General features: G+C 41.5%; 1 protein-coding gene and 1 long non-coding RNA gene across 2 annotated transcripts; one reads left to right on the forward strand and one right to left on the reverse strand.

Annotated features, from left to right (window-relative positions):
• Nucleotides 1-17,278: 17,278 nt before the first annotated feature.
• cdh31 (cadherin 31) lies at nt 17,279-60,390 on the reverse strand. Its single transcript, XM_052028064.1, has 16 exons — nt 60,195-60,390; nt 59,829-59,928; nt 38,775-38,968; nt 38,368-38,526; nt 34,940-35,095; nt 33,469-33,613; nt 31,861-32,033; nt 30,775-30,903; nt 30,082-30,264; nt 27,759-28,003; nt 25,762-25,904; nt 23,226-23,450; nt 22,123-22,344; nt 21,134-21,264; nt 19,571-19,711; nt 17,279-19,117 (listed from the first exon to the last, which is right to left on the reverse strand). The coding sequence occupies exons 1-16, from the start codon at nt 60,243-60,245 to the stop codon at nt 18,908-18,910; spliced, it is 2,607 nt and encodes an 868-aa protein (XP_051884024.1). The 5' UTR covers nt 60,246-60,390; the 3' UTR covers nt 17,279-18,907.
• Nucleotides 19,065-29,591, forward strand: LOC127577138 (uncharacterized). The gene is made up of 4 exons (XR_007957335.1): nt 19,065-19,152; nt 20,890-21,016; nt 28,716-28,780; nt 29,144-29,591. It is a non-coding gene; the product is annotated as an uncharacterized LOC127577138 (long non-coding RNA).
• Nucleotides 60,391-144,179: the final 83,789 nt, after the last annotated feature.

Raw genomic sequence — 144,179 nt, forward strand, 5'->3', positions numbered from 1 at the left:
GAGCCTGCTCCACCATTCAATGAGATTATGGCTGATCCAATCTTGTTTTCAAAATCACTTTCCCTCGTATTTCAAATGCCTGTCTCTTTAATTTTCCATCTCACTCCCACTCTGACCCCTCTGCACTGTTGCAACCAATCCCAACATAACCTTGAGGAACAGCACTTCAACTTTATCTAGGCACATTGCAACCCTTGGGACTCATATTGAATTCAACAGTTTCAGGTAACCAGCCTTTCCTGCTTGTATCAGAACTGGTCAGTTCTGCTTATCATTAACTCAAGTTTTCTCTCTCTGCCTAATCTGCTGGGTATTTCCAGCACTTTTTTATCTCTTTTGCTTCAGATTTCGAGCAACTGTTATGTCCTGCATCTCACGGTTCCAACATGTTCTTTCGACTAAAAACAATTACATTACCTGCACAACCTTGTCTCCACTTTTACAGACATTCCCTCTCCATTCCTCCCCTCTCTTTAAAACACACGTTTTCTGACTTTTCCCAATGAAGGCTCGTTGACCTGAAAACATTGACTCTGTTCCTCTTTCCGCAGATGCTGCCTGACCTGCTGAGTGTTTCCAACTTTCGTTTCTGATTTCCAGCATCTGCAGTTCTTTGCTACATTCAGAGAATAAGTTACTTGTTCCCAAACACCTGTAAGTGGCACCTTCGACCAGGATGAATAATGAACAAATGGCCACTAATCCATAAACTAAGCAGTCTAATGTGACAGCAGGTAAGAAATTCATTCATGCATTGGAACTCTTTGATCAACTGCTCTTCAGATATGTTTGTATAAAATAGCTCAATGGGGTCTCCTTGCAAGATGTCCACTTGCAGTCATTCTGCTCAATGAATCAGTACTGACTCAGGGCATTTGAAGATATTTCCATGCAAATTGGTTCTTGCCACACCCTTTATAAAAGTGCAAAATGGATGCCTTAAGTGTATAATCATCGTACATTAATTCCACTCAGAATTACACAATGGTCAGCCAGAACCTTACTGAATGGTGAGAACAGGCTTGAAGAATGGAAATGATCAGAGATCATAGTCTCGGTGGGCTAAATGGCACTTATCTATGCCATAAGGAATATGTAAAAGATGTAAGTTAATGGTGCTGTTAAACACAAATCACTCATCAGCTCCAGTAGAGGGCATCCACGCAGTGTATATGTAACATATACAGCAACAACCCTGTTAATTCTCACATTTTATTATCATTCTCCCTAATGTTCCTTACTAATAATCCATGTGAATAATTATTCCAAAGTGAAAATAAATAAAATATACTTTGGAGAGTGTTGTAAGGCTATACAACCAGTTTGTGTGGTTGAATCACATTCAGGTAACCAATATGTCATTAGTTCCTCAGCAACACACAAAATACTCAGTGGATCAGGCAGCATTTATGGAGGGAAATGGACAGTCGACGTTTCAGGTTAAGACCCTTCATCAGGACTGGAAAGAAAGAGGGGAGAAACCAGTATATAACGATAGGGGAAGGGTGTGGAATGAGAGTTGGCGGGTGATTGGTGAATCCAGGTGAGGGGGGAAGACAGGTAGATAGGGGAGGCGGAGAGTGGGAGTGATGTAAGAAGCTGGGAGGTGACAATTGGAAGAGAAAAAGGGCTGAAGAAGATGGAATCTGATAGGAGAAGACACTGGACCATGGAATAAAGGGAAGGAAGTGAGGAGGGGAACTGGAGGGAGGAATGTGTGGGTGATAGGCAGATCGAGAGGGCGGGGGAGGGGAAAGAGATAGGGTGATGGGACCAGTGAGATAAGAGAAAACAAAGGGGGGGGGGCAGAGGGGAGCGGTTACCGGAAGTTAGAGAATTCAATATTCATGCCACCAGGTTGGAGACTACCCAGGCGGAATATGAGCTGCTGTTTCTCTCTTTCTTTCCAGTCCTGATGAAGGGTCTCAACCTGAAACGTCGACTGTCCAGTTCCCTCCATAGATGCTGCCTGACCTGCTGAGTTCCTCCAGCATTTTGTGTGTTGCTCCAGATTTCCAGCATCTGCAGTCTCTCTTGTATCTGTCATTACTTCCTCATGCCAGTTTGGTGTTTGCAACATTTATATCAGCCATATGGTGTGTGACACATGAGGAAGATAAATATATTGAAAGTATCCTTAAGAAAGCTCCTTTCAGAGCAGGTCCATTTGTATAAAGCTATTTCCTGCTGTGTTTTGGTTGAGCAATCACATTGCTTGCAATTCTCCATTTTTGTTTTGAACTTTGAATTATTTTCACAGAAGTGAGCGGTTCAAGATATTTATTACATTTTTCATATTTAAAACAATGTCCCAATGGTACTTCCTACATCACCTGATTACATATTAACAACATTCCAAGAATAAACAAATATTTAGGTTAACTGCCTGTATTATTCCAGTATTACTTGCTTTAAGTAGATGGATAACCATCCTAGTAAAATATCCATTCTTTGAATCCAATGCATCCTGAACAAATTCAACAAGTTTCGCTTGGCTTAATAGGTTCTCTGAGAAGACTTGGAAAGTATTGTCATGATGTTGTAGCAAACTGGGATTAAATGTGAACTCCTATTACTCCATTCTATGAAGCCTCAAGAACCTCTGCCTTTGCCTTTAAGGACCAATGTCCTTCTCATATCAGTGTGCAGCAAATTATCAGAAGCTGCTTTTAACCGAGCCTTTTCCAATCAGGAATTTCCCATTTCCTGTTTTATTGCATAATACCTCTTGTTTATCTTCATAACATTTTTGACGTATTTTTGCCCAATCTCACAATATTTTTGAGGGAGAAGCACTTGGACTTGTGAAATTCCAGTTTCTAAGCACCGGTATCTCCCACAGAGCGATTTTTCAACCTCCCAGTTCCTATATATTACACTCCCCTGCCTGCGGTTTCTCCTTCCCTCCCTTAGGATAGCTCCCACCTTAGCTTCCAAGTGCAAAATGTAAGTTCCAATTTCCAAACAATTATGTGAATAATTCATATAATTGGCATGGTGACACTTGCGGGCTGCCCCCAGAACACTCCACGCAAAAGATGCATTTCACTGTGTGTTTCAATGTACATGTGACTAATAAAGATATCTTATCTGAATTTAGCACACTTTATTGAGTTGCCTTTCAAATCAATGTGCACCAACACACCACAATTTCAAGAAATTTGTTGCCAAAGTCCATGACACATGAAAAATCCAGACATTTTCCTGTATGGACAATATTTAGAAAACATTGATATGTTTCTGGGAAACCCCGATTCTATCAAAAGACAAGGTAAGGTATTCCAAAGTGCTAGTATTACATAAATTATTTCTTATGGTACCCAGCAACATGGATAATACATTAAGAAATAAAGAACAGAAAAATATGTAGGATATGCAGTTTTTGTGATGTGTAACAATCCAAAGCCAAATGGGCAGACCATCTCAGTGCTGATACCACTTTTATCAAACGTGTTGTGTAAAGCACCCCAGCATGGCTAGGTTTAGAACAGCTTTCAAACTGCAAGGAGGCCATCAACACAATCAGACCATCAGCACCTATTAAATAGAAATGAACAAAAAGGTACTAATAAATAGAAATTGCCAGTAACTAATATTTCAAAGATAAATCTACTAATCAGATTTTCTCTTGGAACTATACATTTTACATATTGTTCATCATGACAGAGACCCAACAGAACTGGGAAATTATTTATATCCATTTTATTACAAAAGATTAATATTTTCAAGTGACTTATTTAAATGGGATTTTAATAGATGGTACTTAATTTGAAGCACCACAAGGTATATTCACCTTGTGAGGCATAACACACAGAGGAATAATGCCTGGCTGGTATAAGCATGTTGATTCCAGTGGGAAGAATAGTAACTTCACTTGGAAAATGAGTGTTCTGTATGTGACAATTGGGCTTATAGTGGTTAGCAACCTACTGATACACAGTCAAGACTTCGAAGTAAGGAAGACCAGTTGGCACTTGGAAATTTATGTTTCATTATGAATCAGCACCTCCAGGAGACATTGAAGAGAGATAGCTTGCTATTCAAGCCAAGGTCAATTCAGAGACAGTTCAGCGTAATGGTAATCAAATTTACTGATCCACTATTTTCGTAACTCTGGCAATTCCTGTGCCACTCCCTGCTCTTTCTGGTAATCATTCTGAATGAACTTCCTGTCATAGTGTGGAATACTTGGCCCAAACATGAATGTGCACAAATGACTTCTGGAAAATAGTCAAAACATATGAGATAACCATCTACATGGAGAGAATATTTTGTTAATATTGTTTGAGGGCAGCACAGTGTGCAGCTAGTAGATAAACTGCCTCACAGCATCAGACAGCTGGGTTCAATCTTGATTTCGTGCCCATCTGCATTGAACTTGCATGTTCTCTCTGTGACTGTGTTTCCTCCGGGTTCTCTGGTTTTCTTCCAAATCCCAAAGGTGCAGGGTGGTAGGTTAATCGCCCATAATAAATTGCCCTGAGTGTGCAGCTGATTGGTAAGATCTGGGGGGAGTTAATGAAAATGTGGGGAGAATAAAAAATGGGATTAACGTAGGATTAATGTGAATGGGCAGTTGATTGCTGGTGTAGACTCAGTGGGCTGAAAGATCTGTTTCTCTCTATGACTAAATATCAATGACAAAAATGACACAATATCATATATTTGTAATCTGTAAAGAAGGAGATAATGGCAGCAAAAAGCAATGAATTCTGATGAAAGGTCCACACTGACTCAGTCACTGGTCATCACTGTTTAACTTCCTTGGCAGATTTCCCATTTACCGTGAGTTTACAAACCTTCACCACTCCTTGCCTCTAGGTACACATTATCTTTCCATAGAAAATGAATAACCTCCAGTTCTTACCATCTGATCTTGTGGTCCGTGTGGGAAAATATTAGACTATATTTGTGGAAATAAATTTCCAGAATTTGGTGCAATAACATTATCACTGTTTATCTTTCAACTCATTATCCCTTGTTTACACATTTAGTTGTTACCTTTTATTGTCAGACTAGGATACTGTAAGGAACAAATTCAAAATGTATACCTATGATTTAAATCACAACTTTGATGTTAGAGAGAGAGAATCTTTTCTTTATTTGCCCGCATGACATGTTTGAAGCCAGTCCTGATGAAGGATCTCGGTCGAAACGTTGATTGTTCATTTCCCTCCATAGATGCTGCCTGACCTGCTGAGTTCCTCCAGCATTTTGTATGTGATTGGTATTGTTATTGGTTCATTATTGTCACTTGTACCAAGGTACAGTGAAAAGCTTGTCTTGCATACAGATCGTACAGGTCAATTCATTACACAGTGCAGTTACATTGAGCTAGTACAGAGTGCATTGAGGTAGTACAGGTAAAAACAATAACAGTACAGAGTAAAGTGTCACAGCTACAGAGAAGGTGCATTGCAGGTAGACAATAAGGTGCAAGGTCACAACAAGGTAGATTGTGAGGTCATCATGATGCTTGAATGAATCATAGTTATAATTGACAGGTATAGTTGTAAGAGATGTCGGCCCATGTCATGGTTAAAACAAATATAAGTATCAAGGACAGAGGGTGTTGCTAGCATAAGGAACTCCACATTGCAAGCTTACAATCAGCACTGAAGTAATCATATAATACAAACCCCCAGAATGATGCAGGCATTGTCTTGAGGAGACCAAAGGCATTTCATCGAGTCATAAAGACAATCACAGAGTCCATGCTGACCTTCAACACCATCTACACCAATCCTACATTAATCCGTTTTTTTATTCTCCCCGCATTCTCATCAACTCCCCCCAGATTCTACCACATACCTACACCCTACTGGCAATTTACAGTGTCCTAGTAACCGACCAACTCACGTGTCTTTGGGAGTTGAGAGGAAACTGGAGCACCTGAGGGAAACCCACACAGTTACAGGGAGAACGAGCAAACTTAACAGCACCCAAGGTTAGGATTGAACCCAGGTCTCTGGCACTGGGAGACAGCAGCTCCATAAGCTGTGTCCCTGTGCCAGCCATTAGCTGTGCCACCCATATTTTGACTACCATTCTGTTTGTGTGTGGCTCCTGTTGCATCGGCACTCAGTTGGTAGGGAACCCACTGATATAAGTAGCCATGGACGTAGAGGATAGTCTATGCTCCCCAGGATACACTGTGACTGCAGTAAATGTCCAACAGAACAGACTCATGTTGTGATGTTGTGTAATAATCAAACACCAAACGGGCAGACCATCTCAGTGCTGATACTGCTTTTATCAAATATGTTATGTAAAGCACTCCAGGTTTAGTGCAGCTTTCAAATTGTAAGGAAGCCATCAACACAATGAGGCACTTATTAAATAGAAAGGAACATGAAGGTACAGTTGAATTGCGGTTTAAGAGGAGACATCTATTTAACTGTCTGTTGTAGTAGGAAGCTTGCCTTTGCTTCTCCCTCTTCCACTGTCTGCTTACTCCAGCTGGAACTTTAGGCTCCAACAACCTTGCAACTGTTGGCAGTGATGTTCTGGTTTGGCAGTCTCTGGGTTGGGCTGGAAGTCAACCAAGGCTTTGATGTCTTTCTCTATGCCAAGGGTCAGAGACAAGCATTCATGTGCATTTTGGAAACTCAACGGACTGCAGATGCTGGAATCAGGAGCAAAACCTCCCCACCTCCCTCACCTCCCTCGCCCCCACCTTGCTATCAGATTCTATCATCTTCAGCCCATTCGTATCCACCTGTCACCTCCCAGCTTCTGTTGCTATTTCCACTCTCCCCTCCTCCATCTGCCTATCACCCCTCCTCACCTGGATCCACCTGTCACTTGCTAGCTCTTGTTCCACCCTCACCTTTTTTTACACCAGCGATCTCCCCTTTATCTTTCAGTCCAGATGAAGGGTCTTGACCTGAAACATCGATTGTCTATTTCCCTCCACAGATGCTGCCTGACTCACTGGGTTCCTCCAACATCTTGCTTTTTGCATCACGTGCATTTTGTCTGCATTCCTTGAAACAATAAGGCAGTTTTGACAGCATTCATTAGGTTTTAATTGGATTGTGTACAGTGTGGTGACAGCAGTTAAATACGGGACACCAGGTAAGAATAGCAGATTTCCTTCCCTGAAGGCCATGAGTAAACCAGATAAGTTTTTATGTTAATCAGGTAGTTTCTTGATTACCATGACTGAGACTAGTTTTAATTCCAGATTTGCTTAATTAGTTAAATATAAATTTGCCAGCTGCAATGGTGGGATTCAAACACATATATCTGGATCAATAGTCTCAAACTCTGGTGGCAAGTCCAATAATTTAACCTCTGAGAGGATGGCTGTAAAATTAGATGAGCTCTAGCACAGTTTGCACCCTACCTCCACGTTCAAAATGTGTCCATCTCTGGTTCTCAGAGGTGGATGAGCACGTACATTCATCAGATTTGGGAGGGAACAGCTGAATGCAGAGAGCTCACAAGTTATGGTATTGACTGAGTGCAGAGTGAAAGGCTTCACACAAAAATGTGATGTGTGCAGATCTCTGGAGGCAAGGCAGCAGAAGGAGCCTGTGCTGGAACACAGAGTGCTGGTCAGATCTTGGGCATAGGTAGCATCAGGCTGCATCACAGTTGAGGCCAAAATCTACCTGATGACTGTGGATTATTTTTAAAACTCCCCAGAAATTGACTACTTGATTCAACCGTATCTTCAAGCATCATTCATGAGCTGAAGGTTCAGTTTGCCAGGTGCAGTACTCCAGACCAGCATGTACCAGAGAAAGTGCCTCCAGTTGCTGCAGATTTTGGAAGGTTTGCAGCTGAGTGGATCTACATTCCTACATCATCATCACCACATGGTCCACAATGCAGATAAAAGCCAAACAATGCTGTCAAAACTGCCATGTTGTTTCTAAGAAAGGCAGGCAAGATGCACACAGAAAAACCTTGGCATATAGAAAAACACCAATGCATCAGCTGACTTCAGCCCAGCCCACAGACTGATGAGCTGCCAAACCAGAACATCACAGCCAACAGCTGCAAGGTTGCTGGAGCCTAAAGTTTTGGCTGGAGTAAGCCGACAGCAGAATAGAGAGCAGCAAAGGCAAGCTTTCTACGACAACAGGACAGCTCAGGAGATGTCACCTCTTAAACCACAATTCAACACAGCATCAATGACAAAGGTGGTGGAAAGTCACAGGCAGCAGACTGTTGTTGCTGGTTAGTTCGAATGAGATGGAGACTGAGGGAGGTGCTGCACATCATTACAATGGGCATCACCCAAGGAAGACTGCTGAAAAGCTTTTAGAGACACAAACCATAGATGAGCTAACTGAACACGTGTCAAAACCCCTGCTGGAGAACAAGAACACCACAATCCATAATGAACTGCAGCCAGTGTCAACTAGATCTGGTCACCAACCAAAATATTTTGCACATTTTGTGCTGGTAATATGATGTGTTGTTGGATTGGAAGCTGGATTTGAAATTGAATGCTGAAAGTGTAAAGATTTATGTTACAAAGTTGTTTAAGTTGCATAGGCACTAATGCCTGTAAATTTATTTGGTTTATTGTAATGCCAGGAGTTTAGATCCTGCTATATTGCGTGTTGAAATCAGAAGCCTCAACACATATAAAAGGGTGCAGTCATGCAGTACTGCCTAGTGTCACTTCTTAGTACTACAGCAGCTGGAAGCATCAGTAGTGAGGTCAAAGGCCAGAGGGTGTTGCCAAGATGGAGGATGACCACAGTGTGGGTTTGTGAGTATTACAGAAATTGTCTCATAACCTATAGAATGTGACAAAGATTTTTTTGTATAAAAGAATAAGCAACTGGAAGCAGCATAACACAACAGTAGTCACCAAAATAATTCAGCTCTGTTGACTTTCATGAAGCAAATATAAGATTTGTATCAGTAAGGGTTGAAGCTGATACACTAAACTGTTAACCAAAGACACATTTCACCCTCCACTGAGTTCTAAGCTAATAATACATGATTAGATTAGATTAGCTTTATACAAACTGAAGTACATGAACAAATTGCAATATGCCTGTGAAAATATCTTTTAAAATGCAGATTCTGAAAAGCTGAAATAAATACAAAAAGTGCTGGAAATACTCAGCAGGTCAGGCAGAGTTAATGTTTCAGAATGAAGATGCTTCTTCAGAACCATTTCCTGGTTCTTATGAAGGAATTTTGATGTGCAGTATGCTTTGTTTCCTTTAAAATATTTCCACAACTACACTAAGAAAACCATATGCATTAAAATTAAGACGTCTGGTGCCAAATAAGACCCTGTATTTCTAAGAAGCAAACATGAATTGGATGCAGACTTATTAATCTTTACTTTAAACTACTTAAAGTCAATCAAGCTTCCAGGCTCCAATAAGACAGCTGAGGATTTTGTTTTTGTCATCTTTCTACCTTGCTGATACTGTGAGTCACCATCAGGTCATAAATGGAACAAGGTAGTGGACTTCAAAGCCATTAAGTACTCATTTATTTCCCATTTAAGAGACAGGAGAGACGAGAGCAACAAACCATGTGCTGGGGTAACTCAGTGGGTCATGTAGGAGGGGGAAGTGGATGAAGAGGGGTGAAGGGGGTCTGAGGGTAGTGTGGAAAAGGGGACAAAATGCATGACCTGCTGAGTTCCTCCAGCACATTGTTTGTTGCTCTTGTTTCTTATTTAATGCTGATATTCAAAGAGGATCTCTAAATCAGTTCTAGCAATTGCAAATTATGATCTGTATGTTTACTTAATTTTGGAACAGAATTATGTTAGCTGTATCTCAGTTAATAACATCATGAATTGTATCAGAAAGAAAAGGCATTAAACATTTATTCTCATTACTTCCATGCCAGTTTTGGAAATTAAACAACTGCCCACTAAATAAAGGTACTTATTTTATCATCAGAAATTAATTTTCTTCTCCATTATTCAAATGGTAGGCTATGGAATAGGAAATAACAACAGGCTACAGGGTTCAATGAAACATCAGTGTGATTTATGTATTTACTGTTTGCACTGTTAATCATCGTGATATTTAGCACATGGTGCAGTTGCTCCTTTGTATTTTGCATTAACTGTTTATTGTCTTGTATAAAAATCCCTTTATTGAAGCCAAGTTTCCTGATGGCTCAGCGAAGTGCAGACAGTACCTAGCCAGAAGGTCTTGGGTTTGATTATTTTTTTCTCAGAGCTACATAGTTGATCTCTGCAGGTTATGAGCTGCAGGACTCCAAATGCCTGAGGCCAGCCAGCTAAGGAGAGGAAACTAAAATCAATCAAGTCTACAACTTCTGATCCCGATCCAGGAGCCACTGCCAGAAAGTATGCATGCTGTTAAGGTGCAACTCCTCCTAAATGTAATGACCCCTGGCTTGGCTAGGCTATCTGCTCACTTTCTACACTCACACTTTAGTTGGTGTATCAAAAGGACCATGGAGCCCGAGGAAATGAACACCAGCAAAAATCAATGTCCACAAGTAGACAGGAGAGTCCCATCCTCCAAAGACATCTGGTAATCTTTTCCCTTGGAATTTTCTGATAAAGGAATATTCCCCTGCCCCAAATTGTGTACAGTTGAATCATTGCCATTTATAAACACATTTATATTTTAAATGTGTATTGTCATAATAATTTCCATGACAACGTAAACAATACATTGAACACTTCTCAGCTACAGTATACTTGGTATACACTTTATGTATTTCACCATTACATAATGTCTTGTGGTGTCAGTTGTTCCTGCAGGTAGATCCCATGTCTCCTGCATCAGTAAATTCACTACCAAAAATCTAGTAACTCTACAGTATAACCCCAACCATGTTTTAATTGTTCTCACTTGTGAGCAGAATTATTCAGTTGTGTTGTTAAACCATGTCTCCAGGTGTTTCTCCAATCATTTCAAGAAGGATTGAGAAAAAACATGTACAAACAAACATCATCAAAAAATTAAGGTGCTTAATTTCATATCAGATTGTGTAAAGAAAGTTGGAAAGGGGACCAAAATAAAAAGGGGAAAAAACATTTCTATTATGGGGGGGAAAAAGAGTATGCTCAGGAGCAATGTGGAATCCTTGAAAGCTGATAACTGAAAATGATAAGAAATTGTAAATGAGAATAAGGAAACAATGGACATGCTGAATTATTATCCTGTGCCAGTTGAAGTGGAGGAAGAGGATGGTGTGCTGGACATCTAGAGGAAACATGTTGAATCAAGGACAGGAATTCACTAAAATTAACTCAGCAAAATTATAGGTCTGAAGGAAAAGATGGTACTTGAAGTATTGTGTGCAGTTCTGGTTGTCCAGCTCTAGGAAGGATGTCATTAAGCAGGAAGGAGTGCAGAAAAAATTCACAAGGATGTTACCAGAACTGGAGGGCTTGAGTTATGGACTTTTGTTTCCACTGGAGCGTAGGCAGTTGAGGGGTGACCTTATAGAAGTATATAACATCCTCAGGGGCGTAGGTAGGGTGAATAGTTACAGTCTTTATCCCAGAGTACGGGAGTCTAAAACTAGACGGTATGGATTTATGGTGAGAGGGGAATATTTAAAGGGGACCTGAGGGGGCAACTTTTTCATATGGGCTGGTGGGTATATGGAACAAGCTGTAGAGGTGGGTACAAGTACAATGTTTAAAAGACATTTGGACAAGTACATGGATAGAAAAGGCCTGGAGAATACAGGCTAAGCACAGGCAAATGGGACTAGCTCTGATAGATGTCCTGGTCAGTATGGATGAGATGTTCCATGCTGTGTGACTCTGACTCTATTGCCAGTTGCAGCACATTCATGAGGTGGCTTCTGCAGGTGTGGTACTGCATTAAGTTATTTCAGAAAGTGCTAACTTTTCATTGGAAAATAATTAACTACCATGTTTGCTTGTATAACTTATTAATTATGTCATAACATAATTAGTAGAAGTAGGCTGTCTGGCTCCACCACTCCTGGCTAATCTTCTATACCCTGTGCTGTTTTCCTGCACTATCCCCTTGCCCTATGATTGCCTTAATATTCAAAAATCTATCAGATCATCTCTGACTGAGCCTCCACATTCCTCCAAAATTGATAATTCCAAAAATTTGTCATCTTCTGAATGAAGAAATTTTTCCTCACTTCAGTCCTAAGTGACCTACCCTTAATTCTGAGGGTTCTAAATTCCTCAGCCAAGGGAAATGTATTTGTCTTGCATCAGCTTCTACTCGTACAGCAAATTCACCATTCCAGGCTAGCAAATCTTCACTGCACTCCCTCTATGGCAAGTAGTTTTTTTAGAAAAGGAGACCTAAACTGTACACAATACTCCAGACACCTTTGCTCCTGTATTCATATTTTAATAAAGGCCAACGTACCATTTGCCTTCCTAACTACCTGCTACACCCGCGTGTTGGCTTTCAGTGAGAAGAACACCCAGGTTCTTTTGAACAAATTTCCCAATTTTACCATATGAGAAATACTCTACTGTTTTGTGCACCAATGTATATGACTTCACATCTTCCACGTGATATCCCATCTGCTATGTGCTGGCTCACTCTATACTTGTTTATATCCCCTTGAAGGCTCTTTACGTCCTCCTCTCTCCTCTCAATCCCACGAAGTTTTAAATCATCAACAAACTAGGAAATATGATGCTTGGTCCAGACAGTCTGTTGGGTGATGTAGATTGTTGAAAGCTAGGGCCCAATCACTGAACCCCACTGTACCCCACAAATCACAGCCTGCCATCCTGAGGCTGATCCCTCCTATTCCCACTCTTTGCATCCTGTCTGTTAACTGATTCTCAATTTGTGTCCGATCTCCTGTGTGGGACCTTGTGAAAAGCCATCTGAAAACCCAAGAACAGAGCACCCACTGATTTCCCCTCCCCTCCCCTCCCCTCCCCACCCCACCCCACTGTTGTAGGGTTGTAGGGCCTGATGTAGGGTTTTGACCCAAAACGTCAACAGTTCCTTTCCTCTTGTGCTGCTCGATTGCCTAATTGTTGTTCTTCCAGTAAGCCAGGGCATGAGAAAATGGATCTTTTCTTTAACAGAATGTGGACAGCAAAGCTTTCCATAGGCTGGAGGATACAAAATAATTTGAATAGTTGAGGCAGGGATGTGATGGGGCATTTGACTGAGATGGGTAATACTACAGTTGGATTTAGCTGATCAGGCATGCAGCAGAAAGGGGTGTGGAAACAGGATATAGAGGCTGGCTAGGATCTAGCTTAGTTATGGTGAAAGGGGGTGTAATTGGTTAAAAAGAGTACTTGATACTTTCACAGATACATTATTTTTTGTTGTAAATGTTTAATCATTATTTCAAAAGGTGTAGTAAATATATTGCCAACTACACTTGATCTGGATTCAGTCAGAACTGACTGATGCAGAGAATGGGACTGAGCTGAACACAGGAGAGGTCGTACGATTTAGCTGCAACACCAAAGCACCATCCGGCAAAGTAAGATCCTGAAGAGATGAAATCCCAACTGAGGTCCAAGGAAAGCCTGTCTTTCAGTGGTTGGAGACGCATGCCTGACCCAGAGCTAGCAAAGGCATGATAGAGTGAATGGCCTCCCTGTTCTGTATCATTTCATGAAACTAAATGAAGATAGTTGTGGCTATTGGGAGGTAATCAGTGCAATCTTGAGATAATACAATGGAAGTTCCTTGGGCCTAATTCCATCTGCTGCTGTTTAATCAATAACTTTCCTTCCATCTTAAGGTCAGCAATGAGGTTGTTTGTTGCCTAGTCACCACTGTTGAACTCATTTGGAATTCTTCCAATAAAGAAGCAGCTCATGCCAGTTTGGTGCAATATCCAATAAGCAACGAACTTTGGCTGACATGTCAGAACTATAATGTGTGTGTAATGGAAGCATTCCTCACTTTGAGTTCAAGCTATGGAGAGTGTAAAAGGAGATAGGAAAAGACGGTTGCTGGAACATGTGCAACTGGTTTATTTAACTCTAAGTGTACACACATCATGCATATGCATTACACATTTACAGACATAGCTTTCCTCTTTTTAAAATGTACACATTAGTCACAGTCAGATTTTCTGAGATGCTTTGATCTCATTAGCACAGGAGTCACTTATTGACTCTAGGAAGGTGTTACTTCACCTGATTCAGGAAGCACTTGTCTTTTCTCCCAGGTCCCCCATAAACCAACTTCTGGAATATATCCAAGATCACATAACACTTGTTTTGCTCTTGCAGGAATGAAGTGCTTTGTGTACACTTTTTTATTTCCTAAATCTAAAGATATCTCCTCATATCAAATAATGCAACTGTCTCTCCAACCTCCTAATTCCAAAGGTCAGATTTGTAACGTGGCATTAACACACAGATTCTATACTGTTGTTTGAAATCTTTCTTTCAATGATTGGAGTCATAATTTTGTTTCTGTCTCATCTGCATTCCTTCCACTTCTTCATGATTTAGCCACACCAAGCTGAATTACATTCTGAGTCTTCAATGCATTTGCAACTTGGTAAGTGTATAATCTATTATTGAATGTGGTGGCATGTAGTTTAGCAAAAAAATTAGCTAATTCATGTCTCTGTTAAATTTAAACACCTTGTAATACTTGTTTCTTGCTGCTTTGAAATTTCTCATGGATCTCTGATCATTATTTGACACTGGTTGAGCTGATGAAACAAAAGTGCACAATGCCATTTTCTTTCAAAAAGTGGTCAGATAGAAATAAATGCAACTGGGAACCATTGTTCTTCAGTAAATAGTGACATGAGAAAATGGCACTCAGTTCTTCATTCATATGGTCCATCATTTAGAAGGATCAACATATTTCACTTCAATCCATTAAAGTCACTATCCATGAGTATTAAGATATGTCCCACTCTTCCACTAATCACTGTGTACTCTTTGGAAAATACTTGTTGGTCAATTTCAAATCAGTAAAGGTTGGCTCTGCAATTTTGATATATTAAATAGGTGTATCAGCTCTTCAAGATCTTTATCTAACCCAGGCTAATCAGCAAAATGTGTGACTTTTACCAATGTACTCAATATCAGAATATTGAGTGTGAAACTTTTCTAAAAGTTGTCTGCTCAATAACTTGATTTGACAATCAGTGTTGCCACTGAACATCACTTTTCCTCTGACAACTCATTGTCAGTTACTGTACAGTCTTGCATACTTTTAAAACATTCTCATGTTATTTTGTCATGATAGCTGTCTTGTTCTAATATTCAAAGATTTTTTTTTTTCATATGTACTTATTTGTCCCCAATCCTGGTTGCCTACGTAATGATCTGCATCTTGCTCATTGTAACTTAAGTCCTTAAGTGTCAACTTTGCAATACAAGGTGGTTTATGTAGGATCAATTACTGTTGATCTTTCTTTACTTGAGCATATACTTGTGACAGATCAAGCTTGGTGAAAGCTTAAGCTCATGCATAGTGCTGGCAGGAATCCTGTGAAGTAGGTGACCAGTGGTGTTCTGCAGGATTTGTTCTGGGACCCCTGCTCTTTGTGATTTTTAAAAAAAAAATATAAATGACGTGGATGTGGAAGGATAGGTTAGTACGTTTGCAGATGACACTAAGGTTGCTGTAGGTTACAAAACATTGATAGGATGCAGAGCTGGGCTGAGAAGTGTGAGGTGATACGCTTTGGAAGATCAAATTTGAAGGCAGAATACAAGGTTAATGGCAGGACTCTTAGCAGTGTGGAGGAACAGAGGGATCTTGGGGTCCACATCCATAGATCCCTTAAGGTTGCCATGCAGGTTGATACAGTTGTTAAGAAGGCGGATGGCGTGTCGGCCTTTATTAGTTGGGGCATTAAGTTCAAGAGTCGCGAGGTAATGTTGCAGCTCTGTAGAATTTTTGTTCGACCACACTTGGAGTATTGTGTTCAGTTCTGGTCACCTCATTATAGGAAGGATGTGGAAGCTTTAGAGAGGGTGCAGAGGAGATTTACCAGGATGCTGCCTGGATTGGAGAGTATGTCCTATGATGATAGGTTGAGTGAGCTAGGGCTTCTCTCTTTGGAGAGGAGGAGGATGAGAGGTGACTTGATAGAGGTGTACTAGATGATAAGAGGCACATATCGAGTGGACAGTTAGAGACTTTTCCCCCCAGGGTGAAAATGGCTAACATGAGGGAGCATAATTTTAAGGTGATTGGAAGGAGGTAATTTTGTTTATTAAACACAGTGATGTTTAATAAACACACTTCCAGCAGAGGTGGTGAAGGCAGATACATTAGGGACATTTAAGAGGCTCTTAGATAGCCCTCCATTTTTCGATCATTCATGTGTCTATGTGGGAGGGAAGGGTTAGATGGATCTTAGAGTAGGTTAAAATGTCGGCACAACATCATGGGCGGAAGGGCCTGTACTATGCTGTAATGTTCTAGGCAAGGAACACTGTTCATCATCAATGTCACCTTTGTAATCACCACATAATTGAAGAGTCTTGTCTGCTTTAGGCAAGACTGTTGTCCATTCACTGTGATGTGTCTTTCCTAGAATGCCACTTTGTTCCAATTTATCCAACTTTTCCTTCATCTGCCTCTTTAATGCAAAGGGAACTATCCAAAGATACCTTGTTCTAGTACTGCTCAAATAATATTGGTTGATTAGTGTATTAAGCCACAACCATGGGTAGTTCTAGTTTCTGAACATTACTTGGATATGTTTTAGTGATCATAAAAACCATATCTAGGCCAGCTAATGTTTAAAGTTCTGTGTTGGTGGTATTTAGCTGAACTTGCTTGGATATGAATCCTTGGTCATAATTGAACAAATTCGTGCTATATATCATCAGTCTGACTGTTTTAGCAAACTTTTGTCTTGAAGTTGTTCTGTTTTCCACAAATGCTGCTGGGATAAATGCTATAGGGGCCTAATTCTCTAGTGGGTGGGTGGGAATGAATGATCCCACCCTGCCAAAAGGCCTTCCTGAAGTCCATGTAGACAATGTCTACAAACCTGCCTTTATTTACTACATGGGGAACAAAAACATTAGAAGATTTCACTTCTGCAAGACACTATTTCCCACACAAAGCCATGTTGACCATCCCTAATCCATCCTTAAATAAAGACATAACACTTGGTACTTCTCCCACAGCTAAAGACTATAAATATCTCTGTCAGGGCTCCTGCAAATTCTTTGCTAGCAATGTCCTAGGATACACTTGGTCAGGTCACCTAGATGGTGATGTAAGCACAGAAGGGGAAAAACAACCACTAGAACCAAGATTAATATATTAAAAAGGCAATTCATTCAAGACTAAAACAAAAGCACACTATTAAAAACAACAATCAGACCCTGTAGGATCAGAGGCAAACATTATTTGCTAAAAATGTTTATTTAAAGCACGTACACTCGAACAGTGAAAGCTCAATTAAATTGCAACAGCCAAATATGAAACTAATACAAAAAAAATTCACTTCAGAATTAGACAATTTACAGTCAACTTTAAATGCACAAAAATAGACACTAGCTTTGGTTGTCAAATTTTTGAAATGGAAAGATAGAAAAACTGCTATTACTGACTCAACCCTATCACCAGGAAAGTGCAACCAGCCTCCACTCCATACAATCTAAATTTCTGTATTTCAATTGAAATCAGAAATTTTATGCTCAACTAAGGACAAGCTAGCAAATATAAAATGTTACAGTAGGAAAAAGACTTGCAACTTAAGATAGCACTAAACTACAATATTAAGCTCTTTCATGTCATCATCCAGGAGGCACACTTAGCATGTGGTGTCCACACAAAGCTTAACTGCAAGTACATACATGAGCCTTGATCCAAATTGCCCAGTCATGTGGGTAGAAGAGAAATGGAAGGAGCACAGAATGTCATATGTTTGCATTGCTTTTCTGATGCAGGTCTATTTAATGTTCCTTTAGCAAATGTCTTTGCATGCATTGAAGAGTTTAATGGGATTTTGGCGGGTGGGACAACAAAAAATAGAGGTAGTGAAAGATGATGCCTGTGGTTGACAACACCAGGAATTAATCTGTCGTTTTAGAGGACTTCGTTCGAGAGCCTAATATGTGGATTCCTAAATGCTGTTCCATCTCTGTTCCACTGTATACAATGGCAGAGGTAAAAATCAGTGGAATTGGATCAGTCTGTTAGACAATGTCATTTACAACTACAGATTGGGAACATGCTGCAAATAAACTGCATCCACTGCAATAGTTTACATTCAATATAAAACTATACAGCAGTTACTCTTATGAATACAAGAGTTCTATTAAGCATTGAAAACCTACCTGCCAATCATAAATCCAGGCTTCAGGCATAGCAAAAAATAAAAACATTTTTATTTACTCAGTCAGTAGTACATAAACAGGGAAATAATCTTATTTTTTAAAAATTGGGCTTTCCTTAAAAGCTCCTAAAATTTCCTGAGAATGCATATGTTGTCAATGTAAAGCAGTTTTTGGCTAGTAGCTGTGAGAATTTGATTCCACAATGCCTTTAAAAACATTACACATTAAACTCTGCATATGGATTTGTAAATCATTTAAAACCAATACTACCTTTAGAATACAATATTGCATACTTAAAACCTTAACTTCATTAACATTCTCAATTTTATTCAAAGCTGCAGAGAAAGATTATTTGAGCAGTAGAGTATTGCAACAAGAGCCTAATAGGAAAAAAATATAAAACTGAATAAACTTTGGCTCATTTATACTTTGGGAAAATTGAAAAAGGAGAGTCATGGACTAATGAAAATAAAGCTTTGAGCAATAATTTATTGCAGTTAGCTCAAGAAAGGCTTGTTTTTTCATCCTAACAATTTAGTAACTTCTTGTCAAGTTCCAATGCAGGATCGAATGGAATGTAATTTCAATTCTCCCTGCCACCTCAGTGTGCCATACACTCTATGCTCCACTCATATTTTCAATCATTAGGTGGTTAAAAACAAGTCTCTAAAATGTCTGTTTAATGCCAACTCCTCATTCCTCCCCGTAGCCATACATTTCAGCAAGTTTCCGGAAGCGTGGGCCCCATTCGTTCAAGTGGTCATAGTCCTGGTCTGCATCAGAGTTGTTGGACGAATTCACTGAACTTAAAGATTCTGCCTCTGAACCACCACCTTCATAATCAAACACCAAGAGGGAATCATAGGGAGGAGCAGTTGGATCATTGTCAGCAGTCTTCAGGTTCTGTGGAGATAAAACCAAGTGGAAGTATAAATCAGGTAACCTATGATGCTGATCATAATGGCAACAGCCCTGGTAATAGAACATAGAACAATTACAGCACAATTCAGGCCCTTCGGCCCACAAAGCTGTGCCAAACATGTCCCTACCTTAGAAATTACTAGGCTTACCCATAGCCCTCTATTTTACTCAGCTCCATATACTTAACAGTCTCTTGAAAGACCCTATCGTATCCACTTCCACGACTGTTATTATAAGGTTATTAGTGATTTTATTTTATGATGGGTGCTAATTAATTTGTTAATTCAACAACTTCAATGATCTGAATTTCTGTTTCCTGAATATTTTGGGATACATCAGTAATACTAACCAGACTGTGAATTTCGCTAATTGCAGACTTTTACTGCCACGTATTTCCCCAGACTAAGGCTATTTTAATAATGATTGGTACCCTACCTCATCAATAAAGTTGCCGATCTCGTCTGGGTTTGCAGGACGTGGCCGATATTGTGGTGCCAAGAGTACAGGAACCACGTCATTACGAACAACTTCAGGTCTGGCGTCTAGACCCCGGTGCAGTTGGCTGAGATCATAATCCTGTTAAACAAGAGTTGTATCACAATATTGAGTGGAGATGTTTTGGTACAGTGATTATTTAATACAAGAATTTTTTTTCTAAAATCTGCCAACAAATGCCAGCTGCCCTCTTGAGTCAGTGAGACTCAAGTAATTGATAGTAGACATCTTACCAGAATGAAATATGCTTCCCATTTTGTTATAAGTGGGGAGGGCATACATGCTGATTGCTTAGTGGAAGCTGGTGTGGGACCCAAGTGGCTGGCAAAGCTGGGACTGAGAAGTGGGTGGTATGGCCTTGTGTCCAGAACCTGCAAGAACAGCTTAAAGCAGAGCATTCTTCTGCACCCGAAATAGCAGCAGGAAACATGCCACATGTGTAGACACAGTGCAAGCTTTTTAAATCCTTTGTAGGACTTGGACTCAACTGTAGCTAGGTGGGGAGTCCAAAACAAGATAATGGAATCTAACCATGTGTAGTTATTCATACTGGGAATCCTGGCTGGATTTTGGCTCATTCAAAAGTCCTGAGCAGTCACTAGCTAGTCATGAATCAATACAACTAGCCCCCTCTCCACCCCATCGTCACACTTCTGATACATTAATAACAAGTTTGGATTTAAGATTCTATATCATAAATTTTGCTCATCCTATGTGCTATTGATAACAACTCAGTAGACAATTCTTCTTCACATTTGAAAATGCTTCCCCTTGCACAAATGATCATTTTTAAAATGTGTATCTACATGTGATGTGTATAATGCAAGGAATATTATTTTCAATTCATTTCACTGGAGTCTGAATTTCTGCACCAAAAATTTAAGTGGAAATAGATAACACTACAGATCTTGGTAAATGAATGGTAATTGGAGGAAAGAAAAAAAGTACAGGTAATGGAAACCCAAAACAAAAACTGGAAGATGCTATAAGCACAGCAGGTCAAGCAGCATCAGTGGGGAGAGAAACAGTCAATGTTTCAGTTCAGGGACTCTTCATCAAAACTGGAAAAGGGAAGGAGCACGTTTCTCAACCCGCTGAGGTTTTTAGTAATTTAAAGAATGTTTTTATTAGTTTTGTATCAATTCTTTCATGATTAGTGACTTATGGCCTTTTACTGAATTAACATATAACCTATTCATTTAGATCATATTTATAATGCATTGGCATTTAGTGTATATCCATATTACCATCTCCCATAGCAGAACTCGTGCTTAACACTTCTATTTGGAGGAGGACAGGTCAGCTGGTAATGGCAGAAGTCTGGCTCAAAACAGGCATAATGGCAGCAAGTTTAAACATCACTCAAGAACCTATGCTCAGCACAAGGTAAGAATTGCTCCTGTGTAAGATATGGATTCTAGCAAAAGTAAGCAAACAATATCATGTGCATCCTAGTTAACTGATCCTCAAAAAGCAAGATTTAAGGTTGCCACCAGCACCAACCTGGTCTTCTTCACCACCACCCTCTTCATCATAATGGTAAACATTGTCCCGAATGTCCTCTTCGGGTAATAATGGCTCCTTTTTGACACTTCGCCTCTTTTTTACAAAAAGCAGGAGCAGTAGCACCAAAACTGTTAGAAAATACAATTTAAAAAAAATTATTGCACCTTATGGAACTTAAACTCCTTATTCAAAATCTGCAATTGAAGTGTAACCACTTTATAAAAGCTTGTACTTTTGTAGGTATAAATGTACAATATTATACATGGCACATGAACACAACTAATAGCAAAATGGCCAGCCAGGGAATTTGCAAACTAACCAAGAAACTGACTGTAGTGGAAGGTGCAGTGTTTGATGGCTGTAACCAGATAAATATCATGGAAATTTAAATAACTCGTGGTGATCCCAAGATAAATAGGATGAGGTATAATGGAACTAAAACCCATCTATGGGATCTGGGACTGTTTCCCTTCTAAGGAGATATTAATTAGTATTCAAAATCATGAAGGTATTAACAAAGTAAGGGGCAAGGAAGTGGTAACTAATATGTAATTGTAAAATAACCAGAGGAAATGAGATTTCTTTTTAAAACACAGCAAGTCATTTTGACTTGTTTTCCACTGTTTGAACAAGTCATGAAAGTGGAATCAATAAGTCTTGATTATACATTGGGGGGGGGGGGGGGGGGGATGCAGAACAACAAAATTGGAGACTAACTAGGTAATTCTTAGAAACAGCCACTGTGGGCCAAACTACTTCACTCTGATCCCCACATCGTGTAGCAGTTCCATCAAGTAATTTACTTGCACTTCCTCTATATTCAGCCTCTGAAGTGCTTGGGGGAGAAACGATTATTTTGTTTTAGAACAGAATAGCAGGAATATTCTCTAAACTTCCTTCCCCTTTAGCTTTGTTAAAAATTAGGAATGTAGACTGTCCAATTTTTAAGCATTGATCATTTTAAATTGTATGCAAATGATACTTACTCAACAATGCCAAGATAGCACCCAGAATAGCCAAAATGCCAGGGATACCAAAGGAAGCAGCAGCAATCCTCTCTTTACAAGCACCATTTTCACAGTTGCACACATCCACTCGCAGTCCTGTGACCTGAGACAGTTGTGGTGTCCCGCCGTCTGTTACTCTCAGATGAACTTCATATGTATTGGGTTCAATTTTTCTCTTCAGCTTTAACAGCTTCACGTCAGCTAAACAAAAGGTTACATGTTGTTTTGTAACTTTTACACAAGAAAGCATTGCTTAGCTTGAAACATGTTAGGGTGTCAGTTTGCAAGCAGCAAGCCACTTGCCCCTTGTTCTCATCACCTGAGATTATTAGCCTCAATGCTAACTGCCACTGATCTGGCCCACATCTTCATTCCCTTAGTCCAATTCCACTTGCCATTATGCACCCAGTATACACTAGCAAACTGATCAAAGTCCCACTTGCACTGACGTACCAGCTGCAGCTGTTTTAACCATCCTGGTAAAGGAAACAATTGCACTTGACTGTATTGGCAGGGGATGATGAGAGGGGAGGTTACTTTCAATGCATCAACAGAAATGCACCCCAGGAATGATGACTCCACAGCCATCCAAAACTTCACTGCCATTATCACCATACCTCCTCTCCCCAACCCCAAACACCACTACCATCCCGTCATGTTGCTGACACATAGGTCCATCTCTTCCACGAGACTTTTGTTTCTCCTAGTCCTTCCCAGTTTTCTGCCTTGATGTTGGTTTCCTCGAACCCTTTAGTCCTACACCTTGCAAGACTTCATAACACTGGAGGCATGTTGCTGGATGGGATGACATTTGGAGGTATAATGGGGGTGCATCAGGAGGGTGGTTGGGGGGGGGGGGGGTGAAGAAAAAAAAGAAGGAAGGAATATTCACTTAGGATTACCACAGCTGAATACTTTGGAGTCTTCTACTAATGTGTGCTGTATCCAGGAAGCAGTCATCACATTTCAGGGAGAGAGGTAAAAAAAAACACAAGGGAAGAGTAAAGGTTGAAAGAAAAAAAAGAAATTGATTTTTTTTTATATACAGTTTGTAATTCTGTTTTAAATGTAATTAAGCTTACCCCTCTCTGTTGATTCGATAGTCCAGTTTTTCTCAGCTCCATGAACCAGCATAACTGCATAAGGAGAAGTGTTGGGTGGGATGTCTTTGTCTACAATGGTCACATTCACAGGGACAGGATCTTCATTGCACACGCGGTTAATAAGTGAAGTAGCAATGGGTGGATTATCATTGATATCTTCAAGCTCCAGCTGAATGGTCCCAGTACCAGTGGCAGGTGGACTCCCTGCATACACAAAAAGGAAACTGAATCCAATGGCAAAACTTGGGTAGGTTCATAAGTTAACTGCTTTTTTACATGATGACTTGGAAAAGGTTGATGAATTGACCATTTTAGTTCATTCATCTAGAGGAACCACTATAGCATTTATTTTAAGCCATATTCATTCGTGAAGCAAAATTTCTTCAGTCTTAAACTTTCATTGATTTGAACCTCTATTCCCTTGATCCAGTCTCAATCAAAACCGGAGAAAGAAAGGACTGTAGATGCTGGAATCTAGATGAAAATCAGTGATGCTGGAGGAACTCAGCAGGCCAGGCAGCATCTGTGGAGAAAAGCAGACGGTCAACGTTTCAGGTCAGAAACAACCCAAAACGTTGACCGCCTGCTTTTCTCCACAAATGCTGCTTGTCCTGCTGAGTTCCTCCAGCATCATAGTGTTTTGCATCATAATGAAAACATTCCAGTTTTACTTATTAAACTTGATGCATTTCCACATTTATTAGATTGCTCTGTTCAAAGCCGAAAACCTTTCATATAAAAATCTAGTAGATTTAAGAATGTCATGGATTTTTCCCATCGATAGTTTCTATTGAAAGAGCCAATTACCTTTTGGCCATTACACCATGTTATGTAGTATCTAATATAGGCAAGAAACACTCTGAAGTGGAGTGGTGAATGAAATGGACTAGTGAAGTTCTGCTCTATTTTACTGCTAGTGACATTTACAGTATTAACGTTACTCCTGGTTACAATCCTAATCAGTTTACTTGCATTGTAAAAGTTGGGTACAAGTAAACAACTGTACATTCCAGTAATCTACATTGGGAGAGAGAATTTTTTATTGGGTCGGATTACTTGACTGGACAGCTGCCTGCGACTCCTGATAGATGGCAGCCACGGCCCAAGTCACTTGCTCTCCAATAAGCCCACTCAACTCCCAAATGAGTTTGGCAGGCAGACCCTACAGTGCATTCTATGTTACTCGAAGTTTAGTGATGTAGGGAGATAATGCACTTTGCTCATAGTATTCACTTCCATTGTTTCACAGCTGATTGACATGGAAATACTTGCAAATGTCTCCTCGGTGTCGTTTTTGGGGGTGGGAAGTGGCCTGAGCCTAACCCCAAAAAAGGTCACAGCTGAGAAGTGTCACTGAGGTTCCATGTCTCAGTTTTGCATAAAATGCCAATTAAACACTACTTGTATACTGAATATGAAATCCTGTCATATATAAACAATGAGTGTACAATTTTTCTGAAGCAAATAAGGTGCTTTTCTGATTTGGTTCAACTGACTGATTTAAACTGTACTGATGAACTACATCATGGATCAAAGAAAACAAAGTATTTTCAACATTATGGAACCAGTCACTTTGCAACTCATTTTGAAATTGATTCCTGTTACATTTCTTCATTTATAGCTCCAATTCACCATTACATTTTGAAACTACACGGGTCAGGTTTTTCTTGCATAGCTGGCTTTTCTAGTGGACTTGGGGTAGACAGGGGTAGCATGTACTCTGAGGAGGCTTGCCATACCCCTCCCCATTAGAAGGTGGATTTGATGACCAAGTTTCACCAATTTATAACAGGTTCCATGATAACTAAGCAATAAATCTGGATTCAATTCTGACCTCAGGTGCTGTCAGGGTGGAGTATGTATGTCCTCCCTTTGACCATGCGAGTTTCTGCTAGCTGCTCCAGATTTCTCCCTTATCAGAGGGTTGTGCTGGTATATTAATTTGGCACTGTAGATTACCCCTTAATGTGGACAGCAGAAAAAGTACTGTAGGGGAGTTGATGGGCATGTGAGGGAGAATAAGTGGTAGGGTTATAGAGGTATAGGAAAAGGGAATAGAACTGTTGAGATTCTTCTGCTGTGAGCTGGCATGGACCAAGTGGGCTGAAAGAGCCTCCTATTTCAGTAAGCAAGGAAATGAGAAATACCAGTACAAATTTACTTTGCCCTGCCCACCACAATACTGTTTTAACACATGGAGATTTTAAATAAAACATCTAATCTGAAGGAGTTTTGTTTTGAATTTTCCCAATCACTAATGTGCATCTGCACTGAAGAAACATTTGAGATACACAAAGGAGACTTAGAAATTATACTTTGAGACCCAACTATGTGTAGGGACAGAAAAACCTATCAAAGTGCATTCTTACTTTCATATTAAGAGTCAAATTAACCAAAATTAATTATATCACCCCTTGTCCTATAACCACTGGATAAAAAATATTGAAACCTCAATCACTGATGAAAAAAGCTGAAGTATTACGGCATGTGCTATGTAGATCCATAAGAGTCTCACCATTATCATAAGCAAGGACTGTTGCAACATAAATGTTATCTTTAACAAATTCTGACTCTCTATCCATATGGCTGATGAGTTTAACGATCCCAGTCTCTGGCTCGATTTCAAACCACCTTGCTGGGTCACTTCCCATCCGGTAACTGGAATATATGCAACAACAAAAATAAATTATAGCCACAAATCCCAAAATCAAAGAAAATGGACAAAACCAGTTTCCACATAAAACATAATGTATCTTTAAGTGCTGCCATAACGGAATACCAGATATTCCATCACAGAATTAGTCACTTTAATGACATCCATACCCACGTAATCATGGCATGGAGTTTTTAGGAAAACATAAATGAGCATTACAGTTAATTTTAAAGCACTTAACATATGCAAAACATTTTGGTGATTCAGTCAACCCTTAAACTCACTAGTTTTATGTTTAGCTGAATAGGTACAATGGATAATATAAACTGATCTTATTTCTCATTGCCACTTGTTACTTGCCAGATCATAGCTGAACAGAAACACTGTCACATCCACAAGTAGTAGGTGTGGCTGCATAGCTATGCAAATAATTATTTCAACCTTGCCCTTTGTTTTTTAAAAATAAAAAATCATATCATAGAAGTTAGATAAAAGGCCTATTGCCCAGGATTCAAATTATGTTGAAGATACTGATAAATGACATCAATTGTGATACCAGGTTTGTGCTTTTGAAAGTCTAATGGTTTACTGGAGGGGTGAAAAATCTAGTGAAGGCAAGGAGCTATATGATATTGAAATTATAAAAAAAAGTTACAGTAGTAGGAAATAATAGAACTAGTTATCTCCAAACTAAAAAGTACAGGAGGAAGTGTGCAAAATAATGCATTTATAACCCAATAAGTACCATCAACACCAGCTTCCATAAAAAGAGAAGTGACAATGGAAAGCATGAATCAAAGGCAATGCAGAACATCCCAAATAAACCCAATGTGTAGAAAATATATCAAAAGCAAAACTCTAAAGTTTGCAGTAAGCACAGAAGGATCATTGCTGACTTCAAGAAAAAAAAAGCTACCCAGAAAGACTTCCCCTTTCTTCAGGGAATGTCTTCCTATCTGCTGATGGAACCTCTTCCATTTCCTGCAGATCTGCTCCTCACCGTCCTCTCCCCAGACAGAACAGAGATGGAGTTCCCCTGATCCTTGCCTTTCACCTCACTAGCCTCCACATCCAGCATGTCATCATTTGCCACTTCCATGAGGTCCAAAACAAATTATACTGTAGATTCAAAATTCCAAGTTCAAATGTTCTGGTGTCATTCCACAAGTTTTAGATATCAAGGTAAGTGGACAAATTTTAACTATTGGCCATGTGTCTGCAGACTGACCATACACAGCAGATTTATAACTTCTTGCTTAACCCCAAAGTTAGAAGGTTGAGCATAGAAGAATGAGAAATGACCTTACTGAAACTAAAAGAGTCTGGGAAGTTGTTCAGGATGATGCAGGAAGCTTGATGCAGAGGGCAACTGTGGGGGAGGGTATAGTTTCAGAAATACAATTTAAAATGAAGAGAACAAACTTGATCTCAGGGTATCAGAAATCTTTGGAATTCCCCATCACAAAGAGCTATGGAGACCAAGTCACAGTACATTCAAGGCCGAAGACAGGTTTTGGTCGGTTGTGGGGCGATAGGTTAGAGGGATCAGGCAGGAAGGTGGAGCCGAGCCAGAGATCAGATCAGCCACTATGCTATTGAATAATGGAGCAGCCTCAAGAGCTGCAAGGCCTCCTCCCACTCCAATGTGCTTATCTAGAATCTAACTCAAAGCCCCTGCATTCCCAATCACAACGGCCATTCAACAGATGATGCCTTGAATAACTAAAATCTGGCCCCTTGCAGTTCTCAAATAATAATTATTTTTAATAGGCACAAAATAACTTTGCTGCACACTTGGGGGGGGGGGGGAAGAAAACTTACTGCTAACTTAAAAGTATTCCCACAAATCCATCTCATACCTAATGGTTTGCTCCTGAGCACTGTCCGGGTCCTTTGCTTTGCAAGTAGTTACTGTACTCCCAACTGGTAGATTCTCAGGCTGCTTGTCTTTCTTGATTTCTGGATTAAATATTGGTGCTTCATTAACATCAAGCACGTTGATGGTTACTGTAGCTGAAGAGAGTGGCATCGTAACGGTGAAAGGTATCTGATTCCTTACTTCAATTATCACCACATGCTGTCTGCTCTTCTCAAAATCCAAGGGCTGCATTAAAAAAAGTTCAACGTAATATTAATGAACATTTTGTGTTTTCGTGAAGAAAATACTTAACTAAAATGCACATGACATGTACAAATCACATTGAGAGGTAAAGTTACTTTAGAATAAACAAAAATAAGACAAGGTTTCCCCATTTTCAAGGAAAAACTTGGCAAAGTGTTTTTTTTTCCCTAAAAGCACAAAACCAAATGCATCTTGATAGCTTCAAAATGACAAACGTTGCCCAGTTATAGTGGTGTGCCATTGTCTCCACAGCAAACAAGTTGCAGAGAAGTATCTACTTTTCTGTCTGTTGAGCTATGGCTAGGTTTTTCCTCTAACTCTGCACACCTTTATTCAGTTTGCATCTAAAAGTGAACTAAACATTTGTTTAAAAAATGAAGACTTTTGAATTTTCAGTTGCTGTTAAATTTGAATGCATGCTCTTACAAACTTTAACCTTTTTTTCATCATATCATGATGAGGCACAACACTGATCCATGTACACAACATATTAATGGGAACGTACCAAAATAGGTACCTGGTCCCATGAGAATAATCACGTTCTCCGAGTAGATATCTTGTCATTGTAACAACTGTTGTGGGCCAAAGGGCCTGTTCTTGTGCTGTACTGTTCTATGTTCCAGGTTGTATGCATGGCCAACAGACAAATGAGAATCAAACTCTCACATCTCACCATCTTTTATTTTATTTGCAGGATATGGGTATCATTGGCAAGGTCAATGTTTATTGCCATCCCTAACTGCCCTAGAGAAGATGTTGGTGAGTTGCTGCAGCCTTTCTAGTGAAGGTATTCCCAGTTTTGTTGGGCTGATAGTTTCAGGATTCTTAGATCCAGTGGGGATGTAGGAATGGTGATATACATCTCCAAATCAGGGTGGTGTGATAGTGTGTAACTTGGAGGGGAACCTGCAGATGGTCGGTGTTCCCAGGTGTCTCTTGTCCTCGTCTTTCCTGGTGGTAGAAGTTGTGGGTTTGGGAGGTAATACTGGAGAAGCTCTGATGAGTAAGCACAGTGCATTTTGCAAATAGTGTACTCTGCAGCCAAAATCAGCTAGTGATGGAGGAAGTGCATATTTAGAGCGGCAGATACGGCACCAATCCAATGAAATGTTTCTGTTCCAGATGATGTTTGACTGTTGTTCAAATTGTATCCATCCAGACAAGTGGAGGATCAAACTTTCAACCAGTACCGAGATGATGGAACCACAAGATCCCACTACCGATGTCACCACAGTTTTCATGATTGGTCCAGTTAAATTTCTGGTAATTGCAACCCCTAGGGACTTTGCTGGCAAATTACGGCAATGTCATGAGAGGTCCTGAAAGTTTCTCTTTATATTTCATTGCCTTGCACATTTGTGACAGGAATGTTACTTGCAAGTTTGCAGCCCACATCCAAATGTTGTCTAGTTCTTGCTGCATGCAGAGTGAACTGATCCATTTTTAAAAAATTTGATGTGCTACAAAAAGAACTGAACATTGTTCGGCAGAGAAACATAAGCGAACATTCCCACATGTGCTCTTGTTATGGAAACAGCTCATAATGACTGATCCCAGGACACGGAGGAACTTCTGCAGCAGCCCAAACTTGGTGGGTGGGCAGGGAGGGTGGGATTTCAACCATCAGCCACAACCATCTTCCTTTAATGTGAGTGGAGTATGACTTGGGCCAATAAAGAGGCTTCCCCTCAATGCCCATCAACTTCTTGATACCATTCGCCATCAAATGCCACGTGCAGTTATTCACACTTTTTCAGACCTGGTGTCAAGTGATCTGCTAAAAAAGTAAATTGAGCTTCAATGAGCAGGTTACTGGCAAGTTATCATCATCTGATAACATCCATCCTTTGCTCATTGCTGAGGGCAGACCAACTGAGTAGTTGGCCAGATAGGATTCATCCAGGCTTTTATGGACAGGACATCTTTAGACAATTTTCCACATTATCAGGTAAATGCCAATGTTGAAGACGTTCTGAAACAGCCAGAATCATTTACTAGTAAATATACATTATTTAACGTTATTAAAATGCATACAAACAGCTACCAATAGACTGTCACACCTCAATCACTTTAAGGACTCCATTATTCTCCAAGTCTGTCTTCACATCGAATTGCCCCCTCTCGTTCCCAAAGGTTATACTGAAATTTGCTTTCCAGGCAGGTGTATAACGCAGGTCAGCATCAGTTACAGGGTGTCTTGACACAACATAATCCACTTCATTTTCAGGAACTTCAACAGTAACCTGCAATTAGAAAAATGCAGTAATTTGGCTTTACAGATTTGCAGACTGCCCCACTTAACACCCAAGCTCAAATTCAACTTGGGTTGATGCAATTTCTTTCCCTTCTTCTAGCCACCCAATTCTAAACATCTCTATTCTCATGAAGCTAGTAACAATTTACTGCAGAAGGGTTCCCAAAGTCCTCTGAAATTTTATCTACAATGACCTTTCATCAAACAAAGGCAGAGGGAGCTTTCCTCTAAATCATAATTCAGTACAGCTGACCTGGGACTGCTCAATTCTAATTTAAGTGTGCAAGATGTGAGCTCTTCTTTCCCATCAAAGTCAAAAGAAAATCCTTTATCATGGTCAATGCAAATAAAATTAAAGTGAACACGGTATACCTTTTGATTACACAATGCTTCAAAATTCTATTTCAAAGCAATTAGAAAAGATAATTGCATTTTAAGTTTAAGGATCAGTTATTATATTCAGAAGGAAATGTTTAAACATGCTTAAAGAAATCTCTACCGATGATGTCACAAATTCTGGGGCATTATCATTTCCATCAGTGACAGTGATTATTGCTGTGGCAGTGGTTATCAGTCCATCACCTTCCATATCCGCTGCCTGAACAATAAGTGTGTATTTTTCCACTTCCTGAAATGAGATAAAAAATAATAAAAGAACATGTATGAAGTGTATTTTTCATGCAGTCAGAAACTTACAGCACATTCTGCCTACCATGTTTACGCTGGTCAAAACAAGAGCTATTCAGTTTACATTCAAATGAGAAGTACATTCACCTCAATCCATGGTCTGTAGGACCATCTTCCAAGGCTCATCTGAATATCCTTTAAATGTACTAAAGATTTCTGCTTTTACCACATGTCCGGGTCAACCACTCCAGATCCCCACTTCTTGGAAGTACAAAACTTTTTCCTCAACTGGCCTCTAATACTTCTAACAGTTAACTTCAAACCACAGATAAAGTACCTTTCATTAAAATGGCAACGAGTGCCATCTCATAGGGCACTAACAGGTGAGAAGAGATTGTGTCTTTTGCAACAGATACAGCTCTTCACATGTATAGAAATTTAAACAGATTTCTCTTGGTACGATGCATATAACTCAAATAAGATTTTTTTTGCAATTAAATAAATCATTCTTTAAAATCAATTCTATACCACCAGACATACTTCCCCATTTATGTTCAATCTGCATTTTGTAATACAAATCTTTCTCAATATCTTTAGCTGCAATTTGGCAATGTTTCTGCAGTTTTATATGTGCACATTTTCCACATTAATCTCTTCCATCCCATCATAAATGCATCTCTCATGGATTAGTGACTAAGAAGGCATGGTGCAAATGTAGATAAAATTTACTTTATTGCATCTGCAAGCGGGCAATCATGGAACATTCATCATGAGCACCATCAAGCATACCTTCAATTGGAGTTTGATTACATTTTAAAAGGGATTTAACATTACGCACAAAAAAATTCCTTGTTCACCAAAGCAAGAAAAAGCAACGTAAAAGATGCTACAAATAGGAATTAACATCTCAGCAACAAACTTTTCAGCTATGCGCACTGACTCATCCATGTCCACTCACCTCCCGATCCAGACCTGAATGCAGCACACTGATTAGTCCACTTGTTGAACTTATTGTAAACATATGTGGATGAGGTATAGTTGGTTCTTGACCCACAATGGAGTATTTGATTATAGAATTAGCATTATCTTTCTCATCTGCATCTGTGGCTGTCACATTCATGAATGCAGTCCCTATCAACAAATATACATTAAATTACACTGACAGTTCATAAACATTCCTTCCCCCCAAATCCATGCAAAATATTAGGTTTAATGGGAGGAAATCATATAACTATGCATCTTCTGAGATGCAGCCATATCACTGTTTTTCACAAATCAGCAATACTGCAATGTCAACATCCCTACTATCATAAACACATTTTACCATAGGATAACCAATATGCAATTTTAGTCAGTGTACATGACACAATGCTCTAAAATACAAGCAATTTTTTTTAATAATGCTTAAATATATAATACTAAGATGACACATTCAGCTAGAACTAGATGCAGAAAGTAAACTGCAGGAGGAGATCACACGACCCAGAGCCTGCTCCAACATAAAATATCATGGCTTATCTGCATTTTACTACCCCAACCCATAACCCCCGCTTCACCTATCTGAAAAAAATTACCTCACCCTTGAGTGCAACTCAGTGGCTCTCTGGAGTAAAGAATTCCAAAGATTCACACCCATCAGAAGCAATTCCTCCTGATCACATCATAAGTAGCCGATTTCATATCTTGTAGTTCTGGATTGCCCCATTGGGGGCAAAAGCATCTATCCTGTTGAAGCCCCTCAATGTTTCCTATGCAAATATCACACTGAAGTAACACTCAAAAGCAAACTCTAGGCTGGAGAGTTCAGGACAAACTAAATTCTCCATGTGAGAAGAAAAGAAACAGATAGGCTACTGCATTGCCAGAATTAGCGTTGAAAGCTATTGGACTGTGTCTGTGGCAACTTTGGAAGATTCAGTCACGTGCCATTTCCTTTGAAGCCAACTGCAAATACTAGGATAGGTTAATACCCATTTTAAGTTATCTTAATTCCTTTAGTCAACTTACTGGGCCAAAAGAAGGTTAAATGCATTTATTCCTCGGATTACATTACATTATGCAACGGTGATGTACAGCGCAGTGGGATCTGTATTACTAGATGTGGAAACTCCATTAGCCTGCTTGTCCAACTAAACCATTGCAAAAATGAAATACTGTGGCTGCTAATTTGAAATGGTGCTTCTTAGAAGGCAAACCCTTCATTGATTTTATAGAAAGGACACAAATGCAAAAGGTTCAGAGAAAACAAGTGAAATATATTGGCAGTAAAGCACAATAGAATTGTAACATTTGGTCCATCAAGACACGTTGGATCAACCAGGATATATTAAGAGTAGGAATAACCTATCGAGAGAAAAAAAAAATCAAGATTTCTACAATCTCCCTTTGTTTCCCAGGCATGGACAAATTCCAAAAGGGAGCTGTTCAAAAGTCACCTATTAGGCACTAGACTTGGGATAACAATGTAAAACAATCTTGGAATTCTCATCAGATAAAGATTTACTGTCATTTCATTGTTGGCTCAATCTCAGTTCAGAAATAAGACAAAACAAAATGTTCATCTTACCTGGTGTAGCTCCTTCTACTACCTTGCCATAGAAAGTTGGAAGAGTAAATTGTGGCTTATTATCATTCATATCAATGACCTCAATGAAAACATCCACTGCCTCTTCAACCTCCTGCCCGTCTGCATCTAGTGCATGAGCTAACAGCTATTTCAGGAGATAAGAATATTGGCCGTTAGAGTAGCTACAAAAGTATTGCAATAAGAAACACTCATTCAATATTGGACCAGAAATCCAAGACTTTATAAAAGCTGTGGGTTAGTTAGTTGGTTCATAGCAGATTGAAATACATGTCCATTTCACCTTGACTATTAACAAGTTAATTCTTCTTATCACAAAGACATGGGTCTGGATTTTCTACCCAGCAGCATTACACAGCACTTCCCACTGATTAGTGAAAGATGATCTTTTTAAAAAAAAACTTCATTCTGAAGCACAGATTTAGATTTTTTCTGATCATGATTACCAGCATGTAATTTAAAGGCTTCCTGGCCTCAGGAATTTGGCAGAGTAGCCAAACATATTAAAGTATTCTCACAGGTAGCAAACCAGAAAAGGAAAAAAACCTCAATTTCAGCTAAAATTAAATATTTTGCAGTGGTGCAAAATTAAAATCATTCCATGCTACAATTGAAGTATAAACAGAAATACAACATGAACAACAAATTTTTCTCCCCATCTTAAAACCTATTACATTTTGGCATTTATGTGGAGAAACTTGTTGGGAGTCAGAGTTTACCAACTGCAGTTATGGCTTAGTAAACCAATACAAACTCATTTGTATCTCACTCAACAACAGAATTTTTAGGAAATTCTATAATTCACACACATCTGAACGTTTCATCAATTCAGCTGCTTTCCCTTGATTATACTGGAGAAACCCTGAATTACTGACAGCAACTCGGTATTTACATGTGTACACAGTTTATCTCAAGTTCACTGCCAAGTATTGTTAATTTTTTTTTGCTGTTATTACATCCATAATATTAAATCACTGGTCTGGATTTTAAGGCCACTGAACCCAATGGATGTTTTTAAATCATTCAGTGCTAATGTAATGAATTGCTCCTTTCAGTAAAGTGGGAGAGTGGAGGTTCAAAAAAAAACTGTTGGGATTAACGTGTTAAAGGAAATGGTATACAAGCTATACATTTATTGTATTTTGTTCTACAATTGGTATTAGTGCTTTAGTGCTACTAAAACTTTCACTCAATATTGCAATAATAGAGCTAGTGAGTTAGCACGGGAAAGGGCAAGAGCTTGTGATGACAAATTACAGCTATAATCATCTAATACTGTGGAGTGTACAAACAATTGTTGTTCCTTAGATTTTAAACTCACTTACTTGAGGAATATTATATTGACATTGTGTGAATCAAAAATCAGTCTTGTACAGAGAAATAATTGAGAGCAAAGTTAACTTTTACTATAAACCGCTGTGGCACAGGAAGGATTATAATTAATGAAACTTACTCTGTATCTGGCTATTCGTTCTCTGTCTAAAGGTTGATGCACTAAAATTTCACCAGTGAGTTTATTTATAGTAAAAACATTGAGAGGTGGCTGATCAGCTCCTGGGCCTGTTATAGAGTAAGTTAATGGTATTTCTTTTTGCCGATTGGACTTGATCTGTTAAGAAGAACAAAGAAATTTAAGCATAACTTACACAAGCACATTGCAGCAAGTCAGAATAGCAACACCAATTAACATAATATACAAGTGTGAATTACCCCAAGGTAGCACTGAAGGTTAAGGAACCAAGGTCCCATATTTAATTCAAGGTCTTTTCTAAATAGCTGAACTAGGTGGAGATGGCCAGGGTTAAGGGAGTGGGCAAGGTGTACTCCCAATAAACATTCCAACAGCCCTGGCTGAAGATTGGGAACCAGCAATTTAGGAGATCCAAGTCATGAGGATGCAAAGTGGGGGGATTGAAGAGTTCACAGGTTCTCTGGCTAGTAGTGGAATAAGAAAGGATCCGGACTTGGAGGGCAGAGGTAAAGGCGACAGCTGTGACAGCAAGTGGGAGGAGGATTAAATGGAGTGATCAGGACAACTGCTAATTTTGGCTCCACATTCAGGGAAGTACCTTATGCTCTTTATTGTTGGTTTCCCCAAGCACCAGTTGGCTAATATCAAACTAATTTTGGAACCAAGATTTCAAACAAATTATAACCACTTATTTGTAGATCTGACATGCATTTTGCCCATTTCAGACCCAGGTAAAGGTGTTGTTTCAAAAGGTTGGAGGGAGAGAGAGAATAAAGATATAGAGATAGGTTAGCTGAACAGAAGTGAAATTTAGTCAATAAAAAACACTTTACAAAGAGCCTTTCCTAACCTATACGAAGAAAAACACGGCTAATTTTATAAACATACAAGATGCATTAAGAGAAAACTTGCAAGATACAGAGAAATGAACTTTTCCCCAAATACAGTTTTAAGAAAAAGAAAATGAGTGACTTGCAGTGCAAGATATATGAATATATGTAATTAAGAATTGTTAACTTCAGTAATATAATCATCGGCACCTCAGTCTTCCAACTAATGTTTCCCTAAACTTTTTAAACATAAGTTAAAAACCACTTGAAATCAAAAAGGCTTGATTAACCTTCATTAGTGTGTTTCCCAATTATTTGTTTAAAACCCAGGAAATCTGTCTTAACAATTCCAGTTAGAATATAACAAATACATTTTTTGTAAAGAATGTTTTAGAATTCTCTGGGAATATAATGATTTGGTTCACTGCAATTTGTAAGGAAATGCAGCCTCAATGTAAGTAGTAACAGAGGAATGCTACAAATTTTTTCCACTTACTTGCAGAAAATTTGAGGATAGATTTAAATGATATTGGGGCCTCACTGGTGTAAATGCTAAAGTACTTGGCTTCATCACAATTTATTACTGCAAAATATGAAATTAAAGTAGCATGGATTTTGTGATCAGCAAAGTGATGATTCTCATTGCTGACTGCAAAGAAAGCAGTTTGCAAAGATTTAAATGGTATCTCTGGTACAGATGTCCCTTTAACTAATGTCAACTGCTGTCAGATGTCACTTCTAGGAGTTCTGTGCATCCAATATCCATGTTACTCAAGGGACCAAATCTTGCAGAAAACAAGCCAGGAAATCAAAATAATTAAAAATTTTATACCCCTTTTTAAACATTTTACAGAGGAAATAAGATTGGCTCCTGCACATGGAGGCAAGGTTACAGCAAAGGTCATAAGCTTGATTAAAAAGCGTAAGAATTTTAGTGACAATTCACACTGACTGACAGTTGGCACTTGCAGCTCAGCACATCCCAGACTTGTGTGCATGCTCAATGAAAGGTAAAGCCTGAGATCTGGTTAAGATGCCAGTGCATTGGAGTGTCCGCTCTGCCACTGGACTCACAATGAGCACAGTAGTGATGTTTTGAGGGGGACTCGTGTACCACTCGTGTGAGAGCGGGCAAGTACAGAAATGGCAACCCCAGTGTAGGCAAGTGTTTAAATTATTATATTTTAATGTTTTTCATATTTTACTGCATTTAAAACAAAACAATTCACTGTATTTTATGTTTTCTTTAAAAAAACTCATTTAAAATCTACTAGAATAATCTTAAACTATCATGGAGAAAAAAAAGACAGCAGCCATAAGTCCACACAGACATCACATACGAGCACATGGCTCCCAGGCTTACTCACTGCTCAGAGCTGGCACTGCCTCTCATGACAATAGATGGGTGCAGAGGATCAGGCCTTCCTGTCTGGAAAAAGTATGTCTGGGCAGGCAGGAGATACAAGGGATGTATCTGAGCACTGTGCCAGGTTTGGGCAGAGTACACGGGTTCATAATGGGTTTTAAGCAGTAATTACAGTTCAGCACACCAGTAAAAACCAAATTATATGTTGTTCAACAAGGTGTAACATTTAAGACATTTTTTAAAAACTGACAGCTTATGACCATCAAGCCACTGAATACACTGGGAAAGTCAGCAGAGAGCATCCTGCGGAGAGGCAGTCACTGACATCACTTCTGGATTTCCACAAGCAGCCATATATCTGCTGTCTGTGATTACATACCCGTCTCTGTGTCTGTGTACACATGTGCTCGTGTGTCTATGTGTGCACCAGTGCCCATCTGTATGTGCGTGCCTGTGTGGACTCAAACTTGTTGTTACACTTCCTCCATGATAATAGTGAGCACCAAAAGCCTCATTGCTTTCCTCACCACAAATTCTGGGCCATCATATTAGAATTCTTTTTTGGAATTTAGAATATAGAACAGTACAGCACAGTACGGACCCTTTGGCCCACAATGTCGTGCCGACCTATATAGACACCTACTCCCTGATCAATCTAACCCTTCCCTCCTGCACAGCCCATAACCCTCCATTTTTTTCACATCCATGTGCCTATCCAAGAGTCTTCTAGATGTCCCTATTATATCAGCCTCTACCACCACCCCCGGCAGTGCACCCACTACTTTCTGTGTGAAAAACCTACCTCTGATATCTCCCCTAAAAACTTTCCTCCTCTGACCTTAAACTTATGTCCTCTGGTATTGGCCATTGCCACCCTGGGGAAAAGGTGCTGGCTGTCCACTCTGTCTATACCAGATTTATGGCTAAAAACATTGATAGATACTGTGCAAGAAGACACTTTCCCACTGTTTGATTGGTTTACATTCTTATGTTTGAGGATAAGTTGATTGTTTTCTGTAAATCTTTAATAATTTATTTGCTGCTTCCTTGCTTCTGACATTTATAACATAAGATAAGACAAGATAAAATACCTTTATTAGTCACATCCTCAATTCTGAATTGTTATGTGGAGCCTAAACTGACTCAAAATGGTAACAGTTAGAAGTCAATCCCCAAAACAGAATTCTACTAACATTTGAACTATAAAGACAAACCTGTACAAGGAGCTTGGGAAATGGTCCTCGCTGATTTTCTGGATGTTTGGTGACTGGAATCACCCATTCTCGCTTCTGTCGTCTCAACGCAGAACGAGAAAACCGTGAAGGCCACATGATCACTGGCACATCTGACTTACCCCCTGCAGAATCTTTCACCTGTAACTCAAAAATCAGAAGGTAGTTTACAATGAATTCATCACTTGCTTGAAATAGCGTTTCTACATTAAAAACCAAGAACGTTGCATTTCACTACAACAGTCATTAAAGTTGGAATGCTCCCATTCATCAACCATTTCATCAATTTACCAAACCTCATTAAAATAAGTTCCATAACATTGCAACACTTTGGTGTTTACTTTGGTCACAACTATTTAACCATTCACCCCAAAATTTTAAAAAATTACCTTTTCACCATTTATTAGGACACGAACAGTCGTTTCCCATGTATCTGCTACCTCGCTAAATGCAGTGATAATAAAACTTGTTTGGTTTGTTGTTGGTACATCACTGACAAGAATCCTTCCATCAGATTCCACTTGGAAATGGGGATCATCCGTATGGAATTCCAGGCCATTTTGTTGACCACAGTTAAAGCGAACTGCAAAAATAAAAAGGAAAATAACACTTAAGCAGATTATCAGTCTGAACCTCCTTCCTGCACTGAATGCATCTACAGAAGGAAGACCTTCATGCAAACTGCAGTTGTTAAATTATAAAGAGATATTTTTTTGTTTGGACACAGAAGTCTTAGTACTTTCTAGCCTCATGTCACAAGGGTCAATAAGATTTACATTCAGATCACCCATAATTCAGTGCACTGGTTAAGCTCCCTGCAGCTTTCAACAGAAATAGTTCCATGTAGTTAATTTTGTTGGTTCCTCATAGAAATGACACCTTGCTTGATTAAAAGTCCAACAGCACAGAGCAGCCTATAAACTCCCACCCAATTGGCAAAACTAAAGGGAATGCTACTGCACCACTAAACAAGCAAAGGCAAGTGTCCTGATAAAATCTGGACATGGGGGTGAATAGTATTGGAAACCATACCAACCAGTACCTTTCATATTTTTTAAAGAAACAGGTTCTCTATGTCTTATGGCCTCAAGATAAAACTCATACATGAAATCATGGCAAGTGTCCAACATTTCAAGATAATAGGAAAAGATGTATACGCAAGTCAGGAGGAGCTGTACTTGGGAGCAAAGCACAGGCATGAGCTGCCTGAAATCACCGCGTGCCCAAGGTTTGGGGAGCAGTCAGCAGCAGGAGAGGACCACGTGCTAAATATGGGAGAAGCTGGGCCTGGGCTGCTACACTGCATTAATGCAGCACGTCACTGGATTTATTTTTTGTTGGGATATTAAACATTTGTAACTTAAGTTTCAGGGACCAGTTGGGTACTTCACAGACCACCTCTGAATCTTCCAGGCTGATCTGAATCCATTCTCCTCAGCAACTGGCAGGAAAGGAAGGGGAGGTCAACATCAGCAAGATGACGGAATGGTGCGTGTTGAACAAAATGGCGCGTGTTGAACAAAATGGCATAACCAGGTATGGGATTTGGCTCAGGACTTGTTCTTTTGATAATATAACCACATGATAAGTGGCAGCAGAGTAAGGCAATTTTGCCTCTTGTGCTTGCTCCACCATTCAATAAGATAACGGTTGATCCCATTATCCCTCATTTCCATTAACATCCAAAAAGTATCAATCTTTGTAATTGGTCATTGGTTTATTATTGTGACATGTAGGAGATACAGCAAAAAACTGTTTTGTATACCCTCAATACAGATCATTTCATAACACATCGAGGCAGTACAAAAGGGAAATGCAATAAAAGAATGCAGAATATAGTGTAATAGTTACAGAGAAAGTGCAGTGCAGGCAGACAGCAAGGTGCAAGGGCCATGACGAGGTGGACTGTGAGATCAAGAGTACATCTTTATCGTAGAAGAGGTCCATTCAAGAGTCTTACAACAGGTGGATAGAAGCTGTCCTTGAGCCTGGTGGTGCATGTTTTCAAGCTTTTGTATCTTCTAACCAATGGAAGGAGGAAGAAGAGAGAATGACTGGGGCGGGAGGGGTCTTTGATTATGTTGGTTGCTTTCCTGAGGCAGTGGGAAGTGTAGACGGTTAATAGAGGAATAGCTGGTTTTTGTGATGGACTGAGCTGTGTCCACAACTCTGTAGTTTCTTGCCATCTTGGGCAGAGTAGTTGCCATACCAAGCTGTGATGCCTCCGGATAGGATGCTTTCCATGGTGCATCTATAAAAATTGGTGCGGGTCAGTGGGACATGCCAAATTTCCTTAGCCTTCTGAGGTGTGCTTTCTTGGCCACAGCATCTATGCAGTTGGACCAGGACAAGCTATGGTCAAGATATTTATACTTAGGTACTTGAAGCTCTCAACCATCTCTACCTCAGCACCATTGATACATGCGGGGCATGTACTCTGCTCCACTTCCTGAAATCAATGACCAGCTCTTTTGTTTTGCTGACATTGAGGGAAAGGTTGTTGTCTTGACACCATGCCACCAGGCTCTCTATCTCCTTCCTGTACTCCATCTTATCATTATTTGAGATCCAGCCCACTACTGTGGTGTCATCTGTGAACTTGTAGATGGAGTTGGAGCAGAATCTGGCCACACAGTCATGAATCTATAGGGAGTAAAGAAAGGGGCTGAGGACGCAGCCTTGTGGGGCACCAATGTTAGGGATAATTATGGCAGAGATGTTGCTGCCTATCCTCACTGATTGCAGAATGTACTCAGTGACCAGATCCCTTCAGCCCTCTTGGGATAGGAAATTCCAAAGAGTCACTACACTCTGGGTGAATAGGTTTCTTTTCATTTGGGTGACCTCTTATTCTGAAATTTGGTTCAAGAGACTCTTGCCACAAAAATCATCAACTCCATATCCACCTTGTCACGACCCCTAAACATTTTGTACATTTTAGTGGAGATTACTCTCATTTCTCCATGTTCAAGTGTATAGATCCCACTTGCTTAATCTCATCATTTATTAGGACTCTTGGGGTCGCATACCATAATAAATTTACCATCACAGGCAGCATCTGATGAACATTCACTGCATTCCTTTCTCACAGGTATGTCCTTCCTTCCGTAGAGAGACAAGGTCTGTTAAGTCTGTTACTGATGGTGTTTCAATAGAACCCCATATGTTTGATGTAAGACATACTCAAAATTTTTTTCATTAAAAGGCCAATGTACCATTTGCCCTCCTAATTGCTTACTGTACATGCATGTTACCTTTCAGTGATTTGTGTGCAAGGGGACTTGGGTCCCTCTGCACACCGACACCTATCAATTGTTCAACACTTAAAAAACGTACAGCTTTTCAGTATCTTTTTCTAACAAATTGGAGGACCTCAGATTTTTCCCACATTGTATGCCATCTGCTACATAGACGCCCATAATTTAACCATCTCTATCCAAATCATCTTTAAGCACTGCATATGGCCAATTATCATTGGCAACGATTGGCAAAATGTAACAAGTGGTGTGCTGGGGATCTTCACTTTTCTCCCCCCAATATATATACATGATTCGGGCAAAGGCCTCCAGAGGAATGGTTGCTGAATTTGCAGATGGCACAGAGATAGGTATTTCAGGTAAAGACCCTTCTTCAGGATGATGAAAGCAAGATAGTCTGGTCATAGAGAGGTGGGGGAGGGCCATGGTTGGAACAATGAGAATGTCTATAACAGCATGAAATAATGTCGCAGTGAAACTCTTTTGTCTGTGGGAAGTGTTGGTAATGTTGTGAAGTCTGGATGACATTGTCTAACTGGGATATGCCAGAATGTACAAATGAAAAAAAAGGAAGAGAGGATTGGCAAGTGCAAAGGGTTAGTCCTAATACAAGCTGAAAGATAGAGCAAGCCACCTTAAGTCGGAGAATTCAATATCAAGTCTTGCAGGCTGTCACATGCCCAGATGAAAGATAAGGCATTGTTCCTCAAGTGAACAAGTGCAATGTGATGCATTTTGCAAAGTTAAATAGGAGAAGGGCATATACGGTAAATGGTAGGACACTAAGGAATGTTGATGAACAGAGAGATTTTGGGGTCCAAATCTATAGTTCCTTGGAAATGGCAACACAGGACAATAGGGTAGTTGGTATGTTATATAACAACTTTACAAAACATTGGTTAGGTTGCACTTTAAGTACTGTGTGCAGTTCTGGTCACTGCACTACAGGAAGGATGGGATTGTGCTGCAGAGAGTGCAGAGGAGATTCACCAGGATTGGAGGACTTTAGTTATGGGGAGGGACTGGATTCGTTTTCCCTGCAGCGAAGTATACAAGATCATGAGAGCCACGGTAGGTTGTCAAAATCGTTTTCCCATGGTAGGGGTATCAAAAACAAGGCAGCATCATTTTAAGATGAGATGGGAGATTTAATGGGGACCTTAGGGATAAGGTTTATTTTTTCTAAAACACAGTGGTTAATATCTGCAACTTGCCCCCAGAGGAGGTGGTTGGAAACATACAATTATTATGTTTAAGAGATATTTAGACAGACACTTAAATATGCAGAGCATAGAAGGATACGGTCCTAGTGTGGGCAAATGAGATTAATGTAGATGAACAAAAAGGTCAGCATGGACATGGTGGGGTGAAGGGCCCATGCCTGTGCTGCACAACTCTGTGACTGGTTGTTAGAGGCAGCAAATGTACTGACAATAATGAGTTTTTCATTTTGGGACAGAAGAAACACTTTGAGCAATAAGGAAACAAAAAAACATATGCAAGATCCAGTGAAAGGGTTTGTGGGAAAGCGTAATGCTGGGAAAAGTGGGAGAGAGAAATCCAAGGTACCTCGAGGGAACTGACATGTTTCCTGGTTTTCAATTCCGTCTGTGGTCTTGCACCTCCTTATCTTTGCAATCCTGTCCATTACCTTAAGCCTCCAAGGAATATCAGCTCCTCCGTTTCTGCCCTCCCTATAATCCACAAATTTAATGGCTTCACAAATGGCAGTGTTTTCAGCTGCCAAGACCTCCTGTGTTGTCTGCCGGTCATAGATCCAGAGCACAGAGGCCAATGTCTAATGCTGAAACATTTTTAGTACAGAAGGAATTATCCTGTGCAAGTTTCTTTTCCAGCCCTCTCTGTTCACTATAGTTCCACCACACAGCTAAGCGCCCAGTGCTGTCACATAGTAGGAGATTGGTGTGGAACACCTGCACTCTGTCCACAACAGCCATCTCCAGCTTCTGGGTGCATGTCGTTTTACCTCTCCTTCCCACTCCCACACCGACCTGTCTATCCTGTCTTCTCCATTGCTTCGGAGAGGCTAAAAGTAAATTGGAAGAATAACTTATTACATTCCACTTTGGTAGCTTACAATTCAAATGGTATGAATGCTGAATTTTCCAATTTTGGGTAACCCACACTCCCAGTGCTCTTTTTCCTACACTCGCACACACTCACCTGTCCACCTAGTTTTCTTCTCCCTACGTTCACCTTTCACCATCTCCCATCCCTTCTCCCACCTGGTTCCATCTGCCCATCATCCCCTCCCCATCCGGTTCTACCAATCACCTCCCAGCCCCCGTCCCAAGACCCCACCGCCCTCCCCCCCCCAACTTGGTTTCATCTGGCATCATCCCTGCCACATCCAGTTCCACCCATCAACTATCAGCCTCTGCCCCACTCCCTGCCTTAGACTGCTGTGTACTGGCAAACTTTCCTCTTTTCCCCCCTCATCCTGATTCAGGCTCACAACCCAAACCATTGACATACCCCTTCTGCCTCCACAGATGCTGCACGAGTTCTCCCAGGGTTCAAGATTTTTGTTCCAGATTCCTGAATTTGCAGTCTCTTTTGTCTTCTTGCTTTAAAAACATATTTAAGCCATCTGCATTCCCACCCATCCTCGGTCAGAATATTCTGCATACCATCCATATCATTTTAACAAATCTAAATCAAACCTTAAATTTCCCTCCCTAACAGCTTCACAACCTGCTACTGAGTCCTGTGAAGGAACACTGCAAGGGCCCTATGCAAATTAAGAAACCTGCTGTTACAATATGTTTTAAAATAAACTGAGCATATATAATTAGATTAGTTTCTGGTCACATCCACACCAATTAAAAATAATATGAACAAACTGATGCTTGGCAGAAACCTTCATAGATAAAAAGACCCATCTTAAAATTCCAAGTACATTTGCTCAAAGGCAGGCTACCATATTCATGGAATCCATTTTAATTGCTGCCAGCTTAACTCAGTTTGTGGCTTATTGGTTGGGATCATTACACTATAATGTCCACTTCTGAATTATACTGGAGCCACATTAAAGAGTAGGATGGTTAATAAATATAAAATTTGTTTGCCAAATAGAAATGAGATTCAGTCAATGTAGAAATCATTGTATTTTACTAAATAACTGTGTTAGTTTACAATAGCAGCTATTTCAAGATTGGACTCAAGAATTCAGTTCAAAAAAAACATTCCTAGTGAATGAGTAATAAAAACTTTTGTTAATTGTCACAAGTCTTCAGAGCACACCACTGATGGGCCATTTTGGCAATCAGTGGCTAGAGCAACTCAATTCTGCACATACATTACCTACTGGAAAGAAGATTTCCTATTTCAATTATGGACGTGAACAATAAAAAACCTGCCAACCAGCATCTCTTGTGAACATTCTATCCAAACAAACAAACCAGTTTGAACAATTTACTAAGTGTTCTTTAAATCAACTGTGCAATTTATCTAGCTCTTTCAGTTCTGTTGAATTTCAAATTGAAGTTAACTTCCGACCACTTATAGAATTAATATCAGACTATTTACCCGCCTTGGAACCAGAAGATGCTCATTCCTCATTTTTAGCCTGGTAAATTGAACACATGGCCATCTACATAACCCAGCATGACTCATTCCTGTGCAAACAAACCAGTTGCAATGACATCATTTGCAGCAAATGACTCACCTCCTAGCACCCCAAAGCCTTCTCACCATTTACAAGATATCTTTATTAGTCACATATACATCTAAACACACAGCGAAATGCATCTGATGCATGGCGTGTTCTGGGGGCAGCCCGCAAATGTCATCACGCTTCCGGTGCCAACATAGCATGCCCACAACTTCCTAACCCGTACATCTTTGGAATGTGGGAGGAAACCGGAGTACCCAGAGGAAACCCACGCAGACACGGGGAGAACGTACAAACTCCTTACAGACAGTGGCCAAAATTGAACCCGGGTCACTGGTGCTGTAATAGCATTATGCCAACCGCTACACTACCGTGCCTGCCCACTACACTACTGTGCCTGCCACTGCATTCCCAACAATACTTGTAAAACTCAATACCTACCAGGAAAAGGAGCCCCATCCAGTTCGTTAAACATTCACTCCCTCCATTTCTGGGGCACTGTGGCTACAATGTGTGCCACCTACAAAATGCACTGCTGTTACTTGCCGAGGATCTGTCTTAAACTTGCCACCTCAACCACTGAGGGCAGCAAGTGCATGGGAACACCACACCATATTCTCCCCCTGTTCCCACATTCTCCCAACTTGGAATTGTATCACCATTCCTTTTTCACTGCCAAGTCCTGGAACTCCAAGCCCAACAACATTATAGGAAATCTTTGCCTTGACCCACTTGACCTGTGGCCTTGACCCAACAAGGGTAACAAATGCTGACCTTGCCAGTGAGGCTCACATCCAGTAAAGAAATTATTTATTTTGCTTTCAAGATAACGCAGATAATGCAAATCCAAACTAAAACCAAAATGCTGGAAACACTCAGCAGGTCAGGGAGCATTGGTGGAGAGAGAAACAGAGTGCACGTTTCAGGTTGATGACCGTTCATCAGAACTTTTAAAGTTATCGACAAGAAATGTTAATTGCTTTTCTCTCCACAGAGGTTGCCTGACCTGCTGACCATTTCCAGCATTTTTAGTTTTTATTATTGCTTTGGGTACTGAGATGGGAATGACAGAGACTCTATCAGCAGTCATGGTTATGGAATAATTCAGACAGCAGTCTCCAGTATCCACATATCTACAGAAGTGGAAGCTGCTAATTGATTTGCCCTATCTTCACAAGCTTCACCACACTGATATGCAAACCATCCAGAGTTAGCAGTGAACACACATTAAGTTGCTAACCAGATACCCATTAAGAGAGGGTTACAACTGCTACATTCACGTACAGTGTTATTTTTAATATTGTTGTAAGTAGTGACTATTATCATTCTGGCCCCAGACCCTGATTTTGTTCTTTCTCCCCCACACAAGTGTGTGGGAGCAAGCAGGTGCGGGAAGAGTGGCCACCAACCAGCCTCAGTGAATGGGCGAGTCTGCTCAGTGTTCCCAGCTCTGATTGTTGTGGCTTGGGGGTTTTTGGAGAGAAGGCACATGGAAATGTCCCATTCCCACCTAGCAGAAGATGCCTGCAGCCCCGCAGCAGCTGGCAAATCCATCCCGCCTGCTCCCAAACTCTTGTTCGTATGTATGGGGTGTCTGTAAGTTGAACGTTCGTAACCTGGGAAGGGCCTGTGCTTCCATTTAGGAGTGACCCACTGAAGTTTTTGAAGAGCATTTAATGGAAGTGGCAGATCAGTTTAAAGAAACATGGAGGAAAGAGGAAGACGGAAACAGGATTAGTTTTCCAAAACAACAGGCACAGCTTCAGCTACAAAATCAGAATCATTGCAACATGAGAAATTGTGAATACAACTAATCTTTGCAAACCAAGCTTTAGGTTTTGGTGTACTGAGTTTCTACAGCAAATGGGAGGAGAGATTAGATAAGCAAGGTCAAATTACTTAGTGTTTTTCAGGAAACAGGGTGAGGTAGAATGTGGTGAGATCAATAGCAAAATAAAATTTTTCTCCCGACAAATATTGAACATGAATAGATTAAAAAATTGCCTGTGACCACAAGAAATGGCAGAGTTTTGTGGATGCAGCTCAGCACATCATAGAAACCAGCCTCCCCTCCATGGACTGTCTACACTTCTCACTGGCTCGGTAAAGCAGCCGATATAATTAAAGACCCCTCCTATCCTGGACATTCTCTCTTCTCCTCCCCTCCCATCGGGCAGAAGATACAAAAGCCTGAAAGCACATACCACCAGGCTGAAAAAACAGCGGGGTTGAAACTGTCCAAGATTATTGAACATTCCCCAAGATGGACCCTTGACCTCACAATCTACCTCGTTATGGCCTTGCACCTTACTGTCTACCTGCACTGGATTTTCTCCATAACTATAACACTTTATTCTGCATTCTATTATTTTACCCTGTGCTACCACAATGCACTGTTATAATGAAATGATCTGTATGGACGGTATGCAAGACAAGTTTTTCACTGTACCTTGGTGCATCTTCCAATAATAAATCAATTTGCTTTAACTGTACTTGGAAAAACTGGTGGTGCACCTTTAAGGATGACCTCTGCTGCTCTGCAGACAGAAGCAGCTGCCTGGAGTTTTCAGTCTCTCTTTGATCTAACCCACGGGAGCCAAGCAAACTGGCCACTGATCCTTCATCTGGGAAACTGAACCTTCAAGGCCCTGCAGCTATATTTGGTTTTCTTGTCATGACAGTTTTCAGAGTCCACAAGATAAGAATAATTCACTTAAAGAAGCAGTGCTGAATTTGTTGTACAATATTTTTTAAAGAAATCTTTTTGGTCCTTGTCACCAATTGGGATGGCATAATGCTGGGATTCTGGTACGTTCAACTTGTGCTAACAATTACAGGACGTAGGAGCTTTGTTCAAAGGTCTTATTCTAACCAGAAGACAAAGAATTCACTACATGTGGTGCTTACATAAAAAGATACATCAACACACATGACAGTCACTATATCCTCCAATCATGTGACATTTACATAACTATACAGAATACATAACACGACCAAGATTAAGCACTGACACTACTGGGAAAATACTAAATAAACCAGCCTAGGCTACCATTAGTTATCCCACAATTCAAAATTTTCAGATGTATTAATTGAACGCTCCTTACTGCAATTTCTCTGGCAAATTTCTACAGATGACCAAGTTAAAGATAAATAAAACAATGAGTCAACATCAAGCAAGACTGCAGAACTGTCCTAATACGTTCCTCAATCTTACTTGTTGCAATTCTGTACCTCACTTCCAACAAGTGTCTTGGTCTAGTGGAACACTTATAGGGCAAATAAGAAACTGTTCAACCCAAGCTGCCTTCATTGCAGAACTAAGGTAACCTTGACTTCAGTTGTTGAACTGCAATATGCAGATGATACATTAACATCTGCCAAGCCATCAACCCATTTGCAGAATGGACCTTACATTTAACATCCACAATACAGCAGTCATCCTCCAACCTGCCACTACTGTACCACACAGGTCCCCCAACAGTAACAAGTCCATAACAAGACCCTAGAAAATGCTGACCACTTCCTAGATCTCAGAAGCCACCTCTAAGTGAAGGTGGATGTCGACGATAAAATTCACCACTGCCTGCAGTCCGTTAGCAGAGCCTTAGGCTCCCTGATGAAAAGAGTGGTTGAAGATCTAGACCTCAAACCTTGCACAAATTTCATGGTCCACCGGGCAGCCTGCCTTCTGTATGCCTCTGAGATAGGGACTGCCTACAACAGGGATCTCAAGGCACTGCAATCTTCTGAATCCAGTAGCAGGATTAACAAACTAATGTCAGCATCCCCTCCCAGACCACCATCCCCAGCAGAGATGGTCTCATTACATCGGGAGAGGTGCATCACCTCCCTAACAAGCCACCCACCTCCCACCCCAGCTGTAGCAGAGGGTCCAGGTTCCTCATTGGCCTCACCAACCCCCTCTAACCAATAGGATTTCAGTGGTTATCCTTGATACCAAGGAACTACCCAAGAAGAATATGATGACCTTGGCATATTGTCATTTGTTATGGATCAAGGAAACAAGCCTTCCTGTGGTGGTGGTGGTCAACCACACAGTATTTAGGGCAATGCAAGAAGAGACTCCAATAATAGACCATTTATTTTGTTGTTGGATTCTGATCCAAACCAGCTTTCTGGTTTAGTGTTTTTTGGTTTGGTTGCCTGGGGCTAGGTATCCTGAGTTATTCCAACTCTATGGCATAGTTTCACCAGAAATGAAGCAAAGTTGCTAAGAATCAACTTGGTGAAAGCTACCCAGTATGTATTTTCAATACATTGAGAATAGAAAACTATAACTAACTGCAAAAATATCATTTGTGTCAAGTAAATTGCTTGTACAATCTCCATCATAAAACAAGTACAGTAACTTAATAGTTATGGACTAGCAAATTACAGGTCATGCTCAAGTTGTGCCCACACACAGAACCATGAAAGCTGCCAGATTACTCCAAAACCTCAATTGGTTTGTCAACCAATTGAGACTTTGCAGTAATCTGGCTTGTTATAGAGGGAATGGAGCAAAGATTCAATGGACTGGTTCCTGGGATGGCAGGTTTGAGATACAAATTGAAATTAAGTATGCCAAGACACTATTCTTTATAGTTTAAAACAATCAACAGTGGATGACTCATTGACACATAGAAAATTCTTAGAGTGCTTGACTGGGGAGATACAGGGAGGATAGTTCTCCTGGATGAGGGGTCCAAAATAAGAGCCAACACTCTCAAAGAGGTTTGGTACTAGAGGAATCCTGTTTTGGAGTGGAAGAAATTTATTCACTGAAAGAAGTGAAACTTTGGAATTTTCTACCCTAGAGGACTGTGTAGGTTCATTCGTTGATTGCATTCAAAGCAGGTCTTTGCAATTTCTACAGATGTACAGTAGAGAGCATTCTGTCTGGTTGCATCACCGCCTGGTATGGAGGCTCCAATGTGCAGGATCAAAAGAGGCTGCAGAGGGTTGTAGACTCAGCCAGCTCCATCACAACCCTCTCCACCATTGAGGACATCTTCAAGAGGACCCTCACCACCCGGGACATGCCCTCTTCGTGTTACTACCATCAGGGAGGAGGTACAGGAGCTGGAAGATCCACATTCAACGTTTCAGGAACAGCTTCTTCCCCTTCACAATCAGATTTCTGAACTGTCCACGAACACTACCTTGTTATTCCTCTTTTGTACTATTTATTTTTGTAACTTATAGTAATTTTTATGTCTTGTTGCCGAAAAACAACAAATTTCATGATATATGTCAGTGATAATAAACCTGATTCTGATGTCAATAGATTATTGACTATTAGAGGAACTGAGGCATATGGGGATAGTATAAAAAAACAGGAGGTAAGAGATCGACTATGATCTTTTTCCAACAGCAGAGAAGCTCGTGGAGTTGAATGGCCTACTCCCACTTGTATACGTTTATGTTGCGTCCTTCTACCTCAATCCAGCCTGCCTAGAAGGCTCCAGTCCCACACAACATCTGGAACAAAGAGCACCGCAAAAATAATTTAGAAAAATGATTTGCTCAAAGATTTTAAAGTTCTGATTTCAAAAGCAGCAACATTTGATAACCATCTCAGGTCTCTCATTATCTATTTGCCTCAGCTCCTTCTTAAACTGTTCCAGCACTGCCTTCCGTTCCAGACATTACTTATGCCATTAATGTATCAAGGTCAGAACACCGGCATTTCTATGTGAACTATGAATAGCTACTAATAAGATGCATGACACTGTCTCACTATCAGGTACGGAGGCAATGTTAGGCACTTCAGCATTTGAGTTCACAGAAGAGGACTAATTTCCAGGTTCAGTGCTGCGTTGTACAAAACTCAGAGTAATTACATCTGTCTGATTAAAATACTGATTTGGTGCAAGAACCTACAAGTCTCTAAAGTTGGTTAAGTGAACAAAAAGGACATTGTAGAGATACAGGTTGATATCAAGATTTACTCCTAGACAGGAATGCAGAAATGTAAGCAGTCAGCCACTCGAGAGCAGTACTACTACCTCAATGCACTGTGTAATGAATTGATCTGTACGAACGGAATGCAAGACAAGTTTTTCACTGTACCTTGATACAAGTGACAATAATAAACCAATACCAACTGTTAAAATGGACATTGCCCATTTTAAGTTATGGCCATTGGAGGTAGCCATCGAACGAAGATCCCTGGCACTGAATAAATGAGTCAGTGGAATCTGAAAACACAGGAGGCCCAAGGATTCATTAAGATTTAGAAAGCACTCCTGTTCCCCCAGTATGCTGGGCACCTTAATTTTAAAAAACTTTTGTTTATTAGAGTTGAAATGGGAAGAAATTGAGTGAGTGCTCAACAGTTGCAGCACATAACTTTGATGTACTACTGGTGTTAACTCTTCAAAATCACTTCCTCAAGTTGTCAGAAGTTATACATGAAACAACTGGGTGTTCCTAACAGCTGCTGGATGTCATAGTTAATGATCAGTGAACCTTTGGCTTAAAAAAAATGAAGATCATGCCCCAATGACGTTATTAGAGTCCCTTTGCACCTTGAAGGAGGAGCCCCCACCCTATTTCAACTTTGCCACTACCCCTCACCATGCTCCTGTCTACATCAAAGGTGCTGAGGTCGACAGGGTTGAGAGCTTCAAGTTCCTAGGAGTGAACATCACCAATAGCCTATCCTGGTCCAACCATGTAGGCACCATGGCCAAGAAAGCTCACCAGCACCTCTACTTCCTAACGAGACTAAAGAAATTTGGCATGTCCCCATCAACCCTCACCAATTTTCTTCTTTAAAATCGATGCACCAAAGCATCCTATCTGGATGCATCATGGCTCGGTATGGCAACCGCTCTGCCCGTGACCGCAAGAAACTACAGAGTTGTGGACACAGCTCAGCACATCATGGAAACCAGCCTCCCCTCCACGTTGCCTCAGTAAAGCAGCCAGCATAATCAAAGACTCCACACACCCCAGACATTCTCTCCTCTTTACTCTCCCATTGGGTAGAAGATACAAGAACCTGAAAGCACATACCACAGGCTCAAGGACAGCTTTTACCCTGCTGTTATAAGACTATTGAATTGAAATGAGCTCTTGACCTCACAATCTACCTCGTTATGATCCTGTACCTTATTGTCTACCTGCACTACACTTTCCCTGTAGCTGTTACACTTTATTCTGCATTCTGTTTTCCCTTGTACTACCTCAATGTATCGTGTAGTGAAATGATCTGTATGGATGATATGCAAGACAAGCTTTTCACTGCACCTCGGTACAAGTGACAATAATAAACCAATTCCAAAACTGTCTCCATCAGGTCTTGGGAGATAAAGGGAAAGTAATGCTGCTTTAATACTGAACAGATCGAAAGAGAAGGGGAGTAGAGAATGCATTCCATGGACTATCCAAGGAGAACTTCCCATGGTGGGGCATTCATACCAGGAATATCCCCACCACCAGACATGGGGGGGGGGGGGCAAGGAAAGAGGGAAACACATGCACACCCACAGAAAGATGCAACAGATGTGTATCCAGAGTGCCAGGATGCGATGGCTATTTTTCATCTGTAAAGAGAACTATGTTCTACTCTTAAGATATGGCGAGATATATCAGCTGGAAAGACTATCACTGTGAACGCAAAGGAATCAATAGAACATATTCACCACATGTACACCGTCACAATAATGTTCTTAAATTGAAATTCTCCCCTTTCTTTGCCACCGCCGTGAATGTCATTAAAACTCAGAGGTACAGAAAGGTACAAAGACTGCAATTATTTTGCCTCACCCTTTTTTTACAACTCCCGAAACTGGTTTTTCAGCCTCCGGCTTTCTGTTTATACAGCACTACATTCCAGCCCAGGCACGCCCAGGATCACTTTGGCAGACAAATCAATGAACTCATTCACAATCCTCAAAACCAACCAAAGGTAATTCAACAGGTATAGTTGTCCAGTCAGGAACTCCTACTGACATATGTTATCTAATAGGAGCTGAGCAAGTTTGGTTTGTTCCAGAAACAATTCACTATTTTGGGGGATAGGGAAGAGGCAACTGGGCAGTACTTGAATCCTGCAAAACTTAAACTGCCAATATTTTATCCAGAGGAACATCAGTAGCAAAGCAGCGTAGGCACCAACAATGCTGGAACTCATGCTTTACTTTCCAGAATGCTAGTTTACACCTGCTCACAGGTGAAGGCCTAGAAGCCAACATCAAACGACTCATAACACAGAAGAATGCAATTTTCTGCTTTCTTGTTTAGTTTGACACAAGCAGCTGACATTGCCGCCCCTCCCCCCAATTTTCTCTTCGTGAACTTGTCCCTGTCAAGAGAAATCAAATGTTCTGGGGACTGTAACGTGATAACCTTCATGTCAGAGCAGTTGGTCTCTTTGCTTTCATGCTGACAAATTTCCGGGAATGATGAGTGATTGCATTGGTCTAGAGTCTTGCGGAAACAGGCTTTAAAAAGAAATAAGAGTGGAACTTCCCAAAATGTGAAATCATGTTTGCCTTGTGGGTGGCTGGTGGATAATTGAGAGGGGGAGAATGGAGAAATGGGCACGCGAGACAGAATAGTTTGCAGGGAAAGAATGGGAGTAATCTGAGAGCTGGCATAGACTTGAAGGGTCAAATGGCCTGTTCCATGGTTAATATACAAAAACAGGAACACTGCGCTGTGAAAGTTGCTTTCTCCCCTTCCCACACAGTCAGGTAGATGCATTAGTCTGATGCTTTATACACTTAAAGACATTAACGTTTCTGGAGAAGTGGGGACACTTCAATTAAAAATTTTAAATAAATAAAGAGACATCCAAACTATTAAAAATAAAATCTCTTGTTCAATTTTTGTCTTTTTCATGACTTGTCAACTGTGGATTTCCCTAGTCCTACAAAAGTTTAATAATCTGCTTTCAGAAGTGCTGGCAGGGCTAGTACTAGACACATGTTACTTACAAAAAAAATCCTCAATCTTTTATTGGGTATCAGTACTGCATTATCCCGATGGGAATAACATATGGTAGGAGACTTTGTCCTCAATTTCACTATAATGCAATTGAAGAAATTGAAACTTTGCCCTGATGCAATGATAGACTCGGATGGCGTGTACAGGAACTTAAATCCTTGGTGCTCGTGAGTAAAATGGTTTATTGGAGCTGAGCAACTGATTGCAAAATCAGATGGGTTGAGAGTGGGAATGTTGTGGGACTCTGTATCCAAGGAGGAAGAACTATTTACAGATTTTAATTATAACAACAATGTTTATTAGATTGCATGCATTAAATATGCATAAATAAGTTCCTTGATTTTTGTGAAAAATTATTCAACAACAAATGTTTAAAGAGATTTAACTTTTGGTGTTTACTGGTTTAACGAAAATGGCGACAGCCAAAATGTTTTTGCCTCTTAGACACAGGAGCTGTAGAACAATTCAACTAAAGCAGCAGGTGTACTTCTGTTCTTTTTTTTACTATAAATATGTACAGGAATATAACAATTATATAGGGTGGCACAGTGGTGCTGAAGGCAGTGCAGCTGTCTTACAGCTCCAGAGACTATTTGATTTTGACCTGCAGTACTATCTTTGTGGAGTTTGTATGCTCTTGCTGGGTGTTGCAGTTTCCTTCCACGTGTCAAAGATGTGCAGGCAGTTAGGTTAACAGGATTTTGTCAATTACTCCTAGTGTGGGTGGCTGGTGGATAATTGAGGGGGAGAGAATGAAGAAATAGGCATGCGAGACAGAATAGTTTGCAGGGAAATAATGGGAGTAATCTGAGAGCTGGTATAGACTTGAAGGGTCAACTGGCCTGTTCCACGGGTAATATACAAAAACAGGAACACTGCGCTGTGAAAAATACAGCCATCAATAAAACTCTTCTTGTAATCCAATGTTGGTGCAAGTTCACTGCTAGCAACTTACTAGGCCAGAGGAAAGGAGTAGCCGCAAAGTGATATTTGATTGCAGGACATACTGTCTACGTGCTTAACAATTATGCAACGCATTAGTGGAAGCATTGCACTGCCCTTTACAATGAAAAGTGTGCAATCTCATTTGGAAAAAAAAACACAGCCAATTTCAAAATGTTTCTCTTAGATGGAATAATTCTCAATCACACAACATGGAACCTAGGAGTTAGTGCAATAAAGTCCTTCAGTTACCTGGTTCAGATATTCTTCAATGGAAGTTTCTCTGAAAATGTTAATCTTATCAAGCCAAATAGAGTTGATTATGTCCAAAGAGCATCTTTGGGTTTATTCTGTTTTAGCAGATTCCTGCCTGGGAATCTGCAGGGTACTGTAATCGTCCCAGAGCTATGGGGGTGGAAACCAGCTGGGGCTCCCCATTTCTGTAACACCTATCAGAAAAGAATGACTGGATTTAGTTCAAAGTTAGGAAGAAACTTGATTTCCTACAATGGGTAACCAGCCAATGATCAGGTATGAAGAACTGTCGCTTGGGCAACAAGATACACAGAACACAATCCTGATCAGAAAGAAAGAAAATGGACAGGTGGGTAGAAAGAAGTAATGTAAAAGATTCATCTCAAGGGAGAACTTTCCAGTTTATACATTGTATTTACAGGTTGGATTTACTTCTCATTTGGGTTTAACAAACATTACTGGGTGTCAACAGTATACAACTCTCTCTCTCTTCCAGTGGCACTAACCACATTCCTGGAATAAGAGGGGTTCAGTCCAACTATTTTTTTAATGCAGTTTAGACCTCTAATTCTAATCTAGTGCAAATTCCTCTTTTGCACTATTTAGTTTTGTAACATGTAGTAATTTTTATGTCTATGTCTTGCACTGTACTGCTGCCACAAAACAACAAATTTCACAACATATGTCAGTGATAATAAATCTGATTCTGATACCAGCAGCTTATGCAGGTCAAGTTACCAGCAGCAGTCCATGGGAAAGGACATGTTTGGAACAGGCACAAGGCCAAGGCAACTGCCCCAATACGTGGACTCATGAGGGCATTTTCACTTCTCAGAAGGATTCATCAAAATTTATTCTAAATAAAAGCACTGTTTTTTTAAAAATGTCACAGCCACTTGGAAAGGCAGAGCCACCTTCTCTCCTGTTCTTAAAATGGGTGTAGCTTGCTAATTAGTAAATATAACACTTTATGCAGTTCCCTGGAATGTTTTTTTTAAAATTACCCCAACTAATTCAGCAGTGTCCCAAATGCATGGACATTCAAATATACTGAAAATCTCAATCTAGTAAATGGTACCATTGTAGGAGAGAATACAAATAAGACTTAGAATTTAAGGGCACTCTTTATGAATTGTAGCACAATTTAAACAAATTACAGGTTGCCCTATTCCCCTGATGTAGAGCAGATCCTCTCATTTGGGTTAAAACATGTTATTTTGCTCTCAATAGGAAAAGAAAGGCTGGAGCATTGCGTTGAGGGGGAGGGGGGATGGTGGGGGTTGGGTTGGCAGATCTGTAGAAACTGGAGAATGGAAGGAATATTCCATTCCATGACTATTACTATAAGCAACCAACAATAAACAGTTTTATTTTATTTCCCTTGCTCTTGGGAAAAATGAGCTTACTTTAAAAGGCATTGGCTTCAATAGATATGCATTTACTTTTCATTTTGGGAAGGAAACACACTGCATTGAAACTTGCCTCAGGTGATTAAGTGTAACTCATGGAGTCAGCACAGTTTGGTGCTTGAAATCAAAAGCTTACTGAAATAATTTTTTCTTGACACGAGTTGTTCAAATGGATTGGTTAAGCAATCCAAATAAAACAAAGCACTTTCAGACATTGGTTCAAACTTGAAATTCTAAATGACAATTGAACTGATTTGCTTTGTGTTCCAAATTGTGGGATGCAATGAATAAAAAATTTAAGTAAGAACAACAATTTGACAGTTAGCAACTTGTAAACAATGGGATTTATTCTATTTTCCACAAGTTTAGAGTATTCCTGGTGGGAACAGCCTATAGAATTTAAGCAGATTACTTTAAAGTCATTGGTAGGTAAATTACCTTCATTTAATTAGAACTGGGTCATTTAAGCAATTTGCAAATAACACACAGAAAATCAACAAGCAGATTTGCCAACCAATACTGAAGGCTAAATGCTATTCATATTTGCTAAAATGACTTGTTCACCCGGTGTCACCATCCCTCATTAAACTACCTAATGCTATAGAATGTGTTTCACTTTCACTCCATATAAAAAACCTCGACTGTGTAGACGATTCAAAATGCAAATCACAAGCAGTACACCACATTACATTCATAGCAGAAATTATACGTAAAAATGAACTTTGTTCTTTTCCACCCCTCCCTGACGATGAATAAACAAATTCCAGTCACATCTTTCTCTTGCTCACTGTTCTAAAGCTTTTTCTTCATTCTTCAAACAAAAACAATCTAGTTCTACCAACCTCCCAATATTTTCATGAATTAATCATTGCAACATACATTGAACAAAAACAATTCTTCCAATATTCCAAGTATCTGCATTTGCTCATACAAACTGACAATCCAGTGAATCAACATTACACACAATTCTCCAAAAATCTTTAAGATTCCATTTAGGCCAAATTAATTTTTGTCTTTTATAGTATCTACCTCCAGCAAGTCATTTTCTTAGAGCTTCAATGTGAGGTGCAGTCTTATAAAAAGTTCTGTACAGTACTCAAAGACACTGTCCATTTGTTTAAATGGATGTGAAAGACTTCACAACAAAATCTGAAGAATGGGGGCTCTTCTGATCTCTTAATCAAGAGGATGACAAAAGAAATAGGGTTGAGAATAGAGATGAAAAATAAAACAAAGTCCCAATCCAAAAATTTATGGTTGTAGTTGATATTACGTAATTGTTGCTGAACTGCTAGAAGGTTTACAGAAAGGAACACCATATCAATGTCATCATTAATAGATAAGTATGTGTCATAACAATGACGCATCAGTTTTGTGAAACTTAAGAGTTACTGACCAGGCATCCACCCATTTTCACTTCATAGGATGATTAAAAAGATGCCAGGATGTTAACAAGTTTCAGTATTGAGTGTTACATTTCGATATATTAACATATGAATGAATCACCACACATCCCATCAAAATCCTTCCATTTCTGAAAATCATACTATTGTTACAGTACAGGAGGTGGCCATTTGGCCGAACAGGTCTGTGCCCACCTCTGGAAAGTCAGTATACATCGGTCTAAAACTACAAGGAATGATTTTTTCTTTTCATGCTATTCTTCCACATCCTATTCAAAGTGGAAACATGAAGCTGAAGACAAATAGGTCGTGGAGGTGGAGCTGGGGTGAGGAGAATAGCCGTAGCTTCTGAACATTATTGAATTATCCAATTCATAAGCAGCAATTAAACTTCATCTCACAGAATAAAAAACCTTGGCAATGAAGCACTTTGTTGGTTCCTTTGTAATATCATTCTGAACAAAGCAGAGCTGGGCATTTCAGACGTAAGCATATGGACTGAGTAAATTTCAGGGGTACACTACTACTGGAGGAACTGCTGCAGACTTGAAATGTACCAAAAACTTTTGCATTTGTAATTATGTAAATAAATTGAAAGTACAAAAGCACAAACCAGACCACTGCTGAACTACATGAATTTCATCACTGATGTGACATCTATCATTTTTCACCAATACAAAATTGTTGGCAAACCCTACAATGAAAGCTATATATACAACATACTCTGAGGGTTTCAGACAGTTGACAAACCAAATCACAACTAAGGGCTTTGGGGACTAATTCCTCAAGGGCAGTTCAAGCGATTTCAGTCCAACCCATGGAAAATAAAGCAAAGCATCCATTCTAAAAAGTACCTATCAAACCAGAGGCACAGGCACAGTTTGTGCGGGCAGAAGACTTTTCCCACAGTAGGTGGAGTCTGTTTATGAAATTTGAATAGCATCCATTTTGTAAAAACTTGATCCAAAACCAATCACACGAAAAGCAGTTCAAAACATAGGTAACACAAAGTAAAGTTGTTAGCTGTAGTTATAAACTTTTAGTACATCAAACACAAATTGGCTAAATGGCTGCTATCCATTGAAGAATATAATTTTATCTCGGTGAGGGCACACCTGAACCCAACTTCCTTTTACTGTTCTGGAAACCCAACAGAGAACTGACTGAAAACAGGGCACCCATTCACATTTCTTCAACTTGTCTGGAGCAAATATTTTGAATTTAGGCACAAGAGAGGCAGTTGTAATTCACAGATGCTCTGAACTTCCCGTAAAGCGGAGCTGAGAACTACAGACACACCTGCAGAATCGAAAGTGCTGTTCCCGCCCACCGTGCAGGCAACAGCGGTCATTTTAGACCAACCTTTGACCATACAATTCTTACTGGAAACTGGGGGAAGGAGCGCGTTGAGAAGGCACCAACTCTGAACCCCTCCATATCAGAGCCGCCCTTTTACAGTGCACACCCACTGCCCGGGTAACTCCCATCCTTTCCCTGCACAGTTCCTGTCCCTACTGAATTGCAGCCCAGGTCCTTCCCTGCGTGAACCTCTCCCACACATCCGACGTTATGCTTTCTTCGCTCTCACCTTTGCCAAGCACTTGGCCCGCCGCCAGGGACTCCACCTCGAAAACGTACGTGTTTTTATCGAACCCCTTGCATCGCTGTGAACCCTCGCCGCTCCAAACCTGTCGAACAGTGCGGTTTAACGTTAGATAACGTGAAGCAACACAGAATGAGCCCAGCTCCACCGCCAAGGTCTGTCTAATCTGTCCATCCCACACAAGGATCTCGGATTCACTTTAGATTTTTTTAAAAAAAGTGACGGGAAGCTAGGAGCCGGTGTCGGGGAGAGGGACCCACCCACACCTGGCGATCCCAGCAATGAAACACGGGAGAGCTGGCGGCAGCGCCTCGGGAGACGATTGCGGGGCCAGCGGGGGCACCGGCTCACCTGTACCAGGAGGGCGAAGACTCCCAACCAGGAGAACGTGGAACTACTCATCGGAGCCTCAGTGACTGTCCACGGATGTGTGCTGTGCCCGATCTCTCTCAATCCGCTGTGGTTTATCTGTGGGGTTCTCTCCGCGTTCGCTGCCCTCTGTTGCTCTCGCTGCTGCGGCTCACTCCAGACTTCCTCCTCTGATGAACATACAGCAAGTCTTCAACTTTAGGAGGCGTTTCTCTCTGTCCAGGTGCGCTCCCTGCCCCTGTTCATTGGCTGACGGCCGGATGTTTGTTTCCAATTTTGGGCAGGCGAATACCTGGCGACAGGTGAGAGAACTGACAGTGCCGCCCTCTCCAGTGAACCCCCCACCTCCAGCTGCCCTGCACTGACGCAAACCGTCCGCTTCACTGGAAGAACTCTTTCCAGCCGGCGTGCGTCTCACCACCGAGCGCTAGGAAATCTCACTGTAACATCTGGAATCCATATAATAGATCCCAAGAGGAAACACAGGGTTGTGCAGGGGCGGGGCCCGACCAAAGTCACTCTGAAAATCATTGCTGCTAAATGTGAAGAGATCAAACTTCCACCAAGGTTACACATTCTCATCAGTTTACAGTTTTAATCTGGCGGGGCCCGTACGGACTGCACTGGCGTGAGGCGATTCTTTCTTTGAAGTACCAAGACCAAAGAAATGTCCACCATTGCTTGAAGGAGCCGCGTTCAAATTGCATGTTGTGTCTTCACTAAAGTGAATTTTTTTTTCTGGTAGAAAGCTTATTCTTCCTGTGTGACTCGGAATGATTAATAATTTGGAGATTGCTTCCTGTATTTCACCAGGCTGTGTGTAGAATTTATTCTTTCCCACCCAAATGTATCCTTTGGCTGTTATCGGTAGGCGTGTATTTATGAAAACTCACGCTTTTACCACAATCTGTCGCACTTCATCATTTTAAAAGTGTAATGTGTCACTAAGTTCCTGCTGGCTACTCTGACTTCCAATAGACTGCCCTTCCCCCGAAGGTTAGAAACCCTGGATTTGGAATCTATAGAAAATTCATTGAACAAATGGTTTCAGCTGAGTTCAGGACACACTTATTTAGACCATATCCCAATGGTTTTAATGCGACTGGCCAGGTTAAATATTCTCCTTCGACAATCCTCCAGGTTCAAGGATGACTCTCTTCCACCGCAGTTCCTGGGGTTCCGAGTGTGTGAGAGAGAAGGCTAACGTGGGACCGACCCACAGACTTTGTCACAGAAGGGGCAGGTGGGCGGACGGTTTGGATCACTGGGTGTCCGTTCCGCTCTTCGTGTTTGTCCTCCTGGTGCTCCTGCCAGAGAGACCTGGAGTGCTCGGTGCCTGGCTGGATGTTCCTCCACCAGGTTGAACGGCCTTGCATCAGGGATCCTCGGAGTCAGTGAGGATGATGTGTTTATTTTTAATGCATTCACCTTGTCCTCCTTGGAATATCTTGCCATGATGGAGGTCAGAATAAAGCCGGTATTTTGAGAGTCGGGGTGGGGAGGAGCCCTGCTGAAGCTGCGGCCCACTCCCTGCAGCCGGCTGCGTGTGATCACAGCCTTGTTGGTACATCTCCAATGCTCGAGGTGTCCGGTGTAAATTCTTCATACCTCTGTGGCAGGAGAACAGGGAATAAAACTGTTTGGTTGACGACCAGCTTGTTATTACGTTTGAAGTCTTAATGTCTTTTTCTCAGGCACCCAAAGGCTGTGTTGGCACACTGACAATAACGGCAAAGTCTCATCATCAAGGTCCGTCTTTGTTGAAAGAGGCATAGGAAATGCTCCATATATTCAAGGATCTCATTGTGCACGTTTCTCATCAGAAGGTTGCTTCATAGGGCGGGAGCAGGTTGGTAGAGGTCCTTTGTTTGCAGATATTTAGTGAAAGGTCCATTCCCTCATATGCTGCAGTGCTTAAGTAAATGGTGACTTGGAACTTAGCCCCTGAGCCTGCAAATAATCAAATGTCATCTGTGTACTGCAGCTCAATAACTGAGGTGGGATCAGGAGTCCCTTGGTTCTGGTGGAGAGGTGAGGTAGGTTGAACAGTTTCCCCAATTGTTCTGTAGAGTACATTCAGTCCAGATAGAAGACTATCAGAGGTGAGGTGCAGCATTATAGCGAGGAAGACTGAGGAAACCATTGGGACGAAGCCTTGCTTGATACCAGTCTTTACTGAAACTGGTCTGTTGTGTACCTGTTGATTAAAATCATGCAGCATGCATAAGATGGAAACAATTTTCTGCTTGCAGCCAGATTGGAGAAGACACTGCAAAGTTCCTCTCAGCTGATTGAGCCACAGGCTATTGTGTGATCATAAAATGCTGAGTCTGATCGCTGATGCTGCTCTGAATTTCCCTTAATTCACGGTGAGGACCACGTCCACTGTGCCCGTCAACGGATGGAATCCACATAGCAATTTGGGAACAGCTGTTTGGCCACTGGGAGATGGTGGTTGAAGAGGAGCCTGGTGCTGTAATACTTTTATGTCAAAGAGGATTGGAAAGTTGATAAGCAGGGAATATTTTCAATGGATTCCATGTGTTAGCACAATAGCTTCCATTTGCATTTGACCATATGCAATTTTCACCTTCATGATTCACTTGCACTTCTCCCAATTGAATGTACTGCATCCGGTGTTCACAATGTGGTATCCTCTACATTGAAGGAACCAAATGTACATTGGGTGATGCCTTGTGGAACACTTGTGTTCACTGAGATTCCCATTGCCTGCCACTGTAATTCTCCATCTAACTCCACTCTGATCTATTGATCTGTGTCTTCTTGCACTGTTACAATGAAGCCCAACATAAGCACCTTGTCATCCATCTGGGCACATTGCAGCCTTCTGCACTTAATGTTGAGTTCTACAACTTCAGGTATCTTGATTTCTGTCTGTATCCGTCATCCATCTGTGATATTGACTCTGCTTCTTTGTTGTTTTTTCCTCATTTTTTTCCTTTTGTCTGGAAGCTGAACACTGAGCTGCCGGGTGTGTCTTCTTGATCTGCACTTCACAACCCCTATATCCTTCTGCCTATGTTCTCACTTTCCAACTGCACCCATTCACTCACTGACCAGGTAACCTTGTTTACAGTTTATCCCCATGATCACCCTGGTTTTACCTTATCAGACACCACCTCCCTGCAGTTTAACAAACTTCTTTTTTCTCCTATCCACTTCTGCCAAAGGGTCTTCAACCTGAAACATTAGTTGTTTCTCTTCCCACAGATGTGGACTAACGTGCTGGGTATTTCCAGCATTTTCTGTTTTTATTTTAGATTTCCAGATTCCGCAGTTTTTTTGTTAATTTCTGGATGTTTGCCCCTTTATCTGAACATTTCCCTTACTGGGCAAGTAATTCAGAAACAGAACATTATTTGTTCCACTATATTGTCACAATGCATATTTTCAGCAGTTCAATCAAGTTGATTCAGCAATCAAGTGGTAGCTATTTTACAGTTTGGTCCTGGACAAAGGCACTGAAGCAAACAAAGGAAGCCAATTTATGACAGGTGTTTACAGTGTTAGTGTCCGATTGAAGCAGGCAAGCATTTACAGTCAATTATTAAACTGAGCAAAACCCAGCAATCTGACATTGCATAAGATATCTTTCTGTTTGACACAGTCATGTGACTTGCTTCTTGTTGAAGAATTTGCAGAATCCTCAGTACTTTCCTGAGCAACAAAGGAGACTCCATTGAACATAAGTAGCAGGAGTAGCCCCCTTGAGCCTGCTCTGCCATTTAACAAAATCATGGTTGATTTTCCACCATAAACATCATTTTACTCCCCTATTCCCTTCATATTCAGAAATCTACTGATTACCGTTCTAACTGCAATGATTGACCATCCATGGTGCTCTAGAGTACAGAGTTCCATATATTTAACCCTTTTTTAGAAATGTCTTCTCTCCTCAGTCCCTTATCTTAGGACCGTGACACCTTAGCTGAGCAAACATCCTTCCTGCATCTCCCAGGTCAAGCATTTAAGAATTTTCTATGTTTCAGTGAGGGCAGGTCATACAACACAGAAACAGTCCTTGAGTTCATGATGTCCATGCTGAAAATGAGTACCATTTACACTAATCCCATTTTATTCTCCCTATCAACTCCCCCCAGATTCTACCACTCATCCACACACAAGGTACCATTTACCATGTCAATTCACCGAACAACCCGTGCACCTTTGGAATGTGAGAGGAAACAGGCGCAGCCAGAGGAAACCCACACGGAGAATGTGCAAACTCCACACAGACAGCACCGAAGATCAGGATTGAAGCGGGTGACAGGGAGTTGTAAGACAGCAGCTCTACTACCTCGACTCGAGGATAGCAGTCTATTCTACCCAATATCCCCTCTTAAGATATAAGATAAGATATCTTTATTAGTCACATGTACATCGAAACACACAGTGAAATACATCTTTTGTGTTGAGTGCTCTGGGGGCAGCCCGCTAGATATAACTACCATCCTTAGAACCGGTCTGGTCCCTCTATTGCATGTATATCCAATTTTTAAGAAATGATACTATACCTTACAAATAAACCAGGTCCATTCATACCAAGGCAGTAAAACATCTTTTGTCTCTAAATCCTTCCAGACCACATAATCTTTGCCTTCCTAACTGCCTGCTACATCATTGTTAGCTTTCAGTGACTAGTGTACAAGGCCACCCTGATCCCTTTGAACATCAAAACTTCCAGACCTCTCATTCATTTAAAAAATACTTGGCATTGTTTCTTTCAAACTGAAGTGGATAACTTCACAATTTTTCCACATTGTACTCCCATTCACTTTGCTTGTTTATATGCCCCTTGAAGTCTCCTTGCATCCTCATCACACTCACTGTCCTACTTAGTTTTGTGTCATCAGCAATTCCGAACATATTACACTTGTAATATCAGTCAAAACATTTGTATAGATTGTGAACAGTTGGAGCTCAAACAGCGATCTCTGTGATTCATCATTAGTCATAGCCTGCCAACCAGAGAAGCACCTGTTTATTCCTACTCTTTGTTTTCTATTAACCAGCTCTCAATCCACATAGGTATGTTATCCTCTATTCCATGTGCTCTAACCTTCGGAAAATCCAAAGACACCACATCCACTGGTTTCGCCATCTATTCTGACAAGACACCATCAAACTCCAGTGGGTTATTCAAACATAATTTCCCTTTCATAGATCCACATTTGATCTATTGTATCTTTATTCTTAAGTATCTTGGTATGACATCCTTCATTATAAATTCCAGCATTTTTCCTAATACCAGTATCAGGCTAACGGGTCAGCAGATCCCTTTTATCTCCCTCTGTCCTTCCTCAAAGAGTGGGGTCACATTCCAAACTACGGAGACCATTCTGGAATTTACAGAAGTGTGGAGGATGAAAAGCAGGGTATCAATTATCTCTACAGCCATCATTTTCAAAACTATGATATGTAGACCAGCAAGTCCTTGAGATTTTTCAATTATAGGACTCACTACATCTGTAGCAATTTCTTTTAATTCATACTAAATTCTTTTTTTTTCCTCAATTGCACCAAGTGACTTGCTTCCTGACATAATTAAGACATTGCACACCACTGCAACTCCAGACCTGATCAATGCCCAAGTCTCCAATCTGCCAGCAGACCTTAAGAGGAACTGGGACATTGGCTACAGGTACCTCCGAAAAGGGATTTTTTACAAAAGGTTCCTTATGGCCTCATGGGGAGTTTAGAGTAAGGGGGCAGAATATTTGAACTCAGTCAATCAGGATTAAAATCACAGAACAGTTTTTCACATCAATATTCAAATTTCTTCCCCAGAATGCAGGTTTCTTAATAAATCAAAGGTTTCAAACTGAAGATAAACAGATTGTTTTGTTGGGCAATGGGTATCAATGAGTGTTGATTGAGGGTGAGTAAGTGGAGTTAAGGAACACATCAATCATAATCTAACAAAAGCAGAGCAGGATTGAAGGATTATTCCTGTTTCTTATGAAACTGTCAGTATTTTTACCAATGTAAATGACATTTTTCTTTGATCCTCAAGCATTTATGCACAAGTATTTTTATTTAAATGGAGCTGTATCCCTTGAAACTGATCCTGGCGTTGGAGTCTATTCTGCAGTAAACTGAGACTAATCAGAGCTAATTTTACCAGAGTCTACCTGGCTTCAGTCTATGAACACTGAATGTGGGCTGTGTCTTCTTTTAATGCTTAAAACCTGGATTTGTTGTTGAAGTTACTTGCATTCTTTTGTCAGGTAAGCTTTCATGCTTGGCAAAGGGAAATGATTTGGGTGTGACTAAATTCTTAGTCAGCAGGTACTTTCTCTGAGGTCAATCTGTGTTCACACGGTGACCTCTGGCATGACATCTAATGTTTCTGAACAAGTCTGCTGATCACTTAAACAAAAGCAGTTAGGAGAGAGAGCTTGATGGCTTTACTTTCATCTGGTAACATTCGAGAAGAGACAATATTCAGCTCTGTCCATGTACAAATCACTAAGGAGCACAGGGTAAAACTGCAATGTCATGAAAATTATCAATATGGCTACGACTTATGAACCTCTTGAAAGAGCTTGTAGAAAATCTAGTTCCCCTCACACCTCATTTTGTAAATGTGTTGGGTTCACGTTGTGACCTGTACTAAGTGCTCCCCGTTCTTCCAGGAATGATGAACAGACTGGGGTCAGAGTGTGGAGTGGGATAAGAGAATCAGGCAAATTCCTCATCCCTGATCATTATCCCTTAGCCACGCTGGATCTTTCCATTGTCTGTGAAGCTTTACTCTAGCAAGAAAACTGTTGATAGATAAATAACAATGACTTGCAAGCTACTGTTCAGTAAATATTTCTCAGCAGCAAGCCTATCTGTATGTGGAACCAGTTTTCTGAACCCATCTTTGCAGCTGGGTTTTCCCTAGCTGTGCATTTCTGTCATTTCGAGGTTTATTCCAAAATTTTCCCTTACATGTCAAAACTGTATTGGACAATAGTACCAACAAACATTTGTATGAAATTCCTGAAGCCTATTTAACCAATGAGGGAAGCTTAGTGTTAAACATGGGAGTGAATGACTTTGGAATTTATGGGCAGTAAAATAAGCAAAATTCTGCATCATTCTGAGCTTACTGAAATCCATCAACTAGTTTCTTGGTAATTATTTTGGGGAATTCCTGTGGCATATTTTTACACCACTTTAGTAGCTGAGTTAATATTTCATTAGTAGTTAGGCACTTTGGGACGTCCACTCAACAAATGCAAGTCTTTCTTTTACAGACAAGCAGGAAAGGCCTGGAGTGAGAATTAAATGACGAGGGAAGGTTAGGCATTATGATTCACATTTACATGCTTTTGTTCTCTGTTAGCAAGTTAAACTCAACAAGATAATTGGAACAAAAATGCTTTAATTTGTTGGGCTTGTGTCAAGAATGAATTTGAAGAGTTACCAAGTATGAGTGTAAAGGGCTGAATTGAGTAATTTTAGTCCCATTAGCAATGCAAAGAAAATGGATCCATCATTCTTCAAACCAGTGTCTTCAGCTGTGTCATTTCAACATGTCTGTTAATGTAACTCATTATCAGGCTTATTCATTTCTCTTTGACATTATTCATTTCTCATTTCTCTATGAGTATTCATGTCTGCAGTAAACTGCTCAACATTGCAGGGAGTTGATAACAATACCAATTATTTTGGAAACTCTGTATAAACTCAATTAAATTATGGAGTCATTTTATCTCCAGTGGTGGGTTGTAGCAGGGGCACCAAGGACTTCATTTATAATAGATGAGGCCTTCAAGACAAATAGCACAACAGTAGTTTGTCCATGAGGCAGCATGAGAGTACATGGCAAGCAAAACAGCATAAGTTGAAGAACCAGTTTTCAAGCTGTGGTGTCTTTTTAGCTAAATTCTATATAATTACCAGTACATTCTGACTAATTCACAAAGCTAAATTAAAGCTAATAATGGGGGTAGCATGGCTGTCAGAAGCCATGTACAATCAAGTTACATTTTCAGGAAAAAGTAATGTAAAATATTTGTCTTGCTATTTTTCTAAACCTTCTTATTCTATTTTTGTGGAAAGGATACACACTTCTGTTTCTTCCTGCGTCCTATTGGCGCTCACAGGTCACAGACATGTTGCTGAAGAAGTGAGGGGTATTTCTTGGAATCAGACATTTTCAGGCAAGAAACAGTGATCTGAGGAAGGCTCTTCTCCATTTTGCACCATGCTTCAGCAACACCTTGCAGATCAGAAGCTTGTTGCTCTGGGAAATGAAGCTGTGGGTTTCAGTGTATCAGCCCTTAAAATATTTTGAACCACAACTTCAACATTTTGTACGCTGTGCTCTTTAAATGGGATTGAGTCTGTTTTACCTTGTCTTGAAAAATAACATTGTTTTATGTTTTATCTGCCCTCTTACGGCATAAACATTCTATGGCAGAATTTTGTAGTGCCTGGCCAATATGCAATCCCACATCCATCATCACTCTACTGACTATCTGGTCATTGTCACACTACTGATTGTGGGAGCTTACTATGCACAGATTAGCTGCTACTTTTCTTAACTTACAACAATGTGTAATTTATAAGTATCCCCTTGGTGATAAAACACTAAGTATCTTGTTGTCACCACTTACATGTACAAATGCATGGTTTTCAAGAACTATTTTTTTCTCAAGTTCCTGAGATCTTAACAGTAAACAAATCTGATCTCTCTGAAAGAGGAACAGGAATGTAAGTAGCAGCTCACCTTGACAGCTCTATTTTTCTTATTTCACTTTTACTTTCCTGCAGTGAAGAGGCCATTTGGCCCATCGACTCCAGTGGTGAATTATTATTTTCAGTTATTTAATAGATCTCCACTCTCAACTTCACAGTTAGGACATAGAATTCAGACATAAAGGGAAATGCTAGATACTAGAAAATGGAACTAAGACCTGAAAATGCTAGAAGTACTCAACAGTTTGGGCAACACCTCGGAAGCGAGAAGGAAAGTTAACATTTCAGGTCAATGAGGTTTATTCGGTCACAAGTCTGTGATGAAAATGCAGTTTGTCTCTCCACTGATAGTGCTTGATCGTCTGAGAACTTCAAGCATTTTCTATTTTTAGTTTCAAGTCCTAACCCCACTCCCTCTAATTAAGAATGTTCATCTCTATTGCTTTTTCAGAGTAACAATGTGCAAAAGGAAAGAGCTGAATCAGATATGCCACCAACTTGTGCAACTTCCTGCTAGTGGAGAGTTGGTATCGGTTTATACCCATTAATTGTTTAACATGACACCTAATAGGAGAACATTTCTGCTGAGACTGCTGTGTAAAAACGTGGCAGCCCTAATAGTCTGACATTTAAATCTGCAATTTACTCCAAGTACTGACCAAATAGTATGCTTTGGTGATTGTGGTCCTTGTAATGCTATAACTCCCACGTACAATAAAATGACTTGCATTTAAGATTAAATATTTACACGATTCTGCATGGAAGAAGACTGTAATAGAATATAGTAGGCAAGAATATGTTCAACAACTGGAAGTAGTTTAATTTGAAATAGAAAGATGCTTGCAAACAAGTGAGGATAAGTAGGAATATGAACCAGTAACACAGAGTGGATTGTTAAAAACAAACCCAGGATGGGCAAATAAACATAAAATGGCTTCAGCAGAGTGTGCTATAGAGGGAAAAGGATGCCAAAATGATGCCAAGAGGTGAGAACAGACAGAAACCTTGAAGAAACAATGGGATATTAAAGTTTAGCAGAAGAACAGAGTAATAGAAAGATGCAAAATTACATATAGAGAGCGTGATGAAAAAGAGGAAGATAACAGCAAAACAGCGACAAGTTTCTTGACAGTAAAATGAGATGTCTGTGCTAACATGTGCCTGGGAAATAATGAAGAGCTCAGTGAGAGGCCAATGCATGTATAGGCAAGTCAAGGCAGCACACATCAAACAAACAGCTTCTCAAGATTCTATATCACTGCTGAAGATATTTTCAAGAACTTCTGTGCATCTAAGATACAAATATTTGTTCAAAGTAAATAACCAAAAGTAGTACAGAGGGACCTTGGGGTCCAAGTCCTTAGCTCCCTGAAAGTGGCTGCACAAGTTGATAGGGTGGTAAAGAAGGCATATGGCATACTTGCCGTTATTTGTCAAGGCATTGAGTTCAAGAGTCAGGAAATTATGCTGCAGCTTTATAAAGCTTTGGTTAGGCCGCATCTGGCATATTGCATTCAGTTCTGGTTGCCTCATTAGAGAAAGGATGTGGCGGCTTTGGAGAGGGTGCAGAAGAGGTTTACCAGGATGCTGCCTGGATTAGAGGGCAGGTGCTGAAAGGAGAAGTTGGATAAACCAGGGCTGTTTTCTCTGGCAAGGTGGAGGCTGAAGGGAGTCCTTACAGAAGTGTATAAAATTATAAGAGACATAGATAGAGTAGACAGCCGGTATCTTTTTCCTAGGGTCAAAATGTCTAAAACTAGAGGGCATCCAATTAAGGTGAAAGGGGGAAAGTTCAAAGGACATTGTGGGGTAAGTTTTTTTTAACACAGTGTGGTGGGTGCCTGGAATGTGCTGCCAGGAGTGGTGGTGGAGGCAGATACAATAGAGGCCTCTAAGAGGCTGTTAGATAGGCACATGAATGTGCAGACAATGGACGGATATGGATCATGTGCAGGCAGAAGGGATTAATTTAATTAGGCATCATTAGCTTAATAAGTTTCACATAACATTGTGGGCGAAGGGCCTGTTCCTGTGCTGTTTTATTCCATGTGCTACGAATAAATGACATATGCCAAGGCAAACTTTATCCTCTCATTGGCTCCAGCTGAAGTCAGCAGGGAAAAAGAGGAGTCCAGTGCGCAACAATAGAAAAACATGGCACTGATGCATTTTGGTCCTTTCAAGGTGCTGATCTACCACTGTACCATCTTCCAGCATCGTCCCCATATCCCTTTATTCTCACATACAGAAATCCATTGATCTTGGTCTTGAATTAACTCAGAGACTGAACCTCCACAACCCTTCAGAGTAGAGAATTCCAAAGGTTTGCCATCCTCTGGGCAGAAATTTCTGCTCATCTCAGTCCTTAATGGTCTACACTGAGACTGTGACTCCTGGTTCTAGACTCATCAGCCAGGGGAGATATCCTCCCTGCATTCAACCTGCCAAGCCCTGTATGTTTCAATGAGATTGCCTCTCATTCTTCTAAACTTTAGAGAATACAGGTCTGGGCTACTCAATCTCTCCTTATACTGCAGACTCACCATTCAATGCATTCCCTCCATAGCAAGTATTAGGTAAGGAGATCAAAACAGAACAATGTGCCAGATTAGATCTCACCAAGACCCAATGCAATTATAGTAAGGCATCTTTACTCCTGTTCTCAAACCCTCTCACAATAAATACACAATGTAAATCATTACAGGTCCACAGCACATTGTGAGGTTAAAAAATACTAAAAAGGATAACCATTAGAACCAACTCCTCAGCTGATTCTGGCTCAGCGATGGTTTGCTTGCCCTGTTGATTCAAGCATCACTCCAGGACCTTGAACATGTAAATCTAGAATGACACTTCTGAGTAAGGCCTCAAAGTTGCAAAGGGAATTGCAGAGATTAATAAGGGTTCTGCTTGATCTGGGTGGGTGTCTCACATGGGCAGCAGAAGATTCAAGTCAAAATGACAGGGCAGCAGGAACATACAGTTAGTTCACCATTTCAACTTCAACTTTTGGTTTCAGGAAACTAGCACCACTAATCAAATTCTTTTGTAAAGGGAAATAGTGTGTGGTATGGAGGAAATTCAGCACTCCCATTCAGTAGCCGTGCTAAAAGGGAAGAGGAAGTTGGGGGCAGGCTTATAGCATTACAATAGTTACGTTCTCATCTGTGATTTCTCTTCAAATGCAAGTCCCTGATCAGACTGCAGTTGCTGAATTTAACCTTATTGATTCAATGGATTTTTAAATGTATTATATTGACTTACTCAGGTTAAATATATTTTTCCACTTACACACAGTTTTCAAATATCACTTGGCATACTTTTAGCATGTAATAGAAGTACAAAATGAAATAAGCATACAAGTCCTGGATGCACACAAGTCAGGAAGAGAGTGAAACAATAGTAAAGGGCCCCAATACTTTGGTGGGATAGGAGGTGTGGATGGTTGTAAGCAGTGAAGGACCCCTGCAGGACAGGTTACAGGATGGTTTTATTGAACATTGGCAGAACCGCTTTGTCTTTTATTTGCTTTATTTGGCCAGTCAAATAGCTTGGTTAGAAGCTGAGGGAAAAACCAATGGCTAGAGACTACACAGCTTGGAACCTTTGTGAATGGCTCCTGCAACAAGGAGTGAGGTAGAAAGAGACAGGGACAGGTTTGATGAGGATGACTGGGAGATCAAGGAACTAATTAAGAACAAAAGTAAGGTCTTTCTGGATCAGAAGCGCCACTGTTCCTCAAGGGAAGAGAAACAGCTCTACAGGCATCTGAAGGCAGAGGTTCAGCAGAAAACTTGTGATCTGAACAGTTGAGAGAGAGAGGGGGAAGCTCAGCAACCTGCTGACAGCCACAACATCCACTCATTCTTCAGAGCTGTCAAGGTCAGCCATGGCCCAAGTTCATACGTTCCAAGGCACTGGAAAGAGACCATCAATGTGATCCTCACAAAATACTCCAAATTCAACGGAAGATAAAGCAAATCAATGTCCCATGTCCCCCCCAAGCTGATATCCCCAGCACCAAGGCTCTAGTTGCCCTCAGTCAGCTCTGTTGGACAGACCACATGGTTTGCATGCCCAACACCTGACTCCTGAAACAGATCCTGTATTCCCTGAGTTCTGTCACAGGAAGAGATTACCAGGTGAATGGAGGAAAAAAATCATGGATGTACTTAAAGCCTCCTTGAAAAAAATCCCCTGGGAATCTCTGGCCCATGATCTCTTGAGGTGGAGAGGGTGCATTCAGGATGATATTGAAAACCTTGAGAAGCACACAATTATCTTGCATAAGGGTTGAAAGAGTGCACCACCTCACAAACCCACCTGTCAGTCAATTAGGCACTTCCTGCGCCAAATGTGGAAGAGTCTACACTTTCCATGTTGGCTTCGTCAGCCACCTCAGAACCCACAAATCAGAGTGGAAGCAAGTCATCCTTGATCCATAGGGACTGCCAAGGAAGAACTTGCCAACAACTTGATCACCACTGCCTAGTTTGGGTTTCATCAGCACCACTCAAGTGTAGAGCTCATCAGAGCTTTGGACAAAGCACAGACCAAAGAATTGCAGAGGTGATGTGAGAGTGACTGCCCTGACATTGAGGCAGAATTTAATCAAGTGTGGCATAAGGCAGTCGGTATTTATGTGGCTATTCCAGTTAAGTTTCTGGTCAATGGTGAGCCCCATGATGTAGATAATGACAGACTCATGTGACCATCTCCAGCAAAATAGAGGCTAACCCCTTACCTTTGACAATCAATAACATTAACACTGCTGAGTCTGTCATTATCTACACCATGGGACTCACCAGTGACATCTGTATTCCAGAAAATGAACAAACAAAAAGAATTCCAAGAAATCTAATGCAATCTAAAATGGAAAGTAGAACTAAATGCACGTTCCTGATGGTTGAGACCAAGCCTCAGAGATTGCAGCTGCTAGTTTGCAAGTCTGGACTAAGCTAATAACATACATTTACAGGAGTTGTTAGTAGATCAAGGAGTCTGCTGATGAGCCATTCGGAATACCTGCACCAGCTGCCAGAAAGCTGCTGGAAAAGTTCCACAGACAGTCTGAGTGAAATTAATGTGAGTTTCCCATGCAGATTTAGGCAAGGTGGTGATACTTTTAAAAGAACCTAAAAAACCGGGAAAAGGCAAAGTTAAGGGCGCGCACTAGGTCAAACATCATAAGGAGTGCTTTTACCTCACATTATACTAGATAATAAATGTATTCTTTATTTTCTGTAACTCCAAGGAAACTGGCATCAATTTTTAACTCCTGACCAGCAGTTATGTAGGTAGAAGAAAGACATTGATCCTGACAGTCAACAATAACAGCCACAACTTTACAACAGTACTACCAAACTAAATTTGACTTGAATAAAGGTTTGCAATCCTGGTTTACAGTGTTTCTGAACATAACCCCACTCCCTCATACCTACCTCCTACCACTAGCCATCCATTCTCGAGGCTCATCTGGCCTCAAATTGACTGGATCACAAAACATTCTTCCTGATTCAGCAAGATGACTGTCAGTCACACAACTTTTTTCCCTAGCTCCAATACTCTCCTCACTTATAAACTGAAGTGTTCAAAAACATAACTTTATTACCAGGCAAAGGTGTTTTTTCCAAGTGCTGCTCATGACTTTGAGAATCCAGGACAACCCTTGAAGGACAGTAACACTGAAGTACAAGGGATTATTTAGACAGAAACAATTTACCATTAGATTATTCCTTCAACATATCTCAATGTGCATCACAGATGTTGTCAAGCAAAATTTGACATTTAGCTACATAAACAAAAGAGGGCAAATGATTAAAGGTTTTGTCAAAGAGATAGGTTTGACGTAACATCTTAAATGTGGGAAGTTTAAGGGAGAGAAGGCAGAACTTAGGGCCTAGGCAGCACGATTCTTGGCTTTTGCTGGTAGCTTGATTAAAATTAGGGATTTGCAGGAGGCCAGAATTAGAGAAGTGCCAGTATCCTGGGAGGTGTGATTGGAGGAGATTACAGAGGTAGGAGGGACTATACCACAGAACAGTTAGAAAACAAGGATACGAATGCATTGGTTTAACAAGCAGCCAACAGAGGTCAGAAAGCAGGGTGGTGACGGGTAAAAAGGACACAGTGAGTTAGGAGGGTGAAAGATTGGAGACGAGAAGATAGAGGGGTAGGAAACTCCAGTCCTGGCATGGTGGTGGGTTTCAGCAGCACCCGAGCTGTGGTAGCAGCAGGATACAAGTCAAAGGTCTACATACAAACTATTGTTTGCCCAGGTTTTTATATCATGAGTTCAATTTAAAACAGCAAATTTTGTTAGTGAATTGTCTATAAATATTGACCTTCCATAGATTTCTCTTGTAACTTCCATAAGAATGAAACCTAGAAAATATTGCAGAAAGCATTTCTATAAGTCCTCAGTAACATTACTATGTAGAGAATCTTTATTCTAGATATCTTGTGGGTTCAGTCTAACCACTCATTGCCTTGAAATGTCAACTCATGGATGAAGTCTGATCTAATGAATGTTTCCTGCAACTGCAGTATTTTACTTCCACTTCCAACACCACCCCACTCTCCCACTTTAAAAGGAAAAAAAGCCTTTCATGATTTAATTGGCCACAATTGGTATTCCACCCACACTGACTGAACACAAAGGAAACCGTCTATACTGACGGATGATGATGTTTCTCAATTAAATGGCCATTTCAGCTATTTGAGACTAGTGTTCCTTCCTATTGACTCGAAACTACAGTAACAAGCAAAAAATGTAACATACTTAAGGATTCTTATTTCAATCTGAGTAGCTTATTAACACTCAGATGATTTCAATTGATATCAACTGACTATTTTGATAAAAAGAAATTGCGGTAGAGAAGTTCTAATACAACCAAACGTATATACAAGATTTGCTTTGCAATGCACATCAATATCTGTTTCACTCGTTCCCTCTGCAAACTCCGATTCCACTTTTTTTTTTAAAATAAGGAATGTGCCACCTATTGCAGGGTTCAGAGGGCTGGGTTGGCCTGATGTTTACTGGGGTCCATATTGTGGCTGAGGGGGTGGCAGTAAATCAAAACCCTGATGGTCAGTGGGGCGTGGTAAAGAGGCAGACAACTGACCCTTGGTTGGTCTGGAGTGGGAAGTGTGGGAAAGATGCATGAAGATCATAGACCTGAAGCATTAACCCTATTTCTCTCTCTACAGATGCTGCCTGATTCTGTTTTTATAAAAGAGACATCAAGGGCTTCTGTGTGATCGTGGTTAAGGCAGGTGGACTGCACCTTAAATTGATGGTGGGAGAGGGAACAGGGACTATATAAAGGATTAGGATCTGGGCTTCACAGATTCAGGGAGGTGGTGGTGGAGGACTTGTTAGTTCCTTTGTAGCTGTGGGGCAGAAGCGTTTCTCAAGGACTGAATGGTGACAGAGCAACTTAACAAGCAGAGGTTTCATTGCAGCACTGTGCTGGGAAGACCCGATGGTCCCAAATGTCCAACTACGGCTGCACTTGGAGAATAAGGTCCATGTTCCCCTGCGGTGAGGTCCACAGGGAATGGTGCCATCCTTGCACCCCTGACTAGAAGTGGCTATTGTGCTTCACTCCAGAAAAAAACTGATTTTCAATCAAATCATGCTAAAAGAAAAGCGTATGGGTGAATTTCTAGGTTTATGTATATTACATATTAACTATTATAAATAAATAATATTCTGCTAAGGCAATTCTTATAAAATACATGCTTTACCTTAATCATGTGGTGTCATTGGCAAGGCCAGAATTTATTGTTAATCCCTAATTCCTCAGAGCCACCTTCTTGAGTACTCCCAAAGCACTGTGGGGTAGGAAGCTCCACGATCTAGGCCCAGGGACGATGAAGGAACACTTCCAAGTCAGGAGAATGTGCAAATTAGAGGGGAACCTGCAGGTGGTGGAATTCTTGTGTCTGTTGCAGTTACCGTCATGGAGTTTGTACATGGCACATACTGCAGCCAGCCTGAGCTGACGGTGGAAAGAATGAATGCTTAAAGTGGTGGATGGGGTGCCAAACAGGTGATGTGGGATGGTGTCAAGTTTCTTGTATACTGCTGAAATTGTGGAGTGTATTCTGTAACGCTCTTTGTAGATGGTGGAAAGCTTTTGGGACATCAGGACGTGAGCAACTTTTTGTAGTATATTCCATCTCCGATTTGTAACCACACTATTCTGGGTTTAGTTTTAAGTTTTTGGTTGATGGTGACTCCTCCGAGATGTTGATCTTGGGGGTTGATATTTCAGAGTGATTTGAGGGCCACTGGAAACTTGTGTGGTGTCAGTTGGGTTTGGGGGTGGGGGGTGGGCAGAGGCAACAGAGAAATTTGGGACCTTTGTTGTTAACTAAATTAGATCTAATGTTAAGCAGCATTGTGGGTCTGTACCTTAAGTCGATAGGGGTGGGTTGGAGAATATGCTGTTGAATGTTGAGTGAGGATGGGTAGACTCCCTACTACAGGAAAACAAAAAAACTACAACTGCTGTAAGTACTCAGCAAGTCAGGCAGCATCTGTGGAGTTAATACTTCAGGACAATTAGAACAGTCCTATCAAGGTAGACGAGCCAGGATGTTTTACTTAAGCCAAGAGTAAGACCCACCTTTCACTCTGTCTTTCTATCTGCTGCTGGCCTTCATGGGATGTTGGCCTGTTCTTATGATGTCATAAATTATTATCATGAGTTCACATGTAAACATATTCATAAAGTTAATTTGTTGACATGTTTACACAGTTAATACTATGTGTGCACAATGGCCAAAGTGTTCTAGCCAACCTGTGTATGCTGCATCTGTTTCTTTGGCACCAGTTCATTTGAGAGTGGAGCAACAAACAATCTGCTGGAAGAACTCAGCTGGTTGAGCAGCATCCGTGAGAGGAAGGAAATTGTTGTCGACATTTCGGGTCAAAGCCCTGCATCAGGACTGTTGCTCCAGATTCCAGCAAGTGCAATCTCTTATGTCTACACTTGAGAGTAATTTTGTGAGTGTGCTGCCAAGACCTGGCCTATTAGGTAAAAGGCTTTAATCTCCATTCAGACCTTTAATGGAACTCAAAACTAAACTCATAAGAGTGCAGTTGAATGCACTCATCTTGCGATTCCATTTCCACTATTCTCTATCATTGTGAACTCAGAGTATGGTTGATTAATTACTATCAATTAAAGTTTAATTTGATGTTCTAGGAACTGATCAAAGGCTGCTTTAAACCATAAATGAACAGCGACTAATTTACTGCAATTTCATTACAGTTTTTAAATTTTGTATTAACCAATGATGTAATATAATGTCACTTATGGATGAAAGATGAAGCTTTTTTCATGTTATATGAGATACTAGGACAGGCAACAAAAGACGGTGAAAGAAGTGAGTTTTAAGGAATAACAGAAGCAACTAGACAAAAGGATAGAGGATTAGGGGAAAATTCAGTGCTCTCATTGACATAGGATTCACAGATATTTTATGATACAACAATATCATATTAAGATATAGACAACATGGGGAACATATTGTCTAAAACATCCTGTTTTCATATGGTTTTATGTAAGAAAAGATAATCGCTCTACAGCACCATTGATTTTACATAAATGGGCATAGAGGTGCTATGGATTCTCTGGGTATTTGCTTATGGAATGGCTTTGGGCACTAAAGACATTATGATAATATATTTTGAATTAAAATCTAGCCTAAAAGAGGCATGGATCAGGCAGATGAATTACAAGATCAAATCAAGATCCTCTCAGAGAATACAAATCAACTTGCTAGCTTTATGTGACTGTGATTGTTCTTGGTTTGGTGTAAGAATCTATTTTCCATTCCCAATGGTGGCTCTTTCAACATAAATAACATTATTTTGCCGAGTCTCTGCCAATTCTACCTGAAAGGGAAGGGTGGGCAGGGGGTGCAGGGGACCGGTTGCACCACACACGTAAAAAAGCCATCAGGGTTCCTTATAGGTCACAGGGCTGAAGTTGCATTCTGATGTGAGTCTCATCCTCTGTGCAAACAAGAAATGGTGCCTCCCCATTTTAACAGTTCCTTTGCTCCTATCCTGATGGGGGAATAGCTGAAAAGAGGACTAGAAAGAGAGTAAACATGTGCCTTGTGTGTTAACATCATCCACAAAGTGATACTGCTTTTCAGTTGAACTAGAAACCACTTGAGTGAAATAGGGACACAAGAGACTGCAGATGCTGCTCCTGAGTGAAATAGAGGTTGGGTAGTTTGGTAAATAGCTCTGCATTATCAGATTGATCTGAATAAAATTTCAACCCTCGGTGTTTTGGGTGGCTTGCTCACTAAGGAGAAAGTAGATTGCTTTCAGAAGGAGGGAAGGGCTTCTAGACTTTCTGACTGGCAGACCTCAGTCAGTTAGAGTTAGTTATAACATTTCATCCACCCTGATCCTTAACTCTGTGCTCCCCATGGCTGCGTGTCACTCCTCTGCTCTACTCCCTGTATACCCACGACTCTGTGGTCAGAGACACCACCAACTCGATCTTCAAGTTTGCCAATGACACCACTGTCACAGGCCTGATCAACAACAATGATGAGAAGGAGTACAGGAAAGAGGTTGCGAACCTTATATCCTGGTGTCAGAACAACAACCTAGCCGTTAGAACATAGAACACTACAGCACAGTACAAGGCCTTCGGCCCACCATGTTGTGCCGACATTTTATCCTGCTCTAAGATCTATCTAACCCCTCCTTCCCACATAGCCCTCCATTTTTCTATCATTCATGTGTTAGTGTCAGCAAGATGAAAAAGCTGGTTGTTGACTAAGGGAAGCAGCAGGGTGAACACTACCCTTTCCTCATCAACTGAGCTGCTGTAGAGATGGTCGACAGCTTCTATTTCCAAGACATCCATATCACCAGCAACCTCATCTGGCCCCTTCATACTGAAGCAGTGATCAAGAAAGTGCATCAGTGTATGTACTTTCTTAGGTGGCTGAGAAGACTCGGCTTGTACACAAGGATTCTCTCGAACATCTACAAATGAAAGTATCCTGACAGGTTGCATCTCAGCCTGGTATAGCAACCGCTCTGCTTGGATATTGCAGAGGGTGGTAAACACCTCCCAGTCCATCACAGGCTCATCACTTCCTTCCACTCAGTCCATCTTCATGGTGTGTTGCTTCAGGATGGCTAATAGTTCTCCCTGTGTCTGCGTGGGTTTCCTCCGGGTGCTCCAGTTTCCTTCCACGTTCCAAAGACGTACAGATTAGGAAGTTGTGGGCATGCTATGTTGGCACCGGAAACATGGCGACACTTGCGGGCTGTCCCCCAGAACACTATGCAAAAGATTCATTTCACTGTGTGTTTCGATGTACATGTGACTAATAAAGATCTTATCTTATCTTATAATTATCAAGGTAAGGTAGCCTACATAGTTAAATAGGTGAATGCACCATGTTGTATTGTACTCGGAACCAGTCTATGCTAAGTAACATATCTCAGCCAGCATGGTTATATGTCTATTGCCATGAGCCCCCAAGGTCCTGATCAGGTGGTAGGTCTGAAGGACAGGCACGGCGAAATTCAGGAATCCAACGGCAGATTGCTGCTCAGCCATCCTGGTGGAAAAATACTTGTTCTTAGGGGATTTGCCAAAGCCATCATCCATCAGTTGTGATGATTCCAACAAGTAATACAGTGGTCAGTGCTGACGGTCAGGGCCCAAATGTGAAGATAAGAAAAGATACTAGAGGAAACTTGCCAATAGAACCATACCTAGAGAGGAGCAAATGCTCTGAGAAGGATGAGGTAAAAAGAGCTGCCATTCCACTACCCCATTGCCTATTGAAAAAAATAATATTTATATTTTATTTTATTGGAATTTAATGTGTTAAATGTATTAACTTAGAAAAACATTGTAATTACTTAGATTTATTTTGAAAGTTTTTAGGCCTCTCTGAATATTAGAAGCATTTAGAGAATGTTACAATGCCTTTCGCAGCCTTCGCCAGCAGTGAGTTTTCAAAGGCCGTCAGGCCGTTGCAGGGGTCAGGCCTCAGGGAACACTTGCTACCTTAAACCGTAGTCACAGCATGGAGCTCAATCCACCCTCCAGAACACCTGTCAGGTGCAGAGGAAACAATGTGGACAGGCAGCAAGCCAAGTGACAGACAATCCAGCTTCACAGTCTTCTGAAGTTCATGAAGGGTTTTGATAGAGTAAATAAGGGGAAATATCCAGTGTGTTTCATAGGAAACAGATATGATGTTTTTGGCAAATGAATCAGAATGGAGATGAGGAGAAAAAGTTTTTACATAACTAATTGTGAACTGGAATGCACAGCCTGAAATGGTGGTAGAACTGAAATCAATAATCACTTTCAAAAGGGAATTGGATAAATAATCAAAGGAAAAACATTTACAGATCCAGGGGAAATGGCAGAGAATGCAATTCATTATATAGCTCTTTCAAAAAGGGCTGCATAGGTACAATAGACCTCCTGCCACTTTCATCACTCTATGGGTCAAATAGTCTTTAGTGATGAAAGGATTTGCAGCCTGTGAGGTGGCCACTTAAATACTTCTAACTACATTATGCTTGATGACAAGACATTTACTTCAACACAGCAGGAAGGTTTTAAGGACTCCCATAAACCACACCATTAAGTCCATGGTGCCAGATAATAGATTCAACTGATAAATAGTCAGGATGTAACTGGCATTGTACTACAAGGATCTGCTGGGGTCACAACTATTTACTGTATTTGTCAATAACAAAATACCAAGCCATATATTCAAATCTGCTGATGGCACAAGGATGGGCAGCATTGTAATCAGAACTGTTGGAAGCATCAAATTACAAAGAAATGTTGATGCATTGTGCATGTGGGAAAAGCTATGGTTAATGGATTTCAATATAGACAGATATGTGTGATAAGACAAGGTGGCTTACCTGCTTTAGATAAAACAGAATTATTTCTAAGAGTTAAAAGTTAGAAGCAATAGAGGTTCAGGAACTCTTATTTGGACCAAGACCAGAAAGGTCTCCAGAACCAAGTGGTCCTGGGGAAACTCAAACTAAGCATCAGTGAGCAGGTGGTCTTTGATAGCACTTTTCACAACACCTTCTGTTCTTTTGTTGATGACCAGTAATACAGATGGATAGTGATTAGTCACATTAGCTATCTCCTTAATTTTATGGACTGGATATAGGTGGGTAATTTTCCACATTGTCGAGGAGATGCCATTGTTGTAGCCATACTGCAACAGCTTGGCTCAAACTATACTTACGTCTGAACTACAAGTCTTCAGCACTACAGCCAAGATATTGTCCGGTCTTGTAGCCTTTGCTGCATCAAGTGCCCCAAGCCATTTGTTAGTATCATGGAAAATGGATATTATTGGCCAAAGGCTGGATTCTGTGGGGGCAGGTTCTTCAAGAGATGGACAAGTTGGATAACTGGGCACTTCTGGGTGAACATGACTGCTAATGCTTCAGATTCATCTTCAGCACTCACATACTGGGCATGTCATCACTAGTGAGCCTCTTCCTCCTATTAGTTTATTCATTGTCCACCACCATTCATGACTGAATGTGGCAGCATTGCCAAGGTTTGATCTGTATTGAACTGTGATTGATTGTCAGATCATTTGACTCTGCCTGTTGCCTGTTATATTTGCCTTACAGTAGACATTTAGTTGTGTGCAACAGCTTCACCAATTTGGCAGCACTTTTTTGGACTGTTCCTCGTTTGTTCTTCTCTGCTCATCATTGATTATAATAGCAGAGCGAGGGATATGACAGGTCAGGAAAGAACAACTGTGGTGGAACAAAGTACTGATGTTTTCCTGATGGACCACAAGTTTCATCACTTTAAAAAGTCTCCAAAAGCCTCTGGTTTTTCTTCCTCCCATTTAAAGAAGCTGAATATTAGGTTTTGTGAATGCTCAGAAAATTTGGCATTGGGCAATTTCTAGGAAATCTCCCTCAGACGGAAGCACATCTATGCAAGTCTCTCAAATGCCTTTGTGTCAAGTGATTACCCATTATTTGCCTGCAGTCACTTTTACAAGAACTGCCTCACACTGTGTCAATAAAAAAACTCCATCACACAAATCCAAGCTGCTTCATGCTATTGACCCTTGGGATCCCTGGTCTAGGACTGCTAAAGTGGAGAAGGAGCACTCGGGACAGGAAAGAGAACCTCAAGTCCATGCATTGGGAGCCCTTTGTAAATGGGAGAAGCATACCACCCCACAAACTACCGACCCGTCCATCTCATCACACACCTCCTGCCCCATCTGTGGAAGAGTCTGCAGTTCTCATGTTAGCCTCATCTGTCACAAAACTAGAAGTGGAAGCAAGTCACCCTCAATCCTGAAAGACTGCCCAAGAAAAATGCTTGACAAACACACTCACCAATGAGCAAGAGGAAATGTTCCCTCAAGAGAATTGGTTTACCCTAAGCAGACAGATTCAAAACTGTACCATCTGCTTTAAGGACATCAGACTACCAGACATCATAAAGTGACACATAGAGTCAGCACCAGGCATCGAAACTCCAAAAAATGGCAGCACCTTCCTGTACCTCACCATTAAACTGACCCAATTATACAACAGAGCTTCCCTGCTGGCACCTGAAGCTTTTATTAATGATCTTTCGATCATAATGTGTCTATTTCTTAATTATTTATAAGTTACCATTGTAAATGATAGAATCAGTTTTTACAACTTATAAACAGACCATTTGGCCTATCAAGCCACATACTGGCTTACTGCAAGAGTAATACAGTCAGTCTCTTTCCCCAGCTTTTTCCTTATAGACCAGCAATTCTTCCGCCAAGTATTTTTCCGGTTCCCTTTGAAAGCAATGACAGAATCACTTTCCACCACTCTTTCAGCTAGTGAATTCCAGATCACAACTACCTGCTTTTCTCAAGATATCCCTCGGAAAACTCTGTCTCCATAGCTCAAAATGAACATTAATTTGCCTTGCCTCCAAAATGTTGGAGGGAAAATTTGACTTCAGGAAATAAATCTCATCTTTCTAAGAATGTCTACACCCTTATATTTGGCTTGTAGTTTTAAAAGCTGAAAAGCACAACCAAATTGCTAATTTACAATCAATTTTTACTATTTTCCTCCTTTTTCTTTACAGTATCCCCTTTACTGGCCAACAGAGTGCTTCTGTTAACTGCTCCTGCGTTTCTGCCTATGGCAATGCTTTGAAATGTTCTCATTCATTCAGTTTAGTAATACCATGCCTGGAGTAAAAATAGTCACTTTTTGATGTGCTTTCAATTATATAAGATTATATACAAGTCCTCTTTTGTTTAAACCTATTAAAAAGCCCTTGTCAAACACAAAACAACCTTTCCACAATTTGGTAATCTGCTTTTGGTGTGTTATGAATCTCAGTGGTGCTCAAGTGCTAAGCGTTAATGTTTTCTCCCTAACTTTGACCACTCTTACCAAACATCCACTGTGCCACATGATTCCTCCTGGCTCCATCCCAGCTGACTAAATTTACTTCCATCGACATTTCCCCATACAAGTGTTATAAAAATGTGTAACTTACAGATATAGCAATACATTAAGAGATTCAGGTAAAACTGTATAATGCAAAAGCAACCAGTTTTATTAACAGATCTGAATCTTTGAAATACACTTCAGTCTGTGCTGTCCTCCCTTACTTATTTATTAAATTCCATTTCCTTTTTCTATGCTGCAGTGGATTAAAGGCAGAAAAGGCCAACAAATCTGTAGTCACATCATAGGAACTGAGTTAAACAGCCATTATTTCACATGCTTTTTGAAAGCTACCATACCAGATTTTCTCTCAAAACAAAAGTTGTTTATACTTTATTTGATGTCAATTAAAATTGCTTCTGTCACACATTTAACAGTTAATAGATTACCATAAAGTAAAAGAGCAATAACTAAGAATAGCAAATGTGTTTCAACGTGACTGAATCTTAAATGCCTCCTCGGTTCAGAGGCATTAGAAATGGACAATAAATGCCAACATTGTCAGTGATGTCCACATCCCCTAAATAAATGACTTGAAAAAAAATAAAAACCAAATTAGCAGTTGCAAAACTCTGTGGAGAAACAGGCGAGAGTTTACAAAATATGCAATTGTGAATTACCAAGAGGAAAAGAAATTAAATTTGAATGACTCAAAATCCTTTTGAAAAAAAATCATGTTTTCTCTGGAACTGAAATTTCTACTGTCCAAAAAGAAATAAAATGCATACTGCATAAAAACACTGTCAATCTGGTTCTGTAGCCTTATTGATGCCTGGACTCAGATTTCATACCTTTGCTCAGAGTCACAACTCCAAGCTGAAAACAGGTCATGCAGTTTGAGTTACAGGATTGCTAATGCAATGCCTCTCCCTCAAAGATGATGAGGTATCTACTTAGTTGCTTTTCAATATATTGTGCTAAAAAAAGGCTTTAATTTTAATGGTTTTTTTTCTCTTTCAAGTTTGTAAAGCACCCAAAATTCTCAATGGTTCCACCAGTCTCAACCCATAACCAAGTCAAGTCGAGTTTATTGTTATGTACAGTACAGTACAATGAAAAACTTGCTTACAGCAGCATCAGAGGCACAGACAACAAACAGAATATAAACAATATATAAATTATACATAAAATTATACCATACAGTGAAAAAAAAGCTGTGCAAATGTAGAACCCAAGTGCAAAAAAAAACAAGGGCACAATTGAAGACAAGTCCATTGTAGTGGTCCATAGTGTTCCATTGCTGAGGTAGGGTAAGGATAAGGATAAGGATAAGGATAAGATATCTTTATTAGCATGTACATTGAAACACACAGTGAAACACAGCTTTTATGTGGAGTGTTCTGGGGGCAGCCCACAAGTGTCGCCACGCTTCTGGCGCTAACATAGCATGCCCACAACTTCCTAACCCGTACGTCTTTGGAATGTGGGAGGAAACCGGAGCACCCGGAGGAAACCCACACAGACACAGGGAGAACGTATAAGCTCCTTACAGACAGTGGTCGGAATTGAACCTGGGTTGCTGGCACTATAATAGCACTACGCTAACCACTACACTACCATGCAGGTAGGCTTAAGATCATGATGGTTGTAGGAAAGTAGCTGATCCTGAACCTTGAGGTGTTGGACTTCAGGCTTCTGTACCTCCTGCCTGACAGTAACAGCGAAAAGAGGGCATGACCTGGATGGTGGGGATCCTTGATGATAGATGCCACCTTCTTGAGGCAGTGCCTCCTGTAGATGCTGTTGATGGTGGGGAGGGTTGTGCCCATGATGGATCGGGCTGTATCCACAACTCTCTGCAGCTTCATGCATTCCTGTGCTTTGGAATTGGCGTACTGTGTCATGATGCAACCAGTTAGGATACTTTCAACAGTGCATCTATAGAGGTTAGTATTTGGTGATATGCCAAGTCTCCTTCAGCTTCTTCATTACTGCATCGATGTGCTGGGCCCGAGGTCATCCAAGATGTTAACACCCAGGAACTTGAAGCTGCTTCACATCCCCACCTCTGACCCACCAATGAGAACTGGTACGTGATCTCCTGACTTCCCCTGTCATCAACAAACCTGAGTTTTGTTGATGTTAAGTGTGAGGTTGTTATTGCAGCACCACTCAACCAGATATTCTATCTCACTCCTGTACACTGACTTATCACCATTCGTGATTCAGCCAACAACAGTGGTGTCATAGGCAACTTATAGATGGTATTGGAGCTGTGTTTAGCCACACAGTTGTGGGTATAAAGAGAATAGAGCATAGCAACACTCTTGAAGAACATTAGATATTGAAGCAGGAGAAGGTCATTTAGCCCCTTCATCCCTGCTCTGCCATTCAATAAGATCACTGGTGATCTTTTACCTTGGCGCCATTTTCCTGCACTCATTCCATATTTCTCGACTCCCTTTTTAGCCAAAAATGTATTGATTTTTGTTAGTTTTATAAAAATACCCTTGTTCAGCAGGATCTGGCTAACTGTCAATCTATACATAACTTTCAATTTAACATTTTTGTTTAAAAAAATAACTAAACATTTTTAGAAGCTTGGTGAATTAACAAACAATGGACTAGATTTTTGCCACCAATATTTAGTGAAGGAACATTGAAGAGCTCAGCAGGCACAAGGGGCCAAATGACCTACTCCTGCCTCTATTTCTTATGTCCAAATATTCTGAGTTTATCTGGTCACAGTTCCCCTAAGCAGAAGTTGCCCCCAAAAGCCTTGCAAGCTCCAGAAATTTAACTTTTCTGATGACAGTCTGAACATCTCACCTTATGAAAGGTATGGCATCATCCAGAGAAAGTTGAGGTAGGAAGAGGCTAATCAATTAATCAATTTTTAAAAATCCACGCAGATGACAAAGAAAGAAGTGAAAAGCAGGAAATATAAATTCCATTTAAATCATTGCAAAGAAAACAAAAGGAGTAACGAATAGAGAGAATTAGGAGACAACTTGCAGTATAAAAATAAATACTTAAAAACGATGATTTTTAATTTTTAAAAATGCAATGTATTAAAATACAACTCCCTAAAGCTTCTCCACCATCTACAAGGCTGAAGTCAGGAGTGTGATGGAACACTCCCCACTTGCCTGGATGAGTGCAGCTTCAGCAACACTCAACAAGCTCAACACCACACAGGATATAGCAGCCCCCTTGATAGGCAAGCCTATTCACAACCATTCACTCATTCCACTACCAACACACAGTAGCAGAAGTTTGTACCATCTACAGGATTCACCGCAGCATCTTGCCAAGACTCCTTAGACTGCACCTTCCAAACCTACGACCTCTCCCAGCTAGAAGGTCAGGGGCAGCAAAAGAACAGAAACACCACCTCCTGGAAGTTTCCTTCCAAATCACACACCATTCTTTCACCGTTGCTGGATCAAAATCCTGGAATGCTCTCCTGAACAGCATTGTGGGTATATCCACACGTCAAGGACTGCAGCTGGTCAAGAAGGCAGCTCACCACCACCTTCTCAAGGGCAACTAGACATTGGCAATTAAGTGCTGGCTCAGCCTGTGAAACCCACATCCCTTGAATGAATATAAAAAAAGAATTGTACTGAGGAAGTGTGACATCCTATTTGCACAATGTGTATTTTAGGGACAGAGAAATTATCCAACCGTTAGTTACACGCAACAGTTCTTTAAAAATTCAGTCACTCTTGTCTGAACAAGCCTTAAACTTTTCATTAATAGATTGTGCAATGAGAGTGGATAATTAGTTTAAGTTTGTCATTTTAATAATAGTTGCTGTGCTGATTCCATAAAGGGATTACGCAAAATCACATCCTTGTGGGATTTGAGTAAATCTGAAACATCTTCCAAATTTCCATTTTTAAATGTGGAAGTGACAAATCTCAAAATTGTTATTAGATTCACCCAAAAATAATGTTAAGAGTCAACAGCTCTGTCATTTTAATACAACTTCTGTACAATTCTGCAATTTCATAAAAATAAAAATTCTACTTGAAATTATATAAAAATTAAATTAAATTAAAAGTAAATAAAATTAAATTAAAAGAAATTAAATTAAAAATCTACTCCGAAGTTCAATGATTTGCACGTGAAAGAATTGGAAGCTGGCATAATCTGGGCAAGGAAGTGACAGAAACAAAATACATAACACATCAAAATAATTTTCCAGATGTTTAACATACACTATGCTTTTTGAAAATTCAATAAGCGACGTGGATCTCATATGCATCACAGAACTTCACACTTCAAATGTCTCCGTAGAAACAAGACTCCTGGTTGCTCTACCCACTGATGAAAACTAATTGGAACTTTCTTCTCAAATACAAAGTAGGTCAATAACCAGAAGCAACTTTAGAAATCAACCAAACAAAATTATTCAAACAAGATGGTTCAAGTGTCTTTTGGTAGTTAATAATTGGGAAGTACTTGGCCCATTGTAATCTCCAAAATTTAAATTCTTAGATAGGAACATGGGAACTGCAAGATATAAAATGAGATCAAGGTCTAATAAAGTTTACTTTTACCATTCTGGTAATAAAAGAATGATCTTTATCTATTAATCTACAGAGAGCCTGGAATGAGGCCTTGATACTTGACTGCTGGAAAGACTTGGGAACCACATGTTCCTCCTAGCATGCAACACGCGTCAAATATTATACAAATACTTTAAACCAAGATTCTATTTTCTAAGAAAAGTTATCGAATATGTACGTGCTCCCTCCATTGCCACAGAGAGTCTACATCCTAGATTTACCACATGCTCACTGAAATAATAGTCCCCATTTTAAAGGGGGATGTTCAGGTGGGGGGGGGGGTGAGAGGACTGTGGTCACTTTTAGAAGCTCAGCAACTACCAGTGAACCTGGAGGAGTCCAGACACACGAAGAACTCCCAAATATTAATGATCAAAGTCCCTTTACCAAATGTTTCCTCTGTAGCCGTACGCGGCACATGGCAAAAAACGCAGAAACACGGAGGCTGGACTGAGCACACTTTACTGACTCAAACAAAGCGCGCGCGCTTGCTAAAGTAACGGAGAGCCTCTCTGGTGGATGTGATATGTGGTCCCCGCCGGAAGGCCTGCCCCACGGCTAGTCTGTGTCGCACTCCCGCGCATGCGCCCGCAACCGATGGTGGTTCGAGTCCTGCGGGTCTGGGCCGCTACACACCACCCACCCCGCCCCCCAGAATTGCCCATCGGGGGCGTGGGATCCCCAGTCTGTGTGTCCTCCTTGGGTGGCCTGCCCCACTGGCGCGGTGAGGGCACCTTCACGAGCTGTCCGATGTCTAAATGTGCCGGTTGGAGGTGGTCCACTGTGAAGGTCTCCTCGCAGCCCCCCACCTCCACGACACACATAGATCTGTTGTGCCGGATCACCTTGAAGGGGTCCTTTGTACGGCCTCTGCAGAGGGGACTTGTGCATGCCCCTGTGAATGAAAACATACTCACAGTCCCTGAGATCCCTAGGAACAAAAGACGGTGTAGTGCCACGTCTGGAGGTTGGAAACGGTGCCAGGCTCCCCACCTTGTCCCGCACCTTCGTCAGCACTTCCGTCGGCGTCCCTGCTGGACCTTGGGCCTCCGGCACGAACTCACCCGGGACCGTCAGGGGGGTGCCGTAAACCAACTCCTCCTCTGAGGTGCCCAGGTCCTCCTTGGGGGCCGTGCAGATGCCCAGTAGAACCCAGGGAAGTTCATCTGCCCAGTTGGGCCCTCTGAGGCGCACCATCAGGGCTGACTTCAGGTGCCTGTGGAAATGCTTGACCAAACCGTTGGCCTGGGGGTGGTATGCCGTGGTATGGTGTAACCGGGTGCCCAGGAGCTGTGCCAGTGCTGTCCACGACCCTGATGTGAACTGTGCCCCTCTGTCAGAGGTGATGTCTGCTGGAAGTCTGAACCTGGTGATCCAGTTTGTGATGAGCGTCCTGGCGCAGGACTCTGTGGATGTGTCCGCTAGCGGCACGGCCTCCGGCCATCTGGTGAACCTGTTGACCATGGTGAAGATATACCTGGCGTCCCGGGAGACGGGCAGGGGGCTGACGATGTCCACGTGGATGTGCTGAAACCTGTCGAGCATCGGTTGGAACTGTTGGAGGGGAGCCTTCAAGTGCCGCTGGACTTTGGCGGTCTGGCAGTGTACACAGGTCCTGGCCCAGTGCCCGACCTGCTTGCGCAGACCGTGCCAGATGAATTTGTCTGAGACCAATTTGATGGACACCCGGATGGACGGGTGGGCCAGGCCGTGTATCATGTCAAACACCCGCCGCCTCCATTCTGTTGGTACCATGGGCTGAGGTCCGCCAGTTAACGTGTTGCACAGGAGCTGAACCGTCGTAGGGCCGATGGGGGCATCCTCCAGCCGGAGTCCCGAAATGGCAGTGCGATAGTCCGGGATCTCGGTGTCCGCTTGTTGTGCCTGTGCCAGCGCCATGTAGCCGACCCCTGGGGCTGAGGTGGTCACTGAGTGGATGTGGGAACGAGACAGCGTGTCGGCGACCACGTTGTTCTTCCCCGCGATGTGGCGGATGTCGGTGGTAAACTCCAAGATAAACGAGAGGTGCCTCTGCTGCTGAGCCGACCATGGGTCCAATACCTTTGCGAGGGCGAAGGTGAGGGGCTTGTGGTCCATATACGCGGTGAAATCCCTTCCTTCGAGGAAATACCGGAAGTGCCGGATGGCTAGGTAGAACGCTAGCAACTCCCTGTCGAAAGTGCTGTACTTCACCTCCAGTGGCTGCAGGTGTCGGCTGAAAAAGGCGAGCGGTCGCCACTGGCCCTCGACGAGCTGCTCCAGGACTCCGCCGACGTCGTGTCGGAAGCATCGACTGTGAGCGCCATGGGTACATCGACTCTCGGGTGTACTAGGAGGGCCGCCTTCGCCAACGCCTCTTTGGTCTGCTGGAAGGCTTCCGTGGACTCCGCGTCCCATTCAACCTCCTTGGCCTTGCCAGCCATCAGACCGAACAGGGGTCTCGTGATGCGCGCCGCTGCCGGCACGAAGCGGTGGTAGAAATTCACCATCCCCACAAACTCTTGCAGGCCCTTGACCATGCTGGGTTTGGGAAACTGGCGGATGGCCTGATCCTTGTCCGGCAGAGGGGTGGCTCCATGCTGGTTGACCCTGTGGCCCAAGAAGTCGATTTCCGGCAGCCCGAACTGGCACTTTGCCGCGTTGATTGCCAGTCCGTGGTCGCTCAGGCACTGGCAGAGCTGGCGCAAATGTGCCACGTGCTCTTTGTGTGACTCGCTGGCCACCAGGATGTCGTCTAGGTAGATGAAGACGAAATCCAGGCCTCGCCCAACCGAGTCCATTAGCCTCTGGAAAGTCTGAGCGGCGTTCTTGAGGCCGAAGGGCATCCTTAGGAATTCAAACAGCCCGAAAGGGGTGATGAGGGCTGTCTTGGGCACATCGTCGGGGTGCACGGGGATCTGATGATAACCTCGGACCAGGTCGATTTTTGAAAAGATGGCCGCCCCGTGGAGGTTGGCCGTGAAGTCCTGGATGTGGGGCACCAGATATCTGTCGGCGGTTGTGGCGTCGTTAAGTCTCCTGTAGTCCCCGCAGGGCCTCCAACCTCCTGCGGACTTGGGCGCCATGTGCAGCGGCGATGCCCAAGGACTGTCCGAGCGGCGGATGATCCCCATCTCCTCCATTTTCCGGAACTCCTCCTTGGCGAGGTGGAGCTTGTTGGGTGGCAGCCTATGGGCCTGGGCATGCAGCAGTGATCCTTGCGTGGGAACGTGGTGCTGTTCACCGTGCTTGGGGCCGGTAGTGGAGAACTGTGGGGTGATGATGGAGGGGAAATGCGCCAGCACCCTGGCGAACTCGTCACCGGAGAGTGTGACGGAGTCCAGGTGAAGGGCCGGGAACTGGGCTTCCCCAAGCTGGAAGGTTTGGAAAGTCTCGGTGTGGACAAAACGCCGGCCTTTCAGGTCGGCCAGAAGGCGGTTGGCCCATAGGAAATCTGCCCCTAGTAATGGCCGTGACACCGCTGCTACTGTGAAGGTCCAGGTAAAACAGCTGGGACCAAAACGCAGTGGGATGGTACGCGAGCCGTACATCCGGATGGTGGTGCCGTTCGCGGTGGTGAGGTCAGGGCCGGGGGCTGCGGTAAGGTGTCCATGTTTGAGGGGGAAAGGACGCTGATCTTGGCCCCGGTGTCCACCAGGAAACATTGCCCGGAGTGTGGGTCCTGGAGGAACAGGAGGCTGTCGCAATGGCCAGCCGTCGAAGCCACTAGCGATGGCTGGCCCCGGCGTTTCCAGGGAAGGCACACGGTGGATGGCAGCGGCGCGCATTTGACCCCCACCTCTGATGGTAAAAACACCATTGGTCTAAACCCTCGTCTTTGTCCCCTGTGGGTCTCGGCGGTTTCGGTTGTGGAGTCTTGGCCTTAGGCTGTGCGGTCATGGTTAGGCAGATGGAAGCTGCTCCCCGTTGCTTACTCTGCCACAAAATGTCTGACCTGGCCGCGAGGCTGCACGGGTCGCTGAAATCTTCAACCGCGAGGAGGAGGCGAATGTCCTCTGGCAGTTGCTCGAGGAACAGCTGCTCGAAAAGGAGGCAGGGTTTATGGCCATCCATGAGCGCCAGCATATCGTCCATCAGCTCGGATGGCTTGAGGTCGCCTAGGCCGTCCATGCGCAGGAGCCACGCGGCTCGTTCGCGGTGGGAGAGTCCGAAAGTGCGGAGGAGGAGTGCCTTGATTTTAATGTACCTGTCCTCCGTAGGTGGATGGTGCAGGAAGTCGATGATCTGCGCTGCCATGTCCTGGTCGAGCGCGCTGACCACGTAGTAGTACCGCGTGGCGTCGGCTGTAATGCCTCGGATGCTGAACAGGGCCTCAGCCTGCTCGAACCAAACATGGGGCTGAGCGGCCCAGAAAGTCGGGAGCTTGAGCGAGACTGCATTGTGCGAGTTGTTGGGACTCATGTCGCGGGTTCCAGATGCTGTCTGGGAGCATCTGGGTCACCAAATGTAGCCGTACACGGCGCGTGGCAGAAAAGAAAACGCAGAAACACAGAGGCTGGACTGGAGCACACTTTACTGAATCAAACAAAGCACGCACGCTCACTAAAGTAACCGAGATCCTCTCCGGCGGACGTGACGTGCGGTCCCCGCTGGAAGGCCCGCCCCGCAGTTAGTCTGTGTCGCACTCCCGCGCGTGCGCCTGCGGCCACCAACGGCAGTTCAAGTCCTGCGGGTCCAGGCCGCTACACCTCAATAGCTTATCCACACTGATCAAAGATAAGAATTTAAAAAGGGAAGTGGCAAGGAAGGTTAATGATTTGACATAACTCTGTACTGGTAAGGGCATCTTTATTTGTCCACAAAAAATTGAATACACACTAATGTAAAACTAATAATTTTATAACAATGGAGACATATTATGTTATATCATGAGCTTGGTGTTAGGTAGGGATGACACATGCTATCAATGTTCATTCACATAAGTCCTTGTTCTTGCTGATGTAGGCAGCTATCATTCCTTTCCCACATGGCTGAAAAATGAGAGATTAGGCTCTAATCCACATGGATCCTCTCCTATCTGAGGTTGAGAGGCTAAGGTTTATCCTGCATGATCCTCTTTTCAAGCTGATGTTGAGAGTTATGCTCCAACATGCAAAGATCCTTCTCTGGTCTGAGGTCAAGAGATTCAGCTCCAGAGAGCATGGATCTCTCCCAAGAAACCCCCTTTCCTTGCATTCACAAGTACCAAACCATGGCTTTTCTCTTGATAAATTATACCAGCCAGTTTGTTGGAAAAAATACATTTTGTTTCCATCTAGTCCTTCAAATAAACCTAATCATTTTTTCTTGTCTGTTTGCAAGTAATTTCATTCCCATTCCCCCTGTTTTATTCAGCTGGCATTTACTTATTGATCCAAACATTCCTTCTGATTGTTGCTCAGAGCATTTACATTCTTGTAGCCTACAATTCTGCCATATGAGCAATTTCAGTCTTAGCCTCTCATTCTCAGTCTCTCCTGCCCTCAAGGTAACTCCCATTTTGTGGTACAAAATGAGACCTTCCATGCACATTTCTGCACTAAATCCACCATTTGACTAACAGGGGCAGAAACTTACTGTCAGGAGGCTGCAACTACTTACCGAGAGATTAGGGCCTGGCATTATCAGGGGTAGGGAGGGAGCTCACAGGAGAGAACAAACGTTCCCTTGTGAGCTCAAGGTATCATCCCCAGTGAAATTAATTATTTACTTTCTGGGACTCTTCTGGACCACGAACCACCTCCATGATCTGGCCTAGGTGGGGAAATTATCCACATTTCCACCAAACAGACCTCCAAAATTCGAAGTTAAAGATGGACTCATGGCCTTTCTACGCAAGACATATCCACCTTCTCAAAATAACATGTCCACGTCAAGAGGCAACAGGAAGACAGCAGGATCAGATGTTTAGATGTGGTAAGTGAATGCCCTCATTTTAACTGCAAACCCTCCCTTACCCTGGCTTCTGCTACTGGCTGGTAGGAGTTAATATTGTCTCTCCACTGATTCACTTTGAGTTTGTCCTCTTTAAGCAGAATTCACGTTCTCTGTTCTGAACAAGCTGAAATAGTTTATCATGATGACATTTTCTAGTCAATTGAGAAACCTAAAGATAGCAATTATGTCACTTTTCAACTTTCTCTTTTCCAGTGAGATGTTTAATTGACAATATTATTCCTCATAATCCAATCTCTCAATCATTATGGTCATTATCCTCTGAATTTTTAGCAAGCACTTTGTACTGAGTGACCATAATTGCATGTAGTACTCTGAAGATGGCAACACTAATGATTTATAAAGTGGAACAATTACCTCACAATTTCACCTCAATATTTTAATACATTTCATAGAGAAAAGATGCAGCGAAGTCTGATTTCATCCCCATCATTTACATCACTCCTTTCAAACCACGGCAATTTAAAACAGTAGTTAAAAACAGGTGCATTTTTTTCCCAGCAGTTTATATTGATGAAGACATTTAATAAAAATGTGCTGAATGCAATGTTGGGAATAAGAGCACCATTTCTCGTTAGTAATGAAGACATTTGTTTATACACTCATGTATGAAACTGAGAAAAACCAGCATGACTAAGTTGAGAGAGATGGGAAGAACAAATAAACATCTCCATTATGTACTTGCATCTTAAGGTAATATTGCAAATCCCTTTGGGATCTTGGGAAAATGTTAATATTGTATAATGGAAATAAGAGGTTTGGTGGGAGAAGAAAATACTGAGAGCAGTTTAAGGCAGTTCTATATAATAATTGATAAATAGAATTTAAAAACCTATGAGGCACCATATTTTTTGTTATCGAGGTTGTTAATATTCTGTCACTTATAATTTACAGTGCAAAGTACATAGAGAACAGTTTTAAAAATTCCTTTCCATTGTTCTATTAACTTATTAAACTTTAATGGTTTATGATTTATTTATTGAAGTACATTAGTTACTCCTCTTTAAGAAAATCAATTTACATTACAATTATATCTAATGACAATATGCTAGGCATGTATTCCACATTCATACAATGCTCCAACATTAATTGTCAATTATATGCAAGATACCATATTCACCAGTTTGTTCTATAAAAAAAGAAGCAAATCTGTAAAAAATGCAAACAGTCCTTGACAAAGTTGCAGACCTCAAAATAATTTTTATTTGAACACTGTGGTGCCTGAAGCTCATTTGTAGCATGAGTTGCTCAGTTGCTGTGTTGGGAAGGGAGCTAGTATGTTTGCCACATCTTTTGCTTACCAGAGATATATTGAGAAAACAGACTGTGTCATCAATCAATATACTGAGTTGATTCCAATACCATCAAATCAGACCGCAGCATTACAATTATTGCCATGTGTCTAAATGCAAGGAGGGTCCGATGTTTACCATCTCCCACCTCTAAACCTATGCTGTTTACTTGCAGGATTTTCAATGAAACATTTATGTAGTGCTGGTTGGTGTAAAGCACAGTTTTATATCTTTCCTTACTTTGTGGCAGTTTTTGGATTCTACAGGCAGTGGTGTTGCAGAAGGAAACACCATGTTTCTTGACATCAAAGCTTCAATAGAACTCAGTTGCTCTCAGACGTTGATACTATAGTCATCAGTTCCCCAGGAGTGCAGCGTGATATAGAGAATGAGATAGCAATTATGTCACCTCACAACTATACCTACACATGATGACAATAGTCACGCTGTTTTTTTTTGCCATGCCCTCCATATCTCAGATATTCAACATCTTGCATTTTCCATATTCTGCCAGGATTTTCTACTGGATTTTATACCTGACATTTGTCTTACATAGTTCTTCTATGAGTTTTATAAATGTCTAATGGGAAACAAGGAAGTGGCAGATAACAGAAATCAATACTCTGTGCCAGTCTTCACAGTGGTGGACACTGCAAATATCCCAAAGATATTTGATGGGCTAGTTTCAAACTGTACACAAAAACTTGTAACAATCAGTATCACAAGGGACAAGGTACTGGAAAAACTTAAGGGACTAAAGGTAGACAAGTCACCTAGACACTATGGCCTGCAACCAAGAGTTTTTAAGAGAGTTGAAACCATTGGTTGGAGTTTTGAAAACTCACTGAGTTCCAGTAAGGTATCAGAGGACTGGAAAACCATAAATGTGACTCCATTGTTCAAGATGGGAGGAAGGCAAAAAGCAGGTAGTTATTGGCCTTTTAGCTTAATGTCTATTGTTGGCAAGATGTTGGGGTTTATAATCAAGGAAGAAGTAGCTCGTCATTTAAAGAAATACAAGGTAATCAAACCAAGTTAACAGAGCTTTATGAAAGCTAAATCCATTTGACTAATTTGCTAGAGTTCTTCAAGGATATTCAAAGTTGATAGGGGAACCTACAGATGTAGTGTATTTAGATTTTCAGAAGGCATTTGACAAGGTGCCACAAAAAAGGCTGGTGCACTAGAGTAGGGGAAGTGTGTTAGTATGGATTAAAGATTTGTTAGCACATAAAAGACAAAGTCAGAATAAACGGGTCTTTTTCAACATGGGAGGCTATAACTGGTTGAGTGCTCCAAGGATCCATTCCTGGGCCTCAATTATTTGCTATTCATATTAATAACCTGGAGGAGGAGCAGACTGCAAGGTGTCCATGTTTGCCAATGAGACAAAAATTGGTGGGAGGGCGTGTGACATTGAGGACATTTGGACTCAGATACAGATAGGTTGAATGAGTGGGTGAAAACTTGGCAAATGGAGTTTAATTTGGGAAAGTGTAAGGTTATGCACTTTGGTAAAAAGAATCTAAAGGCAAACTATTATCTAAATGGGCAAAGTTCAAAGAGATCTAGGTGTTTGTGTATGAAATGCAAAAAGTAACAGGCAGGTGCATCATGTGGTTAGGAAAGCAAATGGTTTACTGGCCTTTATTGCAAGAGGGATGGAGTTTAGAAATGGGGAGGTATGGTTGCAATTGTACAGGGTACTGTTGAGGCCACACCTGGAGTACTGTGCACAGTTTTGGTCCTCATATTTAAGAAAGGATATACTGGCAGTCCAAAAGAGATTTGCAAGGCTAATTCCTGGGATGAGAGGGTTGTCCTATCATGAGCAGTTAAAGAAATTATATCTATATTCTTTGGAGTTTATAAAAATGAGAGGTGATCTCACTAAAACATTTAAGATCCAGAGGGGGCAGGGTAAAGGTCAAGATGTTTCCACCAGTGGGAGAATCTTTAATGAGGAGACACAAGATAAAAGATTGGTGGCAGGATGGGGGGGGGAGGGGGTGGGAGAGGGGAAAAAGGGGTAGTGTGAGGTCGTTTAAAACTGAGGTGCATGGGAATTTCTTGCACAGCATGGCAAATTTCTGGAATTCTCTACCCCAGTGGGTTGTGAAGGCTTGTGATGGGAATTTAAAGTGGACGTAGATACATTTTTGAAAGATCGGAGAATTAAGGGCTATGGGAAGCTGGTGCAGAAGAAATGGGGCAGATCAGCCATGATCATATTGAATGGTGGAGCAGGCTTGGTCACTCCTGCTCCTATTTTCTTACTTTAGCTTTATTTCTTTGTCATCCAGGGAAGTCCCATCTTGCCTTCTTATGAGATATGTCTGGTTTATAACAAAATATCTCTGTTAGAGGTCCACCACTGCTTAGTTACCTGGCCAGCCTTTCTTTGAAATCCAACTGTGATAGATCTCTTAGCTTTGAAATTGACTCTTTTCATCCATATGATCTAGTTGTGTGGCTCTTATTAGTGGTAAATGAAGGTCATGTCTAAGGATTAATTGGAGACTACCAGTGGGTGAGTAATAGGGCCACATTGTATGGAATGTCCCTTTCCAGAACTACTCTAAACTCATTTATATTATGATCACTTTTATTCAGATGTTTATGCATTAGAACACACTCCTCTTATCCCACTTCATTCCCCAGAACTAAATCCAGAACTGCTTCCTTTTTTGTTGAGGTGAAAACACTAAAATAAGAAGGTCTCTTATGCACATTTTTAAAAAAAACTAAAGTCTCCAGCATACAGTTGCACCATAGAGGAAGACAGAGTTCAGGAAGGAGAGCTGGGTAAAGGAGATTTATGAGAGGCTAATAGGGAAGTCTTACAGGCACTGGTGTCCTCCAGTGGGTACAATATGACAAGCAGGAAATCTATAGGGTGGACAAACACAGTGCAGGCCTAAAGGCTACGGGGCAAGAGGGGGGAAAAGCAGAAGAGTGTCAGTGATAGGAGACTCTTTACTTCGGAGCACTGATGGCATCAAGGAGGAGAATCTTGTGTTACTTGCCTGGTACTGTGATAAGGGGCAGATTGTGGTATCTGTAGGAGAGAAGTTTGGAAAAAGGGAGATTTAGATTCTATTATCATGATTCAGCATGAGACAAACAACTAAGGAAGGAACAGGAGAAGGCCTTGCTGAAGGAGCGTCAGAGGTAGGCCCCCAAATTAGAAAACAGGACCACAAGGTAATAATGCGTAACCTTCATATGCAAGTTGTCATAAAGGCTGAAGTAGAAGCAGCAGAGAGATCAGGAGAATTAACACGTTGCTAAAGAACTGGTGTGGGAAAGAAGCTTTTTCATTCCCAAAAGGGCACTTGCACTAGGTCTGGGACTGGAAGCAGCTGTGCCAATAGAGTATGCTCCACCTATTCCAAGATAGGACTGTGGAAAGGAGGGGACAAAAGCTTTACATTTCTGAGAAGATAGGGAGGGATCCACAGTTAAAGTGAGCAGTCTATAAACAGGAAAAGACAGCATCATAAAAAGAGGGAACATATTGATGACAAGGGAACGAAGGGAGACGGAACAGTATTAAATTGCAGAGCAACAATGTGAGAGGAAATCATATCAAAAATTAGTAAGTCACCTGTACAGCAATGCACGCAGAGTCTAGGATGGAAGAAGGGAGCTGGCAGTCATGCATTCGGAGAAGCCGGACACTGAGGATTACCAAGACATGGCGACAGAAAAAGTTAGGTCTAGGAATTAAATATTACGGAGTAGAACATAGTATGAAGAAAGAGGGGGGACAAAGGGAAAATGGAGTATTGGTACTTATTAGGAATAGCAAAATGACAATAAAAACAGGACACACTAGAAAAGGAAGACAAAAAGAGAATCCATATGGATTCAGACAAAATATGATAAAAATGAATCATTCCTATGGACAAGGTGTACAGAGGTGGAAGAAGAAATACTTAGACAAATTAGTGAACTGAGTAAAAAACATAAAATTATAATCTTGGGAGAGTTCAACAATCCCAATGTTAATTGGATAGAAGAGTTAGTTAAAGGGGATACTGGAATAGAGTTCCTACAAAGTATACAGAACTTTTCTAAACTGATATGTAAAAAGCTTAAGAGAGAAGGATTTGCTTTTGGATCTGGTAATGAATGGCAAACCAGAGCAGAAAAGGGAAATAAAAGTAGGGGAACATCTAGGCAGGAAAGTTCATTATATAATACTCTAAGTTGATGGTTGAAGATACAAGGATGGTGAAAACTAGGTTAATACATTGAAGAAAACCTGTGAACATAAAATGGGCAAAATTATTAGAAAACTATGTTGTACCACAACAATGCAAAATATTTAAATTGGCTCAACAGGGAAAATATAAAGGGAAGAACAAACTCAAGTCAATCACAAAGGATACAGACAACAGAGGAGTGCACACTAAGACACGATGTGAAGGGATTAAGGGATAAATCAAAATAACAATTATGAAGGGAAGAGGAGCAAAGAAATTAACTTCTCAAGAAACATAAAATAGTAACTAGCCAGATTACAGGCACATCATTAAAAAGGAATGAAAGTACTGTAAATAGTGAGAGGCAGATGGCAGAAATATTAAATCATTATTTCACTTTAATATAGATCAGGAAGATGGAACAGAGGGACATGACATTGGATGATGGGATGAGTAATTATACGTGCATTTAAAATAGAAAGGGGGATGTATTATTTAAACCATGTCCTGTCAGACATACTGCCAGATTATGGCAGGTACTGAGTGAACCAACACAAGGGAAAAATGTACTTGACCTCATCTTCACTAACTTACTGAAGACAAATGCATGCCTCCATGATAGTATTGGTAGAAGTGACCACCATAAAGTCCTTGTGAAGACAAAAGTCCTGTCTTCATACCAAGGACACCTTCCACTATGTTGTGCGGCACCTCAAACCTGTTAAGTGTGATAGACTCAGAACAGATCCAGCAGCTGAAAACTGAGCATCCCGAGATGCTGTGGACCCTTAAGCAGCAGCAAAAAGTGTGTTATCACAATCGGTAACCTCATGGCCTGCCATTTCCACAGTGTGAAGAATTACCCAGGTATGCCCTGTTCACAAAAGGACAAGTAAATCCAATCCAACTAATTACTAACTTCAATTAGTCCTGCAGTCACAGAGTTGAACAGCACAGAAACGAGCCCTTCAGCCCACCACATCCATGCCAACTTTTTTACCCATCTACATTTATCCCAGCTGTCCACATTAGGTCTATATCCTTCTATGCCTTTCCTATTTAAGTGCCTGCCTAAATGTCTCTTAAACATTGTGATTGTACCTAACTCCACCACCTCTCGTGGCAGCAAGTTCCAGATGTAAACCATTCTGCGTAATAAGCTTTCCCCTCAAATCCCCTTTAAAACTCCTTCCTCTCACCTTAAATCTATGCCATCTTGTTCTTGATACCCCTATGATGGGAAAAAGATTCTGATTTTCTACCCTACTTTATGTATCTCTATCAGGTCACCCTCAGCCTCCTTCATTCCATGGGAGGGTGAGCCCAGCCTATCCAATCTCTTCCCATAATTAAAGTCCTCCAATCCAAGCAACATCTTAGTGAATCTCTTCTGAACACTCTCCAGCACCACCATGTCCTTCCTTTGGTGTGGTGACCAGAACTACACATAATACTCCAAGCGCAGTTTAACAAGTGTTTTGTGAAGTTGCAACATAATGTCCTAACTTTTATATTCTACACCCCGACTTATTAAGGCAAGTGTGCCATATGCCTTCTTTGCCACCTTATCGATGTTGCCACGTTCAGGGAACTACGGACTTGAACCCCAAGGTCTCTACTTTAATCAACATCCCCTGGCACCTTATCATTTACTGTTTAGGTCCAATACCTATTTGACTTCCAAAATGCATCACCTCACACTTGTTGGTACTAAATTCCATCTGCCAGTGCTCTGGCTAAATTTCCACCTGTAGCCTGCTGTAGCCTCAGACAGCTTTCTCGCTATCCACAACACCACCAACTTTCATGTCACCTGCAAAACTTGCCTAACATATCTCTTACATCCACAACCAAATCATTAATATGTATCACAAACAACAAGGGTCCCAGCACCAAACCCTGCGGCACACCACCGACTTCCAATCAGAAGAGCATTCTTCCACCACTACCCTCTGCCTCCTATCACCAAGCTGATTTTGGATCTTATTAATCAGCTTGCCTTGGATCCTACGTGCCTTAACCTTCTGAACCAGCCTAATGCTGCACTAAAGTCCACACACACTATGTCTACTGCCCTGCCTTCATTAATCTTAGCTACCTCCATAAAAACTCAATTGAATTAATGAGGGAGGATTCCCCCTGCATAAAGCAATCCCTGATCAGCCCTTGCCTTTCCAAATGTACGTAAATCCTATCCCTTGGTAATTTTTCCAATAATTTCCCTATCACTGACACACCACAACTGTGGTGAAGGAAGATGCACAAGTCTCCGTGAGGGCTGCAGCTATCTCTTCCCTTGCTTCCCGTAGCAACCTGGGATAGATTTCATCTAGCCCTGGGACTTATCGACCTTATACATCCCACGATATCTAATACCTTCTCTCTCTTAATACTGACCTGCTCCAGATTATCCATGTACTCACTATCGTCCACGTCCTTCTCCTTACTGAATGCAGATGAGAATTATTCACTTACGACCTTGCACACATTGCCTAGCTCTTAAATGGGACCCACTCTTCCTCTGGTTGTCCTCTTGCTCCTGATATAGATACACTTGATCTTATTTGCTAAGAATATTTCATGGACACTTTCTGCCCTCCTAATTTCTTTCTTAAGTTCTCTCCTATACACTCTGTATTCTTCAAGAGATTCCCTTGATCCCCGTTGCCTATACCTGCCACATGTTTCCTTTTCTTCCCCCAATCAAGTCTTCAATATCTATTCTCAATCGACTGCAAAGTAAAGATTGTCAGGCCGTCAAATGCTCCACACTCACCTAGTTATCTGCTCACCAATGCCCACTTTAGGTAGCACCAGGATGACTCAGCTCCAAACCTTACCACAGGATTGGACCAAATTCTGACCAAACAGCTGAATTCCAGAGGTGAGGTAAGAGTGACTGCCATACATTCCAAGGCAGAGTTGACAGAGTGTGGCATCAAGGATCCCTGGTAAAACTGAAGTCAAAGAGCATCAAGGAAAACAACTCCAATGGTTGGGGTCATAACTTGCAGAAAGGAAGATGGCTGTGTCTGTTAGAGATCAACCTTCATCACTGCAGGAGTTCCTCAAGGCAATGTCCATGTCCACGCATAAATTAATAACCTTCTTTACTTCATTGGGTCAGAAGTGGGGATGCTTGCTGATAATTCTACAATGTTCAATTTTATTCATGAATCTTCAGCAAATGAAGTAGCCCGTACCTGCATGTATCAAAACCTAGCATACACTCAAGCAATGGCTGATTAATGACAAATTAAGCCACACCAAAAAAAAGTGCAGGCAATGACGGTCTCCAACAAGGTCAAGTACAGAATGTATGTGGTAGTACAGGGTAAAAACAATAACAGAATACAGAGTAAAGTGTCACAGCTACAGGGAAGTGCATTGCAGGTAGACAATAAAGTGCAAGATCAAACAAAGTAGATTGTGAGGTCAAGAGTCCATCTCATCGTGTAAGGGAACCTTCCAATAGTCTTATCACAGTGGGATAGAAGCTGTCCTTGAGCCTGGTGGTATGTGCCTTTAGGCTTTTGTATCTTCTGCCTGATGGGAGGGGGAGAAAAGAGAATGACCCAGGTGGGTGTGGTCTTTGATTATACTGGCTGCTTCACCAAGGCAGCGTGAGGTATAGACAGAGTCCATGGAGGGGAGGCTGGTTTCTGTGATGTGCTGGGCTGTGTCCACAACTCTCTGCAGTTTCTTGTAGTCCTGGGCAGAGCAGTTGCCATACCAAGCCGTGATGCATCCAGATAGGATGCTTTCTATGGTGCATTGATAAAAATTGGTGAGTGTCAAAGGGGACATGCCAAATTTCTTTAGCCTCCTGAGGAAGTAGAGGTGCTGGTGAGCTTTCCTGGTCATGGCATCTACGTGGTTGGACCAGGACAGGCTGTTGGTGATGTTAACTTCTAGGAACTTGAAGTTCTCAATCCTCTCAACCTCAGCACCATTGTACACCGCCCCCTTTCCTGAAGTCAATGACCAGCTCTTTTGTTTTGCTGACATTGAGGGAAAGGTTGTTGTCATGACACCACATCACTTAGCTCTCTATCTCCTTCCTGTACTCCGACTCATCGCTGTTTGAGATACAGCCTCCAACGGTGGTATCATCTGCAAACTTGTAGGTAGAGTTAGAGCTATAAAGAGTGACTCACCTCCTGAAATCCTAAACCATATACAAGGCAAAATTCAGGAGCATGATCCTTGCTGGGTTGAGTGCAGCCCCAACAAATTTCAGGAAGCTTGGCGCCATCCTGGACGAAGCAGCCGATTCGATTGATGCCCTATTCACAGCCTTAAACACGTCACCACCCACGAGTACAATCTATAAAATAAACGATGCACAGACTGCTCTGACAGCATTTCCCAGATCCACAATTTCTTCAAGCTTCAGATGTATGGGAACACAAGTTGCACGTTCTTCTGCAAGGCACACACCAGCCTAACTTTGCTGTTCCTTCACTGTCGCCGAGTCTAAACTCCAGGGATTCCCTACTGTCGGATCCGGTTATTTTCGAATCCACAGGTTCTTTCAGGAGTCCAGGAATGAGTTGAAAACAACTTGGTGCTTCACAAAGTTTTATTGGGAAAGTTTAAAACAAACAGTCACAGAGCACATGGCACTAGCTTTGAGCCAAGACAAAGGGAACAAAAGAAAGCTCAGGCCGGGGGAGGAAGAGCAAGAGAGAGAGATTAACAAAAAGTGACACCTTTATACCTGAGATAAGAGGTACTCTTTAGCTAACAATAGTCCAATCAGGAAACCTATTAGATACTTGTGACCAAACCAACCAATGAAGAAAACCACTTATTCACCTGATGGACAAACCAATAAACTAGCAAGCGGCCATTCCTTGTGCAGCCACTTGAGGTGTATTAAACACTATACATGTTAAAAAGCTAATTAAAAACAGTCGAATCCAACACTACCCAACAGCATTGTAGGAATACCTGCACCTCAAGGACAACAGTGGTTCAAGAAGGTGGCTCACCACCTTAAATTACAGGGCTAGGCAGTAAATGGTGGCCTTGCCAGTAATGCCCAGTTCCCGAAAAATGAATAGATAATGAAAAGATTCCCTTTCATATCAGTACTAACCCTATCCAATCCTTCTATTATTGTTAAGTGCCTTGCTATCACTTGCTTAATAACAGACTCTCATATTTTCCCTTCAACTGGTGTCAGGCTAACTGGTTCGCAGCCAGTTATCTCTCTCCCTCATTTCTTTTTAAATAGTGAGGTTATATTTGCTGACTGACGACTAACTGCCCTAACCAGCTGCATAATTGGAGAAGCAGCTAATCTTCTGTAAAGGAAGTGGCATGTGGTTACATGTCAAGCTGATGTAGCTGATGCGTTAATGCAAGAGGAATGTTTCTTAGGCTGGTTGATTTAGAACAATAAACACAATAACTCTCATGGCGTCACACTGAAACTTGAGTCACTTATTAACACTGCCAGAACAGAGACAACGTTGTAGTATCAGACACTTACCAATATTGGCCCAAAGGTTTAAAAAGCCTAAGTTAAATGGTAAGATATGCATCTACATTGCCACTTTTGCAACATCACAAAAAGTCAATACAACACTTTTGAAGTGCACTCTCAGTTGTAATGTAAAAACCTGGTTGCATTTTTTTTAAAAAGTATTTGAATAGATTTCAATTGTTTCACTGATTTTTTAAGATGTTGAATGTTTCTGAATGTTGGGGCCATTCAGAAGCATCCAAATCTAACCCAGTGAAACATAGTGAGATTACCTCTAGCAAGTAGTATTAGAATCATAGAGATATACAGCATGGAAACAGGCCCTTCAGCCCAACTCATCTGTGCCAACCAAGATACTCAACTAGGCTAGTCCCATTTGCCTGCATTTGGCCCATATCCCATGAGACCCTTCCTATCCATGCAACTGTCCAAATGCCTTGTAAATGTCATAATTGCACCTGCTTCTACTGCTTCCTCTGGCAGCTCATTCCAAATATTCACCACCCTCTGTGTGGAAAAAGTTGGCCCTCAGGTCCCTTCTAAATCTTGGCCCTCTCACTTTAAACCTATGCCCGCAAGTCTGGGATTCCCCTACTCTGGAGAAAAGACTTTGGCTATTCACCTTATCTATGCCCCTCATGACTTTATAAACTTCTACAAAGTCAGCCCTCAGTCTCCTATGCTCTAGGGTAGAAAGACACAGCCTATCCAGCCTCTCCTTATAACCCAAGCCCTCCAGTCCCAGCAACATCATTGTAAATCATTTTTGCACTCTGTCCAGTTTCATGACATCCTTGCTGTACAACAGGGCAACCAGATCTGTACGCAGTACTCAAAATGTGGCCTTACCAACATCTTGGACAGCTGTAACATCATGTCCCAACTCCTGTAAATATTCTGAGAGATGATGGCAAATGTGCCAAATGCCTTCTTCATCATCCTGTCTACCTACATCACCACTTTCAAGTATTGCATGACTGTGATTTTTATGTTGTGCAGTGAATTTAAATGCCAAAGAGAAAGTTACAGAAACATAAAACATATAGTTAGATGCTCTGTGATGCTGTAATAACTACCACTAAATTATTAGGTGGCATTAATTTAATTAGAATTTGTAAAGCTCAGACAGTGATTCCTTTTCCTTGAACTAACTACAAAAATAACACTGTTGAGTCAGAGGGAGACACAAGAGACTGCAGATGCTGGAATCTGGAGCAACAAACAAACTGCGAGAGGAACTCAGTGGGTCATGCAGCATCTGTAGGGGGAATGGAATTGTCAGTGTTTTAGTAAAACCCTGCATCAGGACTGAGTGTGGAGAGGGAGGAAAGCCAGTATAAAGAGGAGAGGGGAGGTGGTGGGACAGGGGCCGGTAAGTGATTGGTGGACTGAGGAAGGGTGAAGGATGATTGGCAGTTGGAGCTGGGTAGGGAGAGGGTTGGAATTGGGAAACAGAGGCAGGTGGATGACAGGTGCAGAAAGGCAAAGAAAAAAGGCAGATGAAGCCAGGTAGAGGGAGGGGAGGGTGAAGGGGGAGACGGCTGCTGAAGGGTGTGAGAACACAAAGCTATCAATGCTGGAATCTGTAAGGAGGGTGAAAATGGGAACCATTGGGGTAAGGTAGGCAGATAGAACCAGATAGGGGGTGGGGACTCATTCCGGTGGGTAAAATATGTGGGTAGTAGGTGGATGGCACCAGGAGGGGGAGGAAGTATGGAATGGGGACAAAAATGGGAGGACCAGAGGTGGATTGGATATGTTCATACCATTGGGTTGTAGACTACCCAGGAGGAATACAAGGTATTGCTGCTCTAGTTTGTGTTGGGCCTCACCCTGGCAGTGGAGAAGGCAGAGGACAGACAGGTCGGTGTGGGAATGGGAAGCAGTGTTGAAATGGTATGCAACCGGGAGCTCGGGATGGCCATTGTGGACAGAGCGCAGATGCTCTGCAAACCTAGTCTGTGCTTGGTCTCACCGATGTAAATCGACACCACCAAATGCAGTAGGCAAAGTTGGAGAAGATGCAAGTGAATCTTTGCCTCAACTGATAAGAGCTGTTTAGGTTCCTGGATGGTGGTGAAAGATTTAGTGTAAGAACAAGTGTTGCACCTGCTGTGGTTGTAGGGTATAGTGCCAGGGGTCAGGGAGGGGTGGGTGGGAAGGGAGTGATGAGCAGACCAGGGAGTCATGGAGGAAGTGGTCCCGGTGGAAGGTGGAAAGCTGTGGAGGGGAAAAGATATGGTGGTGGAATCTTGCTGCAGCGGAAATGACAGAGGATGATGTGCTGGATGGGGAGGCTCATAGTGTGAAAGGTGAGGACCAGGGGAACTCTTATCTTTGTTCTGTCTGGAGGGAGGTGGGATGAGAGCAGTCCAGGAAACAAAGTAAATGCAAGAGAAGGCTCCATCAACCACAGTGGAAGGGAAGCCACATACCTGGTAACTGTAACTGCATAACTGTTAAGTCAGAATACTATTTTTAAAAAAATCCAACAAGAAATCAATATACAGAACAGTACAGCACAGAATGGGCCCTTCGGCCAATGATGTTGTGCCGATCTATATGAACACCTTCTCCATGATCAATCTAACCCTTCCCTCATGCACAACCCTCCATTTTTCTTACTTCCATGTACCTATCTAAGAGCCTTTTAAATGTCCCTGTTGTATCAGCCTCTACAACCACCCCAGCAGTGTGTTCCAGGCACCCACCACTCTCTGTATAAAGAACCTACCTCTGACATCTCCAATGAACATTTCTCCTTTGACCTTAAACGGACGTCCTCTGGTATTTGCTACTACCGCCCTGGGGAAAAGGTACTGGCTGTCCACTCTATCTATGCCCCTCATAATCTTATACCCCACTATCAAGTCGCCTTTCATCCTGCATCGCTCTGAAGATAAAAGCCCTAGCTTGCTCAACCTTTCCTCATCAGACATGTTCTCTAATCCAGGTAAATCTCCTCTACACCCTCTCTAAGGCTTCCACATCCTTCCTCAGAGTCCTGCCATTAACCTTGTACTCTGCCTTCATGTTCGTTCTTCCAAAGTGTATCACTTCACACTCTTCCCGATTGAACTCCATCTGCCACTTCTCTGCCCTGTCTATATCCTGTTGTAACCTACGACAACCTTCTACACTATTCACAACCCCTCCAACCTTCGTGTCATCCGCAAACTTACCTACAAACATCCTCCACTTCCTCATCCAAGTCATTAATAAAAATCACAAAGAGTAGGGGTCTCAGAACAGAACCCTGTGGGACACCACTAGTCACCGACCTCCAGGCGGAATTTTCACCATCTACTACCACCCTCTGCCTTCTGTGAGCAAGCCAATTCCAACATGCAGCCAAGTCTCCATGGATCTCATGCCTCATAACTTTCTGGATGAGCTTACCATCGGGAACCTTGTCAAATGCTTTACTAAAGTCCATATACACCACATCCACTGCTGTACCTTCAACTATTTGTTTTGTTACTTCCTCAAAAAACTCAATTAGGCTCGTGAGGCACGACCTGCCCTCACAAAGCCATGCTGACTATCCCTAATAAGACTGCTTCTCCAAATGCTCGTAAAGCCTGTCCCTAAGAATCGTCTCCAATAGCTTGCCCTCCACTGGCGTAAGACTTACTGGTCTATAATTCCCAGGATTATCCCTATTACCTTTCCTGAACAAGGGAAAAAACATTAGCCATCCTCCAATCCTCTGGTACCACTCCTGTGGCCATGGAGGATGCAAATATCATAGTCAATGCCTCAGCAATCTCTTCCCTCTCCTCCCGTAGTAACCTGGGGTATATCCCATCAGGTCCTGTGGACTTAGGAGTTGCGATCACTATCTCTGAAATGCTTGCCCACCGACAGGTCTGTCATCTGACCAGGTTCACTGCTTAGTACTAGATCCAGTATGGCCTCTCCTCTAGTTGGCCTGTCCATGTACAGTGTCAGAAATCCTTCCTGGACACACCGAACAAATTCTGCCCCATCTAAACCTTTTGCACTAAGGAGGTGCCAATCAATATTAGGGAAGTTGAAGTCTCCCATGACAACAACCCTGTTATTTTTGCACCTTTCCAAAATCTGCCTACTTATCTGTTCTTCAGTGTCCTAGTGGCTATTGGGGAGCCTATAGAATACTCCCAATAGAGTGATTGCTCCCTTCCTGTTTCTAACTTCTACCCACACTGACTCAGTAGATGATCCCTTCATGACATCCTCCCTTTCTGCAGCTGTGATACTTTCCCCGATTAGCAATGCCACTCCACCCACCCACCCCCCCACCTTTTACCTCTTCCCTATCCCTTTTGAAACATCTCAAACCTGGAATATCAAGCAGCCAATTTTGCCCTTGCAAAAGCCAAGTCTCTGTAATGGCCACAACATCATAATTCCACATACAATGCAATGATGCCAACTTACCTAGTAGTACATCGTACACATTGGCAATCCAATTTGATCTGATTATTCCCATCTGACTAATTCATTGCAGTATAAGATCCCTGGTGTGAATCCTTGGGACCAAGCAATGTTTGAATCAGGATATATCCCAATTTTAGATATTAATTTTTCTCAATCATCAACACTGGTGTTTTTATATGCATTGCAATTTTTATACGGGATTTATACGTCATGTGTTTCTTTTTATGTACAATTACGTTATATAAAACAAGTTTGATCTCACCGCAGTCCACATTCCCAAGCACCTCCTAGTGGGATTCATTGAATAGCAGTCAGATATATTAGCCTCAACTTTTCCCTTCTTATGCCACAACAATTGGAATGTCCTGATTATACTGCACACAGGCACAACCAAGTCAGCACAGAGCAAAAGTCAATTGAGATTCCCATGTTTTCAAGTTCTCTCTCTACCTCTCCTGTTGGTTCTTTCTTGTATTCGGATACAGTTTCATTAGTGCCTGCAGCCCTCAAGCACCATGTCAACATGACCATTTTTCATATGTAATTCTAGATGAAGAGTAATGGGAATTATGATTTATACAATCACCAGGTTGCTTAAACCAAAAATTAAATATTTTGATGTTGCTACAATTATTGTCTCCTGTAGTTATCACCGGGTTGATTAATGTCTCACTGTGACTTTATGCATTTGCTGCTGGTATGTATTCTGGGAGGAGGGGTGGGTTGAGAAGAATTCTTTCTTAGCTCTTTTCAACTTACCCATGGAACTGAAGTCCAGTAACCAGTTTCACTTCTGCTTACAGTTATAAATGAATGTAAATAAACACATTCATTCTTTGTCCTCTTTACCTAGGAGATTAATTTGATGCATCTGGAATCTCCCTCTGGACAAGTTACGAATTGTGGGATTCAGGAACTTTATGTAGTAAACAAGTGTTTTTTGTCCCCCACATTTTAGCAATAAGGAGTCCGAGGTTCCATTTAGTCTGGACTAGATTTTCAGCCAATGTGAAGGTTTAGGTGCTAGAACTAGAATTGGAATCACAATGCAAATGTTAGCTGGGGTTTCTGCTCTCTTTCCAAGACTCCTGCTGAAAATACGAATGATCATCAGGTGATGACAATAAAGTCTTTGCTCTGACAATTTTCATTATTAAGTAATGTTTGAAACACTTGATAACCCAAAGGGAGTAGAAATTGTCCTTTTATACTCTGATTTTGGTGTAAATCTTTACCAGTAACAACCTGATTACCTGATGGAAGCACAAAGTAACTTCTGTTTGTCAAACATATTTTCATCAATAAATAGAAATATTCAGTCCTAAATTAGTGACCTTGTTTGAAGTTGGCATAATTTTCTCTGCAGAGTGGCAGTTTAAAAGCACGTGTCAGGGGCCATACTTGAATTTGATGTACCAATAACTTTGGTCTTCAAATTCTCAAGAATTCGGGAGTGGTCAGTATCTGCAGAAGAATCTGGCAGCAGCTATCAGCAGTTGGAAAACCTCACTAACTAAGTAACACACAAGATGCTGGAGGAACATAGTGGGTCAGACAGCATCTATGGAGGGAAATAGAAAATCAACATTTCGGGTCGAGACCCTTCATCAGGACTGGAAAAAGAGTAGCAGAAGGTGGGGGGGGGGGGAAGGGGAGGAGCAAGAGCTGGCAGGTGATAGGTGGATCCAGGTGAGAGGGGGATGATAAGCAGCTGAGGGAGGGGGAAAGTGGGAATGATGCAAGAAGCTGGGAGGTGATAGGTGGAAGAGAGAGGAGATTCTGATTCTGCCTGACCCGCTGAGTTCCTCCAGCATTTTGTGTGTTGTTCCAGATTTCCAGCATCAGCAGTCTCTCTTCTGTCTTCACTAACTAAGTAATTTTATGGAGATGCTGGAATCCAGAGCAAAAAAACAAACTGCTGGAGGAACTCAGCAAGTCAGCCAGCATCTGTGGAGGGAAGTGGACAGTCTACGTTTTGGGTTGAGACCCTTCATCTGGACTAAGTAACTTTATGATGGAAATAGAGGTTGTCAATTGAAACTGAAATTGTTTTATATTGGGCTTCGGACTCACTAACAATCAATCTTGTGAAGTGATGTTGGCTGTCAGTTCCAAATGGCTTGGGAACTCAGCAGCTTTGTTTATGCGACAACATTTGCTTCTGTTGTGTGTTGATTGTGGAGCTTAATGACATCAGTCGGGAAACTTTAACATATCTGAAAAGAAACATGAAGGCAATGTTAGGTGTGGAGCCCAGACGGGGTATGAGCAGGAGTTTCTGACTGCAATATTCAAACACATACAAGGTTCATGGTATTGTACACAATGGAACAGGCATTTCCCAAGCTTCTACCATTAAGGAGCAAGTCAGTTGGCCTGCATCTTAGAATATAAAACATAGAATATTACAGCACAGTACAGGCCCTTCGGCCCACAATGTTGTGCCGACATTTTATCCTGCTCTAATAGTTATCTAACCCCTCCCTCCCAAATGTTAACCCTCCCCTCCCATTTCTCTATCATTCATGTGGCTATCTAAGAATCTCTTAAATGTCCCTAATGTATCTGCCCCACAACCTCTGCCAGCAGTGCATTCCACGCACCCATCACTCTCTGTGTAAAAAAACTTAGCTCTGACATCCCCCTTATACCTTCCTCCAATCACCTTAAAATTATGTCCCCTCGTGTTAGCCATTTTCACCCTGGGAAAAAGTATCTGACTGTCCACTCGATCTATGCCTCTTATCTTCTTGTACACCTCTATCAAGTCACCTCTCATCCTCCTCTCCAAAGAGAAAAGCTCTAGCTCGCTCAACCTATCATAAGACATGTTCTCCGATCCAGGCAACATCCTGGTAAATCTCCTCTGCACCCTCTCTAAAGCTTCCATATCCTTCCTATGAGGTGACCAGAACTGAATACAATACTCCAAGTGTGGTCTAACCAGAGGTCTGTAGAGTTGCAACATTTCCTTGTGGGTCTAGAACTCAATGCCCTTACTAACAAAGTCCAACACACCATGCGCCTTCTTAACAACCCTATCGACCTGCGTGGCAACCTTGAGGGATCTAAGGACATGGACCCCAAGATCCCTCTATTCCTCCCCACTGCTAAAAGAGTCCTTCCATTAACCTTGTATTCTGCCTTCAATGCCTTCTGACTGTCCTTATAAATGACTTATGTGAGAGTTGGTAGAGGATCATGGGAGGAAACAAATCAAGCATGGAGAGTTTGATCATGACAAGTGTCCATGGTTATGGGGTGGGGGTGGGTCACTCAGGGAGGGAGTGAGGGTGAGGATTGGAGAGGTAATCATCAACCTGGTTAGAGTGGGATGAGGATGGGAAGGAGGAGAGCTGGCTGTGAGCCGCATTGGCATTAACTACTTTGCTCATGATGTCAAAGAGCATACTGCAAAAACAAAAACAGTGTTATGCAATAGAATTTCCAGGTCTTTGATTTTAATGTAGTTTTAAACTATAACTCCATATTTATTTGGAGACAGAAGAGACTGCAGATGCTGGAATCTGAAGCAAAAAACAAACCTGCTGGAGGAACTCTGCTAGTCGAGCAGCATCTATGGGGGGGAAAGGAAGTCCTGATGCAGGGACTCTACCTGAAACATTGTCGATTCCTGTCCCCCACCCCACCCCCCACCCCCACAGATGTTGGTCAACCCACTGAGCTCCTCCAGCAGTTTGTATTTTGCTCCAATTTATCTTGTTGCTATCATTAGGGATACTCTATGTTAAAAGAATAGAGGACAAGTGTAATCTATTTTTAAGCTCTCAATTATTGCCTGCTCAGGAGATTAAAATGCAAATCACCAATTTCTGCCTCTAAATTAACTTGCAAATATAACAAGCCACCATGATTTTTGACTCAAGACAATCAGCACCTTCCACAGGGTATGCCCAACATCGCAAGTTTATCATTGATACAAAGCTTTTTCATCGTTGCACTTGTTGATTGTGAATGGTGTTCCAGTGTCAAAACAGCCTCTGGTTTTGCAATTAAGCCACACTTTCATCATTACTGTAAAATGAATCTGCTGGAAGCCCCGACTCTGCTGGGTGTCCAGATCTTGTTGATTCACCATCAGAAAATTGCCTGATGCATTCTGCTCCAATTTTGCAAGGCTACCTTTATAGACCTTCACTCAGTCTTTTGTGATGGTGTTAGACTGAAGCTCCTACATATAAAACTAGGCGCCCTAGGAAGGTGGCACTTAAATGGCCCCTTAAACCTTGATCAGTAGATTTATGACAGCTTGGATTTGTTTTTGTGGTTGGCAGCATTTCACAGGCTATACATTTATAAGTCTGCAAAGCTCAACTTACCTATAAATCCAAAAATTGAGAAACATATTTGTGATAAGGTTTATGATCTGAAATGTGATCCTGAATCAGTCACTGCCCTTTCTGATCCCTTGTCCTGATGGTAACCTGTAACCCCACCCCCATGGTGCTGTACTTAGAATTACACAAGTATACAAAAAGCAAGAGTAAACCATTCTTGGTAACATTACACCTGACCAGTGCTGACCTGAGAGAACTCTGAGAATGTGGCCAAAAGCAATTGTAAAATAGCATCAACAGAATTAAAGGAAAAGCAAAGTAGCTCACACAGAGGATGAAATTCTGTAAGGTGTTTCCATGTGTGCAATGATTCATTTGTTTGATTTACATATCAACTTGCAAACATTTACAGAGGAAACAACAGCAGATTTCAGGGGCACAAGATCAACAGTGGCCATTGCCTGCTTTAGAAAGAAAACTGGAACCATACTATAAAATTGTTTTTTTTCCCTCCCACACATCAACAGAAGAGAAGGACCCTATTTTGCTTTTAACATCAAATGATGCTAGACATTAATTGCACCTATTTGCCCACAGGGTTTCTGTGAGATTTTGTACTGTAATTAGAGAACCTTTTCAATTGTGGCACCTTCTTAGGGTATCTGGGTGCTATGTGAACAGTGTAAGCAATAGTTTATTTACAAAAAATAATCCAGTTGAAAATGGATTAGAAAAGAGATCAAGAGCTTGAACCAGGAAGTACCTGTTCAAAAAGCTATGTTATATCAAATTTAGCGCACAAGGAGAGGCACGATAGAGGAGAGGAGGACATAGAAACAGAGGCAAAATTCTTTTTAAATCTTCAACAATAATTAAAATCTGAAAGAATGAGGCTTCACGTTTGTAAACAGCACAAGCAAATTCTTTGGCAGTATTTAAAATCAGAATCAGGTTTATCATCACTGACATACATTGTGAAATTTGTTACTTTGTGGCAGAAGTACCACCCAAGACATAAAAATTACTATAAGTTTCAAAAATAAAAAAAGAGTGCAAAAGAGGAATAATGAGGTAGTATTCACAGACCATTCAGAAACCTGATGGCGAAAGGGAAGAAGCTGTTCCTGAAACATTGATAAAATGTTCCACATCTTTCCTGTAGTGAGGCGACCAGAACTGAGCACAATACTCCAAGTAGGGTCTGACCAGGGACCTATATAGCTGCAACAATACCTCTTGGCTCCTAAATTCAATTCCCCGATTGATGAAGGACAATACACCATATGCCTTCTTAGCCACAGAGTCAACCTGCGCAGCCGCTTTGAGCGTCCTATGGACTCGGACCCCAAGATCCCTCTGATCCTCCACACTGCCAAGAGTCCTACCATTAATACTATATTCCGCCATCATATTTGACCTACCAAAATGAACCACTTCACACTTATCTGGGTTGAACTGCATCTGCCACTTCTCAGCCCAACTTTGCATCCTATCTATGTCCCTCTGTAACCTCTGACAGCCCTCCAAACTATCCACAACACCCCCAACCTTCGTGTCATCCGCAAACTTACTAACCCACCCCTCCACTTCCTCATCCAGGTCGTTTATAAAAATCACAAATAGTAAGGGTCCCAGTACAGATCCCTGAGGTACATCACTGGTCACCGACTTCCACCCAGAATATGACCCTTCAACGACCACTCTTTGCCTTCTGTGGGCCAACCAGTTCTGGATCCACACTGCAATGTCCCCTTGGATCCCATGTCTCCTCGCCTTCTCCATAAGCCTCGCATGGGGTACCTTATCAAATGCCTTGCTAAAATCCATATACACTACATCTACTGCTCTCCCTTCAGATACTTTCAGATGTGATTTGATGACAAATCACATCTGAAAGTATCATTGAAGGTTGTGTCATTTTTGTTAATTATATTGATTTAAAATAGCACCCACATTGTCTTCACATCAGGAGCTGTAGTTGATAGTGAAGAGGGTTATCGTAGATTACAGGGGGATCTTGATCAGTTAGGGAAGTGGGCCGAGGAGTGGCAAATGGATTTCAATACAGATAAGTGTGAAGTGATGTATTTTGGAAAGTCAACAGCATAGGACTTATACTGTGAATGGCAGGGCACTAAGGAGTGTACTGGAACAGAGGGACCTAGGAGTACAAGTACAGAGTTTGTTGAAAGCGTCACAGGTAGACAGGGTGGTGAAAAGGGCGCTTAGCATGCTGGCCTTCATCAGTCAAGGCATTGAGTACAGCAGATGGGGTATTATGTTGCAGTTGTATAAGTTGTTGGTGAGACCGTACTTGAAGTATTGTATACAGCTTTGGTCACCTGTTATAAGAAAGACGTGGTTAAACTGGAGAGAGTGCAGAGAAGATCTGTAAGGATGTTGCCAGGACTCGAGGGCCTGAGTTATAGGGAGAGGTTGGCCAGGATGGGTCTTTATTCCTTGGAACGTAGGAGAATGAGGGGCGACCTTATAGAAATGTTTAAAATTATGAGAGGCATAGACAAGGTGGACGGTAACAGTCTTTATCCCAGGGGGCATAGGTTTAAGGTGAGCAGGTAAAGATTTAAAAGGGACCTGAGGAGCAACTTTTTCACACAGAGGGTGATGAGTGTGTGGAACGAGCTGCCAGAGGAAGTGGGTGAGGCCGGTACAACATTGTCATTTAAGAAGCACTTGGATAGGTACATAGAGAGGCGGGGCTTAGAGGGATATGGGCCGAACGCAGGAAATTGGGACTAGCTGGGTGGGCACCATGGTCGGCGTGGACTGGTTGGGCCGAAGGGCCTGTATCCGTGCTGTATTGCTCTGTGACATAAGATATCTTTATTAGTCACACGTACATTGAAACACACAGTGAAATGCATCTTTTGCGTACAGTGTTCTGGGGGCAGCCCGCAAGTGTCGCCACGTTTCCGGCGCCAACATAGCATGCCCACAACTTTCTAACACGTATGTCTTTGGAAGAAACCCACGCAGACACGGGGAGAACATACAAACTCCTTACAGACGGTGGCCGGAATTGAACCTGGGTCGCTGGCACTGTAAAGCATTACACTAACCGCTATACTACCGTGCCTGCAAGTGAGAGTCTTCAGGCTCCTGTACATCCTCCTCGATGGTAGTAACGTGAAGAGGGCATGTCCCAGATGGTGACGGTCCTTAATGATGGATGCCACCTTCTTGAGGCACCACCTCTTGAAGATGTCCTCTTCGGTGCGGAGCGTTGTGCCTGTGATGGACCTGGCCGAGTCTATAACCCTCTGCAGCCTCTTTCGATCCAGCTCATTGGAGCCTCCATATCAGGCAATGTTCTCCTGACTTCCCCTTCCTGAAGTCCACAATCAATTCCTTGGTCTTGCTGACGTTGTGTGCAAGGTTGTTGCCGTGATACCACTTAACCAGCCGATCTATCTCACTCCTGTACACCTCCTCATCGCCATCTGAGATTCTGCCAACACCAGTGGTGTCATCGGCAAATTTATAGATGGCATTTGAGTCGTGCCTAGCCACATAGTCATGAGTGTAGAGAGAGCAAAGCATTGAGCTAAGCACGCATCCTTGAGGTGCGCCTGTGTTGACTGTCAGCAAGGAGGAGATGTTATTACCAATCCACACTGACTGTGCTCTCCCGATAAGAAACTTGAGGATCCAGTTGCAGAGGGCAGTACAAAGGCCCAGGCTTTGAAGCTTGTTGATTAGTATTGAAGGGACGATGGTATTGAACGCTGAGCTGTGATCGATTAACAGCAGCCTGGTGTATGTCTTGCTGTTGTCTAGGTGCTCCAAAGCTGAGCAGAGAGCCAGTGAGATTGAGTCTGCTGTAGACCTGTTGTGGTGGTAGGCAAATTGCAGTGGGTCCAGGTCCTTGCTCAGGCAAGAGTTAATTCTAGCCATGACCAACTTCTCAAAGCACTTCATCACAGATGTGAGTGCTACTGGGCGACAGTCGTTGAGGCAGCTCACACTGCTCTTCTTGGGTACTGGTATGATTGATGCCCTTTTGAAGCAGGTGGGAACCTCTGACTGCAGCAGTGAGAGGTTGAAGATGTCCTTGAACACTCCAGCCAGTTGGACAGCACAGATTTTTGGTACCCTGCCAGGTACACCATCGGGGCCTGGCGCCTTGTGAGGGGTCACCCTCTTGAAGGATGTCCTGACATCAGCCTCTGAGACAGAGATCACAGGGTCACCAGATGCTGTGGGGATTTGCACAGGTGCAGTGTTATTCTCCTTTTCAAAGCATGCATACAAGGCGTTGAGCTCATCAGGGAGTGAAGCATCACTGCCATTTATGCTGTTAGGTTTCGTCTTATAGGAAGTACTAGCAATGCAAACCCTGCATCAGCTGTCATGCATCCAATTGTGTCTCTACCTTCACAAGGAATTGCCATTTCGCTCTTACAACGGCCTTCTGTAAGTTGTACCTGGAGATTGTAGGATTCTGGATCATCAGTTTTAAACGCAATAGATCTAGCCCTCAGCAGACTGTGAGTCTCCTGGTTCATCCAGGGCTTCTGGTTTGGGAAGACTTGGTAGGTTCTCCAAAGCATACACTTGTCCACGCAGGTTTTGATGAAGTCAGTGACAACCATGGCACATTCATTCAGATCCAAAGATGAATCCTTGAATATGGCCCAGTCCACCAATTCAAAGCAGTCCTGTAAACGGTCCTCCACCTCCTTTGACTTCGCAGTCCTCACCACTGGTGCTGTGGTCCTCAGTCTCTGCCTGTATGTTGGGAGTAGAAGTACGGCCAGGTGATTGGACTTGCCAAAGAATGGCACGGTAAGTGTTCTTGATGGTGCTGTAACAGTGATCAAATGTGTTGGCTCCTCTGTTCCACAGGTGACACGTTTGTCAGAGATTTCTTCAAGCTGGCCTGGTTGAAGTCCCCTGTGATGATCGGGAAGGCATCAGGGTGCACTGTCTCGTGACTGCTGATCATGGTGCTCAGCTCCTCCAGTGCCAGCTTGACATTTGCCAGGGGTGGAATGTACACCGCTACCAAGATGATGGCGGAGAACTCCCTCGGCAGGTAGAACGGATGAAACTTGGCTGCCAGATGTTCCAGGTCAGGGGAGCAGGACTGAGATAGAACTGCCACGTCTGTGCACCTGATGAAAATGATGAAAAATTGATGAAAAGTCCCCAAATTTTCTGCTGTGTTTAATGGGCAACATATAAAATGCAAATCCAAGTCACTCCATATGCTCCAATGCCAAGTGTATCAGCAAGACGTTATTGTAGTACAGTTTTTGAAGCAGGACGGAGGGTGTAATAGCAACTTCCCAATTTTTGTGTTTAATTGCCCATGTGCGGTTACTGGAAGTTGCTGCCTCATTTACACTCCAAAAACATCATTATTATCACAGTAAAGTTTGGCTCCACGTATAATCTGAATTTAGGTACTAAAGCAAGATTTTTGCATTGTGATGCCATCAATGAACATTTGATGAGCTGTGTAGCTATTATTTGAGTAGATTTACTCAAGGTTGCAGACAACTCCAAGAATAAGGAAAGATAAAACAATGAAAAACTGATTTTATCTCCCTGTAGATTATCTAGGATTATACAATCTGTAGTGGATAGCACTCCATCATGTTGTGCAATGGGAAGACAAGGGAGAATGAAAGAAATACAGAAGTTCAACAACAAAATCAGATAAATACTGAAATCAAGATTAATAATGTCACAGAACTTCCCAGTTTCCAACAAATATAATGTGCAAACTATTTTTGTTGTGCTCCAAGACCTGAGGAATTTCAATCCCATAGTTTCTAAAGTTGAATAATAAATGTTACATAAACATATAAAAAAAATTTAAGATCCTATTTAATTTGGGCTGGGTGTTTGGATTTATCATCTGGAAATCTATTTGTATCCCACCACACTCATTGAGCATGTGGCCTCTTGAGCATAACTTGCAAGACTCATTTAAAAATTCCAACATGGCATTTTTTGACTTGTGCCACCTTAGTCATGAACTGATCGCCTTTCAACCACGCAAAGATTTAAATATTTTGTGATATTTCATAATGTTCAACATAATGGAAGATGAAGCAGTACAGTTAAAAAGAGAACACCGTCTATTGAAGTTGGAGATGTTTGTTATAATTGTCAAAGAAGATCATAGCAACTATACATTACAAAATTGAAATTAAACTTTAGTGTCGGACAAGGGGGTCTGTTAAAGTCAATAAGTACACAGAAAGCTTTAATAGACAAAGTACTTATTTAACAAAGGGTTATTCATGACCATGACCACAAAAGATGAGATGCCTCTTTCTGAAGTGAACTCCAGATCACGAGGAATGCATGATTCTGCAGATGACTTTTTTAAAACATTCAATCACTGGATTTCAGTAAAAGTAAAATTCTGATTCAAACAATGGGAAGAAACTGAAGAGAAAATAAACAAATCTTTTTACATTTTAATGCAATGATTTTTATCTTTACTAAAGGCAGAATTATCTAAGGCTGAATCATACTGGCTATTATTGTAGAACAGCCAGTACTTCCGAGAGATGAAATGACTGGAGCCTGAACCGTCTTCCACACCGAAAAGGATGTATCAAAATATTATTGCACGGACAGTCTGCTCTAGTTTACTACAAGGTCACCCGACAGACCAAATCTATCAACCAGAAGGTCAGGAGCAATGGAATGGTTCTTGCCTACTTAAAAGACCACAGGATATAGGAGCACAATTCAGCCCATCAAGTCTGCTCTGCCATTCAAACATGGCTGATTTTTCTCAACCCCATTCTCCCTCCTTCTCCCCATAACCCTTATCCCCCTTACCAATCAAGAACTTATCAATTTCTGCCTTAAATACACCCAATGACAAAGCCTCTACAGCCCTCTGTGGCAACAAATTCCAGATTCACCACCCTCTGGCTTAAGAAATTCCTCCTCATCTCAGTTTTAAAAGGGCATCCCTTTATTCTGACATTGTGCCCTCGGATCCTAGTCTCTCCTACTGATGGAAACATCCTCTCCACGTCCATTCTATCCAGGCCTTTCAGTATTGGTAAGTTTCAATGAGATTCCCCCTCATCCTTCTGAACTCCATCAAGTACAGGCCCAGAGCCATCAAAAGCTCCTAATATGTTAAGCCTTTCCTTCCTGGGATTATTCTTGTGAACCTCCTCTGGACCCTCTCCAGGTCCAGCACATCCTTCCTTAGATATGGGGCCCAAAATTGCTCACAATATTCCAAATGCCTTATAACCCTCAACAATACATCCTTGCTTTTATATTCTAGTCCTCTCAAAATGAATGCTAACATTGCATTTGCCTTCTTTACTACTGACTCAACCTGCAAATTAACCTTGAGGGAATCCTGAACTAAGACTCCCAAGTTCCTTTGATTTCTGAATTTTCTCCCCATTTAGAAAATAGTCTACATCTTTATTTTTCTTACCAAGGTGCATAACCCCACACTTCCCTACGCCATATTCCATCTGCCACTTCTTTGCCCACTCTCCCAACTTGTCCAAGTCCAAGTCCTTCTGTAGATTCCCTGCCTCTGCGACACTACTTGTTCCTCCACCTATCTTGGCATCATCTGTAAACTTGATTACAATGCCATCAGTTCCTTCATCCAGATCGTTAATGTAAAGTCACAAGTTGAAGTCCCAGCGCTGCAGAACTCCATGAGTCACCAGCAGCCATCCTGAAAAGGACTCCTTTATTCCCACTCTCTGACTTCTGCCAGTCAGCCAACCTTCTATCCACGTTAGTACCTTGTCTCTAACACCATGGGCTCTTATCTTGTTTAGCGGCCTTGCATGCGGCACCTTGTCAAAGGTCTTCTGAAAATCCAAGTAAATAACATCCATCCTCCTTTGTCTAACCTTCTTGTTAGCTCCTCAAAGAATTCCAACAGATTTGTCAGGCAAGATCTCCCCTTAATGAAACTGTGCTGACTTCATTCTATTTTATCATATACTTCCAAGTACTCCAAAATTTCATTCTTAATAATAAACTCTAAATCTTACCAATCACTGAGTTCAGGCTAGCTGGCCTATAATTTCCTGTGTTACACTTTCCTATGAAAAGTGCCTTTCCTCCACTAATCTCTGTCCATCACTGGGATGGGTGGTAGGAAGGATTAAGGAATGGAAACTGCTGAAGGAACTCAGCAGTTCGAACATCATCTGTGGGGCAATTGTTGACGTTTTGGGTCAAGGTCCTGCATCAGAACTGATATCAATGCAGGCTTCAACTCTTCAGTTACAATATGTTTCAGTCCAGTAACTCCATGTCATTCAGTGGCTTCAAATGAGTTATAAAGTTAATGACACCAAAACATGTATTGAACACCATGTCACATCATTGCACATGACCATACAAGTGTTGCATTCAGAGCAAATTAGCAGAGAACCTGGATCTCATTTACAGAAACATAATACACACGCAGACCCAAGGGTTTTGCAAACAGAGTTTTGATAAAATAAAGTCCAGTACTGCATAAAACTACTCAGTAACTGAAAGTGTGATCCAATGTCTTTTCTCCCGTAAGTGTTCTACAGTCTCCATCTTGTGAACTTAATTCAACAGTCCAGTTAAGAATTAGCAATGCACGAATCTAACAGAGAAAATACAGTCAGAATTGTGACAAGATTGGCATTTGAACAAGGTTCCTGTAGAAAGTCTAATCCCCTCCTGTTTAATGTTAACTATTTAAACAGAAGCTAAAATTACATTAGTCAAAAGGTGCAGTGACCTCCAGAGTAGGAAGTGCATTGCATCATTTAAGGAGGAATGTGACTCAATCCCTCACAGCAAGTTAAAAATGGAGAAACAATATTAAGTCCACAGTTTTCAAACTTAATCAGACATATTGGGACAAATCTTCTTCCAAACTCTGCACAGTTCTGCTGGAAAATATGGATTGACACAGTGATACAGCTAATCGAGCTGCTGTCTCACGGCTCCAGCGACCAGGGTTCAATCCTGACTTCTAGTGCTACTGTGTGGACTTTGCATGTTCTTCCTGGGACTGCAATGAGTCCCTCCAGGTGCTTGGGGTTCCTCCCACATCGCAGTACATGTGGGTTGGTAGGTTTATTGTTCACTGTAAAATTGCCCCTTGTATGTAAATGAGTGGTGGGATCTGGAAGGAGTTGATTGTCATGTGGGGAGAATAAAAGGGATTAGTTTAGGATTTGTGTAGGGCTGTTTCCGTGCTGTTTGACCCTATACCTGTAACTGAGGCTGTATCACAACCTTCCACTCAGCAGGTAGTCAGCCACAGGGCTCATGCAGTGTCCCATTGGGTTCCTCAGAGCAATGCCATCTTCCACAGATTTCCCTCCTCTCAGACCTGGAAATCGACTTTTTCTGCCAGGTTAACCTGTCAGAAGCAGGCATAGATGTCTTCTTTAAAGTACAGCGTTAAGCACAAGTACTAGCCTGTGAGTGTTAGGACCCAGTCCTAACATCCAGACGATTCAGCAGAAAGTGATCATGACCGATAGTTTAAGGAATTGCTGATGTAAGTAGTTGTATAAAATGTTTAATATAAAGCAACACTGATAATTTGCACCTTTCCCTGGCTGGATCAGAATTTATATAAACTGCAGATAAGGTTTCAAATATTTGCTTCACTCTCCAGTTTAATCATTGAATAATCAGCTCTGAATATCAACAGAAGTTGCAGAACAAAGCATGTACACATATAAACTCTGCTGTTTACTCTGCCAATATTCTTATGCACTGAGCAACTGAAATTTATTTATTGGAAGCTCTAAAAGAGACCAAGTAGTAGTTCACCTGCATTTTTTGTGTGGATCTCCGTGCCCTTGAAATAAATACGTACAGAGGTTACCGGGCACATGCAGTTTAGAATAGCCCTATGGATGATGCTGCCAAAGGTGTGAAGTCAATCAAATTCAAGCTCAACTGCTGCACTGGTGTCAGGCTCACACCAGAAAGTACTTTGCACACAATGGCAGGAATTATCTTCCAGAAAGAATGGGGTCAGTGACTGGGGGCAAAAATTCTGGAGACCTTCCAGTGTAGATGTCAGGGTGCGGGATCATGGATTCCAATGGAAGTTAGGTTGGCTGGAAGCCTGCTTTGTATTACAGCAGACACTGTCCTCAATGATCTTCCTTCCATCAGAAGGTCAGCAGTAAGGATGACTGCACAATGTTCAAATCCATTTGCAACTCCTTAGCTAACGATGCAGCAAAAGCTAGATAACATTCAAGCATGGGCTGATAAGTGGCAAATAATAATCACGCCACAAAAGTGCTGAGGAATGACCATCTTCAACGGCATATCCTTGACAGACAATGCTGATACCATCACTGAGTCCCCATCATCAACATTCTGGGGATCACAATCGACAAGAAACTCAGTTAAACCCCCCCATAAATACCGTGGCTACAAGAGCAGGTCAGAGATTGGGTATTCTACAGCAAGTAACTCAATTCCTGACAGTTGAAAGCCTTTCACCAACATAAGCCACAAGCCAGGGGCACGATGGAATACTCACTACTTGACGAGATGAGCACAACTCTAACAAGACTCAAGAACCTGAAAGCTATTCGGAACAATGCAAGACACTTGACTGATACATAATTCATTACCTAAACATTCATTCTCTCCCACACTGGTGCACAGTAGCTGCAGTGTATACTCTCTACACAAGGCACTACAATTACTCACCTGAACTATTCCAGTAGCACCTTACAAACCCATGACCTCCACCAACAAGAAGGATAAGTACATCCGGTGCATGGCAATACCACCAACTGCAAGCTCCCCACCATTGCAAATCATCCTAATTTGGAAGTATATCACCAGTCTTTCATCATTGCTTGGTCTAAATCCTAGAATTCCCAATACAATAATACTGTGACAGTACCTTCACCTGAAGGACTGCATTGGTTCAAGGTGGTGGCCTTCTCAAAGGCAAACAGGCATGGACAATAAATGCTGGACTTCCTATTGATGCCTGAAAAATGAGTAAATGTTGACATGAAAAAATGACTGAAACTTGTGACAATGGATTATAGTTTCTGTTTATCATAATTATAATTTAAACGATGAGTTGTTCCATAAGGAAGGAATCTTGGGATGGGAGGTGGGGAGTGGGGGCAGTGGGGAGATGCACTAGCAGCAGCAAGTGCCCTCTACATTTTGTTCTCAGATAGGGAAAAAGAAAATGTTGTCATGGACTAGAAAATCAAATGCGGAATCTATTGCAACATATGATTTGCTGAATGCAGAATTCATCTTTTATTTTGATATATAAACTGAATTGCTCATGATATGCAAGAGATCGGAGAGAACAATGAGTTAAGTTCTCAAGAAAATAAAAAGATGAGGGTTGTGATAATAATCACCAGAAAATCTTCGTTCTGATGAAGGGTCTTCAACCTATAACGTTAACTATTTCTCTTTCCACAGATGCTGCCTGACCTGCTGAGTTTTTCCAACATTTTCTGTTTTTATTTCAGAAGAACTAAAGATTTAAGTACTTTCAACAATTCATCTTGTAATTGTGTAATAAGCTGAAACAATATCCACTGCCTTTTCCATTGCATCAGCAAATCTAGCTTATAGTAGCTGCCACCTTTTCTGATTTATAAATTTTCCTCTTGTGGTCTGCTGTACTACTAATCACCGTCTATGAAAACATCAGCCCATTTGGAAAGATGAAACATTAACTGTAAATGCACACTTAACTTGTTTTTTCAACAAAACAATTAAATTAATGTATCTTATGCCTGTTCAGAGAATGATTACCACATCCAGTAATGTGTAATACTTGCTATTATTTAAGTATTGTCTTGTAAATTCAATGAAAACACTAAAATAATCTCTCAACTATTTCATATTGACCATCTCAAACCAGAGATTAGATAAAAGCTACTAGGTGTTCTTTATATTATACACTGAATGGTATGAATTTTATTTCACATGATTTAATAAGAAATGCATTTTACATTTGAGCTTCTATTCTACTATGTGACTATGTGTCAGTTTTTTTTTGTCTTGCCAATGCTACAGAATACAAAATTACTGAAAATATCAATAGGAAAGAGGAAATAGCTAAAAAAAATCCCTGATACTTTGTCTCTTATTTCGTGTTGCTGCCATACATCCAGCGATCCAGGTCTGATCCTGATCCAATTTGCTGTCTTAATGGAGTATGCACGTTCTCCCTGTGACTGTGTATTCTCCAGGTGCTCTGGTTTCCTCTCACAAAACAGCAATGTGCTGGTAGGTTAATTGGCTACTGTAAATTTCCCCTTATGTAGGTGAATGGCAGTAAGTCGGGGCAGTTGATGGACATGTGGCAAAAGAAACAGAGTTAACATTCCAGGTTGAATACCCTCAATTGGAACTGGGAATGAAAGGAAACAAGTTTTAGGTTTCGGAGAGAGTGGGTGGGAGAGAGGAATAGGGCGACAGGACTAGCTCTGATAGGGTGAAGCGAGGATGCCATGGCGACAGACTGTTGATGAAGGCATTTGGTTAAGTTAATGAACACCATTAAAGAAAGGGAACATGAAAAAGGAATGTAAAAGCTCTGAAAAGGGGGGGCAGAGAGAGAAAAAAAACACAAACAAAGGAATCTAAAAATTTCAAAATGCAGAACTGCAATTCTTGCCCTGCTCAACACCATCCACATGGCAGTGTCTATGAACACTCTGTGTACATATTGCTCCACAGTTTATTGGACAGTGAAGAACTTCTCACTGATGACCCCTTCTTTACACCAAGTCTCCTGCTGAGAATTGTTTCTGCTCACTCCTCCTCCTTCTCCCAGGCCTGGGTTGTGCAACATAGGCCTACTTGTCATCACTTTCATGTTTCACACTAAAAGAAAGAAGGCCCATAATCCAAGCATTTACACTGACGTTTGCTAAATTATGCCTCAGCACTCCCTTGAGATGTTGCAAACTGCAGCATTGTCCAAATAACAAATATTATCGAATGTGCATAACGATTTGTCAATCAAGCAACAAACCTCAGAGTAATTGTGGATCCCTTTAAATAAAAGTAAATTGTAACTAATAATATTTCAAGAAAGGTCCAAGAGTTATAATAGCCAATTTTTTTCCCTGAGTCAACATAATTGTCACCGTTAAACATTGTGGGTGATACATGCATTAGATGAATTGTTAATATTCATTTTGACTTGCAGGTGTCAAAACAACATTGCATACCTTGAAAATCAAAAAAAACTGCAGGTGCTGGAAAGTGCAAAATAAAAACATAAAATGCTGGAACCACTCAGCAGGAAAAGCAGTATCTGCGGACAGAGCAAACGAGTTATTCTTTCAGGTCAAAGACCCTTTGATAGAATTGGGAAAGAGAGAAAACAATTTAGCTTTCAGTTGCAGGGAAATGGGGGTGGGGAAGTGGGGGGGAGGATAGGAGAAAGGGAATATACCTGCCTCAACCTCTCTACAACTTAAAACCAACTTGTTTTCTCACCCAGTTCTTATAAAAGGCCTTTGACCTCAAACATTACCTTTGTTTCTCTGTCCACAGATGCTATCTGACCTGCCTGGATGTTTCCACTGTAATATCATGGGCTGCTTGATGTACACACTTTCAGTATGCATGAGCAAATATGTGCTGCAATCTTTACTGATGCTGTGGAGGACACAATTCACACTAAAAAATTGTGTATGCACATTGTGCTTAAAATTCAAATCAGTACCCACAACACTCAAGCAACTGGCACTGCTAAGTTCAAATTCAAGGTTCAAATTATCCTCTGACCAAAGAGTTAAGTCCACCTGCAGTGCTGCATTTAGAGTGAATTTTAGCCTGGTGATGAGTCTGCTGGAAATCAAATTGTACATAATATCAATTATAAATCCTTCTACAACAAAACTTTAAAGATGTGACGTAACCAAACCCCTTTGGAAGACTTTTACAGAAAAAAAAACAGAAAATGCACGTGATTGATATCTAAAACAAAACCACTATAAAGTCCATTGTAAATCCCAGAATAAAGACTTGGCTACCAACCAAAACATGTCCAGAACCAAGGTCAGTTGGCAAGATGTGACTTGGCTGCTGTTTTCAATGTGATTAATGTTGGCAGTTGGATTACGTGATGGGCTATCAATAATTACTGCTATATTTGAAGGAGATAGCAGAGCTATGTGAACCAAGGCCACATTCTACCACAGAAATACTAATGCATAATTTCTACAATAAACAACAGGTACAAGAAGTTTCAACTTTACTCCTGAGCCACACTTGAGTAGTTGGAATACACAAAGATTGAGTAGTGCCTTGTTCAATGTTTATTCCTCAATCAACATAATTATAAACAGATTATTTGGTTGTCATCACACAGTTGTTAGTGGGATCTTACTATGTGCAAAATAGCTACAGTCCTTTCTGGAGTATAACAGTGGCGCATGACTTCAATTGTGGTTTGTAAGCTCTAAAGCCCTTTGAGACAACTCACATTCTCTGTGCAAACACAAGTATTTCATTGTGCAAAAAAAAACAGGCCAAAATGCCAACCAGGATTTTTCATTTCTGATGGCTTCCCAAAACATTCATGTGAATGTTGAATGAGCATAGGAACAAATCAAATTTTCATGCCCCTGCAAACAAATAGCTCGTCAACAATCCCTTTCCAGACTCAATAAGAATAGCTACCAGGGTGAAGTATCAGTTGGTGGCCAAGATTCATGCAATTTTAACCAAATATGAAGCAGATCCTTCAGGACTGGAGAAAGAACAAGTTAGGTAGAAATTCCCTACCCAATGGCATTATGGTCCAACTTTCAACAGCAATTTACGAATTTAGCCTATCAGCATTTTCTCGAAGGCAATTTAGGATGGCCAATAAATGCTGGCATTGCCAATGACATAGACGTCCTGAAAAATGAATAACTCAGATGGAGCATAAGAGAAAAAACTGAGATATTACTTCATTCTCAGGACATTATCTTAATTGTCCAGTTATAAAAAGTGAATCTAATTTAAAATTTTGGTCACATATTGTATTTACATATTTTTCCCAACAATGGTGCAACTCAGCTTAATATACTATAACTTCAATAAAAACGAAAGTAATCACTCCAATCATACTGATGGCAAGACATTGGTTCCAGAGAGAACTTCTGACTAACAGTATTGTGTGGATCAACGTGTTATTTTCCTTTATTTTTGCTTAATATTAAAAGTTTTTAATTTTTATCACTTGGGTGTGTTTTAGGTAAACTTACGATTTAAAAAAATAATAATTATTAAATTTAATGCTCTGATCATTAGAATCATTTAAAAGCAGTTCAATGGCATTTGACAGAGGTGAGCTTTCAAAAGGCCATTGTACCAGTTCTGATGTACAGCCTAGGATCCAGCACCACAGCTTGAATTGCTGCTTGTGGACTGTGCGGTCACTTAGAACAACCATTTCAGTGAGATCTGGAGCTCAATTTCTCACGTGAGATCACAAGAGATTACTGTGGCTGTGGGAATACCATGGGGAGTCAATCAGAGGCATGGGCTAGATTGAGCATGATTCAGCCCACTACTTTCTTAAATAGAGTAAACACAATTTTATTCCCATGCAAGTTAGGTGTTAGGTGAATGGATTTATTAGGCTGGAAAAGATAAAATGTCCGCTGAAGTCACCCAACTATTTCTTTTCAGAATCTCATGTACAAATAGCAAGAAAATAATATGCATATAAAACTTAGTTAGGATCTTACCCATTAAGGGCAATAGCAGACTTTTACCTTGAGTATCTGTTTTAATTTGAAAAATACCACTTTCACTTTACTTGTATCATAACCTGGGTGTATAATCTGCCATGTACAGAATTGGATATTCAGGACTTAGGATCATAGAGCAATACAGCACAGATATAGGCCCTTTGGCCCAATAACTCCATGCCAACCACGGTGCCCACCCAGTTAGTCCCAATTTCCTGCATTCAGCCCATATCCCTCCAAGCCCTGCCCCTCCATGTACCTATCCAAGTGCTTCTTAAATAACACTATTGTACCTGCCTCAACCACTTCCTCTGGCAGCTCGTTCCATATACTCACCACCCTCTGCATGAAAAAATTGCCCCTCAGATCCCTTTTAAATCTTTGGCCTCTCACCCTAAACCTATGCCCCCTAGTCTTGAACTCCCCTACCCTACTTGAAGAGTGTGTTACTAAAATATTACCAGCACGTCTCCGATCCCACCAGAGACTCAAACACCTTTGACCATTGTTATACATCCATCAGAGATGCCTACCAAGCCATTCCCCACCCTCATTTTGATAAGTCAGACCACCAGGCTGTGCTCCTTCTCCCTGCACACAAACAGAAGCTGAAATAGGAGGATCCAGTACAGAAACCCATACAGTGCTGGTCTGAGGAAATAGATTAGCTTCTACGCAATTGCTTTGAGTCAGTGGACTGGTCGATGTTCAAAAACTCAGCTGCCAGCCTTGATGAGTACATCACCATCATCACGGACTTAATCAGGAAGTGTGTTGAGGACTGTGTACCAAAGAGGACAATACGGGTGTTCCCAAACCGGAAACCATGGATGAACCAGGAGATCCACTCCCTACTGAAGTCGAGGACTGCAGCATTCAAATCAGGTGACCCTGACCTTTACAAGAAATTGAGATATGACCTCTGTAAAGCTATCAGAGATGCCAAAAGACAATATCAGTCCAAAATAGAGTCCCAGACCAGCCACCAGTTCTGGCAGGGTTTACATGCTACAACGGGCTACAAAATAAAGTCGGGAAGCATCGTCGACAACAGCGCATCCCTTCCCGATGAGAACGCATTCTATGCATGTTTTGAATAGAAGGGGATTGGTACATCACCACTCACCCCAACAGCCTCCAATGCACCTGAACTCATGGTCACCGTTGAGGACACAAGATCAGTCTTCCAGAGAGTGAACCTGCAGAAAGCATCTGGCCCGGATGGTGTCCCTGGCCGTGTCCTCAGATCCTGTGTAGATCAGCTGATGGGGGTATTTGCAGACATTTTTAACTTCTCCCTGCTTCAGTCTGAGGTTCCCACCTGCTTTAAGAAGACCACTATTATCCTGGTACCTAAGAAAAACAAGGTAACATGCCTTAATGAGTACTGCCTGGTGGCTCTGACATCCACCATCACGAAGTGCTTTGAGAGGCTGGTCATGGCATGCATTAACTCTAGCCTCCCAGACAACCTCGACCCACTGCAATTCACCTGCCGCCGAAACAGGTCTACAGCGGACGCCATCTCCCTGGCCCTACACTTATCTCTAGAGCACCTGGACAGTAAAAGACACCTACATTAGACTATTGTTTATTGACCACAGCTCTGCTTCAATACTATAATTCCACGCAAACTCATCAGCAAACTTTGAGATCTGGGACTCAACACCTCCTTTTGCAATTGGATCCTTGGCTTCCTGACCAACAGACCACAATCAGTAAGGATAGGCAGCAACACCTCCGGCATGATTATTCTCAACACTGGTGCCCCACAAGGCTGCATCCTCAGCCCCCTACTCTACTCCCTATACACTCATGACTGTATGGCCAGATTCTGCTCTAACTCCATCTATAAGTTTGCAGATGATACCACAGTAGTGGGCCATATCTGAAGCAACGATGAGTCAGAGTACAGGAAGGAGACAGAAAGACATGGTGTCATGTCAACGACCTTTTCCTCAATGTCAGCAAAAGAGCTGGTCATTGACTTCAGGAAGGGGGACAGGGCACATGCTCCTGTCTACATTAACAGTGCTGAGGTTGAGAGGGTTGAGAACTTCAAGTTCAGAGGAGTGAACATCACCAATAGCCTGTCCTGCTCCAAACACATAGACCCCATGGCCAAGAAAACACACCAGCGCCTCTACTTCCTCAGGAGGCTAAAGAAATTTGGCATGTCCCCTTTGACACTCACCAATTTTTATTGATGCACCATAGAAAGCATCCTATCTGGATGTATCACAGCTTTGAGTGGCAACTGCTCTGCCCAAGACTGCAAGAAACTGCAGAGAGCTGTGGACCACAGCTCAGCACAACACAAAAACCAGCCTCCCCTCCATGGACTCTGTCTATACCTCTTACTGCCTCGGTAAAGTAACCAACATATCCTAAGACCACACCCACCCTGGACATTGTCTCCTCCTCTCTCCCATCGGGCAGAAGATACAAAAGCCTGAAAGCACATACCACCAGGCTCAGGGACAACTTCTATCCCGCTGTTATAAGACTATTGAATGGTTCCCTAGATCGACCATAAGATGGACTCTTGAGCTCACAATCTACCTCATTATGACCTTGCACCTTATTGTCTACCTGCACTGCACTCTCTCTGTCGATGTTACACTTTATTCTGCATTCTGTATTGTTTTGCTTTGTACTGCCTCAATGCATTGTGTAATGAATTGATCGGTATGCAAGACAAGTTTTTCACTGTACCTCAGTACAAGTGACAATAATAAATGATTCCAATTCCAATTCCTGGGGAAAAGACTGTTACTATCCGCCTTATCTATGCCTCTAATAATTTAAACAGTTCTATCAAATCGCCCCTCATTCTCCTACGTTCCAAGGAATAAAGACGTAGCTGGCCAACCTCTCCCTATAACTCAGGCCCTTTAGTCCTGGCAACGTCCTCATAAGTGTTTTTTGCACTCTTTCCAGTTTAACCATGTCTTTCCTATAACAGGGTGACCAAAACTGTACACAGTACTCCAAGTGCGGCCTGACCAATGATTTATACAACTGCAACATAATGTCCCAACTCCTATACTCCATGCCCTGACTGAAGGCCAGCGTGCTAAACGTCTTTTTTCACCACCCTATCTACCTGTGATGTCACTTTCAACAAACTATGAGCTTTACTCCTAGATCCCCGTGTTTAATTTTTCCACACAAAAATTTCTTCAGTCTCTCAACAAGACCAAATAAACACTTGGCACGATGTGCCTTGCTATGAACCACCAAGCTGCATTATTTATCAATGAGGTTATAAGTGGATTCACTTCTGTAAATCAGTATCATTACCCTTGCCCTCTGATACATTACAAGAAACACTAAACTTCCCCCAAGTGGGTCATCTTAATTGATTTAAATACAATAACTCAGCCTGGGGCAGACTCTCTTTACTCAACACTCTCAGAATTTATCTTTCTCAACCCTACTCTAGTTTAAGCTTTTTTTCAAAATTATAAACCCCACATCCTCTCTCCCCTGAGCTCAATGGCTACTTTTAAAAATGCCCTGTCAAAATCAAAATCAAAATCCTTGCACATGGCAGAGTGTTCCTCCCCCACCCACATGATTGCAATTTGCTTTATGTTGCTACCGTGATCTCTTATTAAACATGGCATTAAGGCAGAAAGATCTTAGCAATTCTTTCTCATGCTGTTAAATAACAACAATGTTATCCTCGCAGTAGCTATCTTTTGTGTGTAAATAGCCACAATCTAGTAATCTCTGTAATGCCCAATTAACCTTCATTACTTCTTGTTTATCATCTTTGAGAGACAGGCAAGGAATGGATGCCAGCACCATTGTTGTACTTCCATGGTTTAGGGTAGAGCTCATCAAGACATTTCCACATATCACAATTAATAGGAGTACCTACTACTTATGACTTCCTGCAACAGGAAGTTTGTTCACACTGAAATAAAGGATACATTTAGTCCTTCTCAATGTTGCTGTAGTTTGATAATTCTGGACAAGTTCAGAATGTTCCTTTCACCTCTGTTGTTCACTAAAGAATGTCCAGTGAAGTCACCCAACTATTTCTCTTCAGAATCTTATGAATTGTTCTTATTCTTATGAAGTTCAAAAAAAATTAAGGGTTAGTACAGATAACTGGTACTGAGGAAAAAGATCAGCCAAGATCATATTAAATGCCTACTCCTGCTTCTATTCCTCACATTCTCATGTTCAGAGATATTATAAAATGCTGATGGGATGTCAGTTGGACATGAGACAACTCTGTTTTGTGATAACAACCAGCTCCATAATGGTTGTCTAAAATCAACTCTTGGCTGAGCTTCTCTCTTCTCCAATTAGGCAAAGTCCAAAATGATTGTTCCCACGCCCAGCTATAAACCCAGAACCCTTTTCGTGGATTACAATCCTCTACAACTGTGGACGGTTTACAAAATTGGCATTCTATTCAACTCTGAATTAAACTTTCAGCTCTGTTGTTATCCATTTTAAAGATTACTCACCTTTGGCCCCGACCTCTCTCAGCCCAGCTGCAAACAAAACCCTCATCCATGCCTTTTGCACTTTCAGACTTAATTATTCCAATGCCTTCCTAGATGGACCATCATTTGCCATTCCACACAAACTTCTGCTGTCCAAACATATCCTACACCATACCATGCTGGTTTACATTGGCTCTCAAAATCAAATGTTTAATTCTCATTCTTCTACTTCAATCCCTTCGTGAATTTGCCTCACTTGATTACTGTAACCTCCTCCCAGACTGCAGCCACTACTTCCACCCCAACCTTTCTGCTCCTATCTTCCATTCACTGATAAAGTGATACATCCCTCCATCATCACTCCTTTCCCTCCTCAATCTTGTGCAAGACCCTTTTTAAACACTTTAGATCAAGCTTTTGATCATCCTAAATTATTTCATCTTAATGCCTCTATCTTCCTTATTTATGGCATTGGACACATTCCATCACTTCCCTTGGCCCCATGATCAACACTCTCCATCTCACATCAAATCTAGATTGAGTCAGAATTTCTTCTAATGAACACGGCTAATCGTCTACTCCTCTTTTCTACTGAGCTTCACACGTTGCCAAGTTCCTGCTTCAACTCTCCTGCTGCCCCTCGGGCAAACTATTTCCCCATGGTGTCACGGGGTACTTAAAGCTGCTTTCTCCAATTTCTTCCTATTGGCCTTCCCTTCTCAATGACTGCACATCCCTTTCCAATCCTTAACCTCTAGTCTACTTATGGAACAATCCCTGTGCCTCCCATATCCAACACAGTGTCTCCTTATATTCTTTGAGCTTAACTTTGAGCCTGATCACTTATGGCTAGAGATGCTGCCTGCCAGCACCTCTTCCCTGGATTTTGCAAATCCTCATTTACCTAGCTTCATGCAACACAAACTACAGCTTGGCTTACAATGTATTCCTTTTCAACTTGAATTAGTCCAAACAAACAAATGCAAATGTACCTTTATGGCACAGCAGTCTAAAGTCAATGTACTAAATAAATTATGTTGCTTTCTATAATCCAAGGTAAATTTACTCTATAATTTCTGATCTGACCAATTTACTCTACCACGTAATTTAAAAATGAACCACAGAATTATTGATATATACGCATTAGGCTTTCCATAAATGCTCACTGAATATGTCTCGCACCAGCAGTTCTTGCTCTGTCACTTGCTGGCAATTGTCATTCTCTGCATTCTGCTGAATTAATATGTAATTCTCTCCATTAACAATCATATCTTACAGTTAAAAGAAACAAGTAGCTTTTTAGGTTAATGGTTAGAAAATATGAAACAAATATATTTACTTCAAAAGTTGCCATCTTTAAAAAAAACTCCTAATACAGGCCTGATGTCCCTTTTTTTAAAAAAATATCTTTATTAGTCACACGTACATCGAAACACACAATGAAATGCGTCTTTTGCGTAGTGTGTTCTGGGGGCAGCCCACAAATGTCGCCATGCTTCCAGCGCCAACATAGCATGCCTGCAACTTCCTAACCCATACGTCTTTGGAATGTGGGAGGAAACTGGAGCACCCGGAGGAAACCCATGCAGACACGGGGAGAACGTACAAACTCCTTACAAACAGCGGCCGGAATTGAACCTGGGTCACTGGCGCTGTAATAGTGTTACTTCAACAAAAATAACAATATCAGCAATAAATACTAGTATTTATCGAGCATGTTAATTTAATAAAAGATTCCCAGGCACTTCACAGGATTGTAATCAGTCAAAAATTGACAATTTAACACAAGAGGAGACAATTAGGAGGGATGAATATTGGCCTGGTCAAAGAGGTAGTTTTCAAGGAGAATCTTAAAGGAGAGAAAGCTGGAAAGTGGAGGAATAAGGGTGGGAACTTCAGAGAGTAGAACCTAGAAATCTAATTCCACATCCACCAATGGTTGGGCAAAGGACATAAAAGTTGCCAGAGCTGATGCAATGTCGAGTCCTGGAATGTTGTAAGGTGGGTCCTTAGACCAAAACTTTACCCTTGGATATTGGTGATTTTCAGTGGAAGTAAAATCAGGGTAAGTTTTTATCTTCACTTAACAGTGACATTCAGTGATCTGACAGAATAATTTGCCTACTAATTGGTAACTAGCTGACTTCCCAAACCCAGCATTTTCACCTTGTGCACTGATTTTCCCCAAAAATGTTTGAGAATATGTTTTGTGAATTTTTAATCCTTTATATTTGGGCTTGTTTACCTTTGCCAAGCCCTGGTAAACACTACTCTGAATTTCATCAATGTGAGTGGAAACTGTCAGGTTAAATTTCACAGTATTTCATTTAGAGATTTTATTATTGTGAAGATTATTGCTCACGTATTATGATTTTAACTAATTAGTGATTCTACAATAAATGGACACCAGTCTGATTATGTTACTTTGATGTGCAGTGTTACAAAGACAAAATAGGCAGCAGGTCATCCAGAAAAATAATAGTGATGATAACCAGAGTGTTTTTGACAGCTAGAGTCAAGTTTGGTGACAGAAGGATGTTCTGCTCTACAGCTTTGACTGTAAAAGACTTATCCTTTCTCATAATTCCCTGAAACGGATATCCTAAGATAGAGTAGGGACAAAATCATCTTGGCATTCAATGGCACTTCCATTGCAAAATTCCCCACCATCAATACTCTCTGAATCCCAAGTGGACCAGCCACATAAATACAGTGGCTACAAGAGCAGATCAGAAAATGTGTATCCTGTGGTGAGTGATTCATCTTCCTAACACAACAAAGCTTTTCTACTTTCTACAAGGCACAGGTCAGTGAAGGAATACTCTCCATTTATCTGGATTAATGTGGCATCAACAAAAATCCAGATGCTTGACATTGTCCAGGTCAAAGCAGCCTTCTTGATTGGTAATCTAAATGCACACCTGAGACATTCATTCCCTCCACCTCCAGCACACAGTGGCTGCATTGTGTACCATCTATAAAATACACCACACTGACATGTCCAGCTTGCTCCAACAGCCCAGGGCTTCAGGCACATGGGAACACCACCACCAGCATGTCTTCCAAGTCCAGAAAAGTAATAATGATGACAACTAGAGTGTTTGTGACAGTCACTGTCAGGTTTCGGGATGTTCTGGTCTACAGTTTTGATGATAATGGCTTGTCATTTCTCACAATTGTCCGAAACAGATATCCTAAGATAAAATAGGATTGGTTCTGAATCCTGGAACTTTCTTCCTCATAGCACTGTGGGAATAACTTCACCAGAAGGAGTGCAGCTGTTCAAAAGGCTGGCCTATGACCATCTCCCAGGGCAATTAGGGATGGGCAATAAATGCTGGCAATGCACAGATCCCCCAAAAAAATAAATAAAAAGTTTTGCTCACTCCTCCACAATTTGTTCAAAAGACAGCACTGATCCATCTTTCCCCTTTGGATTGGAGACAGCCAATAGTTTTGATAGGGTAATGGGAAAAAATGCAAGAGGCATGAAAACCACTGTACCCTTTGAAGTAGACCACTGGCACTGCTCCAGGCAGGGAAGGGGAGAGCAAGACTAAGGTCTGAAAGGATGAGTAAGGTAATAGTGCAATCACAAAACTGCTGTTTTCTTTTCTTCTAGCAAACTAGTATTTAGTTTGTTTAGACTGCATGGTCTTGTTGTTTTAAAGAAGGAACTTTGGATACCTCTAAAATAGATTTCTGCTTTCAGAGAAAATGTCTTCCTTCTGCAGCAGTAGCTTTCTCAGGTGGTGTTACTGAAGTTACAATTAAAATTCTTCCTTAATACACAGGTGTGAAACTTTTATTGAAGTTGATCTGCTGAACACTGAGCAAGCCTCAGGCCATCTCCCATTGTGAAAACTGCCGCCTATGTTACTCAATGCAGGAGTGGCCGGTACATGGAATTTCACTGTCTGATCTTCATCGCATTTCTTTCAATTATCTTTACATTTCAGTTGCCTGGTCTTCTCCTGTTAAGATCCTTACTGAGGCTAGCAATTACTTGTGTAGATAACATGTATTGTGAATTGAATTGATTAACTTGGCAGTTAACAACACTCAGGGAAAAAATTCCACAATAGAATAAGGGGTCCTATAATTTAAATTGGGTGGAGGTCCTTGGAATGCAAATTATAGCACCAGTAATGATTACAGTCAGGACTTTCAAATTCCAACAGTGATTATTACAATGGGTAATCAATCCAAAACAAAACCCGATACATTCCATTATGGGAACAAGCACTTTAGGAACAGACAGTCCTCACCAAGTGATGTAATGTTAATGCATTATGTACCATTTAGGTAAATACGTTATTTTTTTCTAGATTAGTGTTGGGTCATCCAATTTCAACCAGGGTACAACCTTAGCTGGAGGGGCCAATTTTAGCTAAATTCCCACTTGAACAATCCCATCTGAAGACATGCAGAGGCAGACATTAGCAAAAGGAAGAGCTGGGCTCAGCTGCAACATAGTCGACAATACTCGCTGCTTATATTCTGACAAGAAAGGCCAACTATTGACTTTCAGCAACCAGGGATCCATATCCCAGTCACAGGAGGGAAGAGGAAATGTAAAATGCAATTCATAACATCTCTAGTGCAGCAGTTAGTGTAACGCTATTACAGTGCCAGTGACCCAGGTTCAATTCCGGCCAGTGTCTGTAAGGAGTTTCTACGTTCTTCCCGTGACTGCGTGGGTTTCCTCTGAGTGCTCTGGTTTCCTCCCACATTCCAAAGATGTGCATGTTAGGAAGTTGTGGGCATGCTATGTTGGTGCCAGAAGCATGGCAACACTTACACAAAAGATGCATTTCACTGTGTGTTTCAATGTACATGACATACAGATATCCTATTTTATCTTATCTTGGTTATTAATAACACTTCTAATTGGCGTAATTATACATTGGAAGCATAGTTGTAATTTGGGGGCACAATAATTTTAGATTTTCTAGGTCTCCTCATGCAACTGTACTCCAACCTGAATCACATCACTCAGAAGGGCAGAGGAATATAAGAATAAGGACAAGAATTTCAGTGTACTGAATCCAAATGATTAACATGTCATTAACTTGTGGTATGTAATTTTAGAAGCAATGTTACCTCAAATTTAGGGTGAGCAAATTGATTGCCGAGAGTTGTCACTGAATCTTGGAATTAATGGAGCACAGATGCAAAAATTGATGCAAGTGAAAAACAGTAGCTTTTCATCTGTTTTCCAAGTGCTTTACATGAAAAGGTGTCTAGAGAATTTGAGGCACATTTCAAAAACATTCCAAGTATATCCTCTTGAGGAGCCTGTCAATATCTGAGGCAGATTAATAAAGAATAGTGGATTCAACTAAGTCCAGAAGGCAATAGACTGTTTGGGACAGGACTCAAAAGTACACCTCAGAAAGTAGTACACTGCTACTTTTTTTTAAAGAGTAACAAAGGACTGCAGATGCTGGAGTCTAGATGAAAAACACAATGATGCTGCAGGAACTCTGCAGGCCAGGCAGCATCCGTGGAGAAAAGCAGGCAGTCATTGTTTCAGGTCAGCACCCTTCTTTAGGACTGAAGATAGGAAAAGGGGAAGCCCAATATATAGGAGGAAAAAGCAGAGCAGTGATAGGTGGACAAAAGCAGGAGGCGGGGTGGGCACAGGGAGGTGATAGGTTGATGCAGGTAAGAGATAGTGACAGGTGTGGCTAGGAAAGGGAAGAAGAGAAGAAGCATGGTGGGGGGAGTGGGGGTTGTGGGGAAGGGGGTGGGGATTACCTAAAGTGGGAGAATTCAATATTCATGCCGTTAGGCTGCCAGGTTCCCAGATGGAAAATGAGGTGATGTTCCTCCAGTTTGCGCTTGGAATTCTCCTGGCAGTGGAGGAGGATGAGGGCTGTCATATCAGTGATAGTGTGGGAGGGGGTGTTGAAGTGACCGGCAATGGGAAGTTGTAGGTTGCAGTTACGGACATACTTTTTTTTATAACATCAACTACCAGGAGACACTATTTCACTTATTTTCAACTATAAGGATGTTTTGATAAAATAAGTTTTTAAAAAGAGAATTCCCTCAAGGAAATTTTAACCTCAAGGATGGTGGGTTGGGACCAACTGGTTGTGAAAATGTCATTTTTGGAGTGGGAGTACAGAGGTTCTAACAAAGACCTGTTTGGGTACTGCTAGGAAAGCTTAAGTGAGAAGGTTAAGAAACATATTTCATGAGTGTACCTTGACATCCATTAATTCATTAGGAGATCATGATGAACTCTTTTTAAATTGCTTTTAACTTGGATCTAAATTTAACGTGAGCAGCACATGCTTCCTGGGACTCAGGAAAATGATGAGGGAAACAAAGGCGAATCTGAGAAGCAGTTCTGGTAGGTGCTTAAAAGCTCATTGTGCTTTCAGAATAAAAGCTGACTTATTGCAGCTGCTGTCTTGGTTCCCTCCAGCAATGTTTAATAGAGTGCGCTTTGTGTGAAGAGAATTTGCTTCAATCTTTGATGCACAGATGAGAAGTAGGAGCTGTTTGAGCTTAGTTGATTGAGAGATACCATTAACTATGGCAAAAGGAAAAGCTCCCCTACTTATCTTCAAAATAATGCCATGGGCTCTTTCACATCCACTTGAAAGAGGCGGCAGGACTTTAGTTTAACATATGATCCAAAAGACAAGACCTTTGACAGTGCGGCACTCCTTCGTTACTCCACCATCAGCCTAGATTCTTGTCCTAAATTCTCTGTAGTGGGATTTGAACTCACAAGAGGTGAGAGTGCTATCCACTGAGGCACAGCTGACAATTAGTTTTCACCTGATGGATATAGTGTATTTGGCAGGGTAACTACAAGACAGTGCATAAAATTTTGGATGTGTATCAACAGTTGATGGATAATTGGGCAGGCAATGAAGTATATAGAAAGTGATGCTGTTGAAAGTTGAGTAGCTGTGATGGAAAACATTCAGCAAGACTGTGTAGAAGAGTTTGGTTATCGTTGGGGGTTGAAGCGAGTTAATTTGCTTAAACCACAGGATGGAGTTGAATCAACATTTGCACTCATTTTTCCTTACCTGCTTAGTGCAGTAATCTACTTCCTGTAATGTGCTCACAACCTGGGAACAATACTGCTGGCTCACTACTTCTGCTACCTCCAGATGTGCTTTCTTTGAAAGAGTATTTTCCTCCTGTTGCTGGAGAAGAACCATTTTTCTCCTGATTGGACCTAGCAGTAAGACCAGTGGGGCTTCATTAAACTTGGATGCCACCATCTTACTCTGGATCCACCACCCATTGAGAGGCTCTCCAATTTCCATTTGTACATTGTCTTTTAAGTACCTCTGTGATGCCTCACATAGATGGACATCACACTAGCTGCACAGTTTGGGGGAATATCCTGGAAGACAAAACAAATCAGTGCAGTTGAGGTACAACAGCAAATTAACCTTTGGGTTTGCTCCTCAAAATTCCCTATCTTTCCTCAACCACTCCCCCCGCATCTCTCCTCACACGTAGAATCTACATTCATAATATTGGAGTCTGTGTGTCAACAACCCTTTACACAAAAATAATTTCTTTCATTCATTCACAGACTTTGAATATTGTTGACAAGACCAGCAATTACTGTCAATATCTGACTAGCCCCTGAAATGAAAGGCTTACAAGTCTTTTTCAGAGATCATTTTAGAGTCAGCCACAATGCTGAGAGTCTGGAGTCACATATAGGCCAGAACAGATAAACATATTAGTTAATCTGGTGGAGATTTGTGACAATCCAGTGGTTTTGAAGTCACATCACTCCTACCAATTTTGTAGTCCTTTATCTGTATTATTGGCACAGACCCCTTTCTTGAATTAATTCTTTTTAGGTAATTTATAGAACTTTAGTCTGTTTAGTCTGTTTTATAGAAGCTGCAGGGCTAAACAAGTCCCAGCATCACCCTTCCAGTTCTCTTGCTAATTATCTTAAATATGCATTGTCTGATTACTGACCCACCTATCAGCAGACATTGTTGGCTCCTCATGTATCTCCATTTAACTAAAATTTCTTATCCTTGGTATCCTTCCAATAAATCATCTGTTAACTTCCCCAGAGGCTTTCTATAGGATGGTGCTCAGAAATTGACTCAACACGCCAACTGATTTACTGCTGAATGATATATATGGATGTTGCCAGGAATGGAAAACTGCAACTATAAGGAAAGACTGGATCAGCTGAGGTTATTTTCCTTGGAACAGAGAAGGTCAAGAGGAGACTTAATTTAGGTGTATAAAACTGTGAGGGGTCTAGAAAGAGTAAATAGGAAGGATTCATTTCCCTTAGCAGAAGGAAAAAAAAACCAGGGGATGTGGATTTAAAATAATTAGTACAATAATTAGAAGGGGGATGAGGAAACTTCTTATTCCCATGGGGTGGTAGGAATCTGGTATCTGAAAGGTTAGAAAAGACAAAAAAACCCCTCTTAGAGTCATAGAGCAACACAGCATAGATACAGGCCCTTCGGCCCAACCAAGCCATGCCAACCACAGTGCCCACCTGGCTAGTTCTAATTTCCTGTGTTCGGCCCATATTCCTCCAGGGTCCTCCTCTCCATGTACTTATCCAAGTGCTTCTTAAATTATCTTATTGCACCTGTCTCAACCACTTCCACTGGCAGCTCATTCCATATACTCACCACCCTCTGCGTGAAAAAGTTGCCCCTCGGGTCCCTTTTAAATCTTTCCTCTCTCACCCTAAATCTATGCCCCCTAGTTTTGGACTCTCCTGCCCTGTGAAAAATACTGTTACTGTCCACCTTATCTATGCCTCTCGTAATTTTAAACAGTTCTATAAGGTTGCCCCCTCATTCTCCTATGTTCCAAGGAATAAAGACCTAGCCTGCCTAACTTCTCCCTCTAACTCAGGCCCTCTAGTCCTGGCAACATCCTTGTAAATCTTTTCTGCACTCTTTCCAGTTTAACCACATCTTTCCTATAACAGGGTGACCAAAACTGTACACAGTGCTCCAAGAGCGGCCTCACCAACGACTGCAACTGCAATATGAAGTCTGAACTCCTCTCCTCAATGCCCTGACTGATGAAGGCATGCTATATGCCTTTTTCACCACCCTGTCCACCTGTGATGCCGCTTTCAATGAACTATGCACTTGTACTCCTAGGTCCCTCTGTTCCATTACACTCCCCAGTGCCCTACCGTTCATAGTGTAAGTCCTGCTCTGGTTTGACTTTCCAAAATGCATCACCTCACACTTATCTCTTCACAGTTAAGGATGGGTACTTGAAATGTTGTGGCCAGCAAGACTATAGATTTGGTGCCAGAAGGTAGGATTAGGCTGGAGAACCTTTTTTTCAATAAGCAAAGATATGATTGACTAAATGTCATAAATTTTCTATGGCTCTAAGATAA

The sequence above is a fragment of the Pristis pectinata genome, chromosome 13 (genome assembly GCF_009764475.1).
Source record: "Pristis pectinata isolate sPriPec2 chromosome 13, sPriPec2.1.pri, whole genome shotgun sequence".
In the NCBI taxonomy this organism is placed as follows: domain Eukaryota; kingdom Metazoa; phylum Chordata; class Chondrichthyes; order Rhinopristiformes; family Pristidae; genus Pristis; species Pristis pectinata.

Coding starts and splice junctions, on each gene's coding strand:
- cdh31 (XM_052028064.1), bottom strand. CDS start 60,245: ATGAGTAGTTCCACGTTCTCCTGGTTGGGAGTCTTCGCCCTCCTGGTA. Junction 38,527..38,774: donor TCCTAATAAATGGTGAAAAG/GTAATTTTTTAA, acceptor TTTGAGTTACAG/GTGAAAGATTCTGCAGGGGG. Junction 30,904..31,860: donor ATTCAGGTCTGGATCGGGAG/GTGAGTGGACAT, acceptor ATCTCATTTCAG/GAAGTGGAAAAATACACACT.